Here is a 144179-nt window from a genome sequence, read left to right as displayed (position 1 = left end):
GAAATTTAAATATTTAGTGAAGGGCAAGGAATGATTCAGGACCAGTAATCTCATTAAATTTGAGTCTGCCTGCTGAAATCTAAGAGTTCAAGTCTGACTAGTTATTCCTGCTTGATATCATTTGAAGTGTTTCTAATACATGGAATTTCATTTCAACTCTTCATTTCAGTCTTGTCTTCCTTTTTGCCAATGACTGAACCAATAATAAAGAATAATGACTTTATACATTTTAAGACTTAAAAATTTCACTTTGGGGGGAAAGGTCAAGCTGGTAAAAGGTTATGAGCTGCTAAATTTTTGTTTCTATCTACTAGACTACAATTTCAATAGCAAACAAATTTATCTATAAAAAACCACTCCTAAATTATTTTCACAGAAGAGCATTCCTTATATAAATCTATTCTTGACAATTCTTTTTTCCTATACTCCCATATCATTCAAGACATACTTGAATACATACAGTCTTGTTTCAGAGAGCAAAGGATCAAATGAATGAATAAAATGGGGCATTGTAGAATATGTAGAAAAAGCACTCAAGTAATAACTTTTACATTGTTCCCTAGCCAGTATGAAGGACGGATACATATAAAAAGCTTAAAGGAAGATCTCTTAAAAGATGGATAAAGCAACATGAAGCCACAAAAACCTTACTAGTCTAAATTCACACAATCATTTGCTTAGCTGCTCATACCTGAAGGAGACCTTGTGGGACTTCGCACTTTGACTTCTTCATCTGAGCCAAAACCTAAGAACTGCTCATCCTACAACAAAGGAAAATTATTTTAAAATCAGAAGTAATGGCATGAAATTTGAACATATCCCTTAAAAGAGTCCACATAAGAAATAAGCGAACTTGAAAATAAAGTCACTGCACAATAATTATCATTATTTTAGGATGACACTTGAAAAATAACTAATAAAACCTAAGTTCCTTGAGGGCAGGGGATAATTTCATTTTTTTCTTTGTATTTCTAAGTGCCTTATATATATTATATATATATATATATATATATATATATATATATATATATATATATATATATATATATATATATATATATATATATATAATCTTTTTAATAAATGTTTGCTAAAATGAACAACTATTACAGAGAGATGAGAGCTATGTAGAAACCAAACAATGCATTGAAACATCATCCTTAGCAGATGATACACAGGATGAAGAACTGCACATCCAATCCAATCTAATCCAATATACAACTACTTTAATTAATCTAGGTGAATGAATCATCAAAACAGCAAAAAGATCCAATTCCATTAAATTTACACAAATCAGTTTCAAAAGACTAAGTCCTACAAACATATATATATGGAATAAAATAATCAGTACCTCTCCTAATAAACATTTGTAGACTGGAATTTCTATAACTGCCAATTCTTTAAAACAGGACTTGACAGCATTAGAGATGATTTCCACTTATTTGAGATTTACACATTTTAAACATTCTATAGTTATAGCATCATTTTAAAATGCCTTGTGAGAATAAATTTAATGTTATGGTGGCATTTCTGGAAGGAAAAATAAACTGACTAAAGATAGAATGAAACTATAGCACTAAAACAATAGCTTGGGGCGAACTTCTCATTTATACTCTTACCACAGATGCCAAAATGTACCAACTGACACTTTTGGATATCAACAAATACATTCTTTGGTCTAACACTGGCCTACGTTCAAGAATTGCATAATATGGTCTATTTAGGCAAAATGATTAGTAGAAATTCGCCACTAACACTAGAGATTAACAAAGTTTTACAGACATAAAAGTGAACTTCTTGAGTTCAAACATAAAAATATAATAGAAAAAATAAAACAGGAAATAGAGATAAGAGGTGTTTACTCAATTTAAAACTAAGAGTTAGAAGCTGATTGTCATAGTCATTTTTCAAGTAGAAATATTTTATAAGATAAATTTAACATTAAAATTAAGGGATTCAAAAAAATAAAATAAAATAAAATAAAATAAAATAAGGGACTCATTGATTATAAACATCTAAATGTTTTCTAAGGAGAAAAGTAATTTTGGACCAAGTCTCTGTGAAGAGACAACATAGGTACTGGAACAAGGTTCTATATAATATAGCGTTTTTGCTCTAAGATTTGGAAGAATACCTGAGTAATAGTCTCACTTAAGAAATTTTCTGTTCTCTTATCACCACTTCCCTAAATTTCATGTCCCTCACTATGGAATAAGGGACTGTGAGACTTCACAACAATGCTAGAATTAGGTAAGGCCATTTAGGCTTAAACCAGATGGCAACCTGAAGATCTCTAGTAGTCATGATCAAAAGGAAAAATTGGTAGTGACTTAATAGGAAATTTGGTTGGAAGACTATATGGTGATCAATTCTGATGTGTGTGGCTTTCTTCAACAATCAGATGATTCAAACCAGTTCCACCTGTTCAGTGATGAAGAGAGCCATCTACACCCAGAGAGAGAATTATGAGAACAGAGTGTGGAACACAACACAGCATCCTCACTCTCTGTTGCTATTTGCTTGCTTTCTGTTTTTCTCAGTTTTTCTTTTTCTTCCTTCTGGATATGATTTTTCTTGTGCAGCAAGATAACTGTATAAATATGTATACACATATTGTATTTAACATGTATTGGCCTACCTGCCAACTAGGAGAGGGGATGAGGGGAAGGCGGGGAAAATTTGTAACAAAAGGTTTTTCAGGGGTCAATGTTGAAAAAATTACCCATGTGTGTTTTATAAATAAAAAGCTTTAATTAAAAAAAAAAGAAAGAACCATATTAACAGCAAAATTTAAAATAAATATAACCTTGAGCCCACAAAAAAAATTTTGTATAATGTATTCTAGGGTACTTTTTGTCAAATTCCTCTACTCATTAAGTAATTCTAACTTCAAATATCTGTGAACATTATTTTGATGAGGGAGAAAAAAAAATCTATCTTCTATCTTCTGCTGTTCAAACTAGATGGAACACATGGGGGATCTACAAATAATTTGTGAACTGGTTTTCAGTATTTCTTTTTTTGTTTTGTTTTGGCTAGGAAATTGGGGTTAAGTGACTTGCCCAGGATCACACAACTAGTATGTGTTAAGTGTCTGAGGCTGGATATGAACTCAGGTCCACCTGATTTCAAAGCTGATGCTTTATCTATTGGATCATCTAGCTGTTCCCTCAATATTTCTATTCAGTTAATTGCAATATTCTTAAAAGGGAATCAAAACCCCAAAACACACCATATAAAAACATAATTATAAATGGTTATGATCCCACAAAGTTTCTTGGTGCCATAGCTAGAAAGCTGCCCTCAAAGTTAAAAGACCTGGGCTCAACTCTCACCTTCATGACAAGTAGAAGGAATGAGGCTATAAATTACTAAAGAGTTCTCAATCTGCACTTGTAGGAACTGTTCATCAGTATAAACCACAGAAACAATTTTTTAAAAACTAATCCAAAGTACCTTTTGAAATAAAATTAATTAATATTAAAAAATCATGATAAATTACTTTATCAGACTGAGAAATTTTTTTTTACTAAAATTGTTTAACGTAATTGCCATAAGCTTTGTCCTATTAAGAATTTCATAAATAAAATTTTAATAGACATTTAAGAGGACAGGATCTAGTCCAACACAAACATTGCCATAATTTTATCCTGTATTTTCAATTGTCAGTAACAATCATATTTATGCTCTAGATTAAGTTTCTGATTTATATATTTTTCTTTTTTGCATTAAACTCATAGAACAATCTGTTTATTGATGAATCACTAAAGAACACTGCCAATTACAAGAAATTTATTACTTATCAAGTGCTGCAATGGTAGGCAAACATTCAAAAAATAGTAAAGGCTAACTAACACTAGTAAGGTAAGTGAAGTATAACTTGTCAAAAAACAGATATAAACACACATTGCCAACTTCAATACCAGAAACTTATGTTTGTCCCAATACTAAATTAAAATTCTAAACATTCAAAAGACTGTCACCTCAATTAACTGTACTCCAAAATAAATACCTTACTAAACCCTTAAAGTATAATTTAGCTAATCTGCTTTTAAAAATATTTGTTAATCATTCTAAGCTGAAAGAAAACAAAGTATTAGCTCTTATTTCCTTCTAATGTAGTAGCTAAAATAAGAAGAAAAAAAAATCAGAGTATTGTTTCTAATAGAAGCAGGCTTCTTGAAACAGGTTAAAAAAAAAAATCTGTATTTGAAGAATCTACATCACTTAACAAAAGTTAAGTGCCACTGTTATGATAAAGATCTCAATCTTTAGAAAAAGAATTTCCAATTTTATTCCAGGCCTTTAAAATCAAGGAAAACCAAGATAAAAAATGTGCTGAGGTAAGAACCTACAATGACAAAATTCATCTCTCCCTAGCCACACCCCAGAACCTTTGAGAGTAGAGGTAACCAGAGGGATGTAAATAATGTATTAGTCTTGGCTTTTTAAAACCAAAAATCAAAAAGAAATCAAAAGAAATGTATCAAAATTGACCAAAAAAAATAAAATTAATTAATTAATGTTTGGCACAATGAAATAGACGACTTACTGTGCTTCAACAGCCCTGAAATTGGAGCAAAGGAGACATCTTGGCTACATACAATTAGGTATTATTAGGAATTGGGTCCAAAGAATCATTTCTTACACATAATTTTGCCCTATATAAGGCAATCTCTGACAGAATTCCAGAACAAAGTAAAGGCAAAAAACAACTAGAGTTCCTTCCTTAGTAGACGAACAGATCACTAAGTTCTTAGACATTATCTTGCTACCCAAGATCAAAAGACTTTCTTAGACAAACTTCGCAAAACTTATTTTTAAAAAAATAATCATTATCAGTAACTAAGTGTTTGGTAAATGATTTCAATCATACTAATTTGATTTCTAAATAAAATCTATTTTCAAAAGCTCTTGTTTGGGAGCAAATGTTGAGAACTATTGAATTAATGTATTTTCAAATTCCTTCCCTTTATTTACCTCTAACTCTTAGGAAAGTAATTGATATTATAGAACAATTCCCAGGCTACCTTCTCCATATCCATTTTTTCTCTAGAATTATTTTACAATTCTGTTAAAAAGGACATTTTAATTTTTGCATCAGAATTTTAGTGATGAAGTAAGTATTTTCATTGAAGAGTTATCTGAATTAACTTTTTTGGTTTTTGGTGGGGTTGTTTTTTAGGCAATTTTAGGCAATTATTGTTAAATAATTTGTTCATTAGAAATAATTCAGAATTTTAGCAAAGTTGCAGGATACAAAATAAATCCACATAAATCCTCAGCATTTTTATATATTACCAACACAATCCAACAGCAAGAGATACAAAGAGAAATTCCATTCAAAATAACGGTCGATAGTATCAAATATTTGGGAATATATCTACCAAAGGAGAGTCAGGAATTATATGAGCAAAATTACAAAACACTTGCCACAAAAATAAAGTCAGATTTAAATAATTGGAAAGACATTCAGTGCTCTTGGATAGGCTGAGCAAATATAATTAAGATGACAATACTCCCTAAACTAATCTATTTATTTAGTGCTATACCAATCAGACTCCCAAGAAACTATTTTAATGATCTAGAAAAAATAACAACAGAATTCATATGGAACAACAAAAGGTCGAGAATTTCAAGGGAAGTAATGAAAAAAAAAATTAAGTGAAGGTGGTCTAGCTGTACCTGATCTAGAACTGTATTATAAAGCAACAGTCACCAAAACCATTTGGTATTGGCTAAGAAATAGACTAGTTGATCAGTGGCATAGGTTAGGTTCACAGGGCAAGATAGTGAATAAAAATAGCAATCTAGTGTTTGACAAACCCAAAGATCCCAAATTTTGGGATAAGAATTCATTATTTGACAAAAACTGCTGGGAAAACTGGAAATTAGTATGGCAGAAACTAGGCATGGACCCACATTTAACACCACATACTAAGATTAGATCAAAATGGGTCCAAGATTTAGGCATAAAGAACGAAATCATAAATAAATTGGAGGAACATGGGATGGTTTACCTCTCAGACTTGTGGAGGAGGAAGGAGTTTGTGTCCAAGGGAGAACTAGAGACCATTATTGATCACAAAATAGAAAATTTTGATTACACCAAATTAAAAAGTTTCTGCACAAACAAAACTAATGCAAACAAGAGTAGAAGGGAAGTAACAAATTGGGAAAACATTTTTACAGTTAAAGGTTCTGATAAAGGCCTCATCTCCAAAATATACAGAGAATTGACTCTAATTTATAAGAAATCAAGCCATTCTCCAATTGATAAATGGTCAAAGGATATGAACAGACAATTTTCAGATGATGAAATTAAAACTATTTCCACTCATATGAAAGAGTGTTCCAAATCACTATTGATCAGAGAAATGCAAATTAAGACAACTCTGAGATATCATTACAGATATCTGTCAGATTGGCTAAGATGACAGGAACAAATAACGATGAATGTTGGTGGGGCTGTGGGAAAACTGGGACACATGCATTGTTGGTGGAGTTGTGAAAGAATCCAACCATTCTGGAGAGCAATCTGGAATTATGCCCAAAAAGTTATCAAAATGTGCATACCCTTTGACCCAGCCATACTACTACTGGGCTTATATCCCAAGGAAATACTAAAGAAGGGAAAGGGACCTGTATGTGCCAAAATGTTTGTGGCAGCCCTTTTCATAGTGGCTAGAAGCTGGAAGATGAATGGATGTCCATCAATTGGAGAATGGCTGGGTAAATTATGGTATATGAATGTTATGGAATATTATTGTTCTGTAAGAAATGACCAACAGGAGAAATACAGAGAGGCTTGGAAAGACTTACATCAATTGATGCTAAGTGAAATGAGCAGAACCAGAAGATCATTATACACTTCAACAATGATACTGTACGAGGACGTATTCTGATGGAAGTGGATATCTTCAACATAGAGAAGAGCTAATCCAATTCTAATTGATTAATGATGGACAGAATCAGCTACATCCAGAAAAGGAACACTGGGAAATGAGTGTAAACTGTTATTTTTACCTTCTGAATCCAATTCTTCCTGTGCAATAAGAAATTCGGTTCTACACACATATATTGTATCTAGAATATATTGTAATATATTTAACATGTATAAGACTGCCTGCCATCTGTGGGAGGGGGTTGGGGGAGGAAGGAAAAAAATCTGAACAGAAGTAAGTGCAAGGGATAATGTTGTAAAAAATTACCCATGCATATGTACTGTCAAAAAAAAAAAGTTATAATTATAAAATAAAATAAAAATTTAAAAAAAAAAAAAAAGAATGCCAGGATGAATAGCTGTTTCTGAAAAAAAAAAAAAAATAATAATTTGTTCAAGGTCACACAGCTAGAAGGTGTTCAATGTTTGAAGCAGGATTTAAACTCAGGTTCTCCTGACTCCAGGGCCAGCGTTCTATCTCTAGCCATCTAGCTGCCCCTTATCTAAATTAATTTACAACATACAAATATATTCACTTATAAATTGTTCTGATAAAACTGATAAAACTATTGTTGGCAAAAAAAAATTATGTATACTCCAAAATCAGCTTTACAAGATTTTTACAACATATACTTTCTTAGGCTGAACTATTATTTTTAAATATCAATAAATGATAAGAACCAATGGTTTTAATGCAACCAAGATTAGAAGGGAAGTGAAAACTGGGGGAAAATTTTTACATCTAAGATTTCTGATCAAGGCCCCATTTCTAAAATATTTAGAGAATTGATTCAAATTTATAAGAATATAAGCTACTCCCCAATTGATAAATGGTCAAAAGATAATTTCCAGATGAAAAAATTGAAATTATTTCTAGTCATAGGAAAAAATTCTCTAAATAATTATTGATTAGAGAAATGCAAATTAAGACAACTCTGAGGTATTACTTCACACCTCTCAGATTGGGTAAAATGACAGGAAAAGAGAATGACGAATGTTGGAGGGGATGTAGGAAAACTAGGACACTAATACATTGTTGGTGGAGCTGTGAACTGATCCAACCATTTTGGAGAGTAATTTGGAACTATGCCCAAAAGGTTATCATACTGTGCATACCCTTTGATCTAGCACTATTTCTACTGGGCTTGTAAACTAAAGAGATTTTGTACTGGCAAGGAACTAGAAACTGAATGGATGCCCATTAAGTGGAGAATGGCTGAATAAGTCATGGAATATGAATGTTATGGAATATTATTGTTCTATAAGAAATAATCAGCAGGATGATTTCATACAAGCCCAGAGAGATTTACACAAACTGATGATAAGTGAAATGAGCAGAACCATTTTTTTCTATTAAAGCCTTTTATTTTCAAAACATATGCATGGATAATTTTTCAATATTAACCATTGAAGAACCTTGTGTTCCAATTCCCTCCCCTTTTTCCCTCTCCCCTAGATGGCAAGTACTCTAATATATGTTAAACATGGTTTAAAAAAAAAAAAAAAAAAAGTTAAATCCAATATATACATAGTTATACAATTATCTTGCTGCACATGAAAATTCATTTCAAAAAGGAAAAATAAAAATGAGAAAAAATAAAATGCAAGCAAACAACAAAAAGAGTGAAAATGTTATGTTGTGATCACACTCAATTCCCACAGTCCTCTATGTGTAAATGTTTCTCTTCATCACAAGATCACTGAAACTGGCCTGAATCATCTCATTTTTGAAAAAAGTCATATCCATCAGAATTGTTGATCTGATTTTTCTTGTGCAACATGATAAATAGGGAAATATGTTTAGAAGAATTACAAGTTTAAACTATATTGGATTACTTGCTGTCCAGGAGAGAAACAAAGTGGGAAAAAAATTGGAATACAAGGTTTTGAAGAGTGAATATTGAAAACTATGCACATATTTTAGAAAATAAAAAGCTATTATAAAATTTTTTAAAAGAACCTATGTTTTTTATTTATGGATAAACAATGTGCCTATGGAGGTGACTTTAAGACTGTAAGCTGCAGAGAGAAATCTGTCAGAGGGTGTATTTTTTACCAAGGAAATTATAGATCTAGTTTTTAAAAGTTTGCATATAATTCACATTTTCTACTCCCAAAATTAAGAGAGAATACTTCTAGTTTTAATATTATTTAGATTAACTCTATCAAGAATGAACCAGAATTAGATCTCACAATCAATAACAACAAAAATTGATTAAGTACCTATCATATGCAAGCAAAGCACTGAGGATTATAAAGTGCTCTGCCCTCAAAGATTTCACATTCTAATGAATGAAATAACTGTGTACATACAACATATATAGTGTAAATGAGAAATATTCTTAGAGGGATGGCATAAGCAACAGGAAGGACTGAGAGAAGCCTCTGATACAAAGTGGAATTTAAACTCTGTAAGAAAAGGGCCGTGATGTTAGGAAGGAGAAGAGAGCATTGTAGGCTCCCAGGAAAAGTACAAACCAAAATTAGTCCCTGTTTTCTTGAATACTCATTGTAGTGGTTTTGCCTTTTGAACTGGTCAAAGTATTACATTTTGGGTATTAATACTTAGATGTCTTATTAAAGTATAGAGGCAAGACCATGCTCTAACCTTTCTCTAAATCCCTCACTATGTCTGAGATATAAGCAAAAGTTTAAAATCATTTATTTTTGACTGACTTATACATCACTTAAAACATCTTGGACAAGTTAAGAATTCTAGAAAGAGGGACCTGAATCCATTAATATTCTCAACAAATCAACTAAGATAAACTAATGATAAAAGTTTTTAGAAAGTAATTACTAAGAACAGATACTGACAAACATTCCCAGGTATACTGTGCATCTCAATAGCTATAGTTAAAAAATAATAACACTTAATGAATTTATTCCACAGTAAGAAATAAAAACTTCCGGAACATTTCCTTTTATGCCTCTCTTTACAGAAAGCTTTTTTACTAGATCCAAGGCTCTATAATAGTTAATAATGTTCAAATATAATTGAGATGATTTAAGAAGCAAAAGGACTAGGAAGATTATAGAAGAAATCAAAACATTATAATTATTTAAGGTCTACATTTATCAAATATCTCTATTATAAACAGTACTAGACACTGAGGGAGGGAGGATTCCAAAGAATAAGAAAGCATGGTCCTAATTCTTAAACTTCAATTGTTGGAGAAAACATCATTAATGAGGTGTGAATCATATACTAATATTATTTCAAATTCAATATACATGTGCTGAAGAGGAATGGAATAATTAGAGCAGAATGGAGACAATGAATTTTAAGCTAAGGCTTGAAAGAAATGTTAATAACACTAACTGGCATTTATATAGACTTTAAGGTATACAGAGTTCTTTATGTAATTAATAAGACATGATCAGGAAGAGGAGGAATGTGTTCAAGATAGAAAAAAAGAGTGAAGGTGCTAAAGAAAAGTAGGAATTAGCAAACCCCAATTGGTCACAATCAGAGTTGTAGTGGACAAGTAATAAGAAAAGAACAGCAGTTTATACATAGGAGGCACTTATGTCTCTTGAATTAGCCTGGAAAAGTAGAGAACAAGGAGTTTAGAAAGTGCTTTCAATTGTATAATGAAAAGGTCAAAAGGAGTATTATTAGAAAGAGGGAACTAGTTCAGGGGAAAGGAGAAAGGAATAAGCATTTAAATTGCACTTATGTGCAAAACACTTTTTACAATTATCTCATTTAATTCTTACTACCCTGTGAAGTAGGTAACTTGTTATCCTCATAGCTGATGAAACTGAGGCAGAGATAATGAATAAAACTTCCCTTGTAACAAAATACAATTGAGCAAAGAAAATCAACACATTGTACCTCCTTTAGTACCTACAATCTACCACCTCTTTTAACAGGTTCCCAAGCATGGAAAAAAAAAAATGAAGATACTATGTTTGATGAGTATTATTCTAGACACAGTACAATTAGAGGGACAGATTTAAATAGAACTGAACAGATAAGATTACATTATAATAATCTAAATGTAGGAAAAGTCCCCTTTTTGAGGAAAAAGTTTTAGAAACTACAAAGGACAAATACTAAGTTAGAGGTCTCATTTTGTTACAAAAGAACAGACTCCCAAGAAATCAGCAAAAATTTATTAGGCATATAGCAGCACTGTGCTAAATTCTGAGAGATTAAAAAATGAAATATAAGAGTAGTCCCACAAATAGTAATACAAATTAGACTACTATAGGTAAATAGTTTTTTTTTTTTTAAATACATGAGAGCTAAAGAGAGGGGGAGATAACTTTTAACTAGAAGTCAGAAAATGCTTTATAGAGGAAATGAGATATTTCTAAGGAAATGAGATATCTCTAAGTGAGATTTTGAAAAATATTTAAATGGCAGTGATTGGAGAGGGATGTTCTCCTAACCCAGAAGATAGTGAAAAAATGTGAAAAGAGATAAGAAAATAGTCTAACCAGTATGATTTTTTTTTCTGAAGCAAATGAGGTTAAGTGACTTGCCCAGGGTCACCCAGCTAGGAAGTGTTAAAGTGTCTGAGTACAAATTTGAATTCAGGTCCTCCTGATTTCAGGGATGGTGCTCTATCCACCATGCCACCTCACTGCCCTTAACCAGTATGAATTTAAAGGAAACTTTGAATGAAGAATTTTAAATAACATGGCATCTCCTTTTTTTTTTAAAGCAAAACTACTAAACTACTAACTAATGCTAATTCTAATTCATAACTCCAATATGCAAATACTTGCAATAACAATTTACAATTAAAAAAAATGCTTTCATATATCCATGTTATCTCATGTGACCCTTACCAGACTAATGAAATGAGGCAGGGCAGATATTATCCTGATTTTACAGAAACAGAAATTGAGATTTAGAGGATAAGTAATTTGTTAGGTGTCTTGAACAATACAACTGAAGGGCAGGACTTGAACCCCGGCCTACTTATTTATAATACTCCTTCAACTGTACTATGTCACAGATTTCCAGAAATATATTGCAAATGCAATTACAATATAAATTCTTGCTGTATTTTTAATTCTTTCAGCTTTCTAAAAGATCCTCTAAACACACTATTTCAACATCTTAGAGCCAAGTTATTCCTAATTTTTTTTTGTCTCCTTATTTTTCATTTCATATTGTATAATATTTGCACCTGTTCCACAGGGAAAAATTCAGCAAAATAGTCAGTATTTACATAGTGCTTTAAGGTTGTAAAGCACTTTATAAATATTCTCAGTTTATCCTCATCACAACTTTGGGAGATAGGGGCAATTATCCCCATTATATAAATGAGAAAAGCAGATATTAAGTGACTGGCCCAGATCTGAGGCTGTACTTAATACTGCTGACCCACAAAAAAGCAGACTTATTCAAAGATAACAACAGCAACTGCATTAAAATGGTCCCTAAAATCCCTGCACATGACTACTGATTAGCAAAGCACTTAAGAAAGTTTATGCAAGTACTAAATTGACACTAACATTCCATTCACCAAAAGCCAAGGAGGAAGTAGAAGAGCAAGTTTTCTGTGGTTATTGGTGTATCATAAAAGTTACTCTGAAGATATTAGTAATTTGTCAAGCATGACATGGGAAATATATTTTTACATTATTTTAAATAGATTCTCCCTTACCTGATGCGAAATACTATGGCACAAAAATGTTGCTTGGGATTAAAAACAAAGGAAAATGAGCATTTTTTTCTTTCATATTTTCAATATTCAAGGGAAAATTACAATCCCACATAGAGATAATAATTGTCATCTGAAGGCCAAAGATGCTTTTCCCATTTTGCTTTTGAATGAAAACATGGATCTGACATCCTATCCCTCACCCACTTTCCTATATGGCCATCTTCACTATTAAAACAAGATGTTCTAAACAAGGATGCAATTAGGGAAAGTTAGTCCTCTATTTCTCTGCAAAAAAAAGAAGCAATACTTCCCATCTTTATTTGCTGAGTTATGGATATGGGAATACTGCAAAAAAAATGCCATACTTAGTTGATATATTAGTTAATTTTGCTGAACTGTTTTTTTCCCCCTTCTCCTTTTTATTCGCTATTATAAGGGATAGCTCTCTTGCTAGGGAGAAATAAATTTCCATTTATTTTTGGAAATGAAGGTCATACAAAAAAAAAAAAAAGATATTAATGAAATTTCTTCTAAAAGATATAAGGACAAATTCATAAAACAAGTAACTAATTTATGACAAGTCTGAGGAGTAATGTTGGTACAGTATGGATAACAAGGATTCCCTTGCTACTCACAGAAATCTTCCAAACAAACATAGAAAATTAAAGAAGTCATTATTTCCAGGCTTCTCTGATGCCAAATCTGAAGTGGTTTATATGCCTGTTGGAGTGGAAGAAATAAACCCAGTTAAATGATATATTAAATTAATTATCACAATTACAGGATTTATTCCTTTCGTGGAAAAAAAATTCTACAAAATGACTGGATTTACTTGAGTGGGTTGGGAAAATAAAGTTTCCAATATTGTATTGCCAACTTAATTTCATTATATTTTATTCCTTCAGGAACTTAATTTAACTTCAAGTCATATTATTATATGTTTGTTTCTTTATATTTGTTTTCTCTTTATTCTGAAAGACAAACAATTATACTGGAGCTTATCACTTCTTAGAAAAGTAAGACAGAAGTTCCTGTCACAAAGTAAATCTAGTAATAATTGGAATAACATTTAGGAAATCCAAAAGTTACAACATAGGCCACAGGTAAGCCAGAGTTAGAAAACTGGAAACAGCACTCTGAAGGATCAATGTTATTATATCAAATGTCAAAAGTGAGTATCTCAAATTGGCAAAGTAACAAAGTTACTACATAACAAAATCCAATACATATCAACTCCTAAGTAATTCCCTTAATTATGTTCAAAGCTAAAGTTATCTCTAATTTAGCAGTTTATTTTCATTGTAAATAACTAATCAAAAGCTTATCAGACCACTAAATCATATTTAATAGTCTAAACTAAAATCCTAAGGAGAAAGATCAGATTTAGTTATTTAGTCACAATATTACAGACTTTAAAGTAGAATCAAGGATTAACAAAAATGTTTTGTTTTATATTACCTGCTTTCTGAATTTATACCTTTATCAACTAACAATTAAAAGTTAAAGGAAGAATAATAGGAACACAATTAGATTTCCAATTCCCAAAATTTCTCAAATGACAATTTATTTTAGAATTAAGAGAATCAAAATGACCTTCACTGTGCTGAAACTTGTATTATTTCCTTCAAGAGCATCCTGTGTGAAACCCAATCACATATATGCCATATTAACTGGTTAATACTAAATAGTACTCAATTACATTGTTCCATATTCATTCAACATTTATTAAATATTTACTGAATGCAAAAGCACTGTTTCAGGGCATGGGAGGAGAGAATTTACATAAGGCTTGGTCTGTTCTTTCATGATGTTTATAATAGTCTAATGAAGGAATACAGATACAAAACATAGGGCATTATGAAGGCACCCCCCCAAAAAAAAAGTTCTAGGAGAGATTTTCCATTACTAACAGAGATCAGGGAAGACTTCATGATGAAGTTGGCATGAGAGATTGGCTTTCAAGAATTAAATGGTATGAGAGAATGAGCAAAAGTACAAGCTGCAATTTGGAACTATACCCAAAGTGTTATCAAACTGTGCATACCCTTTGATCCAGCAGTGTTTCTACCGGGCTTATATCCCAAAGAGATCTTAAAGGAAGGAAAGTGACCTGTATGTGCAAAAATGTTTGCGGCAGCCCTCTTTGTAGTGGCAAGAAACTGGAAACTGAATGGATGCCCATCAATTGGAGAATGGCTGAATAAATTATGGCATATGAATGCTATGGAATATTGCTTTTCTGTAAGAAATGACCAGCAGGATAATTTCAGAGAAGCCTGGAGAGACTTAGATGAACTGATGCTAAGTGAAGTGAGCAGAACCAGGTCATTATATAAGGCAACAAGAAGATTATACCAAGATCAATTCTGATGGATATGGCTCTCCTCAACAATGAGATGATTCAAACCAGTTCCAATTGTTCAGTAATGAAGACAGTCATTTACACCCAGAGAGAGGACTGTGGGGACTGAGTGTGCACCAGAACATAAAAATTTCACTCTTTCTGTTGTTTGCTTGCATTTTATTTTTTCTCATTTTTTTCCTGTTTGATTTTTCTGGTGCAGCAAGTTAATTGTATAAATATGTATGCACATATTGAATTTAACATATATTTCATCATGTTTAACATTATATTGGACTACTTGGCATCTAGGGAAGGGGGTGGGGGAAGAGGGGAAATTAGAATACAAGGTTTTGCAAGGGTTAATGCTGAAAAATTATCCATGCATAGGTTTTAAAAATAAAAGGCTTATTTTTTTTTTTTAAAGTACAAGCTGCAAGACTGACAAGATATTTATTGCCAAGAGACTGCAGTTTGGTTGAACATAAAATGGCAGGAGAGGAACAATATAAGATAAGGCAAGTTTAGAGCTGAATGTAGTATGCTTTTCAATGCAACACAAAAGAATTTGTGTTTAAGAGCAGAGGTTTACTATCAAAAGGACTTAACTCTATGCTTCTGAGATCCCCTTTCAAAGGTAAAAATATATGATCTTATGATTTCAGATTCTTACTAGCTCTAAATCCTGACCTTTACTGAAGAGTCAAAAGGAGTCTTCACTGAAGATTTTTAAGGAGGATGATTTTCAGGAGGATAACCTATGTGTAAGAAAGATTATCGTGGAAGCAGTTCAATTCCACAAGCACTTATTACTTATCTACTAAGTTTTAAAAACAAACAAAAAACCAATTCCTACTCTCAAAAAGCTTAAATTCTATTAGGATGGGAGAAAGAAACATATTTAGAAAATAAAATATTTTTGACATATATGTATACATGTATATATACAGATGTGTAAAGGAGCAGGAGTTGGAGTTTGTTCAGGACACAATTCCTATTGATTGCAGTGCTTTATCTGAAATTTGAAGAGGCAAAATTGAGAAGGGAGTTAATTTCAGACTTCTTCTGCAAAGACATTTAAAAGGAATGTCATATACAGGGAATAACAACTATTTTAGTCACAATTCAGGAGTGTAAGAAAAGCTTGGAAAACTTGAGGCTGGAATCAGATTATGAAGGGCTTTGAAAGCCAAATGAAAAAATTTGGATCCAGAAGTGTTAAAGAGCAGAGCTAATAGTTTCTTGAACAAGGGATAACAGAGAAATGTTCCTTATATGTGTAACTTTGGTAGCCACATGGAGGATGGCTCAGAAAGAGCAGACTTGATAAGGAGACCAATTAGGAATCTACTGTAAATAGTCCAAACTTAAACTAGAGTAGAAGCTGTGTGAGAGGAGAAAAGGGGATGGATTTGATACATGTTCTAGAGAAGTTCAATCAATTCAATTTGGCACTGATTAAAAATGAGAACTGAGGAAGAAGGAAGAAATTGAGGATGAATCTGAGGTTAGGAAACTGATTAATTGGAAGAATAGTGGAGAAACAGGAGATGCTGTTTGTAGAGAAGTTAAGAAATAAAGTTAGGAAGAAGGGAGAATTTGGGGGAATAAAATAAAGAGGTCTATTTTAGACATAGATGCCTATAGGATCTCTAGGTAGATATGTCCAATAGATAGTTGTTGATGCAGAATTAGTAAAGAGACTGAGATCAAATATAAAGGGAAGTCATCTACACAGAGTATGTATTAAGATAGCTGAATTCATAAGGGGAAAGAAAGAGAGATAAGGAGATCCAGAAGGAGGTTGGACAATCAACTGGGGAGTGGCTACACAAATTGTGATCTATGAACATAACTGAATGTTAAGAAATGATGTCTACAATAAATTCAGAGAAACCTGGGAAGATTTGTATGAACAGATGCAGAAAATGAGTAGAACCAGGGGGAAATAATTCATACAATAGCTACAATAATGGAAAGCAAAACAATTCTTTAAGACTACAGAATTCTGATCAATGAAATGACCAATTGTAACTTCAGAAGACTAAAGATGAAGCATGCCATCTACCTCTTGGTAAAAAGATGATGGTCTAAAACTGTAAAAAAATAAGTCATATTTTTTTTTCCAACAAGGTCAATATGAGTTATTTTGCTTAACCTCTTATGTCATAGGAGACACCTGCTATTAGACATAGGGACAAATCAGGGCAGTTAAATGATAAAATGAATAGATTGCCAGACTTAGAGTCAGGAAGAGTGTCTTTTATGAGTTCAAATCCTGCCTGAGATACTTACAAGCTGTGTGACTCTAGGCAAGTTGCTTAATCCTATTTGCCTCGGTTTCCTCATGTGTAAAATGAGCTGGAGAAGGAAATGACAAACCAAGAAAAATTCCAAAGGGGTCACAAAGATCTAGACAATATGAAAACAATTGAACCAATTTTAGTTTTATATATATTCCTTTTTTATTTTTTCTAGCATACTGACACAGTCATGTTTGTTGACAACATTTAAAAAGAAAATGGCCCACAAACAGACCTAGGTTATAACACAATGAGATGGGACAAGGATAATGATCCTGTAAAGAGAATGTTGGACTAGCCAAAAGTAAGGAAGAAGACTGATTCTAGTAACTTCAAGAAAAGTTAGGCAAATCTTCAGCAAAAAAGTGGATTGTGGGGATTGAAGGTAGATTACAACATAGTATTTTCACCTTTTATGCTGTTTGCTTGCTTTTTATCTTCCTTCTCTTTTTTTCCCCCCTTTTTTGATGTGATTTTTCTTGTGCAGCATAATTGTGGAAATATGTTTAGAAAAATTGCACATTAAAAAAAAGTTAGGCAAGAGGTTTAGGAGGAAGAAATGGGTCAATAAAGTGGGATTCTGTGGAGAGATAAAGAAATATTAGGGTAAAAAGAAGTCATTAGACTTGACATTTAAGAAAGATATGACTGATATCCTTGGTTGGAAGGAGGATAGCTTGTGGTTTATAAGTATGAAAGGTAAAGAAAATGGAAATGAGGGCAGATAACTTCATCTTCTAAGTTTCCGGACAGGATCAATTTGAAAGAGATGTGACCATGTTTGTAGTAAGTAGTAAGGAAGAAGCCAATGAGTAAGAAGACTCCAAGTTAAGAGAAAGAGAGGTTATGATTAAAACTTGGAAGGCAATGGGATTAAATATACAAAATTGAGAGGTGAAGACCATTCCTCCTTCTGACAGTAAATCGGATTGATGTTAATGCTCACATTATTTTAGAGTACAGAGTGAGAGAAAATGCAAAGAAGGTCTCAATATTTTTTCCCAAGAGGAAGAAGAAATGGATGACAGGTCAATAGTGTGAAATGCAGACAGTAATGGGAGCCACAAACATATATACATATACATATGTATATAAAGATCTCTATTTATTTAGTTTCTGTATTTTATTATATTTTTATTTATTTTGTTAAATATTTCCCAATTACATTTTAATTTGGTTTAGGACATACTTTAAAGTACTGCAGGCCATATGTAGCCAATGTGTTTTGACACCTCTGATATAGATGGTCTGATGAAAAAAAGAGTTTGAAACAAATGCTGAAAGAAGTGGAACAATAATGATACAGAAGAAAAAGGAACACTTACTAGCAAGATCTAGTACTTGAATGGGCTGATGGTAATAAGGGTCTCTACTAAGATGATGGCAGTAGGAATGTAGAGGAAGGAATAGCTGTGAAAGATGTTACAGAAGAAGAAGAATCAAAGGTTATTGTTATCTCATTGAATTTGAAAAGTGATGGAAAAAGGAAAGGTCAAAGATAATATTAAGACTAAGAAAATAGGAGATGGGGACCTCTCTATAGTAGTGCCATAGAAATATATGGTAAATTAAGAAGCAGCAGCAAGTTTAGGTAGATAGGTATTAAGTTTATTTTTCAATATCATATGAAACATAAACCTTCAATGTAGTTAGGCTACAGAACTTAAATTTTATTAACTCACCTAAAAGGGAATCAAATTTCTTAAAAATGTTATTCCTAATTAAAAGTGCTCAATATTTATTTCCTTAAGATTTTAGAAGTGAGATCAACAACTATACTGTATGAGGATGTATTCTGATGGAAGTAGAAATCTTCAACATAAAGAAGATCCAACTCACTTCCAGTTGATCAATGATGGACAGAAATAACTACACCCAGAGAAGGAACACTGGGAAGCGAATGTAAATTGTTAGCACTACTGTCTATCTACCCAGGTTACTTATACCTTCGGAAGCTAATAATTAATGTGCAACAAGAAAATGGTATTTACACATATATATCGTATCTAGGTTATATTGTAACACATGTAAAATGTATGGGATTACCTGCCATGGGGGGAGGGAGTGGAGGGAGGGAGGGGATAATTTGGAAAAATGAATTTAAAAAAAAAAAAAAAAAAAAAAAAAAGATTTTAGAAGTGAGAAACAGTAGGAAAATATCCTGGCATCATATCAACCCTGCCTAGGCGTTTAGTTATCTATATGAATAATCCTAATGCACAATTTTTCAATCTGAGTATACAGGAAATGCTTTTTGCAACTCAACACATCTTATAAAGGTTTCATTCTGACTGAAACAAGGCTCTTCTGGCTTCAAGGGTCAGAGGCCTTTATAATCCTCATTCACACAAAGACTACATGTAGAATTGGGAAGGACTTAAAATACCTTCTAATAATACTAATAAAAGCAAATAACTTTAAAAGGGGGTTTTCTGAATTACACCAATTACAAATTCTGAGAAGAGAATAGGCACAAGAGCTATAACCACTTACAGTTTTCTACAATATTCTATTGAAGATTATACCTATACCTTTCTAAGACTTTTCTTGATAACTTGAGATTCATCTCTGGGCTCCACTTAATCATGTTTACATATTTCCATATGGTTAGCACAAAAATCTCTGCTGGCACACAATACACTATGTCTCTCAATATAATAATCATCACAAACATATATGGAACCTTGAGATACTTCAAATAAGAATATTGCCCCAAACTGGACAACTAAATTCACAAATATTTATTGAATAACTACTAACATTTGTACCAGTATCTCCCTGTAGCACACAAAAGGCATAAAATTCAAGATTACCAAATATACATTTACCTTCTCACAGAACTAAAAGCTGAGACTTCATCTAGTAGAGGCAATTCTATACTTAAACTATTCTAAGAAAGAAATTATTATTAAACTTCCAAAGAAGATAATACAATGATAGAATTTCTTTCAGGAAACTCTTAAGTCAATAAATTCTTTATGTATATAAAGCTCCTTAAGTCAATAAATTCTTTACTTATGTAAAGCTCCTCCTCCTACAGACTAAACTCATTTGAGCTTACTCTACATTAATGGAAATAAACAACAATAGTCATTGTGATCCATTTACTCATTAAAATTTTTTTTATTTAAAGACAGTTATTAAGTTACTATAAACTTCTTATCTAAATAATAGTAGTTCCTTTACCTTTTCTTCATATTCCAGTCTCTTAATCTCTGAAGTATCTCTGACTCTTTTAGGGCTAAAAATCCTTCAATTTAAGTAATTCAGAAATAGGTATAATAATCAAGTAAGAGATGATAGTTCCATAGATTTCAGAGCTAGACAAAACCTCAGAGGCCATCTAGTGCAACCTCTTCATTTTAAAAATTAAGAAAATGAAACACCCAAAAGGTCAATAGACTAGCCCAAAATTACAAATCAGTAAATTATTAAAGTCGAGGTCTGAACATAGGTCTTTGGATGTTTAACTCCAATGCTATTCTCTAAAGAATTAAGTACTATACATGAAGGACAGCTTTGTAACTAACATACTACTTAGTATCCTTCAGAATCACATACATGTAAAAAATAAGTAAAAATACATATTTATCTTATAGCCCAGTAGAGCACTAATTTTTTTCAGTCACAAACATTTTCCATATTATATCATATCTCATATGAATTATTACAATGATCTCCTAATTGATCTCCCTGCCTCAAGGCTCTCCTTTCTGAAATTTATCTTACAAAAAAGCTGCCATCACTCTTTTGCCTCTCTAATACCTCTAGCTTAGTATTTAAATTCAAATACAAACTCCTTAGCTAGGTATTTAGATTCCTTCACAACTTAAGTAGGCTAAAGTTTATTATACATCACTTATACACACCTACTCTACAGGCTAATACATCTTCACATACTTTTTAATCATCTTTACCTTTTCACAAGGTGTTCCCCATGCCTGGAATGTACTCTTTACTCACAAATTTTTGTAAATTGGATATTTTAAATACAATTGGATTGGCTATTAAAAGGAAACCTAAGAACAACCATTTCATACAGTGAATATTCATTAGGAAAGCTCCTAGTGCATTTTGTTTTGCAGATTCAGAGTTATAAAATAAGGCACACTTATAATTTGTCTTGCTTTACAACTAGTTAAGTCACTTTATCATTCTATTTCTAACTATTTCAACTTATTAAAGTTGTTTTGAATCTGATCCTAATCTTTCACAGTAGGCATACCTCATAAGTTGATGTCATCTATAATTTTAATAATAAAGATGTTTTATTGTTGTAAAAATGTTAAACAATATTGTGTCTTGCATAGACTATTTCAAAGTATTACTTATTTTCCCCTGAGGCTTATCAATGTAATAGCTTGAGTATAAACTATAAACAGTTTACTATTCACCTAACTATTCTATAGACAATACGATAATCTATGGCTCTTGTGCTTCTAGGTGGCACTTCATGCAACTATTAATGACACTAAACAACTCTACAACATATATTGTTCAATTTTCTTCTTTCCTTTTTTCTTTCCCCCTTTCACTTACTCAATCTTCTTTTTCCCTGTCTCTTTTCCCTTGATCCTTGAATATTTTATGGGAGAGTATAGGTTGTGTTCTGGAGGGTAAGAATCATCAGTCCAGTTTGGTTAGAAGGCCAAATACATAAATTGGATTAATATTCATAAAGATGAAAACATGTAGGGTGCTGCCAGATTGTCTAGAACCTTGAATGCCAGGCAAAGAAGTTTTTAATGTTCCAGAAGGCACTGGATTTTAAATCAGACAATCTGAGTTTGAATCCAAATTCTAAGAGCTAAAAATTATATTGAATGCTATATTTATATCATCCATTTTTTAATATCACTTGAAACAGGTTCAGAAACATTACTAAAAATATTTATTAAAACCACTGTTTCCTTTCAATCTACCATCAAATCATTACAAATCAATCTGACAGAATGCTCTTTATAATAATTTCTAATTAGCACACTGTCTTTTTCTTTGATATTTATAAACCCTAGCCAAGGGAATTTCATAATGTTTGAATAGTTTGTTCTTTAACTGAACTCAGAAAGACATAAGTCAAATATCTGGCAATAACTCAGTAATAACAATAACAATACTGCAAATTTTGTTTGTTTTTCAAAACCAATGCAACTAAACATTAGAACAAAAGCAGAAAGCTGGGAAACAATTTTTATAGCCAGTATTTCTAAGGCCTCATTTCTAAAATATAGAGGATTGATTAAAATTTATAAGAATATAAGTCATTTCCCAATTGATAATTGATCAAGGGATATAAACAAGCTATGTTCAGATGAAAAACTTAAAGCTATCTATAGTCATATTTTTAAAAAAAGTTCAAATAATTATTGATTAGTGAAATGCAAATTAAAACAACTCTGAAGTTTCCGCGTCACACCTATCAGATTGACTAATATGACAGAAGAAAATGTTGAATGTAAGAAAATAAAGACATATACACTGTTGGTGGAGTTGTAAGCTGATACATCATTCCAGAGAACAAATTGGAACTATGCCCAAAGGGGTATCAAATTGCATATCCTTTAATCTAGCAATATCACTACCAGATCTATATCCCAAACAGTTCATTAAAAGGGGGAAAGAATCCATACGTACAGAAATATTTATAGCAGCTATTTTTGTGGTGGCAAAGAACTTGAAGTTGTGGTATATGAATGTAATGTTATACTATGGTATAAGAAATGATGAGCAGATGGATTTCAGAAAAACCTGGACTTAACAAAACTGATTGAATTAGCAGAACAAGAACAACATTATATGAAGTGACAACATTGCCTAATTAATGATCATCTATAAAAGACTTAGCTATTTTCAGCAATACAGTGATCCAAGACAATTCCAAAACACTCAAAGTGGAAAATGCTAACCAGAGAAACAACTATGGAATCTGAATGAATATGGAAGCATACTATCTTTACTTTTTAAAAATGATTTCTGATTTTTTCCTTTCTCATGGTTTTTCCCTTTTGTTCTGATTCTTCTTTCACAACATGACTAATATGGAAATATGTTTAACATGACTGTACACGTATAGTCTATCAGACTGCTTGCTGTCTGAGATGGGGAGAAAATTTTTGAATTCAAAATCTTTCAAAAATGAATGTTGAAACTTTAGCAAAGTTGCAGAATACAAAATAAGTCCACATAAATCATCAGCATTTCTATATGTTAACAACAAAGTCCAGCAGCAAGAGATACAAAGAGAAAATCAATTTAAAATAATTATAAATAATTTAAAATATTTGGGAGTCTCTCTGCCAAGATAAAGTCAGGAACTATATGAACACAATTTACAAAACACTTTCTATACAAATAAAGTCAGATCTAAACAACTGGAAGAATATCAAGTGTTCATGGGTAGGCCGAGCTAATATAATAAAAATGACAATTCTACCTAAATTAATCTGCTTATTTAATGCCATAGCAAACTGCCAAGAAATTACTTTACAGAGCCAGAAAAAATAAAGTTTATCTGGGAGAACAAAAAGTCAAGAATTTCAATGGAATTAATTTTTTAAAATGCAAATGAAGATGGTCTAACTATACCAGATCTATTATAAAGCAGTGGTCATCAAAGCCATTTGACACTAAGAAATAGAGTAATTGATCAACGGAATTGGTTAAGTTTACAAGACACAATAGTCAATGACTACAATAACCTAGTGTTTGATAAAACCCAATATCCCAGCTTCTGGAACAAGAATTCACTATTTGACAACAATTGGGGGGGGGGGGATTGGAAAATAGTATGACAGAAACTAGATATTGACCAAAATCTAACAATCTATACCAATACAAGGTTAAAATAGGTTCGTGATTAAGACACAAAGAGTGGTATTATAAGCAAATTAGAAGAACAAATAGTCTATATCTCTCAGATCTTGGAGAAGGAAGGAATTTAGGGCCAAGAAGAACTACAGTACAGGATAAAATGCAAAATAGATAATTTTGATTATATTAAATTAAAATTTTTTTGTACAAACAAAACCAATGCAGATAAGATCAAAAAGGAAACAGAAAACTGGGGGGAAAATCTTTATATCCAAGGGTTCTGATAAAGGCTTCATTTCTAAAATATAGAGAAAATTGACTCAAATTTATATGAATATAAGCCTTCTGCTACTGATAAATAGTCAAAGGATATGAACAGACAATTCTCAGATGAAGAAATTAAACCATTTTTAGTCATAAAGAATGCTCTAAATCACTACTTACCAGAGAAATGCAAATTAAGACAACTCTGAAGTAAGATTTCACACAACTAAAATGACAGGAAAAGAAAATAATAAATGTTGGAAGGGATGTGGGAAAACTGGGACACTAATACATTGTTGGTGGTGTTGTGAACTGATCCAACTATTATGGAGAGCAATTTGGAACTATACCCCAAGGGCTATCAAAAAGTGCATATCCTTTGATCCAGCAAAGTCACCACTGGGTCTGTATCCCAGAGGTCATAAAAAAGGAAAAAGGACCCCATAGGTGCAAAAATGTTTGTGGCAGCCCTTTGTGTAGCGGCAAGGGACTGGAAACTGAACATCGGATGCCCGTCAATTGGGGAATGGCTGAATAAATTATAGTATATGAAGATAATGGAAAATTATTATTCTATAAGAAACAAGCAGGATGAATTCAGAAAGACCTGGAGAGACTTAAAGGAACTGATACTTGATACTAAGTGGAGTGAGTAGAACCAAGACAATGTTGTACATGGCAACAAGATTAAGTGATGATCAGTTCTGATGGATCTGGCTTTTTTCAACAATGAGGTGATTCAGGCCAGTTCCAATAGACTTATAACTGAATCATTAACTGAATCATTTGCATTTATAGAGAGGACTGTGAGGATTGAATGTGAATCACAACAGTTTTTTCTGCTTTTATTTTTTTTTGCCTTTACTTGCTTTTTTTTTTCCCTCAATTTTTTTTGATCTGATTTTTCTTTTACAGCATGAAAACTGTGGAAATATGTATAGAAGAACTGTACATGTTTAACAATACATCGGATTACTTATCTAGGGGAGGAAATGGGAAAGAGCAGGAGAAAAATTTTGAATACAAGGTTTTGCAAGGGTGGATATTGAAAACTATCTTTGGATATATTTTGAAAACAAAAAGCTATTATTTAAAAATGAATGTTGAAAACTATCTTTACATGTGATGAGGGAAAAATTCTATTAAGTGAAAAAAATTAATAATTATTATATTTGTTTTTTAAGCCTAGTTGGTTTTAAGATTAATCAAATACTATGGAATAGATAGAACTTTGAAATAAGTATATTTATCTACATTCTAAGTGCTTAATATCTTCCAAATTATATAAGTTAAGCAACAATTTTCTATTTTAATTAAAAACGTTTACACCACAATCACTTCCCAATAAATTATTCCCTAGAGTACCTGCTCTTATCAAGCTTCCCAACCCCAAACAGTTAAGCAATCCAAAATGAAGATCAACACTGACAAAAAATGTAATATTCCAAAACTATAATCCATCACCTTGAAACAACAAAAGGAAGGGGAGAAATGACTCCTAATACTTAATGCTATTCTTCCAGTTAAAATTGCTTTGACTATAAAATGAGAGCAAAACAAAAATACTTTCTATACAGAATATTTTTTTTAAAGAGAAGAGAATATAGAAATATATCAAAAATCACTACACAAGTATCTCCTATATCAAATTGCTTGTTGTCTTGGGAAGAGGAAGAGCTAAGAAGAAAAAAAAAAATCAGAAATCAAAATCTTACAAAGATGAATGTTAAAAAACCATCTTTACATGCAATTGGAAAAATAATACATTAATAAAATATTTTTTCCCAAAAAAGGGAGAAATCAGAATGAGAAATGGCCCCACAGTAAAGGGAATTAAAAAAAAAAAAAAAAAAAAAAGGTACATCTTCTTGAACTGCTAGAGGGAGTTTCCTCACCTAAAGAAATTAGGACTGAATGAACCAGCAATGAAACTGGGTAAGGAGGAAGCTCCCTCTAGCAATGCAAGAGGATACAGCTTTTAAAATAAGTAAAACTTTGGCAGTAAGAGCAATAAGAAGATATAATAAAACATGTATCCAACAAATACCTGAAAATGGTAAAACAATAATTCTATAAAAATAAGGGAATATGGATAATCTGATCCATGCTAAAGCATTTCATGCTAATGAAGCATATCTAGTTGAAGTTTTAAAATCAAATCTACTATCAAGGAGGAAGGATAGCAGCAATAACCAAAAGTAAGATATCTGGGGAAATCCCTTTAATTTGTCATATAGAAAAACAACCACTCATTTCTAGGGAAGGGGAATTTTCATACATACTAACAGTACTAACTGCCTATTAACTCTTGCAGTTCTATCCTCATTGCTTTTTTTCCCCTTACAGTAAAACTTGATGAAATTTACTCACATAAAAATGTAAAATCCAAGCAATTGCCAAAAAAACAACCTTTAAAAATATCATCCTGTGCTAAAAGAGTTTTGGACCATTCAAAGTAACTGACTTACAATTCTATTCACCTTTCAAATATTTTCAAAAACAAAACCTGAGGCAGTGGTTGAATCTTTAGGCAACTTCATAGTTGGTTTCTCCTACTTTGTAACCTGACAAGGTACTAAAAGACCTTTAAAATATTTAATAGTGGGGGTATGGATTTCTTTGAATGGTTCAAGAAAAGTAGCATATCCTTCTAGAAAACAATAAAGGACTATTTTATAGGACGTTGCTCATCCAGTTGTAAGAGTTTAGATATTTCCTCAGGGTTTACTTAAGAGACTTGATTGAAGACAAAAATGAGAATAACAAAGAGACCCCTTTGCTCTCCCTATTCCCAATATAATCTTACTTCATCAACAGGGCCAACAGTACTGAGTGTCATAAATGCAAGCAATTAGAGAATTAGACCATAAAACCACCCACTCAGGTATAACAGCTCTGACCTCCAGCTTTAACACATGCAATAAAAGATCTTGTACTTCCTATTTTCAGGCCTTTTTCACAACCAATGAAATGACAACAAAAAAAGAAATCCATTGTCTACCTGCCTTACATTGACCTGATCAATGAAACCATATAGGTGCAGGTGAAGGATTTAATTTTTTTTCCCTAAATTACACAATTTCCTCTCTAAAATACCACAGAATAGATTTTGGAAGGGCATACTAGGTTTCTAGCACCAATAATATATAAATATAAATGAAACCAGTAAGGTACTTCTTTTCTAACATTCAGAAACAAAACCAGAAAATCAGCTCAATAGTATTCTGATCTAAGGCTTCAAGAAAAAACAATTCCAACATTTCTATCCCAGATTAAGTTAAATTGAAAGCTTAACTTTTAAACTAGCCATTAATTTTTTCTCTTTCCCCAAAATACATATCCTTAAAAATCACAAAAACCACTTATCAATTACTCCAGGTCAAGACTGGTAGTAAAACTTCCTTAAAGCCAAACAGATTAAAAAACAAAAACAAACAAAAAAAAAAAAAAAACCCAACCAAACAAAAAACCTAACAACCACAATGGTATGGACTGTGACCTAAATACATCTACTATATTAATGTGTAGGGCAGAAAGAATTAAACACCTGAATAAAATATAGCAAGATATGCTAAACACACCAATAATTTAACTTTTCTTAATCTGTTAAAATGATAATGATGAACACTGAAGAGTCTTATCAATCTTAAATTCTCCAGACTTCAATATGCTGGTAGATATGATCTCCATCCATGAGAAAATAAACAAGATATATCAGAGGAAAGCTTTCACTGGAAGTACTGAGTTAACTAGAAAAGTGAGCTATGCCAACATCAATGGAATGTGGGCAGAGGCAAACAGATCTTAATTAGGAGATCTACAATTAACGAACACAAGGTCCAAAAAGGAGCAAAATAGTTTGGTCTGTTATGCCTTGGAGCAAGTGACTAGCACTCCAGCCATGCCCTTTAGCCACAGGGTGAGGAGTGTAGTAGGTGTGCAGTCTCAACAGCTGCTCAGCAGGACAGCCTGAGAGGCCCTCGAAGATGGGGAGGAAGCAAAGATGCAGCCATTTCTCTCATCTTCAAATGCCTTCATACTATAAAAGATGATGGGTTCCTACAGGACTCCTTAAGGGTAGAGCCTGATTTTTATTCCTTAGGGTTTACCAGACAGTAAATATATAATGAATGCTTGTTGAATTGAATTGGGCTGGGGGTAAGCTATTGTTAAAGTGGAAGAAAGTGGCACAGAAGTGTCATGATCTGGTTCACTTGGTCAGAAAGATGGAAAAAAATCCTAGGGACATATAGGAGGTTCAAAAAACCAAATATTTCTGATGTTGTTCAACCAAGATGAAGAGCTTCTTTTCATAGTGCATTAAAATGTTTATTTCTTTGCAAAGTCAGTATTCTCAATTTGGGTTTACAGATATATTAATATACTGAATTTTTTTTTAACTTTTTAAGGGCCTGTACCCCTGAAGGAACATTCCACTCAGCAAAATGACTTCCTTGTTGGATAGACAGGAATCCTTAATATTAATAACATGAAAACAAACCTTAGACTAACAAGAAAGCTTGATTGCCTATTGGTTCCTAAAACTGTGGTTTATAATTTGATTTTCATTTTTCTTACAAATAGAATTAGTCAAATTTGCAGTGCATAGGTCAGAAAGGAAACTTTTCTAAAAAAAGAAAATCACTCATTATAGTTTCATGCTCAAGACAGTATGGTATAGTGAAAAGAACACTGGCTAGAAAGTTGAGACCTGAGTCTTGGCAATGCCACTAGTAGTGATGGATCATTTTGAACAAGTCACTTAACCTTTATAGGCCTCACTTCCTTCATTTGCAAAATTAAGGAATTAGAATGAATTGCCCCACTGCCAAAAAAATTTTAAATAAAAATCCTACAACAAATTTCTTTAATAATCATAGTGGATTAATCGATAAATCTACACCGTACTTCACAAACAGAACCACCAAGCAGCCACTCCTGATACTAGCTTTCTAGATAATTTAGAAAAGGAAACTAAAGTTTTTAATGACCAATTATAAGGGTAAAGAAGAAATGATAGAATTTCATGGAAAGAACCTTACAGATTACCTAATCTAACTCCTACACATCTTGTAGGTACTGAGGCACTGAAAGATTAGGTGACTAATGCAGAGAGTTAGTGACAAAATAAATATTGGAATTTTGGGCTTCTGATTTTCAATCCAACATTCTTTTCTTTCTTCCTATTATCTCTGTGTTCTATGTTCTCAACTTCATCTGTACTTTGGTTTGGCTGACAATAAGAAAACTACTCTCTCTCCTAGTAAGTGTGTCTACTGAAGCTTCAAAACAACCCATTCAACAGTTTTTATCTAACTTATGCTACTGGACCTTTTTTTTTTTTTTTAATACTAACTCAAAAGCCTTCACCTGTTCTTCACCAGCTAAATTGCCACTTACATTGAAAACACACACACCACTTAAAAGAGTTGCAATTTGGTTTTAATGTACATCCAGTTAAAAATTGCCATGTTATAACGATATAATTTTTTACTTCTTTATCATTTTATTAGGCTAGGAGGGATAACAATTGGTAGGCTTAGAAAACTTTAAAGCAATAGTACGTAGTTGCTTTACATGGAAAATATAATACATACATGCATCTCATATTCTAGATTACAAATAAAAAAAAATCACTAAATCCACCTATCACAAAAAGGTATGATGTTATATATTATATTTATAATTTGTTGAAAAGGTTCTATGTGCTATAAATCATGTATCATACAGCCAAATACATTGGATTTATCAATCCACAAAAGTTTTTCCACCAGATAACAGTAGCAATAGAATTTATAATTTTAAAAATGGAAATGACCAAAGACCTTACCTAATCCCATCTCTTCATTTTACAGATGAGAAACTCAGATCCTTAGTACCTAAGTGACTTATCCAGTCACAAAGCTATTTAGTGGCAAATTCAAGATTAAAACACAGATTTCCCAAATTCATTCCTGTCCTGTTCTCTTTCCACTACATCATAATGACTAAAAATCGAGATCTTTTCATTGATTGTTACTATTCAAGATGTCACTAGCTAGCCTTATATCTGAAGCCATCACCTATAATGCTAAATGTTAAATTATTTTAATGCTAGTTACTATGCAAAAATCTAAATCAGAGAATATGGCAGTTCTTTGGATCATAGTATTAAATCCCAAAGCAAAAGCTTAAAGTAAAAATATAAACCTTCAGTTTCAGAAGACTATAGTCCAAAACCAAAAACACGACCCCCCCCCCCAAAAAAAAACCCTAAGCAATGAATGATGTTAACAACAAAGGACAAAAAGCAAAACTATTAATCCAACAGAAGATACTGTATTGCTCTTTCTTTACTGGTATTTCAATGGCCAGTTGTTAGAGCATTAAGTTCAAACAAGACAGTCTTTAGAAAGGTAATATAATATGAAATAGGATTGGAGATGTGAGTTGGGGGTAGGATAAGCAGGATGCAATTAAAAAGACTTCTAAAATTTCTTGGTACTATTTAAACCATAACCTTAATTTCTGGCATTTAAGTAGAAAATGATACAATAAGAGGCTAGAGATATCTATTCTTTAAAAGTCAAATTTATTAACACATTTATCAATAATATCAAGAATTCTTACATGCCAATATTAGGCGTTACCCAGGTATTTCCTAATCAAAGCATGAAAAAGCAAAAGAGAACTCCTTTCGGTAAAGAGAAGTAAAAGCAGTTAAGTTTATTAAAGCTCCAATTGGCACATTAAAGCTCTTGTTAGTCATTTTAATTGTACTAAATATGCTTTTACATCAGTTACTTAAAGCAAAAAGTAATGGAGTTCAAATTCAGATCTTTTGAAGAGCTAAGTACTCTAAAACTGCCTTGGTTTAATATTACCCATTCTTATTGAATCCAAGTAGATTGTGACCATGTAAGCTAAACTGAATATTGGAGAAAAAGATATACTTTATGATTTGACTTGCAAGAATGTTTTTCTTTATAGACAAATTAAGTTTAGAAGGCAAAACTGTCATTTCATATTTATCAAATCCTATAAACACAGAATTAATTTACTTACATTTAAAAAAATGACCAGAAGAAAAGGTCACTCAGTTCAGTGAAGGCACTGTAAAGTAATGCTTTAAGGGAACAGGTCACTTATCTTTACTTACAGTAGATATCACTATAAAGGCATAAGTTTTAAGGGGAGGAATCCTCCTGTTCATAAAGCCTCATTTGAAATAGGTGCTTTTGGTAATCACGTTTGCCCTCTAAATTACTATTAATTAAAATATTATTTCCCATTAACTCATACCCATAACTTTCTACCCATTCAGTATCTGGTTTATCTGTTTAGAACTTTAAAGTTTGTCACAAGAAAGCAAGTAAAATATTGTGATGCCCAAACATTAGGTCCCTGAATTCAGGTGCATCTTTTTCTAAACAGCTTATGAGAAAACTATGACTGCTAACAACAACCTTTTAAATATGAATATTTGGTGATGCAGTTAGCCCTTAAACACAAAATATAAGCATGCCAGACAAGAAGAAAATATTTCTTATTGCACCTTTTAAGTAAACTAGCTGCCTTTAAAAGAAAGTTTCTCTATTATACTACAATACACATGGAGCTAAAATTGATATTATCAAGCAAATTTCAGATCTGAAAATAAGCAGGTAAATCAAGTCTTTTTTTTTTTTTTTTTTTTTTGCTGCTGTATCTTTTTTAAAAAAGCAAAATCAACTCACATTTAAGCACCAACTCCATGCAAGTAACCTGAACGGTTCAGTCTTTTTGTCATGTATGAGGCCTTTGGTTCTCCAACTACATGGGATCTGTGTTGTTAGCTTAAAAAATACAGAATTGGCCTTTCAAAAAAAAATAATAATCTACAGCAACCAATAAATAGTCTCAAACAATCCTGCTGACTGCAGTTGCCTTCTGAAGGCTGGTAAAAAGGAGGTGGAGATAGACTAAGAGTCAGGGAAAAGGGACGCTGCAGCTAGCTACATAGTAAGAAACACGCCCCCATCATGTCCTCCTGCCTCTGTCAAAAGGCGGGTTGTTGTCAGTCTCCTAATCAGGCTGCCTTAGAAACGCTCCAAAGAGAGAGGGAGGGAAAGAGGGAGAAACAGAGAGAAGAGAGAGACAGAGAAAGGGGTTTGGGGAGAAGCAGAGAAAAAGACTAACTGAAAAATGCCAACTCCTTCCTGCAAAGGAGGGGCTTGGGTCCCTCCTCTCCTCCCTCCCCTTCTTCCCAGGGTCTCTTGAGTACATCTAAAGGGGTACAGGGTACAATAGGGAACAAGGGGGCTTTGCCGAAGATAGTCTGTGTGCATCAACGGCAGAGCACGCAGGAAACGGCTGGTTATCTTTCCCTTTCTGTTTCAATCAAGTGTACTACAGAACAGTACCCCATTAACCCCCCTTCCCTTCAACTCCTAGCAGCTGCTCTTCCTCCTCCCAGCATCCCACCCCCACCCCATCTCCATCCCTGTGAATATACAAACTCCCCCACTATATCCAATGGAAAACAAATGCAGCAATGCCACTGGCTGGACCTGAACTCAACTTCCCTTCCCCAGGGCAACTTTCTTTATTCAATTAAATGGGTATTCAACCGCACCCCCAACTCTGAGATTCTCACCCACATACTAAAGGATAAAAGGGAGAGAAGAGCAAGCTATTCATCTATTATCAATCCCATTAGAAGAAGAACCTTACTCTTCCTGGTAAGGTCTGTCTCATATCCTGCTTTCTCGAAACCACCAACCTATGTCCCTTTATCTGCGCTGCTCACCCCCCACCTTGCTTCTCCCACACTTTCCAAACCAACCAACCTTAACATCGGTCTGGAAAGAAATGGATCAATAATCAAATGACTGAAAAAAGAAGCAGAGGGCGGAAGGGAGCCAGGGTTGGAGACTGCGTGCTCCCAGGCGCAGTGGGTGGGGTAGGAGAGCAGCTGCTTCCCCTGGGAGGATGCTTCTGAGTGCCCCCCTCCCACCTCCCCTCTCAGGGCCCCCTTCCCCAGAGCTAGAGGGAAAACCTGCAGGGGTTGGGGGGAGTGGGGGTGGGGAAGACGCCACTCTGCTCTCTTCTGAGTTAGGAAAGGGAACAGCAGTGGCTCTCTTCTCTACACGTAGCTAGCTGTTCCTTTTCTCTAGAGCCAGGGAAGGGTGGAGTTGAAATAGGGTTGTCTCCCTCTCTTACTAGGTATACGTCCAGCTAAAAGGTCGGAAATCTATTCTGTCCTGCAAGTGGGGATCCGCGTTCTCTTCGAAGGTTTGGGGAGAGGGGGTGGAGGAGTAGGAGGAGAGAAGGGAAGGCATTTCTCGTGGAGTGGTGGGGCAGAGATAGCTACCTTAGGTGGGGGATATGCAGGGGGAGTGGTTGGGAACACCGGGCTCTGGATGGGGAATGGGGCGAAAAGATCTCTAGAACGATGCAAAAAAGATGGGAGGGGCAGGGACGGGCATGAGGGGCTCCGCGCTGGCAGCTGCCCCCAAGGGTGAGGGCAGGAACGCAGCTCCTGGGAAGGCCTTACTCAGGAGGGATGTCCTAAAGGGAAGCTGCCCCAGGAGTAAAACATCTGCCCGGGGAGAGAGGCGGGGATGTGGCGGGATCAGGTCTCGAGGATGGGAGGAGGGAGGAATCTTACTAGGATGAGGTAATCTGGTCAAAGGGAGGAGGGGAGCAGCCCCGGGATGGGAAACCCGAAGGGGGTAGGGGGAGGTCTGTGCCCAGGGCTGAGTTTCTTTTTTTTTTTTCTTCCATTTTTTTTGGGGGGAAAAGGGGGTCGTCACAAATAATGCGAGCCCCTCGGTCAGGCAGGAACAGCACCCGGGATGAGGGATCCAGTAGGGGGTCTGTTCTCGAACAGAAGGGGAGGGGTCCCGACATGGGAAGGGCGCCGGCCCCGGTTCGGGGTGGTCCCCGGATCAGGATGCTCGTTCCTCGAGAAGGAGGGGTGGAGGGGGAGGGTGGGTCTGGGGGCTCAGCAGAGGGTCGGGACCCCGGGCCGGGGACCCCCCCGCCCCCTTACCTCTCCGCTGCCGCCTCCCCCGCCGCTCTCCCCGAACACGGCCCGGAACCGGCGCAGATTGGTGCCGATGGCGGCCGAGACCTGCAGCGCCGCGTCGAAGCCCGGGCCCACCCGGAGCAGGGCCGGCCCTGAAGAGGCTGAGGACAACGACGAAGACGCAGATGAAGCGGACGACGACGACGGGGCTGCAGAAGCGGCTGTGGAGGAGGAGGAGGAGGAGGAGGCGGCGGCGGCGGCGGCGGCGGTGGCGGCGGAGGAGGAGGAGGCGGAGGAGACGGAGGAGGAGGAGGCGGCCGCGGAGGCCGCTCCCCCCGGAGCCCCGGCCCCGCTGCTTCCCGCCGCCGCCGCGGCCGCCGCCGCGGCCGGGGGGGAAGGGGGCGCCCCGGGGCCCCCGCCGCCGGCCGGGGGCGCAGGGGGAAGCAGCAGGGCCGGGACGCGTTGCCGCGGGGCGCCCCCTAGGCCCCGGCGCCCCCCGCCGCCGCCGCCCCCGGTGGTCCCGGGCCGGGCGGGGAAGCGCCACCGACAGCTGTGCGCCATGTTCGCCCCGTGAAGTGAAGCAGCGAGAGGGAGAGGCGACAACACAGTGGGGCGGGGAGGCTGAGGGGGGGCGGGGAGCCCCGGAACCTGCATAACCCACGCCTCATTGATTGCCCTCCAGCATCCTGTCGACCGCTATGCAGAGCACCGGGCCCTACTACTGGGCCCCGCAACCTGCATAAAGTGTTCTGTCCATCTAACTCTAAGCTCAGATGGTTTTGCAACATTCAGGGTCCGGGGCTTCCCCCTCCTGCCCGCTTGCTAGCCCTGCAACCTGAATAACGGAATGCCCCGCCCTCCGGGAGCGGCAAGACTTGGGAGGAGGGGGAAAGCAAAGGAAGAGGGAGGGGAAGAGTCTTAAGTGGAGCTAAAACGGGGAAAGGAGGAGGGGGGCGGAGGCGGAGAGGGAGGGATTAGGCGGAGGGAGTCGGGCCGCCTCCAGTCCCTGAAGCTGAGGAGCTTGATTATACAGATTCCCGGGATGAAAAGGGACTCGAACCGCCCGGGAGAGCAGCTTCCAGTATAACGCGGCTGCTGGGCGGGGGAAAGAGCAACCTTCTTCATCCTTTTTAGCAACTATTGCGTTATCTTAATTTATACATCTAGCGTCTGAAGTTTCCCCCCCAAAAAAAAAATATTGTATGCAAAACAATACTTGTGGTTTTAATATATGTAAAACAGGAAGGGCCCCTAGAAATAAAACGCATTAAGGAAAAGAGCCCCTCCCATTTCAGAGCTCTCACCTAAAGCATAGACAAAGTGGAACAATTCTCCCGCCCCCGCCCCTGCCCGCCAACTCCACCACCCACTGGAGTCTGGGAAAAGGTCCTTGGCTTCCCAGCTCCCTCATTGTGATTAGCTTTGGGTTGCATTTCCAAACTGGTGCAAAGGGGACACAGCACGCTCAGCAAAAGACTGAGATTATAACGAGACAGGGTTTCTAACGGGGCAAAGAGGGAAGAGGCGGGCGAAACTCCCCCGCCCTTCTTCCTTCGTTTCTCGCCTGCTGGTGCATGCAAAGCAGACCTAATGTATGCAAGACAAGGAAGGAAAGGGGCGGGAAGGGGGGGGAATTGCTTGCACATTTCTTATTAAGAGAGGGGGAGGAGGGCATCTTGGGCACTAAGATCCACTGTGTAGAAGTAGCCCGCCGGCGGTGGCTCCTCTACCAAGAGTGTTAATCTGGATTGGGGGTGGGACACGGGAAGGGGCAGTAGGAGGGTTAGGACGGGGGGTTGAACATACATTGAACATGCACTCGGTTATTTTATTGTAGGAGGAGGAGGGGATCTCGGGGGAGCTGATGTTTCCAGCTAGGCATTAGGAGCCTGCAGGGCTTGGAAAGCTCTGGAGGAAGAGGAATGGATACACTAAACAAGACGAGTATACTAAGCCTAGGGGATCGATATAAGGCGCTGCAAACTGCAAGCAAGCCCCCTGGAGCCACCCACCCCCTAGCAGAAGTGGAGTTCGCTAGAAGGTCACGCAGCTTTCCAAGTCTCCAATGCACGGGTGCAGTACCCGGCTTGTAACTTGGAGCCTCGAGAATTGAAATGGAGATGAGGGAGGGGGACGGGAAAAGGTTGGCGGGGTTTAGCTTGCAGAAGGTGGAGAACGATCAGGTATCCGCCGAGGTCCCTAGCAGGGGGTAAGGCTGCAGAAGGTACCACAAGCCTCCAGTTAACGTCCACGGCCTTCTGGTGCTGAAAATCTACGTCGTTGCTGGTTCCTTTAGCTTGACGCTTGTGCAAAGCAAATGACTTGGGGTTGGGGAGGGAAAAGACGTAGTGGCTTCTCCACCTCCCCCCAGATCGATAGTCTTTCCAGTGGGGCGGGATGGGCCCAGATCGTTTTGCAAAGCTCGCGCGCGAATACACACACACTCACACGTACAGACACACGTATTGTTGCATCAAACGGTTTTTAATGATAGTGAGGATAGGAGTCATTGTAGGTGAGAGCACAGACCAATAGTCCCAGAATTCTAGAAGGGATATATTCTATTGTGAGTGGTTCTTCTATGGCAATATATTTCAGGTTCGGAATGTTTTGCTTCAATGTAGCCTCCCAGATCAGTTACAGATTGTTGACCACGTGGATCCCCTCAAGCATTCTGATTTGTTAATGTTTCCTTTTTCCTTTTTTTTTTTTTTTTTTTTTTTTTGGCGTTTGTCTCTTCCCTCCTTTCATCTGTCTCTGTCTCTGTGTGTCTCTGTTTCTGTCTGCTGTCTCTCGTGCATAACGGTTTGCAGAGGTATTGACTAGGGAACTGGTTTTATATAACAGTCTTTCCAGGATTTCTTCAACGCAGCTGTTCCTTTAAAAAAAGGAAAAAAAAAAAAGTATGGTTTATCTAGAGCCCTTCTAGCATCCTTGTAGCCCTTTCTATATTCTTGTTTGGGAAAACTAGAGGGTAAGAGTGGGGGAAAACAAAAAAGGCAGTGTATGACAAAGTACAGCGTGCAAATAATCTTTGCAGATCTGTGGGAAGAGCCATCATATTTATCCATGGGTCTCCAAAATGGGGTGCTTTTGAGTTTAGAACACTCTTTTTGTTAAAGATTCCCAAGAAAGAATGCTGTGCTTTACTTTCTCATAAAGGATCTTAGTATTCATTTCCTTCTCAGTACTAATTTCTCCAAATGACAGATTCATCCCTTCAAGAAAGGAGCTGAAGGTGATAGAGAAAAGAAATATTTTAAAAATTCAATTTTAATTTTAAAAACATTTCATCAGGAACCCTTTATTGACTATGAAACACTTTAGCACTCTGAATGATATGCTATGGTCAAGAAAATCCCAGATAGGACAGTCAATATTGTTCCCCAACTCCTACAAAGCAATGTTCAATGTCTCTCCCCATAGGCAATATGTGCTAAGTGACTTGCCTTGGGGTCACATAGCTAGTTAAGTGTCAAATGTCTGAGGTTGAATTTGAACTTCTGACTCCAGGGCCACCTGGTTGATCCTATGCCATCAAATTAATGACATATCTTGTCATTATTAGTTCCTAGCCCTTCCTGTCTGGCACAACCAGCAAGCTGATTCCCTTTTCTTCCCCAGCATTTTGTATTTACTTATTTGTGTAACCTGTTTTCTTCCAATAGAATGTAAGCTCCTTGAGAGCAGCGAATGTTTTTTTTTCTTGTATTCATAATGCCTAGAATATAATACAAGATTAAATAAATATTTTTTAAACAAGCAAGTAGAGGTCTACTAGTATAGAAGTTCTACCAATTATACAAACAAATCTCTTCTGGCTAGAGAAAATTCCACCCACCTTCCAAAGATATTTTATGTCACAAACATGTGTCCTTCCTCCAGAAACTACATTTCCCAAGATTTCATTTATGCCTTATTTAGTCTCTGTAGGAGAAATAGATTTTTTCCTTCACTTCCAAATTCATATGTAAGCATTGGTGTGGATCAAGGAAAAGAAGACTAGCTAGGTGCTAGATTCATGGGAGTTTTACCCAGCAATGAAGAGAGGGCTATTTGGAATCACAAAGAGAACATACAGTAGATCTTACATGTATTTTCTAACTACTCTGATTCACAGATTACCATTTCCAAACTAAGAAGGATTTATAAATTTGACTAAGAAGTTTTGCAGTGCTGTTAAAAATGCAGAGTTTATTGGAATGGGTTAATTGAACTAATTGATTAAACAAGCATTAATGCTTGGATACAAAACATTAATACAGGATACAAAATCATGAAATGAAATGATGAATAATGAAGAAAAAAAATGAATGAAGGTTGGGTAGAGCCAAGAAGGAAAATTTAATCCAAGCTATTTAAAGACTGGTGGTGTATAAGCATGGTGGTTTAGTGGATAGTAAGTCAGGCTCAAGGCCAGAAAGACCAGCATTCAAGTCCAGTTTTTAAGATATATTGGCTATGCAACCTTGGGTTGCACCAGGCATCTCTCTGAATCAATAAATTGTAGAGAAGGTATTGTAACCTACTCTGGTAGAAGGAATAACCTATATCACTGAAATCATAAATCTAATTCCTATCCTATTTGAATGGGATTGCTCATTGAAGGTAAGTACTTACCTTTCACAATGAAATTTTTCCAGTGATACTATAGGACTACAAGTCATGAAATATTGTAGTCTGAAGAATTAAAAGTTGAAAGTCATCCAAAGGTCAACAGAGCTCATAGTGGATTCACATTACTAGTGAATAGTTATGCAAGAGAAGTGGTTTAAAGGTTATTTGAGAAATGTATAAAGTTGGATCAGTCATGAGAGGAAAGTCAAAGAGAATAGATAGATAGTTTCACTGATATTAATGAAATGTTAAAAGATAAAGAGGAAAGACCCTGGCACATTCAGTGGATTACTCTACCCAGTAAAGGATTTTTTGGAGATATCTACAAGAATGACACAGGATGGACAGAAAGAAGCATTGTACCATCAGTTGGAGAATATCAATGATTCTTAGATATTAAAAGAACTAAATTCAATGTTTTAAATTAAACTCTGTCAGTTTGAATCAATTGTTGTTCTTCATATTCAAGGGACATAGGCTGATTTGTCTGAAGAATTTGTGGATTTCATGTGCTGTGCTGCCTTATTTTTATTGAAACTTTTAAAATTATTTTTCTTCTTTTTAAATGGTGTTAATGGTCAAAAGCTACCTTTTAAAAAGTGGACAAATTGATAAGCAAAGATTATTAATTTAATTTTGCAGTTTTTTTGAAAGGAAAATTTAGTCCAAAATATATAAGGGAAACAAAAGTGTTCACCTTTCCTCTCCTTGTTACTGTATTTCAATAGATTAAAGCAATATGGCATGGCAGAAAGAGTGGATGTGTTTAGACTTATAGGATGATAGAAAGGTCACTTGGTCTAAACCTCTCTACTATTGAGTAAACTGAGGCACAGAGCACTTAAAGAATGTACCCAAAGTCACAGATGTAATAGAAAACAGAGCTAGAATTTGAACTTAAATTTTCTGCTCCCAAATCCTATATTATATCATATTGACTTAAAGAAAGTTAAGAATACTATTCATATGACCCATCACTGGATCTGAACTTATTCATTTATTGAATTAGGGGGTTGGACTTGATTTCCTCTCAATTCCCTAATTTAAATACTATGAACCTAATATTAAATCATGAATGCTAGAGTACTCTGGGCACAGAAATACAATGTCTAAGAGAGGCCAAATTTCATAGTTTTGAGTAAGAAATGATCATTTGTAACAGTTCTAACAAGAATCTAGGATAATGAACAAGTCTTTATTTTTCTTAATCATAATAATTCATGGTCCCCTGAGTGATACCACTCAATTATAAGTTCCTTGAAGATAGGACTGTCTATTGCCTCTTTTTGTATTCCCAGTTTTTAACAGTGTCTGAAACATAAATAGTAAATACTTATTGAACTGAATTGATTTGGCAGCTCATCACTTATGTGTCCCTCAAATAAGAGATCCATCAAAATAGTAGTAAATTGTGATGAAAACCTGAATCCTTTCTAATCCACAGGCTCTCGATCAACCTTGGTCCTTTTTAGTTTCTTTGTTGCCCTTGTGAAATATACCTTTTAAATCAATAGCCAAGGGGCAGTAAGGTGGGCAATGGATAGAGCATCAGCCCTTAAGTCAGGAGGACTTGAATTCATATGATCTCAGACACTTACCACTTCCTAGCTATGTGACCCTGGGCAAAAGACACTTAACCCCAATTGCCTCAGTAAAATAATAATAATAATAATAATAATAATAATATTTATTAATAATAATAATAAAATTGCTAATTCCCCCTTTCCTGGGAGGCAGGATGTTTCTCTAGTAGGGGATAATAATGTCTGATTTATTCCCTTGGCTCTGGCCTACCAGGACTTCTGTGAACCTTGGGGTAGTTTTTGAATTAATAACCCCTCTATACTTCATTTGGTACACTGTACATACTTTTCTTCCACAAATTTTCCTGAAAGGATTCAGTCAATGGGCTGAGGCTTTCTTTTGGCTCTTTAAATATTTCATGGATCCCAGCACAACATCTAGATTATCTTTTATCCCTTATTCCTGCTATGTAACCATCCCATCTAGTGGGTTTCTGAGCTATGGATCCCCATCTGCAGTTCTTTAGTGCTTCACAGATATATGATTTTGTCACTTTTATGTACTTCTGTCATTATTGAGGCTTCTAACTTATCAACAATTTAGTAAATGATCTTCAAAAATCCATCATCCTTAGTGATCAATCTCTTTGAATTTGCTCTCAAATGTCAGAAAACAGGGAATCTATCTATACACATGAGGTCTATTTGGATGGTAGGACTTTATTGATGTTGCCTTCAAAAACCTAGAGCCATTTCAACACAATGAGACAGAGGGATAGAACTTTAGTGGAAGATATTTCCATCTGTATATGGTGAAAAATAATTAATGAACCTATCCCTCCTAACCTTACCTTCTAAAAATATTATTAGAAAAAAATAAGTTCTTCCATGCTCAAAGAGGTATCAAATTGTGGATACCCTTTGATCCATCAGTATTTCTACTGGGTCTGTATCCCAAAGAGATCTTAAAGGAGGGAAAGGTACCTACATGTGCAAAAATATTTGTGGCAGCCCTTTTTGTAGAGGCAAAGAACTGGAAACTAAGTGGATTTCCATCAATTGGAGAATGACTGAAAATTTTATGGTATATGGATGTTATGGAATATTATTGTTCTATAAAGAACAACCAGCAGGATGATTTCAGAAAAGCCTGAAAAGACTTACGTGAACTGATGTTAAGTGTAATGAGTAGAACTAAGAGAACATTGTACACAGAAACAAGATTATGTGATAATCAATTCTGATGGACATGGCTCTTTTCAACAATGAGATAATTCAGGCCAGTTCCAATGGTCTTGTGATGGAGAGAGCCATCTGTGTTCAGAAAGAAGACTACAGGGACTGAATGTGGATCACAATATAGTATTTTCACCTTTTTTTTGGTTATTTGCTTGCTTTTTTTCTCATTTTTTCCCTTTTTGATCTGATTTTTCCTGTTCAGCATAATTGTGGAAATATATTTAGAATAATTGCACATATTGGATTATTTGCTTTCTAGAAGAGGAAGATGGAGGGGAAGGGAGGAAGAAAAATGTGGAACCCAAGGTTTTGCAAGGATAGGTGTTGAAAACTATCTTTGCATATATTTTGAAAATAAAAAAGATATTTAAAAAAACTATAAAAAAAAAGAAAAAAGTTATTTATGAGATAAATAGGCTTTGAGCTTTTTAGAAGAATGGCAGGCTATTTTCTTTTCAAAGGGACTATGGGTATGAGATATTTTATAATTGTCAGACATAGGCAACATGTAGTTTTACCGAACTGCCTTTTGTCTCTCTTAAAGATTATATGTTACAGGGAATAGGCTGGGTAGAAGGGAAGGATTTATTTGTAGAAAGCAAAGTTAAATGAAAACAAAAGCTATCAGTAAAAATTTTTTTAAAGGATGGCAGAAGATAATTTCTCATGTTTTATCTTCATAAAGAAGATGACATTTGTTTAAGTATAATATAATTCAACAAACATTAAGTTCTACAATATATAACAGAACATTAAGTTCCTACAATGTACAATAGACCATGTTAGGCACATGCTATATGAAGACCCCCCCCCAAAAAAAATTTCCTACCCTAAAAGAGCTAACATTCTATTAAGGCAATATAACATGAACACATACAAATAAATACAAGGTAATTTGAGAAGGGAAAAATGCTAATGACCAGCACTAATGATTGAGAAGGCTTTGCCCCTATGCTGAGCCTTGAAAGATTCATGGACTCTAAAAGATAAAGAGATGGGTAAAGAGTCCATTTCAGGCACATAGTTTTGTGTTGTTAGAAAACACATAGTAGGACAGTTTGGTTATAACATAGATGATCAGATTGGTAGTATCAAATGTTTAGAAAGGTAGTTTGGAACTGAACATTTTTGAACTTGAAATTTTTGAATTAATTCAGCAGCTATAGAGGAAAGGGGAAGAGATTGAAGATCATGAAGACTATTCAACCAGATGAAAGGCAATAAAATCTATTTATTATATATTGTTTTGTAAGGGGAGAAGAAGATGTGGATTAAAGAACTACTGTGGAGTTAGAATTGAGAAGACTTTGCAACTAGTGTTTGATAGAGATGAGGAAGAGGGAAGAAAAATCATAGATTTTGAGAGCTGGAAGAGATCTCGGTAGTCATCTAGTCCAACATCTAAAAAGGAATTCTCACTAGAACATGCCTCGAAAGGCATTCTTTAAGACTTTCAACAAGAATTCATCACCTCTTGAGATATCTCTTTTGGTCAACTCTAATTTATGGAAAATTTTTTCCTGATAACGAGACTAAATTTATCTCTTTATAATTTCCCCCCATTGGTTTTGCCCTCTTCTGTTCAAGCAAATAAATGCAATCCTTCTTCCATGTGGTAGTCCTTCAAAGCTTTATTGCAATTATTATATCCCTCCCTACAGGCCAAACACCTTCAGACTATATCTATATTAATATGACTCAGGTACCTTCATCATATTGGTTGCTCTTTTTTGGATGCTTGTCCTTAAAGGGTTGCTCCCAGAAGAGAACATAGTATTCCAGATATGGTCTGATCAGACCAGGACAGGCAGGGACTATCCTCTCCTCATCCCTTGTGAAGAAGCCATGCTTTTCTTCATCCAAGGCAAAATCACATAAGCTTTTTTGGCCAACATAACCCTCTGCTGACTCATATCGTGCTTACATTCTATGAAGGCAATGTAACACGAACAAATAAATACAAGATAATTTGAGAGGGGAGAAAATGCTAATGACCAACATTAATGATTGAGAAGAAAGAAAAAGAAAAATAAAGATTAGCCTGGTATGGTCTGTCCTGGCTCTTTGCTGTGCCTGATTTCTTTGCTAAATGTTCAAATCAAATCAACATATTTATTAAGGCACATTAGGGAAAGAGAGAAAGGCTGCAAGCAGAAGGTGAGATTTTAGTTGTTCAACAATCATATCTTTATTAATAAGATGTATTTTATAATTTCTCCAAGAAATTCAAACAGTATGCTCAAATCTATAGTTTGCAGATTCTGTTCTCTTCCACTAAAAATTAAAAAAAATTCTTAAGAAATTCTCTTATCTCTAGACCTGTGGCACTTCTTACCTTTTCTATGAGCTTTCAAGCATCAGTGGTGTCTTCTGATTCTTTTGGACCCAATGGTGAGTGGTTCATCTGGGCTGAGTGACTTGAATTCATCAATGGCAACTACATATTTTCTATTTCCTTTTATCTAAAGCATCAACTCTCCATTAGCCATGTTTATTCTGTCATTCTGTGTCATAGCCACTCTTTGTAGATGATAAAAATAAAAACCCCATACACACTAAAATATTTATAACTTTTTTGGTAGTAGCAAAGAATTGAAGACAAGATAGACAAATTAAGGAAAGGCTGAACAAGTCGTGGTACAGAATTTAAGAGACTATTACTGTACTATTAAAAATAATAAATGCTTGGGAAGATGATCCTTCCATGAAAAATGAAATGAACGAAACAGAAAAACAATATGCATCCCCCTTTTCCTTTTTTTTAAAGAATTGTTTTCTTTTGTGCTGAATAACTCCAACTATGACAAACAGGAGGGTATTGGATGTCTTCATCAAAAATGGAAAATTTTGGAGGATGACTGGGCTTAGAGGGAGAAAATAATGTGCTTCCTTTGTATATTTGAGTTTGAGACACCTACATGATATCTAGGTGAAGGTATTCAGCAGGTAGTTGTGATGCATTACTGGAGTACAGGAGAAAGATTAGGGTTGTACACATACATAGATTTGGACATCATCTTCATAGAGATTGTAGTTGAACCCTTGGAATCTAACAAAATTACCAAAAAAGAAAGTTAGAGAAGAGGTCTAGCATATAGCCTTGAGAGACAAATAATATAGAAAAAAGAGAGCTCAAGGCAGAGCTTCAAGATAGGTTTACCTTAGAGGACATCATCCATCAAAGGCTGAAAGACCGATATTCAGCAAAAGATATAGAGAAGGGGCAGTCATCTAGGAAGGAGAATTGAGATGGAACATTGTTTGTTACAAAAAAACAAGAAATAAAAGTTTATCTAGTAGGAGGAGGAGATGATCAAAGGCTCAGAGAATGAAGACTGAAAAAGGACTACTGGATTTGGCAGTTAAGAAGTCAATGGTAACTTTGGAAAAAATAGCTATAAATAGTGGGGTCAGAGATCAAATTGCGAGTTGATTGTTCAACTCCACTAAATATATACATATATATGTATGTATGTGTGTATAATACATATATATATATATAATACATATATATATATAATACATATATATGTATATGTATATATATATATATAAATACATATATATGTATATATATATATATATATATAATACATATATATGTATATGTATATGTATATATATATATATAAAAGAATCTACTATGTGCTAATCACTAGACTGGACAATAGAGATATAAAAATTAAAATTATTCCTGATCTCAAGGAGCTTACATTGTTTGGGGAAGTGTTTGAAGAGAGCAGAAATTATATGTACAAAGACAAATAGATGCCAAATATGTATGGAATACAAAGTAGTTTTAGTGAAGACAGGAAAGAGTTCTTATAACTGGGGAGATTGCAGGAAGTGACACCCAGATCCAGAAATTAAGGGAGACATTTAAATTTGAAAACCAAACAGCTATGTGAGGGAGTCACAGGGTCCAAGGAGAAAAAAAAAAAAAAATTGTTTTTTTTTTAAGCCTATGGAAGAGTTTTTTGAATTAAGGGCTCCAGGAGGCAGAAGTGAACAAGCAGGCAGCCTATTCAAAAAGATGGAGAGGGAGGATATTGGGTGCTGACCTGGGAGCAAGTAGACCAATATGCTGGAGTACAGAATGTAAAGAGGAATATAATCTGAAATCAATTTGGAAAGATGAGAGGGGCTAGATAATAAAGTACTTTCAATTACACCAATCTGAAGAGTTTCTATTTGATCTAAAGGTGGTAGAGAGGCTCTGAAAAGGGAGAGTGGTATGGTTACAATGCTTTAGAAATATCCATTTAGTAGTTGTGTGGAGCTAACATGTCTAACAAAATCCCCAAGTGGCACTTTTTAGTACCTGAAGTAGATTAAAATGGAATTGGATAATGTTTTTAAAATAGATAAAAATATAATAAAACACTGATAAAAAAAAAAGTTAATTTATCATTTCTGAATTTCTGTGTATTGACACAGCCTGCAGTGATCCATTCTATTTGGGTTTGACACCACTAGGATAGAAAATATTTCTGAGGTGGGGATCCAGGGTCCCTGGAGGCAGGGTAACTAATTAGAATTTTGTTACAATAATCCAGGTAACAAGGTGTTGAAAGAGAAGCAGAGAAAGGGGAAGAATGTGAGATTGGGGAGTCAGATTCAAAACAACATTTGATTGAATATGGAAAGGGTGGGATAAGTGAAAATATTGAGGATGATTCCAAGGAACAGTGAAAGTCAGAATTGTGAACCTGGAAGACAATGGTGATCTAGACCATGAAAAACAAAAGAAAAAGATAATTGGATGTGTAGTAGGGGGCCATGGATTGATATTAACTGAATGATCTGGGACAAGTTGGCTATGGGTCTCAGTTTCCACATCTCTAAAATGAGGTGGTGGTGTTTGAACAAGATGACCTTTCCAGTTCCAAGTCCACGATCCTGTGAACATAATTAGGGCGAAGGATGATGGTTTCAGCTTTGGGACTGGGGTTCTCACTCACAAAAGCATTCCAGACAAAGAAATTAAAGATTATAGGCAGGGTCTGTTCATTTTAATTCATGCAGGATAGGCAGCTGCTTTAGTGAAAAGATTTAAAGGGAACTTTCCCCGACCTAGAGTTCTCCCAGTCAGAGTTAAAATATAAATACCTTAGGGAGGTAAAAAGGGGATAAACATTATGCCCATCAACAACTAACACCTTAGTGTGAATTACTTTATCAACTACTTTCTCCTCTCCTAGGAGACCAAGTGGTTGTACCAGCAAAGGGTATTTGGATAATGAAGGATGATTTTTAGAACCTGCAAGAGGAGGAAGCAGCAACAGAAGTTTAAAAAAAAAAAAGTTCAGAAGGAAGGAGAGAGGGCACTAGAGCCAAATTTCATTAACTTTTAAATTTTTGTACAGGACTAGTTTTGAAGGTAGAAATAAATCTAGAAAACTGGGAGGTAATAAAGGAAATATTAATGATTTCAAATGGCTCATTTTGGACTAAAGTTGCAAAATGAAGTTAACTTATTTTTCTCCTGTACTGGAGTTCCTATAGCAACATTCTTAAACTGGGGATTGCCACCCTTCCTCCTTCCAGATCAATGCACACTAGATGTTGCAAGACACAGTAGATGTCAGTTGCAAGACAAAAGGAATGAAGAATTGGATAAATGCTGTCATCAAAGATGTGTATGATCGAAAAAGATGGACTGAACACATAGAATCAGGGATAATCAGTGGATAGCCCTGAGATTCACTGATGTCTGCACAAAGTCAGGAGGACTCAAGGAAAAACCTAAGAATGTTGAAACTTTGTGATGACATTATGGGAAGATATGGACAAGAGTTCCACAATGTGTAGGCATAGATTTCAATAAGCATTCCTGTACAAAAATTCCACACTGAGATTAAAAATTCATTTGACAGCCTGATATTAGTGTTCTAATAACTATATGGAGTGAAGTAATACTTAGAAGATGAAATTCTGGCCTTTTCTGCCTTCTCAGTGTAAAGGTGCAAAAAATGTGAAAGGTTGAAACAGGAAAAGTTTAAAAACATCCTGCTTAATATTATTATAATCTTATTGTGCTTTAAAATTTAATCTTCTTAGTTTTTGGCACATGTCCAAATATTTCACTGTTAAAATATGCTATAACCCTCCTGCAGATCTTGGAAAATAGAAACACTATTACATAACTATCTTCACTCATTATTAACAAAACAAACAAACAAACAAAAAATTTAAAAAAACACTTTTGGGACAAAGGAAACTAGGATCAAATTACTTGAGATAAAAAATAATGGCAGAACAAACTGAGATAAAAAACAAGAAGTTCATATTGAGAAATATTGGGGAGATGAAGAGACAAAGCAAAATCCTTTACTAGGTGATCACCTTTTTTGATTCTTTCTGCCTATAGAATATTCACATACTATAAACTCCTTGGAATAGAGAACATTTTTTGTGGGCCTGTGGTTTAGTAACAAAAAAAAAAAAGAGTAAGGAAGAGATAAATATATAGATAGGGAGAGAGGAAATAAAGAGGGGAGACAGTAAGGGAGAGTGGCACAATGGTGAGAGAGAGGGAGGAGAAGGAAAAAGAGGGGGGAGTGGGGAAGAGAAGAAGAGGGAGAGGAAGGAAGGAAAAGAGGGAAGGAGGGAGAGAGAGAGAGAGAGAGAGAGAGAGAGAGAGAGAGAGAGAGAGAGAGAGAGAGAGAGAGAGAGAGAGACACACGTTTCAAGTTGCAAGCCATCTTAAGCATCATCTAGTCCAACCTTGAACCCTGTGCTAGAATCCTTCTATAGCAACTCTGATTATTTGTTATATAGCCTCAGTTAAGCCACTTCAAGGGATAGGTGACTTAATATCTGCCAAGGCAACCCATTCAATTTTCTTTGGGATTGCTCTAAATGTTAGAATCATTTTATTGCAGGAAAAAAAAATTTAAAAATCAAGACTTGTTTTTTCTGATTGATGAAATGAGGTCACATTCAATAATTCAGGATTTAATTATATATCATGAAAGGAGAACAGTGTTAGATTCATAATTAATTAAATGGTCTAAAATTGATTTGGTACTTTCCCTGTCCAATGACATCAAGATTTTCACTTAGGATAATCTGGTTCAAATTTTTTTGATATGAGAAAGAAAAAAATCTTCCTTACAGAGTAGAAAATCCAGAGGATTAAGGTCATAGCCAGGGCAGGATGGTGAGAAGTCAGAATTAATTATAACCAAGGCTTTTAAGTCTTAATTCCAGGAACTTGCTCCTTAATCAGGTGGACAAGATTTGATCTGGGATATACCCTCTTAGATTCTGTCAATTCTAAGCACAGAAGGTCCCCAAACAGTGTGAATTTATGGAAAGAAGAGTATCAGTGTATGTAGTTTCTTTGAGGAACACATACATGGTCACTTGAATTTTGGTGAGCATTTATTGATTCTTTTTCTACATGTCAAATGTGAAAGATCCAACAAACTTCAAAATCAATAATCTTCTGCATAGTCAATTGGATGATGGTTCTGTATTGACATCTCCCAAGGAATGGTGATGGCATTATGCTCTCACATAGCATTTGACTAGTTCTAGACCTAGGAAGACATGCTCTTTATCTTAGAATGCATGTCCAAAGTATTAAAAAAAAAAAAAAAAAAAAAAAAAAGACCTAGTGCAAAATACTACTACTTTGCCTCTTTCTGAAGAAGAAAAACCTGGATAAGTAACTGCACTTCTTTATATGTCCCACAAGTGTGAATTTCCAAGCTCCTGATATTGACTATGTATCAAAAAAAGATTAAAGATCAGTAAGCCAAATGGTCCCTGGCAAACTTGGCTGTTAGTGGGTTATTTAAAATCAAAGTTATTCCAATGGCCCAAAGTGTCACTACTCTCTAAATCCTCAACGTTATTTTCATTCAGGTACATCTCCATTATCAATGGGTACTCCTCTATTAAAAAAAAAAATGACAATGGAAAAAGTTGTAATACAAATTATCTAATGAAGTTTTGGTTATTTCTGATGATACTGAGCTAAAATATCCTATGTATGGGTTAACATATTTCTGAATAAAAATAGAAAGACCCTTCCTGTCCTCCAATGACAACTTATCAATGCAATAACCGAGTATAACAAAATAAAGAGGAAGTGGTTAGATTTAGGAGTTCAGTCCTGCATTGCAGCAGTTCTTCTAACTTTTCTGATTCAATCTAAGAAATCTATGGTAAGATGTTAATGGGTCCACTTGGTTGCATTTTGCATTAAAAACTAAAACTTAGGGGCAGCTTAGGTGGCACAATGGTAGAGCACCAGCTCTAAAGTAAGGAGGACCTGAGTTCAAATGTGACCTCAGATACTTAACACTTCCTAGCTGTGTGACCTTGGGCAAGTCACTTAACCCCAATTGCCTCAGCCAAAAAACAAACAAAAACCCTAAAACTTAACAATTGGCTTCAAGTGCATTTGGATGAGCAGTTCTGAACAACAAAAATATGTGTCTGGAGAGGGAGGGAAGAGAAGCAGTGGCTCAAATAAAAACTCCATATTGTTGCAATTTGCTTGAGAAGAGACAAGCTGGTGTAGTAAAAAGATTCCTGGCTTTTAAATCAGGAGAAATCAGGATTTAAAATCCTACCTCACATTTGCTTTAGATAGGAATGGTTTAGATATACCTTTGCTCAGAGGGTCTTCACTGAAGAATTTGACAAATTGGGCAATGTTGAAAGTGAGCAGTCCTTTTATTCAGCACACTTTGGAGGCTAAACTCATTTTGCAGGTTAAACAAGGCTGAGTATCTAGTTAGGGAAATTTGACATCAGGAAAAGGCTGCACAATATCCCTCTGCTTTTCTCCACGCATGTATATTACCTATAAATTAAGGAAGCACTCACCTGACAAATTAGGGCATCAGCAGATACCTCAAAAGCAAGACAAGGAGTTAGCAAAGCCATAACCAGTGATTCTCAAGCATGAAACCCTTCGGACTTAACAGAACCACTACACTAGGCATTCACTGGTTGCATGGGTGAAACTCCTGGGTTTGTCATCACTTTTTGTATTATGGTAGTTCAGGGATGCTTAAGAGAGCCAGATATTTTATTGGAAGGAATAGAGTCTTGTGTAGGTGCTTCTGTTTAAACCCCAACTTGGAATTCATGATTGGGGCAGACATAATCTATCAGAACAAAAGGACTCATTTTTCCCAAAGTACAATGACCATGAATAAGTCATTTTCTTCATATGTACTTTAAGGGTTATTATCAGGATCAAAAAATAAAGCATTTTGTAAACCTAAAAGCCAGTTATTGCTAAAAAAGAAAATAATCAACTACCAACACTCAAACAGGTTGCTGCTAAGCAAGATTCAGATGGAAGACAGGTGGGTATTGTGATCACTGTATCTGTTCCATTGCCGGATCTCTGAAGAAAAGTTAGGGTGTGGGGTCTAGAACCTGGCATAAGTGAGCACACAAATCAAGAGTACAAATTACTTCAAATCCCAGAATCTTGGGTGGTGATAGAATTTGGATTCCAAGGCAAAAAATTGGAATCATTTTACCCTTATAAGTAACTTGGGCATAAGTAATAAAATGCATTTAGTTTAATTCTTGCAAAATAACAGGAAGGGACTTTTTTTTTCCTGAGGCAATTGGGGGTAAGTGATTTGCCCAGGGTCACACAGCTAGAAAGTGTTAAGTGTCTGAGGTCAGATTTAAACTCGGGTCCTCCTGACTTCAGGGGTAGTACTCTATCCACGTGCCACCTAGCTGCCCTGCCCTGAAGGGACATAATTTTGAGGAGGGAAGAAAATGAGTTGTTCTGGAACCATTTTTTTTTTTTTTTTTTTTTGTGGCATTGACTATACAACCACCAAGTAAGTCACTCAGAAGAAGACAGAAGTCATTCTTGCCTCTTGCTTAGAATCCCAGGAACAGCATGCCCCTTATATCACAAACCCTGCTTTTATTCCAGCTTTGGTGGCTATCATAGAGGAGAGAACTCTTGGGCAGAAAGGATCCACCATCCCCACCACAACCACTACCACCAATAGGGCAGGCTAGTCAATTTAACTGAAGCAAGATTCCCTTAGGGCAAGACATAAGGTAGGAAGCAGATAGATCAAACCACCTCAATCATCACCTTCCCTCAGACTCAGGTAAACATAACCCAGAACCATGACCCCCAAGGAACAACATGAAAAGGAGTACACCCTGCCACCCCTTCAAATCATCAGTTCTGCTTCCATATCAGCCCTTGCTTCCATCAAAGGAAGAAGGGGCTCTACTATCTACCACCTAATGGATCAGTCAATAAACATTAAGATCCTACTATGTCCCAGGCACTGTGCTATGAACTAGGGATACAAAAAGAGGTGATAGTCCTTGCCCTCAAGAAGCTCACAATCTAATGGAAAATACAACAAATAAATACATAGAAAAAATAGAAAATTATTAAAAGTAGGAAGGCACTAGAATTAAAATGGGATGAGGAGACATGATTTTAGTTAGGTCTTGAAGGAAGCCAGGGAAGTCAGTAGACATACATGAAAAGGGAGAACATTTCAGGAATGGGGACAGAGAAAATACCCAGAGCTGAGAAATGGAATTTTGAGGATGGCAAGGAAACCAGTGTCACTAAACCGAAGATGTGGAGTAAAGTGTAAAAAGACTGGAAAGATGAAGGTAGGCAATGGGTGGGTCTAGGCTTTGAATATTAAAAATGATTTTTTATTTAATTTGAGAAGCAATAGGGAGCTAATCCACAGTAATGATTGCTACCACAAGCCTGGAAAGCCTAAGAACCTTAGAAATAATATGTGCCTTACACCCATCAACATTGCTTTCAGTCTGGTCTCATGCAGCTACAGTTCAAGGAAGTAAACCTTTATGGATATGGCAGTTGGCAACCGATTCTGCAGGTTCTCTCACCTCAGCAGCCTGTTACTGAAGACCTGGAAAAGAAAGTTCTCCCCACCAAAGACCTTGGCATTGTTATATAGTTCAATGTCAGCAACCAAAAAGGTTCTATTAACGGAAATGACATTAAAGGAGATGCATTACCATTGGCTTTGCTGGTATTCTTCAGATCTGACTTAATATCTTGAATTTGCTAAATATGCTGCCCATTTTATTAAAACCTAAGCTCCTTGAAAGCAGGGTCTGTCTTGTTTTTCTATTTGGTTTCCCATTTTCATCCACCCGTTGTCCATTTATATAGTCTCCCTCACTCATTTCAATCAGTTGCCAAATCTTGCTGATCTGGCCCCCTTGTGATTGTCTATATGCAACTCAACAGTCACATAGGCATCAGCTTAGTTCAGGATCACAGAACCTGAACTGTTGAAAAACTATCCTTGCCTCCAATCTTCCCTCTCTACTCCATAACTGCCAAACTGATATTCCTAAAGTACAGGTCTGACCATTAGCTCTTTGCTCATCAGTCTTCAATGGTTCCAACCAAACCAGATGTTTTCTGCTTCCCATGCAAGGTATTCCATCTCCCATTGCTATATTTTTGCATGGAATGTTCTTCATGCCCTCATCTATGCCTCCAGCACAGCACTGCTAGCACCATTCAGTCTAAGTTGCTGCATCTTTCAAAAGGCCCTTTCTGATTTTCCCCTAAATATTAATGTCCCTTCTAATTATTGTGCATTTATTTTCAATAAATACCCTATCTTTGCTTATTTGTGAATCTGTTGTATTTCCCCTACTAGAATACATTTTTGGTGTTTTTATCCCTAATACACACTAGGCACTTTATAAATGCTTGCTAATTCAGATAATTACCCAGCAGAATTACAGCTCAAGGTACCACTAGTAACCATTTTTAGCTTATTTCAAAGTTTCATTTTTTTTTTTCTTTACCCACATTCTGAGCTACTCATTCTTAATTATTTTTGTATGAGCCAAGAGAATTTTGCAGAAACTATGGTCACATTGGATTGTTTCACTAACCTGTGTGGATATGTCTTACAGAAATTGGCACCTGCTTTTGCAATATTTTATCATGCCACTTAATTGCATCTGTTAGTGTGGTCTTTAATTCTAACAGAAATGTACCTATATGGCTCAACAGAAAAAATTAACTTGCAAAAAATAGTGATGTTACAGCCCCTAAACCCATTTCCTTTCATCCACACAGAAAAGATGGACCCTAAAGCACATTCTTAACAATGTTTTTACTCTCAAGAAAGGATTCAGGGTATCTACTCCTAAAGGAACCCTAGGATTTTTAACCTCCGATTAAACACTTCAGGAAATTCCCTTTTAGGTTTGAGGTTGGCTTTAGTAGTCCTCCTCATCCACTTGATGTAAATCAGCCTAGCACTAGCATTGCTTGATAGGAAGGTTGCTTATCAGTGATCCAAATCTATTTGTCAGAGACTGAGATGCAGGAGTGACACAGTTGACATCAGCTCTGCAGCACTGTCAGCCTCTGGGCCTTCAGGAAATGAGTCTCTCTCCCCCCTTCCCCCCAGGTTTCTTGGCAGCCTCTGTGGCATTCTGCCATTAAATGCTGCCTGTTTATCAACCCAGACCCAAAAACTGATTATGGCATGTTGTTATCTTCCTAATTTTTATTTAAAAATTATCAGTGATTGTTAGCCTTTTTTAAAAAAAATGGAAATTTAAGTTTCTAAAAGACTGGATCTGAAGTCTGACAAACTAATTGCTATTCCCTGATTTGCTATACCTATGAGGGCTTAGAAATACTGTCATTACCCTCAGCTTCAGCGTTTAGTTGGTATAAATAGTATAAAAACTAGGAGGGAGGCTATGCAATGCTATAAAGTCCTACACAGAACTCATAGCCAACCAATGTTTCGTGAGATCATGATAAAGGACAAAGAATTAAAAGAGACCAAAAAAGACTTAAATTTATATGGGAATAAATGAGAGAATATGAAAAGGCTCTAAGGCAATTGAACAGACAGTATTCAATGCTATTATCAGAGCATAGAACAAAGACATTGGAGAGTTTTTTTAAAGTAGAGAAAAAATTTGGTGGAACTTTTGGCTATTTGAACTGGGGAAGTGAGGGGTAATAGTAGTAAAGGGAGGCTTAACAGACTTGTAACTATTATTTTAAGGGGTTGCTACTAATGTAGACTGACCACTGTTTTACAATTCATAATAAGGATCACACAAGTAAACATGAAGCAGGACTTGAACCATAGTCTCTTCCTAATTGAAGTCACTTCCTACTTGTTTACTACAAGAGATTGTCATGCTCTCTGTAGCTAGCACAACTGTTTTGTTGAATTGTGGAAAGCACAGTAACTGGCAACTGAAGGCATGGACTAGACAAGCAGCTTTTTCATAAGAAATATTAATCCACCTCTTCTATTTTAACAAATACAACCTAAATAATTCTCCAAATCTAAGATTGTTGCTAGCCATGGCTAGCTTGACTATTGAGTGACAAAAGAAACAGCAATGTAGTGTATGTTTACTTTGAGGGCTTATTGGTGTGACCATACAGTTAGCTTTAGAAATTTTTTGTTATTCTCACCCTGTACCATTTGGAAAGCTATGGTTTAAGCTTTGACCACATGTTTACTGAAGCTGTAGGTAAAGACAGCAGTATTTGTTTCAGCAAAACAACTTCCTGGATTAAGTTCTGACATTTACTTTCTTTGCCTATCAATTTAGAAAGGCAATGTCTTTTGAATGAATGATAAAACATTAAGTCTTACGATGTACAAAGTACTTTAAGTGCTAGAAATACAATATGTAAAGAAAAGTATGGCAGTCATTGCTCTCAAGGAGCTCACATTCTGATAGAGGAGCCACCACATACATATATAAATATATATGATTTATATTTATTAACTCTATTTATAAATATATACATATTACAATTTATAATTAAGGATCAGAACCAGTAAGAGTAGGACTTGAACCCTAGTCTCTTCCTAATTGAAGTCACCTCCTTATTCACTAAAACAGATTGTCATATTTAATATGCCATGCTCTTTCTAGCGTATATATTTATTAACTATAAAGTGTATGTGAGGTTTTCAGTGGCAAATATGACAGAAAAGCAAAACAGGTGGTAACATCATCTTTAGCATCATTTCTTCATAAAATCAAATCATGTGCATCACAATAGCAAGTATAGTGTTCTTGGTTTAAGATATACATTTAGATTAAATGAATTAGAATAGGTAATGAGGAAACCAAACTATCACTCTTTGCTGATGATATGATGGTATACTTAGAGAACCCCAGAGATTCTACCAAAAAACTTTAAGAAATAATCCACACCTTTAGCAAAGTTGCAGGATACAAAATAAACCCACATAAATGATCATTCTTATATATCACTAACAAAATCCAACAGAGCTACAAAGAGAAATTCCATTTAAAGTAACTATTGATAGTATAAAATACGTAGGAATCTATCTGCCAAGGGAAAATCAGAAACTATATGAGCAAAACTACAAAACACTTTCCACACAAATAATGTCAGATCTAACCAATTGGAAAAATATCAAATGCTCTTGGATTGGGTGAGCAAATATAATAAAGATGACAATACTACCAAAACTAATCTATTAATTTAGCGCTATACCAATCAGACTCCCAAAAAACTATTTTAATGACCTAGAAAAAATAACAACAAAGTTCATATGGAAAAACAAAAGGTCAAGAATCTCAAGGGAATGAAAAAAAAAAAAAAAAAAAACAACTTAAATGAAGATGGTCTAGCTGTACCAAATCTAAAATTATATTATAAAGCAATGGTTACCAAAACTATTTGGTATTGGCTAAGAAATAGACTAGTTGATCAGTGGAATAGGTTAGGTTCAAAGGAAAAAACAGCCAATAACTTCAATAATCTAGTGTTTGACAAACCCAAAGACCCCAGCTTTTGGGATAAGAACTCACTGTTTGACAAAAATTGCTGGGAAAATTGGAAGTTAGTATGGCAGAAACTAGGCATTGACCCACACTTAACACCATACACAAAGCTCAGGTCAAAATGGGTTCATGACCTAGGCATAAAGAATGAGATTATAAATAAATTAGAAGAGCATAGGATAGTTTACCTCTCAGACCTGTGGAAGAGGAAGGAATTCATGACCAAAGAAGAACTAGAGGTCATTATTGATCACAAAATAGAAAAATTTGATTATATCATATTAAAAAAGTTTTTGTACAAACAAAACTAATGCAGACAAGATTAGAAGGGCAAAAAAACCTGGAAAACCGTTTTTACAGTCAAAGGTTCTGATAAAGGCCTCATTTCCAAAATATATAGAGAATTGACTCTAATTTATAAGAAATCAAGCCATTCTCCAATTGACAAATGGTCAAAGGATATGAACAGATTATTTTCAGATGAAGAAATTGAAATTATTTCTAGCCATATGAAAAGATGCTCCAAGTCATTATTAATCAGAGAAATGCAAATTAAGACAACTCTGAAATACCACTTCCCACCTGTCTGATTGGCTAGAATGACAGGGAAAGATAATGCAGAATGTTGGAGGGGATGTGGGAAAATTGGGAAACTTGATACATTTGGTGGAATTGTGAATACATGCAGCCATTCTGGAGAACAATTTGGAACTATGCTCAAAGAGTTATCAAACTGTGCATACCTTTTGATCCAGCAGCGCTACTATTGGGCTTATATCCCAAAGAGATTTTAAAGAAGGGAAAGGGACCTGTATGTGCAAGAATGTTTGTGGCAGTCCTCTTTGTAGGAACTGGAAACTGAATGGATGCCCACCAATTGGAGAATGGCTGAATAAATTGTAGTGTATGAATATTATGGAATATTATTGTTCTATAAGCAATGACCAACAGGGTGATTTCAGAAAGGCCTGGAGAGACTTACATGAACTGATGCTGAGTGAAATGAGCAGGACCAGGAGATCATTATATACTTCAACAATACTATATGATGATCAATCCTGATGGACATGGCCCTCTCCAGTGAGATGAGCCAAATCAGTTCCAATAGAGCAGTAATGAACTGAATCAGTTACACCCAGAGAAATAACTCTGGGAGTTGACTATAAATCACTACACAGAATTCCCAATCCCTATATTTTTGTCTGCCCTCACAGGCTAATTGTACACTGTTTCAAAGTCCGATTCTTTTTGTACAGCAAAATAACTGTTTGGACATGTATACATATATTATATTTAATTTATACTTTAACATATTTACCATGTATTGGTCAACCTGCCATCTGGGGGAAGGGGTGGAGAGAAGGAGGGGAAAAGTTGAAAGAAAAGGTTTTGCAATTGTCAATGCTGGAAAATTACTTATGCATAAAATTTTTGTAAAAATTTGAAAAAAAAAAAAAAAAAAAAAAAAAAGATATACATTTAAATGACCATCAGTGCTATATACTTATTGTTGCATTGAGATAATTGCGATTTTTGCAAAGTGATTTGAATTCCTCACTTGATTCTTATAAATTATGAAGTTATGGGCTATTTATCTCTATTTATGAGAACTAGGGCTTTAGAGATGGTGACTTGCCTATAGAAAAACAGGTATTGATAAAATTTTCATCCACATCTTTCCTGATTCCTGTGCTCTATATAATGTAATAGTTTTCTAACAAATAGAAAATGAGGCCAAACATTAGCATCTCAATGCTATTAGTATAAGCTACAAAGATATAATAGTTAATATTTTATAAAGCAATTTAAGGTTTAAATAGTGCTCATATATATTTACTGAGGTAGGTACTACACTAGAGAGCTAGGCCAGGAGACTGGAGAAGCACCAAGAACAAAAAGCAAGGTTCCTAACATCACATGAAGAACGTAACCATCTACAATCATAAGTCATCATGAGCTATCAAGATGGTTCTAGCTAACTCCAAAATGTTTCAGGATAAATAGTCGCTTCAGATAACATTGCTAAGTAATGAGAAAAAGAGGCCAAAATTAGGTATTTTCATATTAGCCTGTTGCACCTGTTCTTTCATAAAACTGATGATGGTGAAAAATTTATCATTATCAATATTTAACCAACACATGCCAACCTGTATATACATCTTTATTACTTAAAATCTCATAAAACCACAAAAACCCTGAGGATTTAGTGGCATAATAGACTAGTGCCAGAATGAAATGAAGTTATTAAAATGAATTTCATTCACTCTATGAGAATATAATAGATGCTGACAAGTTCACTGTTCTTAAGCCACTACTATTCTCTTATGAGTAAAGCTGTGTTGAAGATAAGCACAAAACTACAAACCTTTCTTCTGGCACTAGTAACTATATGATGTGAATTATTTTCAGTTATTAAAAAAAAAATCATTTTTAATAATAAAGACATCATAGTACTTTTTGCACACTAATTTTGGTACCATAAGTTTAAAACCTTTTCTGAAATATCTAGGTTTTAAACCAAAATTCCTTATTCTCATATATTCAAATAATGGATTCTAATATGTTTACTTATTACGGAAATCAAACAATAAACTAAATAGGTACCTTATAGTCTTCAGAGTTGGAAAGGCACTGCAAAACATGTGTTGATGATGAGATGATCCAAGAAAGAAAGGATTAAATAAATACCAAGGGAACAAAAAACCCCAACCAACTTTTCATACTATGAGAGAGAAAACACCAAACTCCATATTATTTCCTTGTTTTATTTAGAAGTGTAGGCATATCTGTTCCATGAACATACAAAGGATAAATTAAACAAACATTCAGATGCTAAGAGTTGGTCTTCAAACATTATATCCAATGATGCCACCTTTGCCTATGATCTCGCCAACGTAAAACCACATGCACACTTCAGTGGCCACCAAACTATTTAGCAGAGCTTCCTGAAAGAGAAGAGAAAAACAAAACAAGACAGTCATAGTTTATTTAAGGTATATGCTTTCTCCTTTCTTCTAACTATTCTCCATCTGAGTTTTGCAATAAAGATCAAAACAATAGTATTCAGTTCAGATGAACTCATTTAAGAAGAATTATTGACTCAATTTTTCATTCAACTACTAAGAGCATTTCTCAGTTATGAAAACTCATGGCTCAAGAAATTTCCTAAACATTGACAGCTGCTCAACTTTAGTTGAGGATTGTTCAAACCTGTCTTTTTCACCTTTTTTTTCTTTAAAAGTAAATGGTTAGGGGCAGCTAGGTGGCGCAGTGGATAGACTAGCACCAGCCCTGAAGTCAGTAGGACCTGAGTTCAAATTTGACCTCAGACATTTAACCCTTCCTAGCTGTGTGACCCTTGACAAGTCACTTAACCCCAATTGCCTCAGGTAAAAAAAAAAAAAAAAAAGGATGGTTAAATGAATTCCTTCAAAGTACTTTCTCATGTAGACACAAACCAAATTCTAAAGGGCAAGAAATACTACTTTCACACTGAATTCAAGACTTTTCTTTTCCTGTTCTTTGGAAGATAGCTAAGACTTCTTTTATTTAACATTAAATTTACAATTACTTTTGAGTCTGAAAAATTACCAGTTTTTTAGGATTGAGTATGCCAATTCAGCAGTCATTTATTCCCTTTGAATCCTAAAGCCCAGATCAAGCAAAAGAAAATGTAATTCTAAGCTTTTAGATTATTATCTTCATGCAATTTAATATTCCTTCATACACCATGTTATATGCTTGCCAGATCTAGATTTTTTTCTTCTAGAAGAACAATGCTTCCAGCTTATACTTTCAAACAGACCTTTTGATGGAACTAAAGTCTCAAACTAGAGATACACAAAAGCATAGATTCAGCATAACTGGATCTTGGTAACCAATGTAAAATTAATAAAAAAGCTACCCAGTCAAAATGTCAGTTTTTTTCCTAAAGAATGGGATCTATGAGGAACCCTTAAGATACTACACAGCACACTGATCTCCATTTAGATGGGTGAAAATCTTCAAAGGCATGTAAGGTAAAGCTAACCTCTACCTACATCTTCTTGGATTTAATCTCATTTGAAAATACTAGTGTTAATCAAAATAACCAGAAAAATCTCAAGGAAAAACATTTTCCTTTATGCACATCTATTTTCATTTAGCTCATGGTTACCTTAACTGTGAGATTTTTGAAGCTACCAGTTCGAGCTGATGTGATTATTTTTTTCAAATTCTCAATGGCTTTAGGGATCTCAGCTGGAGTTGGAGGAACCAGCTCAACCTTGGCATACTGCCAAAATGTGGCCAACCGAGGCTTCGAATAAGTTGCAGCAGCTGGAAAAAAAAAAAACACAACAAAAAACCCCAAACCAGGATAAACTCACTGGAGACTGAAAGAAGCAGATGTGTGGGCTGGACACAAATATTTATTCATGCATCACATTCATTCACTGCTTGTACCAAATGTGCACTCTGTATGAAAAGTCAAAGCTGCTCCCTGGTAACAAGCAGCTATTAAAGATGCCTAACACCTGTGTCACAGGGGAAGTTCAATCAAGCAGGAAGCCTTTAAGCACAACTTATTATGCAAGGACGTCACTAGTTAGAAGCTAGTACCGTTGCCTGGTTTATGAATGGGAAATCCATTAATTGCATAGTTTGTGCATGCTGGTCCTATAAATTAAGAAAGCTATAGCAATTTTATTATAACTATCTGGTAAACACTGGACAAGAGTGGGGGGGGGAGGAAGGAAGAATAATACACTTGGAATCAGATTAAAAACCTGTCACAATATTTGGCATGAATAATTTGATATGGAATTATACCAATTAGCATACATTTTTAGTATCTATTATCAATATGTGCTGGATTAAATCTTTCTTCAACAAAAGCACAGCTGCTCCTCCTTCAAAAGCAGTACAAACAACACTGCAAAAGCTTGTAGCAGCCAGGATGAAGAATGTGGTATTTACAAAGCTATAATGTCCTGAGACATTTATGTTTGCAATTTGTGAAAAAAATTGTCCTTGTCTGATTTAACCAAAGTAGTTACAAAACTGTAGCAGTAATGATAGTAAGATGGCTTTTTTGAATGAAAAATTAAGAATAAAAACAATAAACTTAGGAATATATAATAAAGTATAATCCTTTTTTGGTTATCTTCCCCTCTTTCTATTGGAATTCACTTCAAATTAGTACCTGAAATACCAAGCTTGGGAGAGGGGGAAAAAAAAAAAAAAGTTTAAAACCTATCAGATCTAGCTGAGAAGAAAAATTAATGGCAAATACAAGGTATGAAGCTTCCTTGTGAACTTATTCATTGGAAGACAGTGTGGTATAATGGAAAGAGTGCCAGGTTTGTAGTCATAAGAATGTAGGTTCATATCCCAGTTCTGCTACTTATTACCTGTGTGGTCTTGGGTACATGTTTAAAACTCTTTGGGCTTCAGTTTCTTCTTCACAAAATGAAGGGAATGGACTGGGTGACATTCTAAGGGTCCTTCTAACTCTTAAGTTTATGACCCTAGAATATATGCATCCCTTCCCTTGGAGAAGTGCAACAAATAAATAGTTAAGAAGACAAAAAATCTCTAAGAAATGATATAGAAAAAGACCTCATGCTGGCCACTAAAAGAGCATAACTAAAAAGCATGGTTTGGACAGGACAATAGTTTTAAGAAATTAGTTCAAATGTAAGTTGATGACATTTTTCCCACTGGTTTTACAAACCAAGACAGAAATATAATTTAAAGCTGGTAGGGTCTTTAGAAATTATTTAATCATTACATAGCATAGTGTCGGACACAACAGTAGGGACTTAATGTCACTAATGGTACAGAGCTCATTGGTGGCCAACTAAAGACTAGGCTACCTGATACTTGAGTATGTTTTCCCATTCCATTAAAAAAATTTTGGGGGGAGGGACAGGAAGAGGGAAACATGAATGTTTTTTACTTTGATACCTTATTGAACACGGAGGTGAAGCTGAGACTCTCAAGGCCTATGTTAGGGAAACAAACTCTAGCAGATGTTACTAAGCTGAAAAGGCAGAAAACAAGCCTGTCATAGGCCTCACTACAGACAATAATGTCTGAGGACAACCTAATTAAATCTAGAAAGGCTTATCACAAGTGGTGAGATCTAAATTATAGAGGAGTTGTAATTTACCCAATGTAAAAAAAAAAAAAAAAAAAGGTACCTGCAATGACAAAATCAGATGTTTTATGCATATATTCACAGATTTCTTGATTCACTGAGAATCAATTTGTCAAAAACTTAAATAACTAGCTATGAATATTATGTTCCACCAAGACCAAGTTAAAATATAACCAGCAGACATTTAACTCTCATATATGCACACTGAACTAATTGTTAGATTGAGTTTATTTTATCATTGATCTTTTTGTGTAACTTTTAAAAATAAAAGGACACCTCTTAATTATCCATGTTAATGGAAGTAATGCTGCTAAGATTTTATTTGTTTTACTTGAAAATGTTCAATGATTTTAAAAAACTATATCTTTATTCTTTTATTTTGTTTGGATTAAGATTAAAAACAATATGAACTCTTTGAACACACACTGAATGGTGAAGGTGCTGGTTCTTGAGGGAATGTAAAACACAACCTAGATCCCAAAAGGAATGAGTAATCCATTAATTGGATAGTCCAATACAGATAAGAAGACTTACTTCCTATTTTGGTAGCCCCATTTTTGAATGAGGAAATGTGACATCTAAACATGTTATCTCAATTACACCACATTTCAAAACATGGCTGTTTCATTGGCAAAATGTAGAGGAACTTTATAGGAACATGTGTGAAAAAAGGACAAAAAACAGTATTAGTCAATCACTAAGTAGGGGTAGTGGTGGTGGAAGTAATGTAAAAGAATTAAACTGTGCCAGACAGAGTTCAATAGTATGCATTTTTTAAATAAGTAAGTTCACATTTTCAATAATGGAAGGAGTTCTAGACATGGGGTCAGGAGCTATGGGATCCAATTCTGGTTGTAAAATTAGCTATGTGACCACTCAAGCCTTATTTAAAATAGGGATATCACAAAACCACCATAATTGTTGGATCTGTGTCGCATGAAGGAAACAGAACTTCTAGGAGTTGCTAGCACAAACTAGGAACTTAACATGAGTAGAACATGCAATACAATCGAAGTCACTCCAGCAACTCAAGTTTGATGGTCTTTCCAGTAGGTACTCAATAAATATTTATTGATTATATTCTGTTCCAAATTTCCCTCTCCTTCCCCCCACCTCCTCTCCTACTTGGTAGATAGTCCAATACATGTTAAATGTTAAAGTACAAGTTAAATGCAATATATGTAATACGAATAATTTTTAAGTTATCAGATTGTGTCAATCAGTGATTGGATTCCAGCAGAAGGTTCTATCACTTAGCCTGTTTGGACGGTATCAATTCACGTTTATATAATCGTTCTACTCACAATAACCCTATGATACTTAGGACAAGGAACTGTTATAACTGCTTGATCGGAGACTTAAAGAGAGTTAAGGAAGCAGTCCAGAGATACAAAGACAACGTTAGAGGCAGTATTCGGGGACCAAGTCCGATATCACGATTCTCAAGCTCTTCGGTTCTTGGATTGCCTGGGGTTTGCTACCACAAAAACAAACCGCGGGCCTAGGTTTACTTGCACTGAATGGTTTACTGAGCTGCCAGGCTCTAGGAGGGAGGGGGATAAGATGCCTCCAAACCAAAGAGCTTGAGAGAAGTGCCCTCTATGGCTCTGGCCGTGAAAGAGGCCACTAAGAAAGAACCTCACTAGAGCTTCCTAGTCAGCCCCTACCCACCGCTGAGTCCGGGGATCTCTCGGAATATCTAGAAGCCGAGGCCGCAACCAGGGAGGCTCGGGAGGGAAGGGAATGGCCTAGTCAGGGGGAACAGGCCGCAGCGCAGCCGGACAGTCTCTCTTCCTTCCCTAGCCCACGCTCCTCGGACTACTCAGAATGACTAGGGACGAGACGAAATAAGATAAATTTCGCTCACCGCTTACGAGGGCCGGAGCCTTTTCGATGGCGTTGCGGATCATCTGGGCCATGGCGGGAGCGAGCAGAGAATACGACTGGTCAAGACCGTCCCTCAATCCAGGCCGCGGGCTCGAGGCTGAATGTCACCCTCCGGAAGGACCTAAACCTCAGGACCCCTCCTCCCTTTCCCAAAGTAGGATGTCATTAGCTCGCCTCACCTCTAGGGTTCCTACGACTGGGCACTTTTAATTGAGTCGCCTCAGAGAGAATGAACCCAGAGCGACAATAAGAGTCAAGAAAAATATTTTTATATTACTTGTGCTTTGCTGTGGCCTTTAGACGCATATAAAAGGAAGACCAAAACAGGCGGTTACTTGGGCAACCTTAATTAGGAGCTCGGAACTGACGGAAGGGATTGCGGAAGTCAGGCAAAGCGCGTGCGTATAGAGCCTTGGACTTTGCAGTGCGCATGTGCTCCCCGCCCCCACTCCAGGCTTAGCGTGACTGGTTCTCTCGTACTGCCTTCTGGGCGTTCGAATCGTCCTTGGGCTAGTAGTACGTAAGAGAACGACAAGGGCGCGCCGTGCTTTCTTCCAGGTTCTACTCCTGACCTACCGGGCGACCTTGGGCTCATTGCCACACCCTCTGTAGCTATTTCCGCACGTGCCTCACGAAAGGGATCAGATTTCTCCACCGGCGTGGTTGGAGACTGCGCTGTGCCTAGCGTCGAGACTACTGCTCTAGAGCTCAGGCTCGTAAATAGCCGCTCTCGATCGCCAGGATTTCTGTGTCCGCTTTCCCTCCCATCACCACGGCGTGGCCTGGCTCCCTTACCCGAGGCCGCCTTGGCCTCGGCCCTTCTCCCCCTCCCTCCACCCCGGCTCGGGGCCTGGCTGGCTGCTCGGCCTAGACTCCTGCCACCCCATGGGCCCGGATCCCCGCAAGCAGTGAAGACTGAGAAATAAAAGAGAGGGAGGTAGTGACCGTGACTCTAGGCGGGCTTTTATTAAATACAAGTTCTGCACAAACACCCCAGGCAAAGGTTGACAAGGAAACCTTTCCACGTACAGCTTTAATGATGAAATTTTTATTTCAGTGTCAAAACTATGGATTTTCCATTTTCCCCTTCCGGATTTTTTTTTTTTTTTTAAATCAGCCAGAGCCTGTGGATTACTTCCTCACATGATACTGCAACACAATGCAGTACTAGCCTCAGGCTATCAAAAGCACCTGAGCAGCTTATGCCTGTGGTAGCAACAGATAGATGAAGCAAAACAGCCTTGGTACAATTTGACACCTTTAACTATTAAAAAAAAATTAGTTGCCAGCTGCAAAGATGGAAATGTTTCTTCAATTTCATAAACATGTTAAGAACTGTATTTAAAAAAAGAACAAACCTAGTACCACTTGATAAAACCTACTAAATATTCAATTTTAATATCACTCTTGGAAAGTTATGAGCAGTGCTGGAACTGATTAGTCTTTGTTTTGTCATCAAATACTCCAATGCTTTAAGAAACCTTTTTAAAAACCCTTCAAAATATAAATTTAAAGAGTTGCTTCAGAGTTTACAGGAAATGAAACCACCTTCTCGAGCTTCATTTATACCCTTGCCTATACGAAGATGGTCATTTGAAAAAAATTATTTCATTGGTGCCCTTAATTCAGCTTACTGTTAGAAAGAAAGGCACAGGGGTCAATGGCTTCACCACTAATGGGTAGCCTTAAATGACTTCCATTCTGTTGGATTGTGATATTAATTTAAAGATATTCAGCAGCAACATTGTTAACACACTATTACTCGTATAGTGCTTCAGCCATACATGTAGATTTTCAATAAAGTAGATTTTTTTAAAAGCTTGCCAAAAACGGCTTACAATCTAAAGGCCACACAGAGGAAGAAATACAATAGACACATACTAGAGGCAGCATAGAGGTTATCTAGAAAGCTGCTGAGGACAGATGACTTTGGAAGTTTCATTGCTCACTTTTTAGCTACAATTTTCCTTGTTTACCTCTGGTCTTTGTTTTCTTAACACTCTTAAGTGTATGTGTAAGACATAAATAGCTAGATGGCTTCCGCACACAATTCATTCTCAGAATGCTACAGGATAATGTATTTGAAGTAAAGCACATGACAAGGTAACAAATTTTGGAGCAACTCAAAACATACTATGGCATTGGTGAAAGAATTCTGGATTACACATTGCTGAGGCAATGTGGCCCATCTGATTTATGGTTTTCCATACGAAACAAACACTAAGACAGTGATAACTTATTAGAACTACTTTCAATGGACATTTGTCCAGAGACCTATACCAACTCAATATAAAGAGGTCACAGCCCATTCCAATGTATATTAAATCAAGAACCAACGCTCCCTACTTCCTATAAAAACATTCAAACATGTTAAATTAATTTTCAGTTATGGAATTTCTAGGTTTACAGGTATAATACATATAAAAACAGTCCTTTAGGGAAGGAAAGGTTTTAAACACTATGATGCCTTTTTCAGCACATAAATGAAGAACTTAACTTATAAAACTCAACAAGTGTGGCCTGCCTACCCATCACAGTTCATCAATCCTAAAGAAGATAGGATTGAAACTCACTGGCAAATATGCAAAATGTTTGTGGCCAGGATTTTTATCATGTTACTTTTTTGTTAAGTGAGAATCCAGAAATGAGTTGAAACCACCTCAATCAGATCCTCTGGCCACAGGCCCAAATATACATTAATATACATACTTTACAATCTAAGACTCTTATTTAGATAGAATGAAAGTGTCAGCAAATGTGTCTACACACTACACTGCACACATGTAATCATGCAAAAGGCACAATATAAGCTGGCAGGCAGTTTATACTGTACCTAAATAATACACACTCTGAGATACAGATTCTGTGTTAACCAAGACAGCTGTTGGCTGGATATAAGTGATTTCAAATTATAGAGATAGGAAAGGGTCCTAGTCATAATGCAACTTATCACATTTTCTCCTACTTAATTCTAGTCCCTTGCAGTTAGTTTTTCTGTTTGTTTATTTTGCAGAATCCCAAGGCATCAATAGGCATATGCCTTCTTTTTAAATAGGTACTGCAATGTTCTTATCCCAGGATATACAGATTAGAAGTGTCAAAGCTGCTCTTAAGTCCCACTCATCTTCATAAAAATATCATAGTGTTAAATCTTATAATTGGAGAGGGCTCCCCACAGGGGAGTGTGAATAAGATGGTATCCCTGGGTACCATTCCAAAATAATGAACACCAAGACCACACAACTCATGGCTTCTGACAGAAATTGCATAAGATAACCTCTTTCTATCCTGTGCATAATCTTTTAAAAAGCCTATGCAAACATGAAGACATTTTATTCACATTAAATTTTGTTATATCTAACAAAAGTATCAATAACATCACAGATCTATAACAAGGAGAAAGGCTGAAGTCCAGCTTATGGAATCTGATACCGACCTGGCCAAATTTTTTTTTTTTTTTTTTGGTGATACCACTGAAATATGTGACGTCAAGTCCTTAATATCATTGAATAGCAAAAATAATGAGCAATTTACATGGTAAGTAGCCAGTACTTAAGAGAAACACAGAAAGGAATTAGTATCTCCCACATTGAAACCACCAGGAAGCTTTAGTAAAGCTGATATTAGTCTAAGTTGAAGGGAGAAAAGAGAGGAAGAGGAAACAAAAAGGTGAAAGGTGGAGCCTTTCTAACAAAGCATAATTATCAGCAAGCCAGGCTAAGCACAGATTTGAAAGTTTGTCCTATCTACTATTATCTGTGCAACAGCAACTCTCCATCTGAGAAAAAGAAAGGGAAGAGAGAGAAGACAGGGGAGGGAGACTGGGGAGGAAGAAGAGGAAGAGGGAAAGGGCAGGGTAGAAAATGAGAAAGAAAAGAGGATGGGAAACAGGTGTAAGAAAAAGAAGTTGGGGGAGGCAGTGGGGAAAACAGAGACCAATAGACTATATTATTTATCCACATTCTTGGGGCTGGCTTTTTGTTTTGTTAAATTCACAGTATTTACTCAAGTTGTTCCTTCTGTAATTTCCTCTCTGCGAGCCACCGCTGGATTTTCTCTTTCAGTTCTGTGTTTGGCCGGATCTGGTCCATAGTTAGGGGGCTACGGTTAAAGGGATCAGTCTGATCACTGGGATAAAGAGAAGGAAGAGGGAGAAATTTACTATAAGGATGTCTAATAGTGCAGGGAAGTTGAGAAGCAAAGTTAAATGGACCCTTAGTTTTTATTAAGCAGAAACAATGATTGAGTTTGAGAATACAAATCAACCTACACTTTGAAATACTCATTTCTGTTTGGGAAAGGCTGGCATTAAGAAAATTAGAGACTGCTGAGCAGGAGTTCTCATGAGTTTTGATGGGTCCATGATTAAATGGGAAAAAATTCTATCTTTCTATATTTAAAAAATATTTTGAGAAGGGATCACAGGCTTCATTAGAATTCCAAAAGGGTCCATCTCTCTCTCTTTCACACACACACACACACACACACACACACACACACACACACACACACACACACACACACACACACACACAAACCCTTTGCTCTAAAATAGCTAGCATATTTACAGTGTTTTAAAGTTTATAAAGTCCTTAACAAATATTATCTCATTTTGTCCTTACAACCATGGGAAGTGGGTGCGATTTATATGTTAGACATGAGAAATTAAGTTACACAAAGCTTAGTTCACTTGACAAGGGTCCCTCAGGTAGTAAATGTCTGAGGCCAAATATGAATTCAGGTCCCTGAATTCCAGCACTCTATGTACTGCACCACCCATAAGGAATCTTCCAGGATAAATTAGCCTTTGGAAAAATATATTCAAATTGTAGAGCAGTGGATAGTCCTGAGTCTAGAATATAAATACATCCTTCCCTTTTCTCACATATTATTGCCCAGATAATATTCAGTTGATAATAGGAGTTTTAAATCTTATCTTTCAGCATTTAAACTTCAGATCTATCTGAGGCTTTCTGTTTTCCAGCTGAATCTATTAGAGGAACCTACATCCAAACTACCTGTATGGAGCTGCTAGTGGTTTCAATTTGACAGGCTCTTTTTTTTTTTTTTTTTTTTTTTGGCCGAGGCAATTGGGGTTAAGTGACTTGCCCAGGATCACACAGCCAGGAAGTGTTAAGTGTCTGAGACTAGATTTGAACTCAGTTCTTCCTGACTTCTGGGCTGGTGCTCTATCCACTGTGCCACCTAGCTGCCCCTCAATTTGACAGGTTCTTAAAACCATGTGACTAATGATCTTAAAATGGAGACCTTGTAAATATCTTATTGATCCATATTATTATCGAGTCATGTTGGCCAACTAAAGAATAGAATTTTCTGAAAGAAGGGAAGGCTTATAATAATTTTTGTGGGATATTACATGTTCTCTCATCATAATATTGACAATAACTACCCTGCAACTTATAGACTTAGGAGTTAAATGACTGTGTATGTGTTAAGGTGTGTGACTTTGTGTTAAGGTGTGTGACTTGTACTAAGGTATTCTTGACTTCACACTGCCTTATTGTTTGCCTTTAAAAATTTTACTGATGTTCATTTCTTTGTTTTTATAACCTTATTACTTCCCAATGACTTCCTCCTACTCTCCATTGAATCACCCCTTTTTTATATTATCCTCTAAGGTTAAAAAATACCTTCTACCAAATTCAGGACCAACTTATAAGGACAAGGGATCCTCTCAATTCCTAATTCTGCCTGCTGTACTGCTAGAAACATCAATGGTCAAGATTCTTAAGTAACTACTTAAATGTGGTTGTAGAGGTTACTAGGAATACCTGAGTAGATGCCTGGCTATTGTGGATCTATCCACAGTGACTCTGGAAGATGGCAGCATCACAGGGTCTGACATCAGTGTGCTCATGATGGGATCTAGAAACTCATCACAGGCATCTGCATAGGTCTCTTCTTCCTGTTGTTGAAGATCTGCAAGAGACTGAAAGCAATAAACCATGTGGTTAGTGCTGGATTTCCAAACCCTCTGATTATGGGAGACTCAATGGCTATGCCTGAACCACTTTTAGCACTGATGAGTGAGTCTAATGTTTATTTTTTCACTAAGGTATCATGGACATCTGAACAAACACATGCAAGATGACTGATTTTGCTCCCTTATTAAAATTCATTTTGGCTTTTGTTAACTGGAAATGAGTTTCAAATGTTATGAGGTCAAAAAACACAATAGAAAAGAATGTTTTCTTTTCCTCTACCTGTTCAAAATTCAGACAAGGTTGTCATTTGCGTAGTTACAGATTCTTCCTTGTAGACTGAATGTGAAAAGCTAGTTCTGGTTTTAGGTAGAGAAACCACAAGTGCAGTCAAATTTTACATATGGAAATATAGTTCTCAATGGTCAACCATCATAAGCACGGAACTAAACTGTCACTTGGGTTTAAACCTGATTTTACCATCATTTGATTTCTTAACACCCCAGTAAACTCTTCATGTTCTAATCAGAATGATAATGAACTGGATATTGGTATAAGAATATAGCTGGGGCCCAGTTTCTTCATTGCACAGGTTCATCTCTCTTAATTATTTCTATTTCAGTTTTATATTCTGTGAAACAGGATAACTGCTAATGGAGCCTTGTTTTATGCAAACAGTGAACTATTTTAGCTTTAAACAATGCAGAACTATAACAAGGAAAATCAGACAAGAGAATTAACTAGTTCTATAGGAAATGAATTAATGGCAGGAAAACACACCTGGGGTGGGAGAGTTCTGTCTCAATAGTTCTTATTTGAGGCCTCCTTAAGCCACTTCCTATCCTTCCCCTCATAAATCCTCCCTGAGAAGAAAAATTTTACATTCTTCTCTTCCTGTAGCTGGGTCTTAAAAATCAATAAGTTTTTACCTGAGCATAATTAATAGGAAAGAGATTATTAATTAATAGAAAATTAATAGACACCATATAAAAACAATGATTAACTCTATGATCAAGCTCTTTTCATACACCTTCCTTATACTTCCTCAAAACAACTTTTTTTGGGGGGACACAGAGTAGTGGAAGGGACAGGCTGGTTTTAGCACAAGATATAAGCAGTCACACAGTGGTGTTTTCTTGGCTTACCTTGATCTTTTCTGCCAGGTTGCTGAAAGCCACAATCATATTTCCAGGCTTGTTTATTTTCTTCAGGACTCGGACTGTCTGAGCAAAGAGCATTGGGGAATAAGATCGCCCATCCTTGGGCACAGTAGCACAGAAATTCTCCTCGTCGCTGGATGGCCGGCATCAGAGAGAGATAATGTGGAAAAGAATATGTCAAACAAAGGAGATATATGTCGCGATTCAGAAAAGGTTTGCTATTGCTTATAAGCCATGATTGTATATTTGACATTGGAAAATTGCATGCAACATTCTGGGTAAAAAGCCTAGTGAGTTTTTTTCCTATGGGCTTAAAAATTATCTTTTTATTTTTAATCCAGAAGCTCTCGAATTTCTCTCTATACATGGTGGACATAATATCACCCAAAGAATGCTCCACATATCACATCATACTAAATCTTATTAGGGTAAAGGTTAAATTCTGAAAACATGCTTTTAAAGACATTAGAACTCCTTCATTACATTCATATCTTCACAAAATGACTCATCTGCCACCCCACAACCACAATTACATTGTAAAAAAATCATATCAGCCTTCTCTCTTAACTGAAAAGATCCACTTTCATGTACCCAAGGTTTAAGTAGATGTTGCAGATGTCTGAAACAAGCTGCTGAGGTTTGAAGTCAAATTCGCTGAAATCCTTGACTTTTAAGGCTCCCATCTTAGGACCAACCAGATGCTGCAGAAAGTAGTTTAGCATGGAGATGATTCGTTCAGCCAGGAAGGGGTGTACAAAGAGGGACTTGATCTCTGGAACATAAATGGATGGCACCCTATAAGAAGTCAGACTATAGCAATTCTCTATGAGCTGTGGACAAGATAGGTAAAATACCTATTTCTCTTTGGAGATGAGGTTGTAGGGAAGAAAAGGGATTTTATACTCCATATTGAATTTCTTAAGAGATTTATGTATTTATTCTAACCAAAGGAGGGCTCAAGCTCTTTATATCCAACACCAATTCCAATAAAGTGAAAATAGATTTTGAATTAAATAAAGTTTCATCAAATCACTTGCCCAACAAGCCTGATATGAATGTTTTTCAGTGACTCACTGGCTAATCTTAGAATCAAAGATATTGCCAATGAGACTTATAGAGTCAGCTGTCCATATTTCCCCAAAGTTCAGTGCTAACCCCACTAATTTTCAGATCTTTCTGTTCTTACCTGATGTCAGAAAGGCCAAGGTACCAATGGTTTCATTAGACATGATGTTGTGGAATCGAGCCAGCTGCCCAAACATTTGCAGACTGGCCTCCTTTTCTCTACGGGCTTCTGGAGACAAATTGTCCCATTCACCTTGGTCCCTCTCAATCTGCTGGATTTTTATCTTGCTTAAGTACTAAAGAAAGTAGAAAGAATTAGTGGGATGAATCAAGATTCTTCAATTAAATATCTTTAAGTTCAACATATATGACAGTCTGCATGTTGGAGGGAAAATACTTCAAGGATGTATTTAAAATGAAACCGATACTTATACCTTCGGAATCCAATTCTTACCGTGCAACAAGAAATTTGGTTTTACACACATATATTGTATCTAGGTTATACTGTAACACATTTAATATGTATGGGATTGCCTGTCATCTAGGGGAGGAAGTAGAGGGAGGGAGGGGAAAATTTGGAAAAGTGAATACAAGGGATGTTTTAAAAAAAATTACCCATGCATATGTGCTGTCAAAAAAAAATTATAACTATAAAATAAATAAAAAATAAAATAAAATAAAATGAAACCGAGTTGAAAACAACAAAAATAACTATTCAATATAAGTCAAGACCACTAAGAAAAATGGCACTCTAAAGCAGTGGTCCTCAAACTTTTTAAATAGAGGGCCAGTTCACTGTCCCTCAGACTGTTGGAGGGCCGGACCATAGTAAAAACAAAAGCTCACACTCTGTCTCCACCCCTCAGCCCATTTGCCATAACCTGGCGGGCCGCATAAATGTCCTCAGTGGGCTGCATCTGGCCTGTGGGTTGTAGTTTGAAAACCCCTGCTCTAGAGAATATCTTTAAGCTTAAAACTTTTAAATTATTAAAGCATAAAATTGCACTAAGACTTTTGGGACATCCTATATATCTCATCATGGGACTTGAGTAAGTAATAGGAAGAACTTGAAGTAATATAGATTTCATCTCTATTTAAGGAAAAGTTTCCCAACTACATACAGTTCTTGACAAATTAAACAGATGACTTCAGGAGCTTATAATAATAGTAATGATGATGATAATAACTAATATTTGTATAGTGCCAGGTCCAGTGCTAAGAGCCTTACAAGTATTATTTCTGAATTCTCATAATAAACCTGGGTGGTATTATTACTACTCTCATTCTACAGAGAGCAAATTTTCCTGCCATTGGGGGATATTCATAAGGAGGCTGGATGACTACTTCTAAGGCAAATATAAATAAAGAATTCAAATAGGGGTTGGACAAGAAGACCATGAAGGTCCCTTTAACTCTAAACTTCTGTAGGACTATGTATGAAGTGAAAATGAAATACTTAGGTCAACTAGGCAAGTATGAGGAATCAGAGATCATAGATTTGGAGCTGTAATACAGATCATCCAGTCCAATCCCTTCATTTTACAGCTGAGAAAATTGATGCTCTAGAAAATGATGCTCACTTCTCTCCATGGCCTGCTGAGAGCAGAGTGGTTGTTTTTTTTTTTTTCTTCACAATCAGAAGACAAATATCAAGATGCTTCGTGTCATCAGGAAAGCTCTATCAAGTTTGTAAAAAGGACCACATACTTATTTAGAAGCCTGTTAGTGTTAATATTCTTGTACAAAACACTAGGACAAACAGCTGCATCAAGTTCCATCTGTTTTGCCTTTGTGTCACAGTGGCTCTTGTTAGGAGGGACATATGCACATAATATAGTCTGTTCTCTTAGTCTCGTGAATTTATAAAGAACCTCAAAATACCATCTTGAAAAAAGTAACACAAGACAAGATCTTTGGTGTTTCCATATAAGTGGCTGTTGGTATGGCTAGTTAACAAGAGGTCAACATGAAACAGGCTGTCCCCAAGGTCTAACCAGTTCCCTTCCCTCTGGGAAATTGTCCTCCCTTGCTCCCATCATGGGGAAGGGAGGTTTTGCTCAGTGGATGAAGGCTGTTTTTTATAGTAGCAATAAGCAGTTCCATTAGGTATGGTTAATCACACTCAAGGGACTGAAATATACCAACTATGTTTTATATTTTGTGAAAACTAAAAAATAACTTCCCAACAATGTTATGAATCCACTCCGTCATTATTAATCAAGATTTGGGAGAGGAAGAATATTTAGTTTGGGATTCCCCACATAAAAAAAATCTACCCTAAGTCAAGCTCTCTCATTTTGCAGAGATCTGGCTCCATGAGTTAACTGTACCAATATCTTTTTGTCCAGATTTAACAGACTACCTTTTAATCTCTTTGCTTGAAGCATGTCACCTCTATCCAGTTGAATTCAATATCTCTTGAGTTTGACCAGTAGGGGGAAACTATTTGGTAGATTGAAAATGACCCATATCAGGTGTGATGACATTATCTAGTTACTTTTGTACACTTTCAAGCTCAGTGTCAAAAAGTGATCCTGTTTTTATGAAAGAAACATGAAGTTACTCTATTTTGATTAAAAGATTTGATAACAAATGGAGACTGTCAAACCAACTTCTTCCTTCTTACCTGTATGGCTTCATCCAATAGGAAGATAGCGTCATTCATTAACAGGTTAAGAAAGCGAAGAAAGAGAGGGGGATTCATGGCTTCCAAATTTTCAGAGGCATAATCAGCTAGATCCTGCAAACACCATCAAAAAAGACAGACATATTAATATGAAACCACAGCCCCTTGGGAGTTGATTTATTTTTTATTTATTTTTTTTTAAATGTAATGACACTGATTTAACCATTAGCTAGCTTACCTTTATGCTTTCTCTGTAGGCATCTGTTCCCCACATGTACTTTAAGATAGGATACATGGGACGGCGGTAGTTAAATTTTTGCTCAAACTGATGGGGGTCTCCTGGAGAAAGGCAACAGAACAAAAAATAATCTATCAAGTATAGCATGGACATTGGGAAGTAAGATAAGGACTAGGAATCCCCTTTCATTCCAAAGTTGCCAAGGCCTCTTGTGGTATCTGCTTTCAGAATTAACATCTGCCCAGAGCAAGGGTAGGATGTTTGCTCATGTCCTTAGGGGCAATGGATGTACAAGCATCTTGCTCGGCAAAGAATTTTTATTCTAACAGGTATTTGAACAGCAGCTAAGCTGTAAAACAAACTCTAAGAAAATAAACACTACTAAATCCAAATACATGGTACTTAACAATCTTTATTGTGCAGGTGCCACAGCAGCAGCAAAGGAGAAAGTGAAGTACAGTTGCAAAGTAGACTGGGGCTTCAGAATTTCTATTTTCCTAGCCATTATTATGGTCATTTACTATGGGATGGTGGTAGTGGGGATGTACTTCTAGCTTTCCCAAATTTTAGATCTGTATCTAGCTCAATTCAGTGCCCATATTCTTGGAACTCCATCTCTCAACTGTGAGACCAACTGGTTACTGATAACACTTAAAGACAGGAAGTCAGAGCACGACTGCATCCTAGCCTCAGGAACAGATAACCTGATGCTCATGATGCCTTCAACATAATGAGGTGATCATTGCTAAGAAGGAGCTCCCTTGGAATGGGGCTTAAATGACAACTTAAGGCATGTCACTTTTTGGATGAGTTACTACTGGCACACTATCTGGTCACAATTAAGGGGCTTCACTGCTAAGCAAGGAAGTGGACACTAGTTAATAGTTGATGAGCCCAGTAGGCAGAAAGGCTGGTTAAGATGGAAGTATCTCAGTTAATAAATTATCTTTGTTCTTACTGTTTTGCAATTTTACCCAGATAAGGAAAAAGAAGGGTCTGTGTGCACTAATTAGATAGACTAATGGGTCTAACCGACTCTGATTTGATCAAGTCTGGTACCCTAGTACTTCCTTCTTTTCCACAAGACATCCCTCAGGCTGTCAGTGTCTCAGTTTTGGGGCTGTTCACAGCTGCTTACCTGTAAACTCAATGTCTACAAAGACTTTGATGAGTGCCTCAGCAAGCTGGGCAGCATAGGGGTAGCTGCAGAACACACGTTTGCGGTGGAACACGCTAGAGACCAGGGGGTTCGGGGCTTGGTCCAGGTGCGGCATGACTGCTTCTAGCACCTCTGCCAGTTTGGCCCTTAGATGGGGGTTCTTCATTCTGCAAGGTGTTCAGGAGATAGGATAACAAAGACAGGGAGAACTGGCTGTCAAAAGGGTGACTTGTTATTTCAACATACAGATCAATTAGGATGGCATTGCACCATAACTCTTTTCTAACTGCAGTTTTAACACAAAGGGTATGTCTATATAGATTAAAACCGATCAGTTTCTGGGACAATGCTGGGCAAAACATGATTTGTGAGAAAATGTTTCAAGTGGTGCTCTCTGAAGGCTGGAGGTCCTTCTCAGTGTCACAATTTTATATAATTACACAACTTTAAATGCTGATCTTTTCTTTGATTAAATTCTACAAATATTTATTCAGCACCTCCTGCTATGGACTAGGCACTAAAAACCAATAAATCTTATTCTCATGAAGTTTCCATGATAATTTAAGATACAATATATAAACAAATTAAGATAATTTGAGTAGAGAAAGAACATCAGTAACTAGGGGGATAGGGAATAACTTTAGGAAGGAGCTTCACCTGACTGAGCTTTGAAGAAAGCTAAGGATTCTAAAGACTGGGGATGATGAGTCCATTCCAGACATGGAAGTCAGACCAGAAAAGCACAGGGAGGAGATGGAATACTGAGTTTGGGAAAAGTTTAGCTGGCAGGTGAGTTTGACTAGACAATAAAATGCATGAAATAAATCTGGGAAGATTGGCTAGTCAGAATGTGGTGGAATTTAAATCCAAACTGAAGGCTTTGTATTTTACCCTAGACTCAACATGGAGTTTCTAGACCCTATCACATAATTTATTATTTACTATTCTTTTCATCCCAACTATATTTTATCCCAACAAAAGTTGTGACCAAGACACATATATCATCTGTATCATTCTTAGTGCCTAGCACATAATAGATACTTAACCACTTGGTGACTGATGATTTCTCATTAAATTCACTCAGTTCTGTGAAAGCTAGGCAATAACTTCTGGTTTCCTTTTTAGAAATAAAGAAAATGAAGGCCCATTTGGCATACCTTCATTCATATGAATATACATTCAGGACCTATTTCCTATTATACTTAATCCAGAGAGATAAGTAGTCTGCTAGTCACACTTACTATTTTTGATAGAAAATGGTTAGAAAACCTCTGAAGGGGAAGACTGGGATAGACTAGAGACAGCAAAGCACACATCACTAACAGCAACAGTAACTTCACATTTATGTAGCATTGTACAGTTTTGCAAAGCACTTTTTTTCTTGCATCCCTTATGTGAGGTAGGTAGGTGCAAATGCTATTATCACAACTTTACATTAAAAGTAGTAAGGCAGAATTTGTATCTAAATCTAGGACTGGCAAGACCAAGCATTGTTTTTGCTATTATCTTTTGCAGTTACTTACAAGTCATTAGCTATGACTGGTTAGCTTAGACATGATTGGTGTTTCTGCTTTAATAAGGGATTAACAGCTGAAATCTCATTTGAACCTCAAGTGTAGGCCAAACCCTCGGGGCAAAATCCTTTGCTTATTATGTCTCTCAAGTGTGGAATTCTTAGCTACCCCCAAGGAAGGTCAGGTGAGTCATTAATGTTAACATAAGTGCTCAAGGCATCCCCTTATGATTTAAGCTTGTTTATTCTTGGTTTGAAAGCACTCTGGATATTCTGTAGCTCTACATAGTGGGAGAAATCAAGTTGTTCGCACATTACCTCTCTACGCTCCCAGTAAAAATGGTGACAAAATGAAGAACTTGCTCCAGTGAATCAGCTGATGTCTCCAGGATGTCGTCAGCAAATCGCCGTAAGAAAATAAGAAAATCTCCCAAGTTATCCGCAAAAAATTCTGCAAATGTAAATGTTCACTTGTCTTTCTTGATGGGTTAGGAACCTGAGTCAATATCTGATCCTCTCCCATTGAGCAACAATTATGGTAGAACTTAAATTGCTGAGACTTCCAATTGATTTATGAAAATTTATTGAAAACATCAATTCTAGTCAAGATACAGGGCTAGATGAGGAATTTTCTATATCTACTAAGTTAATTTCCATATCTATTCATATGTAGTGGATTAGTATTGGTATAAGGGTTTAAGAACATTGAAGCAATGATTACAGAGCTTAGTAAAGTGATATATTATGCAAGTGTTTCTCTTTGGCTCCTAAGATTAGCTGCTGGTTCTTAAAAAATACTGATATGGATATTTAAGGAGTTTCTGCTATGGATAATTAAGTTATTAGGTAGGTAAAACACTTATAATCTTGATAGATGAGGACATTCCTAGTGACATACACAAGGACAGCAATATTTTTGGGTGTGGTTTCATCACATAATATTTGCCGTATAGCTAAACAGGATCAATAGCTATTCCCTTAACAAAAGTAATTTCCTTAAAGTCTTGCACCTTTGTGCAATCACTCCACTATACTTGGGAAGTCTTTTCCTCTTACCACTGCCTATTAACATCTTATCCTCTATTCAAGGCCCAGATCAAACAGCACTCTTTCCATGAAGCTTTCTGTGATCTCCAAAAGATGAAAGTAATCTCTCTCATCTGCCTTTACAGGATTTTGTGCTTTTTTTTTTTTTTATATATAAACATTAGAATTTGTATTATATATTTGTTTGATCATAACTACTACACAATAATTCCTTAAGAGATTGGGATTGTCTTACTTTTTATTTCCTCTAGCACCTGGCATGGTGCATTTTATAAGCTAGGCACTTAATTGATTAGTGAAGTTGGCAATGAATAAATTAACAAAGAATACTATATTTAGGAGAAAGACCACAGGTGATATTTCTATAGAAAACAGAACGTAGAATCTAATCATAAGATTGAAGATATTTACTTCACATCAGAAAAAGTATCATTGGCTCATCTTGTATAAAGTCAGCAATGTAAAAATTATCACTGAGGAGATCCTTACATAGGTAGAAGCTTGTGGAAGAACACTGCATCTAAATAAAACTGATTGCTTTGGAAATTCTATTAATCCTTAGCAGAATGTTTTCTGACTTCCATACCGATGAGTTTTTTTCATATTTTTACCATTATACATCATATGTACATTAAAAGGTATTTCTCTGAAAAAGGATCAACAACACCACCAAAGGAAGTTAATCTGAAGCTTAAACTTCTGGCATGACTCAGTTCAGATCTGCCAATTATAAACAGGAAGCTCCTAAGGAAGAATCAACTCACCTGGCACATAAGCCAAAGAGCTGTACTGATCTGGCAAAGGGAAAGTCAGTTCTACTGGCTCTGTGCCTTGGTTGCCAATGGCTAGCTGAACCAAAAGAACAGCCATGGACACCTGCAAATTGAGGCAGTTCTGTAGCATCTGCGGCTCTGTCATGGCAGTCTTGGTAGAGAGATAGACGGTCATCAAGCGCTCAAACTGCTCTCGGAGACTGTCCGCTGTGGGGCTGGCACTTTGCTGAGCCTCACGCCAGGCCACCTGCAGCCGATGCAAGCTCTGGTTGATTTTTACCATCTGGTCATGCAACCTGCCCCAGGGGAGACAGGACAGAATGAGTCTGGGAGGATGAAAGAAGGCAGTTCTGTGGCAGATTACCCATGGTACATCAGGCATCCAAAAATGCTTGCTGAGTGGGTGATGGAGATGGGGCAGGTGGTAAGGGGGGAGAGGTGGGGGAGGGAAGGGGAATAGAGAAAAGTTGAAGTTCCAAACCTAGCTGAGGCACAATGACAGCAAATAAGAACCAATCAGGAGCCTTGATTTAACATAACATTCATACTCTTGAAAGTCATCTCTATGTCATCCCTACACATAACTTATATAATAAAACATCTGCTGAATGGATTTGAGAATTTTCTTTAGTTAAGATGCATTTAGATCACAATCTACTAGTTTCTTAAATTAGAAAAAAAAAATATATCCTGGAAAGCTACCTGCTGTCCTGCTTTAAAGTGTCTAAAACAGTAATGTCTTTTGACTCAAAGAGCCCATTGCTCAGCATTTATGTCAAGGAAGTCCAAAACAGAAAGGTGACATAGTTCTCAAAATATTTCTGGCAGCATTTTTTTAATAGTAGCAAAGAAACAGGAACAAAGTATTTATTTATCCAATGGGCAATGACTAAACGAATACTGGTATGTGAATGTAATCACATATGTGATTGTTAATATGTTATTGATAATGACTATGACTACAAAGAAGCATGAAAAGACAAATGAACTGATGTAATATCAGAAAAACAATATGTGTGTGAGATATATGTAAAAAATAATTATAATAACGTAAATGAAACAAAAAACCCTCAAACTACACCATATATAATTATAAAGATTATGCTAGGTCCCTAGAAGAGAAAATGTATTTCCCATCTTTCTTTATAAAGGTGAGGTACTACAAGCAGATATGGAGCACTGAATATATTGTCAGATTCTGTTGATATATTAGGCTGGTTTTGTTGAACTTGTGAAGAGGCAATTAGGTAGCACAGTATAGGGCCAGATCCAGGGTCCAGAAGACCCAAATTCAACTCTGTGACTGAGCAACTCTGATTCTTAGCAACTCACTTGACCTATGTTTACATCAGTTTCTGTAACTGTAAAACAAAAATAATAGCAATACCTACCTTACAGGATTGTTGGGGGATAATGTGTATAAAGTGATCAGTATATTGCTTAGCATATTACTTAGCATATAGTAGGTACTTAATAAATACTTATTCCATCCAGCCTTGTACAATAGTCTTAAGCCATAGAGGAGATAAAAGTCACAATTTCTGAGGATCATATAGTTAAGGTTTTTTAAAGCTTAAAAAGCTTTAAAGTAAAAAGAAAAAACCGAAGGAGGCAGAAAAATCTCTAAGAAATGTTACTTTATAATACTCTGAGTAGATTCTAGGTTTCAAAGTATGTAGGCAGAATTAAATTTAAAAAATGTTCAGAAATCTTCAGTTGATTTTTGAAAAGCCCTAGTGTAAGTTTTTCTTTAATCATTTAAAGTTGTTAAATCTAATTTTCTTTATTGGAATATTCTATTAATTGTTTTGGTACTTTTCTCCCTTATGTAATAACCCAATAAGAAAAAGTATCCTATGAAATTCTAAACTAAAAGCAGACTAAAAGCAATTCATTTGCTCTTATGTTTTCAGAACTCCAGTCTTACTGTCATCAAAATCCACATTCTAAAAAGTTCCTAGTTCTTGATATAAAGGTTTGTGGGGATCTTTTTTGGAGCCGAATATCTCATAATATATATTGCTCAAAATTTTTCCTACTCCCACTTCTGTGCAGCATCCTGGCCCTTTATTATCAACAAGGCTATCAAGGACTCAAGAGCAGAAGGGAATATATAAAGAGAATTCTGTAGCACCAATTATCTATTGGAAATTCCAAATAGATGTCTATGGATATCTCAGTTTTAATAAGTCCAATATTAGCTTTAAAGGACTTCTTTAGCTCTGGAGAGCTGCCAAAATGAGTTTCTTTAAGTGAAGGTAAGCTCATGTCACTCTCCTGTTCAAGCATCACTTAGTACTTCCCTATTACCTATAGGATAAAACAGAAACTCTTTTGTTTGGCTTTTAAAGCCCTTTCAGCCTGGTCCTAATGTACCATATTAGTGTCCTTGTATACTGCTCCCCTTTCCTGAATTCTGCAATCTAGACAAATTGGACTTCTCTATTCCTCATGCATGGTACCCCATCACAGTTCTTTATGTCTCTGGGCTGTCCATTTTCCATGCCTAAAATACACTATTGCTTTTCTACCTTCTGACTCAGAATCTTTTGCTTCTTTTAAGACTCAACTCAAAGATCATGTTGTGCATGAAATTTTTCCTGATTCCCCAATTACTAGGAGAGGAAGGAGAAAAGAGGGAAGGAAGGGAATAAACAGTTTTAACAAAGCTATTATGTGTCAGGCACTGTGCTAAGCTCTTTACAAATACTATCTCTTTAGATGCTCTTAACAAACCTGGCAGGGAGGCACAATTATTATCTCCATTTTAGAGCTGAGAAACTGAAGGAAACAGAAGTGTCACAACTAGTTAGTGTCTAAGAATGGATATGAATTAAAGGGGATCCACAACTATGTCACTTGTCACTTATCTTGAATTTATTCTGTATATATTTATTCTGATGGAATGTAAGACGCTTATTGTCTTGTATCCCCAAAACCTTAACAGTGATTAGAATATTTAATAAATGTTTGATTAATTATTGTAAATTATTCTTCCATAGAAGAGTATGGTAAAAAGGATTAAGAGTAAAACTTTAAATTGCTGATCCTTTGTTAGTGAACATTTTGCAGACTAAGACTGGCACGACTACAATTTCAAAAGATTCTCTCAAATAAGGAACAAATGCATTCGGTGGTTTTTCTTTTTTCTTTTTTTCTTTGGTGAATCTGAAGAGCTGAATGAGACTATACCTCTGAGATTCACCTAGTACAATTTTGGTTATGAACAGTGATTATATTATACAACAGAAGATTACATACCTGTGAAATCCCACATGCAAAGTATATTGTGTCAGGACCAGGTTCTCGGTTACCAGGTTATAGTTTTGGGCAAACTCCAACTCCTGGTCACTCTCTTTAGGGATCAAACAGGTCTCTTTATCCAAACCTTTAAAAAGAAAAAAAGAGACAAAATTAGCAGTCTGTAACACTGTTCTCAGAAGCTAATACCAGAGAAAAGGGACTCAAGGTAGAATCAAGAGTTCAACTGAGAATTACCAGATGTAGTAAAGCCCTTCCGTTTATTTTATGGTTACTTTTCTTAAATCTCTCCTCTTTGCCTCATCTCTTTTCCTTTAGAAAGAGATTAAGACAGAAAAGTGCAAATATAAGATAAGAAACATAGGACAATATATATACAACACAGATTTGACAAACCTTTTCTGTTTTACCTTTCATATGTACATTCTTTATCCTCCTCTCTTCATCATTCAACTCTTTGAGGGCACAATAGGTAGGGTTAAAGGTGAGCAGCCTTGGGGATTTAGGTTTGCAAAATGGCTGGCACAGCTTCAGGAGGGCAGCACCCAGATTCAGGAAGAAGGCATCTGAGGCATACATCTGGAAGAAGATCTCTGGCATTTGATTGGCCCAGATCTTGGTGCGGCCTGTGTTGGCATACAGGCAGTTGCCAAGCCAGGATAATATCCAATGCTTGGTGTCTGGAGAGAGCTGGAGTAAGTTCTTCAACATCTGGTAAATCTTTTCGTGGAATTGAGCCATGAACTATTTAAAAAAAAAAAAAACCAAAATACCAAAAAGTTGTTTTACACTCCTAACATTTATATTCAAATACTATGTCAATTTATTTCTGACATGCCAATCTCTTCCTTTGTTCTCCACTTCAGATTTCTTTGGCAACTTCTGGACCCTCCATGATAAGAGATATGGTGATAAAGTATTGAATTTCAAATTGAATTTATAGCCTTGGAGAAAGTTATATTGATGGGGGATGCTTAAAACTGTCCTACTTATTATATCAGACCTCTAGGTGTCTAACTAAAGTGAATTCTAAGAAGGCTAACTAGCTTATGAAGGAAAGTATGAGTTGTTAAGGCAAATTTTTGGCTTATCTTGTGATACTCAGCTGAGGGGACTTAAGGGCTTCACTTATAAATGAGTAATAATTAGGGCTTAGGAAGAATTCAAAGTAGATGGCATAGCAGCAAGGGATAAAAAGAGAATTAACTACTGCACTTGTAGTAGCCCATTCTCAAGCACCATCCCAAATTATATTTTTTGCTTTCCCTGAACTTCAATAGGAAGTGCTATTTCTTTCAATAATTACAACTACCTTTGTAATGATCAATGAAAATTATCTCAAACCACTTTATTTACAACTATTTTCAGAAGACCCTTTGTTTTCCTTAAGGCTTGGAGCCTGGTATCCAAGTGAAAAGTTCCACCTGATGGATGTTGGCCTCCTGCACTTTGATCTCCTGAGGACTGGATCGGGATGGATTCAAGAAGTAGCCGTGGTTTTCTACTACCCCTGGAGTCTTTAACAAGCAGGAGATACTCAGAATTACTCCTAGTAAAGTCTTCTGATACATCTGTCCATTGCTGGGGTCCTTGGGCTGTATGTACTCTACAAAAACCTGTAGGGAATTGAAAATGAGCTTGGTTGATCTCTTTATACAGGAATGATTGAATTGTTGTATTAAGATCTAAGAATCTAAAGAGGAGGGGGAAACTAATTCATAGTTTTGTTTGTTTGTTTTGATTCTCTCAAGTCTAAAGATAATAATTACAATGGGGTAAGTCACCTGAAATCATCTAATAATGGGAGAATATTGGATCTTAAGCACAAAATGTCCTAAAAGAACCTTTTCAAAATTTGTGGACTTACTTTTGCAATATCCTTCTGCCTTGTGAAATAGAGAAGCATATCTAGATATGTATATAACAAAATTTGACAGAGATCCAAATCTTTTATTCTGCTCAACAATATGTCAAATACTGGAACCATGACTTCTTGAAATGTCCGAACTTCCTGATCCACTGTCAAGGCTTCAATGACCTCTTCAAGGAACTCAGTTACATCTTCAAAATCTAATAATGAAAAAAGAAAATGGGAAAAAAAAAGTGGGTCAGAGAAACTTAAAGACGGCTAAATAAATCTGGTATTTTACCCTTTTTCATTTTTGTACTTATACTCTTTTTTTTTTTTTTTCTTAATAGCTTTTTATTTACTAGATATATGCATGGGTATTTTTCAGCATTGACGATTGCAAAACCTTTTGCTCCAATTTTCCTCCTCCTTCGCCTCTACCCTCTCCCCCAGATGGCAGGTTGACCAACACATGTTAAATATGTTAAAGTATAAGTTAAATACAAAATATGTATATATGTCCATACAGTTATTTTGCTATACAAAACAAATCCGACTTTGAAATAGTATACTTATACTCTTAAAGTTAGTCGATTGCATATGGCTTCTTTGGTAAGAGAGGCAGCAGGGTATATATAATGGAAATACATTGGAGTGGGGAAATTAAGACATAAATCCTCTCTCAGACATTTACTTATGTATGATTATAGCCAAATCATATAGTGGCCAATGAAAATACATTAAAATTTTATTAAATACAAAACACCCTGCTAAAGACTAGGGATCTAGGATCCAGGATATTAAGCAACAAGCAGCATGGTACAGTGGGAAAACCCAGAGCTTGCTTGCTCTAGAGCCAGAGGACATGTTTTCAAATCTCATCTGATAAATCCTCCTAATAGAGCAGGCCATTCTCATAGATTTAATTATTGTCTTTATGAGAAAGACTTATGGAACTGTCTCTCCCGTGAGTATTAATTGTCTAGGGAACACTTCATAGTGGACTTAGTTCCATAGACATCTCAAACTTAATACATCCAAAACTGAACTCATTATCTCCCCACCAAAACTCTTCCAGATTTTCCTATTTCTAACAAAAGTACCATTATCTTACAAGTTTATAACCTTGGGATTATCCTGAATTCCTTGTTCTCTTTCACCCTATCGACATCCAATCAATTGTCAGATTTTGACATTTCTACATTTTCTCCACTCACACAGCTACCACTTAAACAAAATAGTTTAAGCCAGTGGTCCTCAAACTTTTTAAATAGGGGGCCAGTTCACTGGCCTCAGACTGTTGGAGGACCAAGACTATAGTAAAAACAAAAACTCACACTCTGTCTCTGCCCCTCAATCCATTTGCCATAATCTAGTGGGTCGCATAAACGTCCTCAGCACCGTAGTTTGAGAACCCCTGGTTTAAACACTTATCATATCATAAATAGATTACTGCAAAAGTCTCCTAAGTGGCTTTCCTGCTTTTAACTCTCTTCTCATTCCAATCCATCCTATACACAGATCAAATGACTCCCCAGTGGTGATGGCTTTATAGTGTCTTTAGGATAAAATTAAAACTACTTTTAAAGACCTTCATGTCCTGACCCTAACTTATTTGTCCAGTCTCACTGAACACTGCTCCCCATCCTTCATTCTGTGACACAGCAAACAGTATTCTCTTGGTTCTTCACACATAGCATTCCATCTCCCATTCCTGGGCCTTTATATCAGCCACACCCTCTTCCTTTAAAATACAATTCAAAGGCCACCTTCCAAAGAAAGGTTTTCTTGATTCTTCATGTCAACTACTTGGGGTCCTGCCTTCCTTTCCAAACTGCATTGTATTTAATGATTTTGTGTTTATTGTCTTAATATTTATTCTGTATATACTTGTTTCCACCATAAGAGTATAAGTCTTTTTACAAGTAAGGATAGGTCAGCCCTTGTATGTATAATCCCCAGATTTTAACAAATGTTCGGCACATTATAGGCACTTAATACAATTGATTGGGTGGTTTTTTGAGATCACTTTCTAATTGTCAAATATTTCTTCATATTGATCCCAAATCCTGCTTTCTTATGAATTTGCTAGCCTTTGACCTTGGAGACAGCATGATCTAGTATAAACTGGTTCTGGAGTCAGAGGATATGTGTTCATATCCTACCTGTGACACTATTTGTGTGATCTTGGGTAAGCCACTTAACCTCCCTAGGTCTCGGTTTCCTCTTCTGTAAAATGATAGGGTTCAATGGCCTGGGATCCCTTTCACCTCTAAATCTATAAATTTATTATATGTAAATGTAGGATAATGATGCTTGCACTATTTAACTTGTAAGGGTGAAAGAACTTTGCAATTCTTAAAGCATTACATAAAGTCCATTATCAATTGAAACACCAGGCATGAAAGACTTTTAAAAGAGCATTTAAACCCAAAGGCTAGTATTCTTGTTTCCTTTTGAATTTTTTTTTTTGGAAAAACACAAGTATCATCATGCTAGGTCCACTTGACCACTAAAATCCAAGACTATTATTATCCATGGCAATTTTAAATCTCTCATTTTGGCATTCTATCCAAACTTTACTTTCCCAAAGTATCCCATGCTTCTCTTTTTTTCCTTCTTTCCCTCTACTTCCCAATTAGTATGATTACCTCATCTAGGTGTTATGAATAAGTTAATCTGACGGATTCAGGTTATAAACTGACAGATACAAAACTCCAGTGAAAGGTAGACAATTTATTAATTTTTTAAAACTTTGCACTCTTGTTTCACTTTAACCAGAGCCAAAAATGGCAACTGGACCATGAAATGACTAATATTTCTAGGTACCCAAAAGTTAAGTTGCTGGATCTCTCTTCCATACTTACGAGCCCCTCGAATTGCTTCCAATAAAAGGTCTACCAGCTGATCATAGACATTCTGGTCAACATAAATCTCTGGGGTGAGGAGGACAGTTCGGGTATTAGATACAGTTAAGTTCCTACACCTCACAGCAAAGGGCAACAGGTTTTCTGGTACTTTGGTAATCTGAAGGGAGAGAAAAGAAACTGAGACACTATGACCTGGAGTGAATTTGTATAGAAGTTTTTTTGTTTTTTTTTTTTTTAATAATATGCATGCATATTTACACAATTACCATGCTGTATAAGAAAAATAACATCAAAAAGAAAAAATTTGAGAAAGAAACAAAATGCAAGCAAACAACAACAGAAAGAGTAAAAATGCTAGGTTGTGATCCACACTCAGTTCCCACAGTCCTCTCTCTGGATATAGATGGCTCTTAGATGGCTCTTTTCATCACAAGATCATTGAGACTAGCCTTAATCATTTCAGTGTTGAAAACAGCCATATACATCAGAATTGGTCTTCATATAATCTTGTTGCTGTGTACAATGAACCTCCTGGTTCTGCTCATTTCACTTAGTATCAGTTCATGTAAGTCTGTCCAGACCTCTCTGAAATCATCTTGTTGATCATTTCTTATAGAACAATAATATTCCATAACATTCACTGTATAGAAGTTTTACAGAAATTTTTACAGAATTTAGGGTTTATAAAAACAATTGAAAAAGAAAAACATGTAAAAATTTAGCTGTAAGTAAATTATGAAAGTGAAATATGAGGTACAGAGTAGCTTGAGAGTCCAGAGCAGAAAAATGAGGAAAAAGATTCATGGAGGAAATAGCATTTACATAAGGCTATTTACCAGATAGGAAGGATTTGGACAAGTGAATTTGGCAATAGGAAGGGAATTAGAGAAGAGGGAATTTTAAGTGGAATTTTTTAAATGGAAAAAACAGTGAACAAAAGTAGAAATGCTATGTTCAGACAACACTTAGCAGTTAAGTCTAACTGGTAAGTTACTTAAATAACTTTTTAAATGACAGTAATGGGAGACAAAAGCTGTTAAATCTAGACTTTATCCCCTAATGAAGAAATACTTAAATTTTTAAAGTGGAAGGTAGTGATATGAAGTGTTCTTTATGAAGGCATGTCAGATAGATTAGAGGTGGAAATTGAAAGAGGTAAGGACAGGGGTGCAGATTTTCTGATACTTTGGTAATCTAAAGGGTGACCAAAACAATCCAAGTTAGAGAGATAATGAGGGCCTAGAGTAGAGTGGTAATAATAGGAATGGATGCAAGAAATATAAAAGAGGTAGAAAGGATCAGACAATAACTTTCTGGATGTGGAAAATTAGAAGGGGGTAAAGTCGGAGATCACATTAAGTTTTAAGTCTGGTTGACTGGGAGAAGGGTGGTGCCATTCTCAGAAAATGAAAATACAGACATTGGATCTCTCCTATAATTACTAGAAATGAATTTTTTTTCTAAATTTACATAAAGCATGAGAGACTTCACATTATACACAGGAGCCCTTTGAAAATGAACATTTTCATGCCATTTGTGGAAAAGAAAAGATAGACATTGTAAAAAATATGGGCTCAATCATTCTCTGGGGCAGCTAGGTGGCATCTGCTTAAGTCAGGAGAACCTGAGTTCAAATCCAGTCTCAAGACACTTGACATTTACTAGCTGGGTGAGTCAGTTAACCCCAATTACCTCACAAAAAACCCAAAGGAAAACAAAACACAACATTCATTCCCCTACCTCCTCTTTTGCTCTTAGGAAACAAGAATAAAGGTAGCAAAGAATGTGCTTTTCCCCTGCATCTCGATCTGCAGAGAGGTTTAATGTTGTGGAACAGGTCATGTTAATCAAGTGGTTGCTTGGATCTTGAAGCAGCAATCGGGTAAAGAGGGCCTAATGAGAACAACAACAAAAATTACAAAAAGTTGCAAATAATTAAAGCTCCAATACTACAGACAACCAATGCTAATAAAGTATTCCCTAGCTTCTATTTGTTCAAGAGATCCCATTCCATCTCACTTCCTTCAACAGATCCTCTGTCTGTCATCCCCACTCTTTTTCACTTTTTTTTTTCCAACCTCTTTCTCTCTGCTGTCTCATTTCTTACAGCCTACAAATATGCCATTATTCCATCAAAATTGTTCTCTCTCTTACTAATTATTCTTTTAGTTGCCCAAACCAATGGCCTCTTCTTCCTTCTCAACTTCCTTGACCTCTCCTTTTCTCTCTGATAAGTTCCCATGGATTTAATTAACGTCTCTATGCTGATGATTCTCAAATCTACATTTTTATGTCCAAATCTCTCAGCTACCTTTCAGACATCTCAAACTAGTATGTCCAGTAGACACCTTAAACTCAATATACTTAAACATAATTCACTAGCTTTCCCACTAAACACTCCCTACCTCCTATCTTCCCTATGATTTTTGAGGAAAAGATTCTCCTAGTTCCCTAGGCTCACAACCTATGAGTAATCCTGGATTTCTCATATTCTCTCACCCATAATCCATACCCAATTTATTGCCAAGGTGTGAAGATTTCCTTTCTGCAATATCTCTTGAACATTCCTACTTCTCTCCTAGAACACTCCCATCCCCACTGGTGTAAACCTTTATCACCTCAAGCCTGGACAGCAGCAGTAGCCTTTAGCTGGGTCTGCTGGCCCCAAGTCTTCTCCCCTCTGATCCAACCTCTATTCAGTTGCTAAAGTGATTTTTCAAAAGGATAGTTCCAATCAAGTCACTTCCTCATTCTGTCTAATTAATGTAGCGGTTTCCTACTGCCTCTAGGAACACAAACAAAATGCAACACAAACAAAATGCTCTGTTTTGGCATTTAAAGTCCTTCACAATGTAGGTCTCTCTTACCTTCCAGCCTAGTTACATTTTTATTCCCTAACACATACTCTTTGATGTGGTGACAGTGGCCTCCTTTTCCATTAACAGAACATAGCTCCTCTTGGCTCCAGTTATTTTTTCTGATTGTCTCCCATGCTTGGAATGCCCCTCTAATGACTGATCTCCCTGGCTTCCTCTAACTTCCAACCAAAATCCTAACCCCTCTTAATTCTAGGAACTTCCTTCTGTTAATTATTTCCTACTTAATATCTATGTAGTTTCCTTTGTTTATAATTTGTTTTTATGTTGAAGACAGGAACTATCTTTTGCTTCTTTTTGTATCCTTGGCTTAGCACAGTGCCTGGCACATAGTAGGTACTTAATAATAAATATTTACTAATTGACAAGTAGAAGTGGAGCAGAACCACATTAAAAACAAAAACAAAAACAAAAACAAAAAACAACAACTGCCCTTTCAAAAAAAAAAAAATTATTGGCATGGGACATCAAGATATCCTGAAGTACCAAGGGAGGCTATCCAACTTGGTCAACTACACTTGTTTTTTCTTACATCAAACACTGTACTTATGCTTACTCTTGCAGCCAGTATGTGAGGTTTATCTGTGTGATTTCTGAAGTCACTACAAATTCATGAAGATATTTTAAATGCTTAGTGACAAGTTGTAGCGGCTTAGAAACCAGCTTCTTTCATAATTACATGTGACTAGTTCTCATTCAAGAAACAAGATAAAAACAATACCTGCTCAATGTTGTCCATATCAAGCCAGTCTTGTTCGTCCAAGTCTCCTGCCAGTTCCTCCAAATACACACAACGGCTGGGGATCCCATTTCCACCTTTCATGCTTGGGTCACCTGGGAAATGGTTTTTATCTGTTAATTAAGAATAGGCTTCTATCTTACTCTGAATGCTAATTGTGGCAGTGTTTCTACTTATTTCTCTATTCTCAGATGAGATCTAAGCATGATCCCAATAAGAGCAAAGAAGTTAAGGGAACTGAAGATAAAAAAAAAAAAATCTTCTCTCTGTTACAAAGAACCTTAGCTTGTCATAAATCCAATAATAACATGACATTTAGAAAAGCTTTCATGATGGGACAACAGTAATTCTTCTGGCATCCCACCATAGTTAGAACATGGTAGAGGAAAGAATGCCACAGTTCCATTCATAAAGAGTAATGTATGCACATGACATCTTTGGGAAGGAAATAAGAATATCTATCATGACCACTTTTTAGGTGAGGAAGAAGTGATATGAGTGGGTTACAATCACTGAAGAACTGCAAGTCAAGCATAGGATCTAGTTCCATTACCTGTTTACAATGTCTTTGTATAAAAGAGAGGGAAGTTAGGACAAGGAATGATGAATGAGTCTATGCTGGATAAGATGTTCCTCTGAGATGTAACTCCCTATTCCAAAAAGCACCATGCTTTTCTATGAGTATAAAGAAGATCTAACAGTGATTTGATTAGAATAAGGCAGCTAGGAACACAGATAGAGTTGATGACTCACTGTTGTCCAGGGTGATTAGGAAAATCCTTTGGATCATGTGATTGATGTTGAGCTGCTCACATATCTCCTGCTGGGAACGGAATGATCGGCTAATCTCAGAGACAGAGTAGTCACAGTCATCCAAACTTTCTGACACACTGTTATCCGAGTCATCTGGGCTAGCTGAGGGTTCATCTGCCAGAAAATTTGATCTTGTAAACATACATTTCTCTGGGGAAGAAAACAGTCCAATACCAGAAGGGAAAAAAGAAGAAAGAAAAATGGGCAATGTGGGATTTTAAATTTATCAATTAACTAGTAATAGTCTCATGGCAGGACAAGTAAACTGCAGAATACCAAACCCCAACTTTCACTGTAACCACTGTCAAATTTTACAAAGAGAAAGGATTAGGTTCTCCCTCCCCCAATATAGTTGTATCTCATACTATAAAAATAGCATCATGAGCTTCTTTATAGAATCCTGGAAATAAATCTGTTACTTATCAAGCTACTTCATTCAAATATAGTACCACATAGGAAGACTGAAAAAGTAGTGTCATTCACTAAAAGCTATGAACTATTTAGGCCTGTCAATCCTTCCTTACAAAATGATGGAATCAGATTCTGAAAATCCATGAGACCATTCAGAAACAGGCTCTGTTTTTCTATAATAAGAATTATAAAGAATGAGTTTCAGAGCAAGAAGCTAAAGCTTTTGGCACACTATTAATTGCTGATGGAAAACAAGTTGGACCTAATGGCATGATAAACCCAAGAGAATTGAAATAGTCCTAACAGAGCACATGCCAGAACTGTTCCCACTGTTTACTTTGCCCTGCTCCCAATTTCAGATTTTCTAACTTTTGCTTATAGTCAGAAAGGGGATACTACTTAGCACCATTGCTTCCATATGCATATAAACATAAGATTTTCCTATTTACCAGAGTAAGTTTGATACCAGACAAGTCACATAGAACATAGAACTAGGCAAGCAATATATATACATATGTGTGTGTATGTATATATATATATACACCCACACATATTTTTTTCCTATTATTATATTTTCTTCTGTTTTTCATTTCTCAATTTCCTTCCTTCTCTTTAATCATCCTAATCTCTTATATGATGTAGGGAAGGAGGAGTTAGGGCATCAGAAGTATAACAGGAAACAATGGAAGGAGCTTAAAAATCTCCCTGAAACTTTTCAACATTATTAGCACAAAAACCTTTCCTATTTCTTTTTTTATGTCTTTTAAATTCTGAATTTAACAAACACCTCTCCCCTCAAGAACATTTCAAAATACAAAGTAGAAAAAACGACTACATGTGAAAAAAGAAATCTCTATCGCTAGTTACTTTTCATACCACTTCATTCCCTTCTTCACATTGTATATTACACTCTTTCCTCCTCTTAAGCTTTTCTTTCCTTCAACAAGAGAGTCTATAATTCAGATAAGTATCATTCTTGAAATGAAAAAAACAAGGAGTGTCAGTAAGTCTTCTCCAGTAATGATGAAACATGAAAATCCTGTAATTTTGTATATATATATATTTGGTGGAAGTACACCATGGTATTTGAGGAACTATGGGAGCATTTAAACTGATTAAGAAATGTCATTCTATTCTTTCTATTCTACCCCTTGTCATCCTGTCTAGTCCTGGGTCAGAGAGGCCATTTTTTTTTTTTTTTGAGACTGGGGTTAAGTGACTTGCCCAGGGTTACACAGCTAGGAAGTGTTAAGTGTCTGAGACCAAATTTGAACTCAGGTCCTCCTGAATTCAAGGCTGGTGCTCTATCCACTGTGCCATCTAGCTGCCCTGCCATTTTCTAATGGGCATGAGCAACTGTATTCTGCCAGTACATAAGACTCCAGAGCTGAAAAGAGTTGCAATAGTCTTTTAGTTCAATCCCCTGGTTTTACAGATGAAGAAACTGAGGTCTGAATTGATTAAATGACTTGTTTAGGGTCATATAGGTAGTGAGGGCTAGAGAAAGGTTTTGCATGCAGGTGCTTTTGTCTCTAGAATCATTATTTTTTCTACTGTATCAAGCTGCATTTTTTTTTTTTTTAAATCTCTGAGTACTTTCCTTTACATAAATTATTGTCTACAACTGTACACGGCTTGTTTCCTATACTGAAATACCCTCAGCTGATCATGTTAAAAAGATAATTTGGGATGTTTTTGTGAGGTGCTTTTTGACAGTACTAGAAAAAGTGACAGCTTGACAGCTCTAGGTCCACAATGAGCATCTGTCCCTTTGGAGCCACCTGTTAACCCTGGCTCTTTTCCTTTGTGAAAAAAACTCTTATCTGCTATAAACTCCAATTCCATTTCTCATTTCGGCCCCCAGGCACACTGGATTAGGAAAGTCCCCATTCTGGGTCAATTTGTCTGCTGCTGTTGGCTCATATACTTACCAGATTGCTGCTTCAGCTGTTCCTTCTGGATCGCTGCAAAGTGCTTGGCATCGGCCAGGGAACTGAAGAGAGCAGCAAAGGGGTTACTGGAGATGTTGTTGTTATTGTCCTGGTCTGTCATTTCACTTTAAAGTAGACTCCATCCAGACCTGGGGGAGGGGCTATAGAAAGGGCAGGTGTCAGGAACAGGCCAGCCACACAACAGCTGTTATGTTCCCATTGACTTTTTTTTTTTTTTTCTTCTCCTTTCTCTTTAACACATATTTTGAAAGAATTCTGGAGGCAAGATTGATAAGTGTTTCAAGGTTTAAAGTATTTGGAGGCAAAATAGCTACAAATTTACCTACTGGAAGAAGTGACTGAGCTTCAAGGTAGCTAAGATGAAAGATGAGATCAGGAAGAAGATGCATCTGCCATTCCTTTTTTGAAAAGGGAAAGGTCAGATTAAAAAGAAAGATCTGGTTAAAAGAAAAAATAAAGAAAAAAATGATACTCTCCATTATTAGTCTGAATAGGCTGCTTCTTACCCATTTACAGTCATGATGACAATATAGCATTTGCTCAAAGTTAAAGGGAGGAATGGATTCTAGAGCTAGGACTGGAGCTGGGGATGATAACCATAATCTTAGGATGACAATTCTTATGTACACCATAAAAATTAAGAACTACTATTTCTCAGTCATGCTCCTAGGCTTAACTGTTTAATGGTCTTCTAGACCTACTAAAATGTTTAGATCATTCTTTATTACATTTAAGAAAGACATAAATAAATTCAACTTCGAGGAGGTCCGTTACATAACCTGAAACTGAGTGGCATCATTTAAGTGAGTTTGCATTTGAGAGGATTTTGCTGATCAAAATTTTTCTCTCTGAAGCAGTCAAGTGGACCTGGTGTGACAACCTGTTTGACAATTGAGGATTTAAAATTTCAGCAGAACCTGAACAAAGGCCAGAGATCAGTCATATGCCCATGAAGGAGAGAGAAGTAAAAGAAATGACAGATATCAACTGTTAAAAAAAAAAAAGCTAATGAATCTACTCAAGAACAAAAGTCTCAAAGCAGTTAAGGAAGGTTGGGGGAAATTTGCAATAACAATTTGTATTTATAAAACACTTTTCAGTTTATAAAGTATTTTTCTAACAATCACTATGTATAACATAGTTTTTCTTTAATTTTTTCTATAGTTGTCCTAACAATCACTAGATATAAATATATTTCCATTTTACAGGTATGAAAAGGCACAGTATTTGCTCATGGCTATACAGCTATAAAGTAAACTCAGGTTTCCTAAATAACTCTAACACTGTTTAATAGTTCTATTTTTCATCTTGTTGAGCTAGGACAGGATTATTCACAGAATCATAAAAATACTAATGACATTTAAAGGCTTATCCTTATTTCAAGGAGTAGGAGTTTAATAATAAATAGTTTGACATTTAATAGCAATTCTACAAGTTGCTTTGCTGAGCTACACTCATGCTTTCTGCAACTGAGCTGATAGCCAATCAGGAGCAGCTGTTTGTTGTTCATCATTTGTTTTTGAAGAGGACCTATGACCTCATGGGTCATGTCTTGACGTGTGTAAAGTAGGTTTAAGTGAGACAAAGTTGCACAAAGCCTCACTCTCTCTTCCAGAGTCACTGAAGTCCAATGGCAAGACAAAAGTTAGGATGACTGGGGATGGCCTGGGATGCAGTGGATGACCTTTGAGTCTTCAAGGTCATATCAAGCTCTTGGTGCTCCACAATGGTGCTTTCAAGGCTGTGGGAACAAATTGTTATCCTCCCATTCTCCTGAGGGAAGCTTTCACGTGCTTAGAACAGACATCCCCCCAACTCACCAATGGGTTTGAGGCTTGTCAGTCATGCTCAACCTAGTTTAGCCCAGCTGCTAAAATGGTTTTAGTAAGGTATGGCTACTACACATGCTATAGCTTCCTAAGAGTCACAGGTGAGAGCTGAATGAAGGTAGACACCAGAGAGTGAATGAGCCAGTCCTGAATACCCTACACATACCATTAGGAACAGTATGATTAATTTAGGCAGACATCTTAAATTTCTTTTTAGCATGATGCTGGGTTCAATTATATCAGGTGTTATACCTTGTTGCATACAATTTAAACAAGTTTAGTAGTTCATGAAGAGATAAGAGATAAATTAACAGGAAAACTAAAATGAACTACATAACTACAATGATTAAGTGACAATTAGCTGAGAGGCTAATATAGTTTTCCCTACCACATGTAATCTCAATTAACTTTTTGACAAATTCAAAACTACTAGACAGGCTACTTTGCTTGAAGCACAAAGAAATTCCTGGAAATTATCTTAATAGCTTTCTCAAATGTTATATGGCACTCAAGATCTTGAAGCCTATGGGATGATATATTTGCCATGCTCTGGAAAGAAGGAAAATTAATCGAATGCTGCCCACTATGGTGGAGTGTTGGATTTAGTCTTTAGAAATCTTGGTTCAAATTCCACCTGATAATTACTAGCATAGGCAAATCTCTTGTTTTCTCTGAAACTAAGCTGTAGAATGTAGATAATAATGCTTGTTGTTTCTACTCCAAGAAAGACCCAGGGAAAACCCCTTAACTCCTTAGTGCCCCTGAGAATGCTCTAAGGTTGTAAGTTACCTATCTGAATTGAAAAGGGATTCTTCACCAAAAACTCTCCTACATCAAATAAGATCAAATATCAAGACAAAAAAAAAAAAAAAAAAAAAATCATATAACAACGGGACCTTTGTGAGGATCCAATGAAATATGTGGATTTTGCAAACCTTACAATGCTACAGCAACATTAGCTATTACAAACAAAACCTCTAGGCTATTAAGGATTACATGAACATTTCAAAGCAGTTCACTTAGTGTTTCTGCAAAATACAGAAGAGGTAACACAATCTCAAAAACCTTAATTGCCTTTTTGAAATTAGCTCTATTTGGGCTTCCTTATGACTAATGTACTTATAGTCTTTTCTAGCACAAAGGCTGAAAAGGTCACTGTATATAAGAAAAATAAGTCAAGAACAAGTCAAGCCTCAAATCCTCCACTCACTAGTCATGTTATCTCAGGCAAGTCACTCAACATTTTTAAAAAATGGGGACAGAGCTAATTTTGGTATTTCAGAATGTTCCATGGAAGGGAGAGGATACAAACTCCTAGTGCCCCAGAAAACTAAATGGTTTTTAATCTTTTTTTTTTCCCCACTAGCTAATTTTTTCCACAAACCCTAAGATTGGCAGTAGTGCTCTCCTATAACTAGAGAAGATTGATTCTTGCACCTCAAACTTAACATGTCCAAAATCAAGCAATTTACTCAACTCCTCACACTCCTACCCCTGGAATCTTTTGACAGTATCCTCATAGTTATTTTATTTGTCTGCCATAACTTTTCAAACTCTTAGATACTGTACCTCAAACTCCACACATTCTTCTCCCTCTCTTTTCAAATGCAGTCATTTACAACTTGTATTGATTCCAACTCAAAAGTATCTGAAGCATGTTTGCTCCTCTCTATTCCAAGCTGTGCCCATCATAGTATATTATTTCCCTACCTCATTAGACTGTTTCAATAGCCTCCTTATACATCTCCTCATGTTGAATCTCTCCTTCAACCCATTCCTCACACCATTGCCAGAATTTTTATATATATATATGTACGTATGTGTGTGTGTGTGTGTATATATATATATATATATATATATATATATATATATATATGTGTGTGTGTGTGTGTGTATGTATATATCTGGCCATGTTATTCCTTGGAAAAAACCACACTCGAGCAGGTCCCTAATATTTACCAAGTAAGATTAATTTTTTTTTGCCTGCATTTGGAGTCCTGAGCAATTAGGTCTTTCTTACCTTTTTAGCTTTATCTCATATGATTGTCTCGCACACTTGAATATGTTCTAACCAAACTTGGGCCACCCTTGCCACCACTTCCTCCTTCATTAACCCTTTCCTAACTACCAATGCTCACATTATTCTTTTTGCCAGTTAATAGTTTTTTTCCATCATATCCTTTAAAGCTCAATTTCTCCTGAAGCAAACCCTTCACATTTACACTAAACTTGGAGTCAAGAGGTTCCAGGTTTGAAGCTTACTCATCCATCCCTTGGACTTTGCTTTCCAATTCTTTAATATATTTTAAATTATAATTATGTAATTGTATGTATTCTAGTTATCTGTATTGGCATCTTATTCCCTTATCAGACTGTAAGCTCATTAGGATCACAGAATTGTAGAGCTAGAGGGAGAAAGGGAATATAAGATCACAAAGTCCAAACCCCTAATTTTAAAGACAAGGAAATCTGGGCTCCTTGTTTAAGTGACTTGTCTAAGATTACAGAGGTGATAATCTGAAGTATCAGAATATTTTTTCAAGTGCAGCAGTCTTTCCAATGCCTGAGCTACCTTTCCAAAGTACAGGCAGGCCTATTTCTCATTCTGTTGTATAGAAGAGTGAAGTTCTTTTTTGGCAGTCCAGTGAAACCTATGGACCTTAACATTACATCAAAACAGGTGCCTACATTTATCATTGAAAAAAAGTGTTAAATTTTAGGTAGAGGTTAGTGAAGATAAAGATGTGATTTTTTTTTTCCCACCCAAGGTTATGGAACTCCAGACTCAGTGGGTTAAGTAAGAACTTTTGCTAAGGGTAATATTGTGAAGCACTGATAGGTGGTAGAGTAGATAAAATATTGGGTTCAAATTCTGCCTCAGACACAAGTTGGGTAACCATAAGAAAGTCACTTAACTGCTGATTGCCTCAGTTTCCTCATCTGTAAAATAGAAATAACCTGCCTCTCAGGGCTGTTGTGAAGATCAAATGAGTTAAGTGTTTTGCAAACTTTGCAGCTACATAAATCTTAGTCATTATTATTAATAGCAATAAACTTGGAGTCAAGAGGATCTAGGTTTGAAGCTTACAGTATCTACCTCACAACGTAGTTATGAGGGTCAAATGCAATTATGTATATATGATAATGAACAAACCCAAATTACTATATTTTCACCATTATCTAATTCAATGTCTTTCTTAGAGGCACATCAAAAGAACTTAACAAATGTTTACTTATTTTTCAATGATTTTAAAAGAGAATATACTAAAAAGAGAAAAAGTGCTTAAGAACAAAAATCCATAAATAAATGATTACTTAGAGGGTAACCAAAGAAACAAAATTCTTATTTTTTAAAGTTTCCTGTTTTCATCTGCAACAGATGATATAGTGAATTTAAGCACCTATTATTTGCAGATACTGTCCTGAGTACTAGGGATACAAATAAGAGAGTTGGCCTTTGCCCTCAAGTAGTTAAATACAAATCCTTAAGGAAATTTTGAATTTACTTCTTTGTGAACATGTTTTCTCCTAAATAATACATTTCTTTCTGAAGGATGCAAGAAATTATCTGGAAAACTCTCAGTGTCCAGGTCCCAAGTGATATCTCAAATGTTTTTGTCCCCTCTGACTAGATACACCCAAGCGTCTCTGTCCCCACATTACTTTTTAATACCAAATGTTGTCTATGAATTGTACTATATTATGCTATGGGATACTGCCAAGTATGAAAGGATGGGCTTTTGTGAATATTTCTCGATTTTTTTTCTGGACATCTCTTCTTGTCTAAATAGAAGAGAAACATGGGGAGAACTTGTAAAAAGCCAAGACTAAGATGATGGTCTTGCCAAGTCACACCCATAAACTCCTCTATCTGCCTCCCGTGTGTTCACAAATCTGCCTCCACATCGATAAGTACCCTCTTTCAAAGGTAGCTCGAGTTTATGTAGTGCTTTAAAGTTTACGAAGTGTTTTACATCATGTAACCCCGGGAGAGAAGGGCCTGACCTAGGATTTCAGGGGGGTGGGTCCTCTAGGACAATTCTAATCCCCCGGCAGACGGGGACACAGAAAACTGAGGCACGTGCTAAGGCCTCCCAGGATGAGGGTGTGACCCACATGTTCGGACTCCCAATCCATTAGGTCAGTTAGTCTGTCAGCCGCTCTCTCTCCACACAGAGTCTGAGAACCATTTAACCGGGGCTTTATGCGCCTCCTCAGAGTAAAACAAGCAGTGTTATTCCTTCGTGAAAATCCAACCGTGTTTCAAACGGCATCCGCTTCGAGTGGTCACATAAGTCAGCCCTCCGTGGGGGCTGGGAGGAGAGCACGGGAGTGGGAGCGCAGGGTCTGTGAACTGACTTTCTCACCACAACCTGTCAATCGCATCCAGCGGGCAAAGGAGCAGCCGCGGCGCCGCGGCCCCGCAGCCTGCAGCCCTATCGCCCACTAACAGCCGGCTCCACGCAGCCACTTACACAGCGACGGAGAAGTCGCAGGGCCAGGACCCGGCACAAGCGGGTTCGAAGCCGCTTTCTGGGAGCTACCGCCCGCGTTTCCTCCAAACCCCTAGTCCTGCGACTGCCTCTTTCGCTAGAGACCCAGGGTCTCACAGACAAGCCCGGGTGGGACCCAAGCCCGTCGCCCGTCCCCCGGCCCCGTCCCCCCACGCGTGGCACGCCCTAAGGAGCGGGGTCAAAGGAGAGTGCGACTCCGGGGCGCCTGCGGCCCCACCCGCGGCTCTCCTCCAGAGGCCTCCCGGATAAAGGGGGCGGAGGCTTCGGGGGCTTATCGAAGCCGAATACGAGTGGGGGGTGCAGGAAGAGGAGGGGTCCCGAGTCCAGCACAGGGAACTCGGGGGGGAGGGAAGCCGTCTGGCAGCGGGGTCCCGGCCTCGGGGGTCGGGATGGATCCTGCCGGAGGGTCCCTGCGCCGCCGCCTCCTTCACCGGACGCACTCCTTCTTACCGGGGCCTGAGGGTGCCAGCGGCGGCAGCACCGGGAACTCTCCGAGGCCAAGGGCTTTCAACACTTCCGACTCAGCCCCGGCAACCGGAGCTGACGTCATCGGGCGGGCGCCCACACCCCTTTACGTCACAACAAGGCGCCGGAAATACGTTCCGTGGCGGAGGGGGCGGCTCTGGCGGGGCTAGATATAGCTGCTTCTCTGAGGCCCGGAAGGAAGGATGACGCTAGGGGTGGGCGGGTGAAGAATGAAAGAAAAGTCCTCGGTGCCGTCCAATGGAATCAGCCCCTTTGCCAGTCCTTCCAGTGCTTTGGGGGCGGAGAGAAGGAAAGAAAAGCCAAACAATGGGCTTGGCCTGGCGCGCCACGTGTCCTTGGGACGCCGGTCGTGCTGAAACGGCGCGCATTTGCTGTCACTGAGTCTGCCCCTCATTTATCCGGAGAACGGAGAAGAGCCGCTCTTTGTCCGAGGTCACCTACGGCAGAGCCAGGATCGCGAGCCACGTTTTCTTACTCCATGTCGCCGCGCCCAGGACGCTGCCAAGCCCAAATCTAAGCATCCCCAGCGCCTTTGTTGTGGAGTAATGTGGAATAATGAGAATAAAGTTTTGTATGATATAGGAATGTAACAAACTCGCCTCAAAGAAATGTTTTTTCTTATGACATTCTGTAACGTAATTAAATATAAAGTAATGAAAAGCACTCGTATAAAACCCCATTTATCAAAGACTTGTCGAATGTTACATGAATAGGGAGAAGTAGTTGTTACTATTCGGCATCATATGGGTAACGGGTACCGAGAGACTGAATCCCAATCAGGGCTGTCCTGGCAGATGTTCTTCAGAAAACAAAAACAACCCCAAACACCACACCCCATTTCTCTGAAATCTGTCAGCATTTTCTCTATCACTTTTTTCACCTAGACAATGAAATAAGCCCCTAATTTTCGTTTTTTACTGACTGCCAAGATGTAAGTACACTGAGAATTGAACAATCAGGTTTGCCTTTACTCAAGCTTTAATAAATCTTGAATAAATCTTTTAGGCTCCTTAGGTCTGAGCTCCTTGTCTGTAAAATGAGGCAGTTGGACAAGATGAGCTCTAACTTCTCTTCTAGCCGAGTACCAAACTTGTGTGTTCTCTTTGATCCATTCCAGAGAAGAGTAAGTTTCAGATGATTCAAGCTCCCCTTTCCCCCTTTATATTTTTAATATACCCCATTTATGAGAAACAACTTTCTCCTTTCTATTCTAGTGTTTTTCTCCTTTTATCCTCCCTTTTCTTTGCTCTCTTGAAATCCTCTACCAAGGATTCTCAAACTACGGCCTGTGGAGGGCTGAGGAAGTCTACGCGGTCCCAGGGTTATGGCAAATGGTCTGAGGGGCGGAGACAGAGTGTGAGCTTTTGTTTTTACTGTAGTCAAGCCCTGCCACAGTCTGAGGGACAGTGAACTGACCCCTACTTAAAAAATTTGAAGACCACTTAGAGCCTAAACTGTGCCAATCCCCTTCCCAGGCACTGGGGATCAATTAAAAAACACAAAACAAACCCCCCCTAGAAAACCCTTACAGTGTCCTTTGAAGACATTAAGGTTCTGAAGATTTAATTTCTTCTTTCCCTGTTATGATTTATGTGCTCATACATACCCTTCTAGTTGTTCAAATCCATTTGCAAATTTTCTAGGTTTCTCTTGGTATTTCAAAGTTCCTACTCAGTGTTAAGCTTTTTAACAGAAAGATAGTAACAGCAGCTGTTTTTATGTGACCCTTATTTTGTGCCAGCAGGCACTATGCTAAGTGTCGACTAATATTTAATTTGATTACAGTACTAGGAGGTTGGTGCTATCACTAGTCACATTTTACAATGGAAGAAACTGAGCTAGGGGTTAAGCTAAGCTAGTAAAAGTCTGACGCAGAATTTGACCCCAGGTTTTCCTGACTTCAGGTCAAATCTATTTGTTACTGCCTTCTGACCAACATCTTCTCCCTCAAAGATCCATTTTTCTCAGCCCTGTACTTTAGTCTTTTCAGTATTATTCTTGGTGGGACTATTTCTTATGCCTTTTGAATATAATATTACAGTAACTATCCTTGTTTTTATAGTAGTCAGTAGCCATGTATGATCCTGTCTGTGGTCCCTTGTTACTTGATTGCTGCTTTCTGGGTGCTTGTGGTATTTTTTTTCTTGCATGTGGGAATTCTGGAGTTTGGCTGTGATGTTCCTGGGATTTTCCTTTGGAAGATTTCTTTCTTGAAGATTCAGAATAGGTATACCTATAGTATCACAATATGAATGCTGCTGCCACTCCTGGTAACTTCCGAAGTTCCTGCTGGGATTTCTGACCACCCTAGAGTGACTAGTTTGGGACTTTGATCAGGTTTCTTCTACCCTTTTACTGTCTGGGAACACAGAATCATGCAGGTTACATGTGTCTGGTTCATCTCTCGTTGCATTGGGAGGCCATAAGCTTGTTTTCCTCTGCTATTTGCTGACTTTGCTGGCAACCTCCCTTTCCTATTGTCTATGGGATTCAATCTTACTTTTTGTGCAGTTCTGGGATAGAAGTCACTATAGTTCCAAATGGTTTATTTGATCATTACTTGGGCCAGTGTAAACTTTAGGTTTTGCTCAATTAGGTTTTGAAGATGTTGCATACAGATAGCCTTGTTGGACAGATGTTTGCTATTGACTCTATATGACCCATGTCCTTGGTTCTCAAAGGGGACCATGACATCAGGGAGCTGTGACTTGCAAGTAAATTGGATTTAAGTGAAAGAAGGCTGTGCAAGATCACCTGCCTCACTGTCCCCTCCAGAGCTATCTTGGTGCAGTGGCATGATGTAAATCAGGATGACTGGAAATGGTCCCTGATGCAGTGGGAGGCCTTGGCCTTTTTGAGTTAAGGTCTTTTCCTGGTCTCAGTCAGAAGGAGGCTAGGTAAAAATGAAGTCAAGAATGGTCTTTTTACCTAGTCAAAAAAAGAACATCAATCCAGGAGGAAAAGATCCTCAGAGTTTCTGGCTCAAATAGAAATAATTGCTGTTTACACTCACCTGGTCATCAGAATCCAAACACTGATCAAGTGAGGCATCTGTTATTAGCATTATTTGGATTGATGTGAATTTTAGATTTTTCAGGAATAAGTGTGAGAGGGTGTTGTATTCTGGTGGCCTTGTTGAACAGATGTCTGGTGTTGATTGACCCATAGGAAAACGAAGGGTTCTCCAGTGATTTGTTCATTTATTTATTTCCTTATTTGTTCGTTTATTTATTTATTTATTCACTCATTCGCTCATTTATTTATTTGTTTACTTATTTATTTATTTACTTGCTCATTCATTCATTCGTTCATTCATTCATTCATTCATTCATTCATTTGTTTTTCCAGAGGAGTTTAAACCACAGGGTGGTGCTGTAAGTCTGGTGGGCTGATTAAATACTGTGTAGAAAGTAGAATTCATTGAATCAGGAAGGAAAATATCAATTGTTTATGGTTTTCTCTGAATCCTTTGTGTATTTTGTATATTTTTTGTGGGATAGAATAAATGTTTTATCTGATTTTGTGGAAACAGATACATGAGCTATAAGATTTGACTATATGGGAACAAAATGAGCTACAGAAAGTAATTTTGAGGGTCAGACTTCAAAATTAAGCCCAGTCTATGTAAGCTCACAGCTTGATTATTTTCTAATTTAGAGGGATAAGACACAAATAAATCTGGTTTAAGCTACTATATAAAAAGGGCAAAATTGGGAAGAGAATAGTAATAAAAATAGTTGTGAACACTTACATAATGTTTTAGAAAACGTGCTTATGAGAAATCTGAGGAAGGAAAAGGAACTTGGCAGCTGGAGGAATCAGGGAAGACTTCATGAAAGAAGTAGTAATTTAGCCTTGAAAAAAAGAGTACTTTTCTAGGTGAGGAACAGACAATGTGAATACTTAAAAAGTGGAGAAGAGAGGGATCAGTCTCTCTGATAGTCTCAACTAGAATATATTGTGTATGGAGAGGATGTGTAGTGGGGTAGGTGTAGAGCAGGAGTCAGCAAGAGCCGAATTCAAATTGCACCTCTGATCCAGACTAGCAGTGTTGTTGTTGAATTGTTTTTCAGTGGCATTTGACTTTTCGAACCCCCATTTGGGAAAGATACTGAAGTGGTTTGCTGTTTCCTTTTTTAGTTCATTTTACAGATGAGGAAACTGAGGCAAACAAACAGGATTAAATGACTTGCTCAGAGCCTCCTAGCTAGGAAATGAATGAGGCCATATTTGAACTCACAAAGATGAATGTTCCTGACTGGAAGGATAGCACCATTCACTGTGCCTCCTAGCTGCTCTGTCAGGGTTACCCTGGGGAAATTACTTAAGTCTCAGTCCTTTAGTTAATCCTCTAAATCGAAGAGTAGCTACCAGTCTGCATTAGTAAAAGGTGTTTGCTTACTGGAAGTTCCCAGTACTGGGGAATTAGTCCAAAAGGGGGTGGGATGGGGTTGGGGAAGAAATCTATATCAGAGAGTATAGGCTGAAATAAGAATGGAAAGACAGGTAGGATCTTCACTGTGTAGGAGCTTGTTAAGTTACTTCTATCCTATCCTTTGTGCTTTAGGGCCCAATGAGGATACTATGAAGGAGGATGACAGAGTAGACCTGTTAATTAGAAAGATTATTTTGGCAGTTGTATGACAGAAGACTGGGAAATTAGAGTCAGGAAGAATAGTTAGGAGACTATTACAGCTGCCCAGGTGACAGGGGCTGAACCAAGGAAGGATACAAAGGAGACATAGACAAGAAGGATTGCCACAACTTCAGTGCCACAAGATTGGAGTGGAAGGGTTCAAGAATCTCAGATATTACTTTCTGCTGTAAATTTTCTTAAGGATTAGGATTGTTTCTAATCATTAATGTGTATCCCAATACATAAACTGAATGGGCTCTCAAAAATATACACCTGTTGCATGCTAGACATATGCCATGTTTTATGAAAAGACCTATATAAACCATCCACTTCTGGGTAAGTGATCCAGGAGGCTGTGTGGACAAGCACTGGACTTGGAAAGAGTAGAGTTAATATATTACACATGTCAGAGTTTTCTGTATCTTTTTCATCATCCATTAATGGTATAATAAAGGTATAATAAGGCCATACCCATCAACCACTCTCACATTTCCCATGTGATACTGTTCTAAATAATATTTTAGGAGCAGCTAGATGGTGCAATGGATAGAGCAATACCCTAGAGTCAGGAGGATTTGAGTTCAAATATGACCTTAGACATTTGACATTTACTAACTAAATAGTACTGAGCTTGACACTTAACCCTAACCCTGAGTTAAACACTATTTTAAAAACACTATTTAAACACTTTAGATACAAAGAAAACTGTAATGATCATTCCCTCTTAAGAGCATATATTATATATATATATGTACATATAAGTAGATATATATATACATATACACATATATATATATATACATACATATAAATATATATATACATATATAAAATAAAAGTAATGGAATGGGGTGTGACTAGATCAGGAAAGGTCTCACATAGAAGATAGCTCTTGATCTGCGCTTGGGAGAAAATTAGAGATTCCAAAAGACAGGTGAAGAGAGAAAATTCCGGGCATATAGATGGAAATCAGTTATGAGGAACAGTAAAAAAAAAAAAAAAAGGCCACATTGGCAGCATCAGAGAGTGGGAAGGGGAATCATGGGAAATCAGCCTGGAAAGATGAGTTAGCATTCAATTGTGAAGAGGTAAAATGCCAAACAGAAGAGGCAATACTGTGATTTATAAAATAGGGGAATAACATGCTTGAGCTGTGCTTTGGCAATACTGTTTTTGTAGCTGTGTGGTAGATGCATTGGAGAGGGAGGAGGCTTTAGGCAAGGACCAGTTCACGAGTTGCTTAATAATTCAGACAGGAGTTTTGAAGGTCTGAACTAGGGTGATGGGTATGTGAATTGAGAGAAAGGGATGGATATGGTAGGTGTTATTGAGGTTAAAAAGATAATACTTGGGAGTTCCGGCCAAGATGGCGGCGTGGAGGCAGACAGCTGCTTGAGCTCCTCGTTTTCTCTCAGAACTTACTTCATGACAAGCCTCTGACTTAATGCTTGACCCAGAAAGAAATCCACAAATTATCACCAAGAGAAGACATCCTTGAAAGTCGCCAGAAAAGGTCTGTGTTTGCTCGGGGGAGGGTCAATCAGACTGGGCACAGACTGAGGGCAGACAGCCAGAGCAAGACAGGCAGCTCACACAGCTCAGACCGGAGGGGGAGGGGTGTGATCTCGGCCGTTTCTGTGAAAGGGCTTTTGCCCCAGTGTGGATGCTCTGTCTTGGCAGCAAGCCAGGAGCAGCGGAGAGGGTGTAAACACCGGAGGTGAAGATTAAAACCCCAGAAAGCCAGCGTCTCTCAGAGCCCGGCCACCCCCAACCCCTACCTGGATTGACTCGGTGCATTCTCGGAGCCTCAGAGCGCAGACTCAGTACAGTCATTGCTGTTCTGTTAGTGGCTCTCTGCTGCCCTACCCCCAGTCTGTAGAGGAAGCCCATTAATACCATCCAGCCCTATCCCCCGCAAAACAGACCAATTGTTTCTCTTGTCAGTTTGTTTTCTTTGATTCCTACTCTGAAAAAATGAACAAAAAATTCAAAAGGGCTCTAACCATTGACAGCTTCTGTGTGGAGAGGGAGCAGACTTCAAATGCTGAGGAGACTAGGAACAGAATGTCCCCAGATGTATCCCCTGGGAGGGATATAAGCTGCTCCTCAATACAAAAGAACCTCATAGAGGAAATCAAAAAGGCTCTCACAAGAGAGCTGGAAGAGAAATGGGAAAAGGAAAGGGAAGCTTGGCAAGAGAGCCTGGAGAAGTCATCCCATGCATTCAAAGACAGAGTGGATAAAGAAATCAAATCATTGAGAAATAAGATTAGTGAGTTGGAAAAGGTAAACAACTCCAAGGAAAACAGGATTAGTGAGCTGGAAAAGGTAAACAACTCCAAGGAAAACAGGATTAGAGAGCTGGAAAAAGAAATCAGCTCTCTAAAAAATAAAATGGATAAAATGGAAAAAAATTCCATAGAAGATAAAAACTCAATTGGACAATTACAAAGAGATATAAAAAAAGTGAGTGAAGAAAATACATCATTGAAAATTAGACTGGAACAAGTAGAAATGAATGACTCAAGGAGAAACCAAGAGGGAGTCAAGCAAAACCAGAGAAATGAAACAATTGAAAAGAATGTCAAGTACCTTACCAGAAAGACAACAGACCTGGAAAACAGATCCAGGAGAGACAATTTGAGAATAATCGGACTCCCTGAAAAATGGGAGGAAAAAAAGAGCTTGGACACCATTTTCGAGGAAATTATCAAAGAGAACTGCCCAGACGTTTTGGAAACAGAGGGTAAAATAGACATTGAGAAAATTCATCGATCACCTACTGAAAGGGACCCTAAAATCAAAACGCCAAGAAATATAGTGGCCAAGTTCAAGAACCATCAGACAAAGGAAAAGATATTGGAAGCTGCTAGAAAAAAACAATTCAGATATGGAGGATCCACAATAAGGATAACACAGGATCTAGCAGCATCCACATTAAAAGAACGCAGGGCCTGGAACATGATATTCCGAAAGGCTAAGGAACTTGGTATGCAGCCAAGAATAACTTACCCAGCAAGAATGAGCATCGTTTTCCAGGGAAGAAGATGGACATTTAACGAAATAAATGAATTCCATCTATTTTTGATGAAAAAACCAGACCTACATAAGAGGTTTGATCTTCAAATACAGAACTCAAGAGACTTCTAAAAAAGGTAAAAAGAAATCTTGAGAACTATACTTCTGTCAAAAAAATATGTAAAGAACATATGTACAATTTGTCTTAGAAACTAGAGGTGGAAAGGAGATTATATCATAAAAAAGTATAAAGTGGTGGTACTACATCTCATGAAGAGGCAAAGGTAACATATTATATCTGAGAGAAAGAAAGGAGGGAGATGAACATAGCGTGTATCAATAGACATATTCGATTTATGGTGAAACTTCTTCCACTTCATTGAAAAGTGAAAGGGAAGGAGTAAGCTAAGGGGAAGGGAATACAGTAATTTCGAGGAAAAGGGGTAAAATAAGGGGAGGATCTTTAAAGTGGGGGAGGGATCCTAAAAAGGGAGGGCTGTGAAAAGCAAGTGGTGTTTACCAGTTTAATACTGGATAGGAGGGTAAAAGGGAAGGAAAGGGGAAAAGCTTAAGCAGGGGTTAATAGGATGGCAAGCAATATAGAATTAGTCCTTCTAACCATAAATGTGAATGGGGCAAACTGCCTCATAAAGAGGAAGCAGTTAGCAGACTGGATTAAAAGTCAGAATCCTACTATATGTTGTTTACAGGAAACACACCTGAAACAGGATGAGACATTCAAACTAAAAGTAAAAGGGTGGAGCAGAATCTATTATGCTTCAGGCAAAACCAAAAAAGCAGGAGTAGCCATCCTCATCTCAGATCAAGCAAAAACAAAAATTGATCTAATTAAAAGAGATAAGGAAGGGCATTATATCCTGCTAAAGGGAAGCATCAATAGTGAAGCAGTATCAATATTAAACATGTATGCACCAAGTGGTGCAGCATCTAAATTCTTAAAAGAGAAATTAAGAGAGCTGCAAGAGGAAATAGATAGCAAAACTATAATAGCGGGAGATCTCAACCTTGCACTATCAGAATTAGATAAATCAAACCACAAAATAAATAAGAAAGAAGTCAAAGAGGTAAATAGAATACTAGAGAAGTTTGATATGATAGATCTTTGGCGAAAGCTAAATGGAGACAGAAAGGAATATACTTTCTTCTCAGCAGTTCATGGAACCTATACAAAAATTGATCATATACTAGGGCATAAAAACCTCAAAATTAAATGCAGTAAGGCAGAAATAGTAAATGCATCCTTTTCAGACCATAATGCAATCAAAATAACATTTAATAAAAAGCCAGGGGAAAATAGACCAAAAAATAATTGGAAACTAAATAATCTTATACTAAAGAATGATTGGGTAAAACAGCAAATCATAGACATAATTAATAACTTCACCCAAGAAAATGACAATAATGAGACATCATACCAAAATGTGTGGGATACAGCCAAAGCAGTAATTAGGGGAAGTTTTATATCTCTACAGGCCTACCTGCATAAAATAGAGAAAGAGAGGGCCAACGAATTGGGTTTACAACTAAAATTGCTAGAAAAGGAACAAATTAAAAACCCCCAGACAAACACAAAACTTGAAATTCAAAAAATAAAAGGTGAGATTAATAAAATTGAAAGTAAAAAAACTATTGAATTAATTAATAAAACTAAGAGTTGGTTTTATGAAAAAACCAACAAAATAGACAAACCCTTAGTAAACCTGATTAAAAAAAGGAAAGAGAAAAAGCAAATTGATAGTCTTGAAAATGAAAAGGGTGAACTCACCACTAATGAAGAGGAAATTAGAACAATACTTAGGAGCTACTTTGCTCAACTTTATGCCGATAAATTCGATAACTTAAAAGAAATGGAAGAATACCTTCAAAAATATAGCTTGCCCAGATTAACAGAGGAAGAAGTAAGTAGTCTAAATAGTCCCATCTCAGAAAAAGAAATAGACCAAGCTATTAACCAACTTCCTAAGAAAAAGTCCCCAGGACCAGATGGATTTACAGGTGAATTCTACCAAACATTTAAAGAACAACTAACTCCAATGCTATGTAAACTATTTGAAAAAATAGGGATTGAAGGAGTCCTACCAAATTCCTTCTATGACACAGACATGGTACTGATACCTAAACCAGGTAGAACGAAAACTGAGAAAGAAAACTATAGACCAATTTCCTTAATGAATATTGATGCTAAAATCTTAAATAAGATATTAGCAAATAGACTTCAGAAAACCATCCCCAGGATAATACACTATGACCAAGTGGGATTTATACCAGGAATGCAGGGCTGGTTTAATATTAGGAAAACTATTAGTATAATTGACCATATTAATAATCAAATTAATAAAAACCATATGATCATCTCAATAGATGCAGAAAAGGCATTTGATAAAATCCAACATCCATTCCTACTAAAAACGCTTGAGAGTATAGGAATAAATGGACTATTCCTTAAAATAATAAGGAGCATATATTTAAAACCTTCAGTAAACATCATATGTAATGGTGATAAACTAGAACCTTTCCCTGTAAGATCAGGAGTGAAACAAGGTTGCCCACTATCACCATTACTATTCAATATAGTACTAGAAACTCTAGCCTTGGCAATAAGAGCTGAGAAAGAGATCCAAGGAATTAGAGTAGGAAATGAAGAAATCAAATTGTCACTTTTTGCAGATGACATGATGGTATACTTAGAGAACCCCAAAGACTCTGCTAAAAAGCTATTAGAAATAATTCAGAATTTTAGCAAAGTCGCAGGATACAAAATAAATCCACATAAATCCTCAGGATTTTTATACATTACCAACACAATCCAACAGCAAGAGATACAAAGAGAAATTCCATTCAAAATAACAGTCGATAGCATCAAATATTTGGGAATATATCTACCAAAGGAGAGTCAGGAATTATATGAGCAAAATTACAAAACACTTGCCACAAAAATAAAGTCAGATTTAAATAATTGGAAAGACATTCAATGTTCTTGGATAGGCCGAGCAAATATAATAAAGATGACAATACTCCCCAAACTAATCTATTTATTTAGTGCTATACCAATCAGACTCCCAAGAAACTATTTTAATGACCTAGAAAAAATAACAACAAAATTCATATGGAAGAATAAAAGGTCGAGAATTGCAAGGGAACTAATGAAAAAAAAGTCAGAGGAAGGTGGTCTAAGTGTACCTGATTTAAAGCTATATTATAAAGCAACAGTCACCAAAACCATTTGGTATTGGCTAAGAAATAGACTAGTTGATCAGTGGCATAGGTTAGGTTCACAGGACAAGATAGTGAATAAAAATAGCAATCTAATCTTTGACAAACCCAAAGATCCCAAATTTTGGGATAAGAATTCATTATTTGACAAAAACTGCTGGGAAAACTGGAAATTAGTATGGCAGAAACTAGGCATGGACCCACATTTAACACCACATACTAAGATTAGATCAAAATGGGTCCAAGATTTAGGCATAAAGAACGAAATCATAAATAAATTGGAGGAACATGGGATGGTTTACCTCTCAGACTTGTGGAGGAGGAAGGAATTTGTGTCCAAGGGAGAACTAGAGACCATTATTGATCACAAAATAGAACATTTTGATTACACCAAATTAAAAAGTTTCTGCACAAACAAAACTAATGCAAACAAGATTAGAAGGGAAGTAACAAATTGGGAAAAAATTTTTACAGTGAAAGGTTCTGATAAAGGCCTCATCTCCAAAATATACAGAGAATTGACTTTAATTTATAAGAAATCAAGCCATTCTCCAATTGATAAATGGTCAAAGGATATGAACAGATAATTTTCAGATGATGAAATTAAAACTATTTCCACTCATATGAAAGAGTGTTCCAAATCACTATTGATCAGAGAAATGCAAATTAAGACAACTCTGAGGTATCATTACACACCTGTCAGATTGGCTAAGATGACAGGAACAAATAACGATGAATGTTGGAGGGGCTGTGGGAAAACTGGGACACTGATGCATTGTTGGTGGAGTTGTGAAAGAATCCAACCATTCTGGAGAGCAATCTGGAATTATGCCCAAAAAGTTATCAAAATGTGCATACCCTTTGACCCAGCCATACTACTACTGGGCTTATACCCCAAGGAACTACTAGAGAAGGGAAAGGGTCCTGTATGTGCCAAAATGTTTGTGGCAGCCCTTTTCATAGTGGCTAGAAGCTGGAAGATGAATGGATGTCCATCAATTGGAGAATGGTTGGGTAAACTATGGTATATGAATGTTATGGAATATTATTGTTCTATAAGAAATGACCAACAGGAGAAATACAGAGAGGCTTGGAGAGACTTACATCAACTGATGCTGAGTGAAACGAGCAGAACCAGAAGATCATTATACACTTCAACAATGATACTGTACGAGGATGTATGCTGATGGAAGTGGATTTCTTCAACATAGAGAAGAACTAATCCAATTCCAATTGATTAATGATGGACAGAACCAGCTACATCCAGAAAAGGAACACTGGGAAATGAATGTAAACTGTTATTTTTACCTTCTGAATCCAATTCTTCCTGTGCAACAAAAAATTCGGTTCTACACACATATATTGTATCTAAATTATACTGTAATATATTTAACATATATAAGACTGCTTGCCATCTGGGGGAGGGGGTTGGGGGAGGAAGGGAAAAAATCTGAATAGAAGTAAGTGCAAGGGATAATGTTGTAAAAAATTACCCATGCATATGTACTGTCAAAAAATGTTATAATTATAAAATAAAATAAAAAATTAAAAAAAAAAAGATAATACTTGCTATGAGAGGGTATTAGGAATTGAAAATAATAATATTACGAATAGATAACATTTATATTGCATCTACTATGTGCCAGGTTCTGACCTAAGTGCTTTACAAATACTTCATTAGATCCTTATAACTTCCCTGGAAGGTAGGTATGATTATTATCCCTAATTTTATAGATGAGGAAACTGAAGCAGACAGAGATTCAGTGTCTTGATCAAAGTCATATAGCCAGTCAGTGTCATCACCTTTGAACTCAGGTCTGCCTGACTCTAGCCTGGCACTCTGTTTCCTGTACCATGGAAGTTGCAAACTCAGAAGATTGGAAGTATAGTGGTACCTTTGTCAGAAAGGGATGTTGGGAAGAGGCGTGGCTTTGAGGAATGAGTTTTCCATTGGGTATTTTGAGTTTGAGATGCATTTGGCATATATAGTTCAAAATGACTAAAAGTGGTTTTAGTAATGATGTTGGAACTGGAGTTTAAGAAAGACACTAGGACTCAACAGATCTGGGAATCATATGAAATAGAATGGAAAGACATTTATTAAGCATTTTTGTGTGCACATGAAAAATTAACTCTTGGGAACTATTGAAGTTATTGAGAATATATAGAGAAGAGAGAAGGACTTTAGCATTTACCTGTAGATAGGAGCTAGCATATGGATAATGACCCAGCAAGAGATTTAAAAGAAACAATTGAAGATCTTTGAGTACTAAATACGTGTGAACTCTTGTTATTAAAAGGCAGCCAGGGGTATAGTGGGGAGAGCACAAATTTAGAGTTAGGATACCTGAGACAGAGTCCCTAATCTGCCACCTAATAGCTATAGGATAATGGGCAAATCACTTTCTTTAGTCTGCCTTTCACTATAATAAAACTTACTTCCTTCAGGATGAAACTGAGATAATACCTCCTACAGAAAGTCTTTCATAGATTCAGTGTATTGGGATATACATTAAGGTTTAGAAGTATTCCCTGTTCCTAAGAAAATTCATAGCAGAAAGTAATGTCTTGGATTCTTAAACTCTTCTCCTCTTGAACTTTTGGTATTGGAGTTGTAGCCATAACTTTTGCTCAGAAGATCTGAGACATTTTGCTCCTAGACAGAGCTACCTCCAGAAAGCTTCAAAATAGAGCTGTGAATCAATTTTTTAGTGTTTTAACTTGCCTCAAATTGTATTCTGATTGTTTATTTGCTTAAATGGCATATCTTTTCCAGTAGACTGTAAACTTCTTGACAATAGATTGTTTTTCATTCTGTCTTTCATCCCTAATGTCTAATATAGTGCTTTGCAAAAGTATATATTTAATAGATCCTACATTCTATCCTCCATCCAGTTTGTTAAATTTAAATCTTTCTGGGCCCAAGTATCCTCATATGTGAGAGGCATGGTTGAATCATATTGTTTCCAATATTGCTTTCACCTCTAGTTCTAAGATTCTAAAGATCACTGGCCATGGAATCCTGTGTTCCTGGGTTCAAATTTCATCTATCTATGGAATTTGGGGAAATGAATCACTTTACCTTCAGGGGCCTCAGTTTTTTATATAGAAAATGAGGCTACTAAAATCATCTTTTTCTAGTTCTGTGATCTTATGAAGTGAATTCTCTGAGCTTCATTTTTTTATTGTTAAATGGCTTGAAAGTTTGGTTGTGAGGACTTTGTCTAGAAACTGTTTTATAAATCTTAGAGTGTCATGTAATTATGAGTTATTCTAGAGCGCTATACAAAAGTTCAAAGCACTCATTCCATAGGTGAGAGCCTTTCCCTTCCATCTTTCCTTTTCAGACAATGACTTACCAGCAGGTGGCAGGTATGGGACACAGTTCAACTCATCCTTTTGTGAAGGGAGCCAGTTACAGGAACTACCATGCCCAATCAGTCTTGGATATGACAGAATCTCCTCTCTTCCTCCCTCTCTCCCCCCCTCTCTCTTCCTCCCTCCCTCCCTCCCTCCCTCCCCCCCTCTCTCTCCTCCCTCCCCGCCCCCCCTCTCTCTCTCTCTCTCTCTCTCCCCTCCACATCATCCCTCGGGTCTCTAAGTGTTAGGGAGCCTCATTTAGAGATTGGCCTTAATGTCTGAAAGTCTCCCTGCTTTGGGTTGTCCCAACTGAGAACACAAGAGACCAGAATGCTTTAGCATGCTCAGGCTTTGCCTTCTGGAGCAGAGGGTTTCTAAACAATTGAGTAATGAATATTTATTCAATGTCTAGAATGCTCCAGGCGCTGTTGGAGAAGAATTTGCAGGCACTTAGTGAAGGTGTTTTAGAAATGCCTTTAACAACAAACACCAAGAAAATCCACGTTGGCCTTGAGACCTTGGGAAGGTGGCTGTCCCAATCAGTCCAACCACACAGCATGTGCTGGGCTGAGTGGAGCCTCATTAGTGGAGACCAGGAGGGATGGATAGTTACAGTCATGCTGGAAAGGGGGAAACTTATTTAGAAGCAGTCAAAATTGCAGAGGTAAGAGTTTTAGGGAGTAGGAGGACACCATCAGATTGAGTCTGGGAGTTTACTTTTTCCGGGGACGACTCACTTCAAGGTGGCTGTATTGGTCATCTTCTCTGTCTTTGAGAGGCTGAGAAGGAAGAACAAAATCAACAACTTCTTTCCTCCATTTTCTCATTTATTCTCCCACCAAGTGTCTACTGTGTGCAAAGCACTGTCTAAAATTGAGGAAGGAAGGGAACACAATTTTGGTGAGCTCTCCTTAAAAGCTTTTCAAAATTTACTGCAACTTAAAACTTTACTCGGATTTTTAGCATGCCTCACAAGTCACCGTTTTAAATTTTCTTCTCTGGGCCTTGATCTAAATTTCTTTTTATCTCAGCATTCCTTCATCTGGGAGATGGAGGAGAAGAGGTAGAGATGGGAAGGGCACTCAAGTTCTTCCTATGTCTTAAGCATTTCTTGCTCTGAACTGATCCTTCTGAGTCACTTTAGAATTTAAAGGTTTTGTTCCCAACTAGTTTAACCAGAGGCTCTGTCATCTCCCTTTACTCACCTGGTAAAGCTGATCATTAGTCAGTAGAGTCTGTTTGTCCGAAGCTACACAAAAAAAAGACAGAGGGACAGTCAGTGGATATCAGACCTTAGGAAAGGCAAACAAGCTTGGGGACATTGCTCCTTCTTGTCCTACGAAGACAAAAATCACTCCTAACCCAGCCCACTCAGATCTCTGCATCAAACAACATTTATATGAGTACCTCCTGGTACTTAAGAAATTTATGAGACTGAAAGGAAAGGATTGGTTTTATCCTGTCTACCAAAACTGTCCTTTACCTCTTGACTGCCAAACTCCATCTTGCCCTGTGATGAAGTAGATGCCAACAGCAAGGAAGAAAACAGTGATCACTTCAGCTAAGATAAAGCCTGATAGAGTGGCTCCATCCAGCTTAATACAGTTTTGGCACACTGTGAGGAAGGAAAAAAAAATACCTTTAAAATATATTGACAAATATTCTCTTTTATTTATAACTTTTGTTTCTTCATCCGCAGAAGGATTCTGTCTAGGATATCCCTACAGGGTTGTCCCATTGTAGAGTATTAGAAACTACCTGCAAAAATCATTAGACAATGAACTGATTGTCTCTTAATGTTCCCCTGACATAGATATATCATATGAAATAACATGTGATAAGTACATAGGTGATGCCCAAGACACTTTTAAGATCTCTGTGGAGAAGGAGACTGTCTAGATCTTTTGTCCTTGGTCAATAGCCCCCTTACTTGTGTTCCCATAAAACTTCCCTCTATTCCTTAGCTTATAGAAACAGCTGAGCTGTCTCATCCCAAGAAGAGGATATCCCCAAAGTAGGGCTAGAGCATAAAAGGATTACGTAGGCTCCTTTAAAGGAGTTAAACTGCTGATTACTCTAGAGTACTGTCTCTCAGGCTTTATCACTCAGCTCTACTTAGCCTCCAATTCTCCAGACCAGTGTGACCTTCTCACTTATTCTTTTTTTTTTTTTTTAAATTGGGGTTAAGTGACTTGCCCAGGGTCATACAACTAGAACGTGTTAAGTGTGTGAGACCAGATCCTCCTGACTTCAGGGTTGGTGCTCTATCCATTAAGCCACCTAGCTCCCCTCACTTATTCTTATAAAAAGGAAAAGCAGGAAGAAGATTACATACTTCGGTAATATACATGAAGTCGGAGAGAATGTTCTTCGGGTTTTGTTGAGTTTCTACACCAATATACATTTTGGGGGTCTTTGAAAATACTTCCCAGGTTCAATGTTTTCTTAGTTTCATTTAGGACCATTTCCCCTGCAATCCATTGGACACTTTCTTTCCCTTTAAAGTTGCAGGTTAGTAGTACACTTCCATCCTGTCGATTGTCATCCAAGTCCACTGGTTTTTTTCCTGGGTTATAAAAAGTCATTTTTCCTTTGTGAATTTTTGTTTCTGATTGACTTCACCTCTTAAACATTTTCCTTTTCTAAAGGATATAATAACTATTTTCAAGAGAAGATGGATAGAATATGCTAGAGTCCCATTTTAACAGTTTCTTCTTCCATTTCTCCCTTTCTCTCGCCTCTTTCTTACCTCCCATCAGCCTATATCACACAAAAAACAGGTGAATTCACAGAATATCACACAGCCTTAGCCTGATTGTTGGAAACTGAGGAGTCTAAGATGAGCAAGTTTCGCCACTCATTTTATTATCATTTCCTAAGTCATAGACATTAAGATAAGAAAAGACCTTAGAGGCAATCTAGTTCAACCCCCTCATTTTACAGGTAAGGAAAGATCCTGCAAAATTAAGGGACTTCCAAGGCCATATAGGATGGAATTGTCAGAGGTGGGATTTGAACTCGACTAGTCTGATTCCTGAACCAGCGTTCTTTCCACTATCTGATCTTGCCTATAGCATGTGAGGACACAAAGAAGAAATTTCTCCTACCTTGATCTGTCTGAGCCATGGCATCTGCAGAAAGAAAAAAATAGATAGTGGGGCTAAAATCATTTGGGGAAGGCCTGGATGAAATATAGCTTTTAAAAAAATTTTATAATTATAATTTTTTTTGACGGTACATATGTATGGGTTATTTTTTACAACATTATCCCTTGCACTCACTTCTGTTCCGATTTTTTCCTTCCTTCCCTCCACCCCTTCCCCTAGATGGCAGGCATATGTTAAATATGTTATAGTATATCCTTGAAATATAGATTACAAAGATATAACAATAAATAGGTCCTAATCTCAAAGAGCTCAAATTCTACTAAAGAGAAGGAGGAAGATTGGCCAGATAAAATGTGTAGTGATTGTACATGATTATTTGAAGAGGAAAAGAGAAATATAGACTGTCTCTGACAATTCTTAGGTGGTCCAAATCTTAAACCAGGGCAATGGGAGGCATTGAGCCTAACTTTTGACTTTAATTGCCAAGTTGGATTCAAGGGCATTTATACAGTCCAGATTTTCATCCCCTGAAATCCTGATTGGGATTGACAGGTATATACCTGCCCAAAGATCAAGATACTTTTCAAAATTCATTTAAATTCCACCCAACATTTATTAAGCACCTATCACTGGGGGGGATACAAAGTTCAGATGACAACCCATCTTTTCAGAGAATCTTCAGTCTATTAGAGTGACATGACATATATACAAATAAATAGAATATGAAATAACATGTGGTAAATACATAGGTGATGCCCAATGTGTCACAAGAACATATATTCATATGGTTTTTCCGAAATCTATTTCAAGTGGAAATCACAGGTATCTGTTAGAGTTGGCTACCCAATAATTCCCAGATTTGCATTATTATTTGTATGATATAGACATGTCTCAGAGAGAGAGTATAGACATGGCACTAGAAACATATGGCATTAGGATTACTTTCCAAGAAAGAGCAAACTCTAACTCTAGCTTCTGGCCCTGAACCTAGTATGGAGTGTGTCCTGTAGAGGCAAGAGAGGGAAGCAGAATAGAACTATGTTATTTCTTCTTTCCTGGACACTACAAGGAAGAACAGAGGTTCTTCCTCCTCCTTCTCCTCCTCCTCCTCCTCCTCCTCCTCCTCCTCCTCCTCCTCCTCCTTCTCTTCCTCTTCCTCTTCTCTTCCTTTTCTCTCCTTTCCTCTCCTTTCCTTTCCTTTCCCTCAGTCTCAGACAGTTAAACACTAAAATGACTTGTTTTCTTTCATCCCTGCATCAGTGGTTCCTAAGCCTAGATATCCAGTGCTCAATTGAGCTCTGCCCACTAAGCAAGGCAGATATAGGAAGCGTAGGCTGTTAGAGGTAGGTGTTTTTACATAACAAGACCAATAAGTCTAATGGCTTCCAATCCAAATGAACAAATATTGATTAAGCACCTACTATGTGCCAGGTACTGGCTCTGCTGGGATTACAAAGAAAATAGTTCCTAATCTCAACAAGCTCATATTTTACTAGAAGGGAGGAATAGGATTGGTCAGATAAAATATGCAGTGATTATATATGACTATTAGAGGAAGAGAGTATTAGGAAAGGTTTCCTGTAAGAGGATGTTCATGATCTGAGCTCTGAAGGAAGCCAGAGTTCCCTAGAAGTAGGGCAGGGGAAGGAGTACATTCCAGGCACAGAGGATTCATAGGCATGAAAGCGGGCATTGGAACAGCAAGGGAGAACAAAGTGGGCTTTTTTGGCTAAAACAAAGAGCATACAGAGTAGAATCATGTGAAATAAGGTTGAAAAGGTAGACCAGACAGGAGCCAAATTGTGGAAGGCTTTAAATTCTGAGCTGAGGATTTTGCATTTATCTTAGGGTCAAGAGAGGAAGGGAAATGACATTGCCAACCTTTTTCACCAGCTAAATGATTTAGACAGTTGTGTGAAGAGTGAATTTTGAGATAGGGAACACAAAAAAGCTGGGAGGCCAGTGTGGAGTCTGGTAGTCACCCCAAGGCTAAGAAAAGTAAAAGTCCCTTAGCTTGCTGGTGGTATAGATGAGTCTCTAGTCCAAGGGCTCTGCTTCCATTAGACATGCTCAGGTTTAATCCTAATTCCAACCTTGGGTTCAGGACCTCTTCTTTGTTTCCTTCTGGGCTGTGGTATATAAGTTTTAAGCCCAAGATGGAGACTGAAGAGTTGTCTTTTTAGTGCATCTGAGAACTCTGACTTTGTCAGGCAGAGATGGTTCCAGGACCGAACAAGCCTCCTAAGAGAATGTTGTTCTTCAGGTCCTGCCCACTCCCTGTGCCCACCTGGGATCACATGCCACACAAGCCCCACCAGGATCCCTTCAAGGGACCAAGCTGTGGGGAGGATCCAAATGTGCCTTTCCCTCAAGATCCCTCTCTGCCTTTTTGCACCCATTTTAATGTCCTTACCCTGGAGGAGGAGGATGGTCAAGATCAGGTCAGCCAGATGCCAGTTCCACTTCATGCTCTGCTCGGCGCTTTTCCTGTGGTAGCAGCTGGGGTGTCCTGCCGAGCCTACCTAGTCTGGCTCCACCTTTTGCTGGTTGGGCCTTGTGGTGTGGTGTCAAGGAGCTAGTCCTCAGCCACAGCCTCCGGTGTGAGTAAAGGAGGTTGGGGAGGGGCGGAGGATGCGGACTCCTATCTGAGAGGCTCTGTTTTTGTGGGGGGAGATGGGGCCCTGGGCGGTTGGGCGTGGGGGTGCCCTGGATGTCTCTGGGGGTGCCTTTGGCCCCTTCCCTTCTGGAGATAGGCAAGTTTCATGATAGTTGGTTATAGTGCTAAAATGGGAGGTTATTGGCTATCCTTCCTTGACATCAGTATGTCAGAGTGTAGTTCCAACTATGGCTGATCAGACCAATATGAGCTCGAGCTGCTCCGCCACAGGTCAGATAGTCCATGTGAACATTTGTTCTGGATTCTCTAATTTTGCACATTTTACATTTCCTTTGGGCTAATTCAATTGTGCTTTGCTCGTACAACACAGCACCTTCTCTGAGGAGAGCATGCCATCCTGGGCGGTCCTGTGTCAGGTCATACAATCAATTCTAAATGCAACAAAGTATGGGTCAGTTCTGCTGATTGTGCTAATTCTGGCCTGCAATTAACAACCAGAAAGCATAGGTCCTCCCTCAGCCAGCATCACACCATCCATATGTGGAACTGTAAGTTACAATAAATGGTGAAGTTTTCAATGCTGTGAATAGGTTCTCTTACCTTGGCAGTATTCTTCCCAGGGATGTACACATGGATAATGTGAGAGACAATGGAGAATATATATATATATATATATATATATATATATATATATATATATATATGTATTTACACAGGCCAAGTGCTCATAAGATAGTCAGAAAAATCAATAGAAGGACAAGATGGGAGACCTGAAATCAAGAGCCCCACTTAAAACCAGACACTCATTAGTAAGGTGATTATAGGCAAGCCACTAAATCCTTTCAATTTTCTCATTTGTCAAAAGGGGATAATAATAATAATAATAATAATACTTGTTCTACTTACCTTATAGGAAACCACTCTGTGCCATCTGCATCCAGAGAGAGAACTATGGAGAATGATTATAAATCAACACATGTCATGTTCTCTTTTTTTCCTTTTTTCTTCTTTTTCTCTTGTGGCTTTTTCCTTTTGTTCTATTTTTCTCTCCCAACATAAAGATTGATTTTAAAAATGTACATATATAACCAGAAAAATAAAGAAAATAATAAGAATAAACCAAAAATGTAAACCTAAAAATGCTGTATAAACTTGTTTTTAAAAATTATTGTTATTATTAGACTTCCAGCTCCACAGCTCCTGCATCCCTCTCCTTCTCATCATTCATAAAGCCATTATGACTGAAATGACTGAATGACAACAATAAAAATCTGTAACCTCCAGGTACAAATGTAATAACCTCTTTTTAGAGTTTAAAGTTCTTCACAACTTCGATCCACTTACCTTTCCAGTATTCTTACACCTTGCTCCCTTCTACAATCTCTGCTTGCTTTCCTCACATTCAAAACTCCTGGCATTTTCACTGACTGTTTTGTGACTTCAATGCTCTCCTTCCTCAACTCCACCTCTTGACTTCCCTGACTTCCTTTAAGTCTCAACTAAAATCCTACTTTCTATAGAAAGCCTTTCCCCATCTCTCTTAATTTTTCTCTTCCTTAATTATCTCCAGGTTTTTCTCTTTGTAGTTTGTTTGTATATAGTTATTTGCTGTCTCCCCTCATTAGATTGTGAGCTCCTTGAATATAGGGACTGCCTTTATCCTCTCTTTGTATCTCCATCTTTTAGTGTCATATCCAGCACATAGTAGGTATTCAATAAATGTTTACTGACTGTATATAATGATAATTATTTTCATTTTTCCTATTACTTCATGTAAGAGAAGACTTCAGTCTCAGTCTTTATAATTCTACTACTTTTCTTTGCTTTAAACATTCCACACTCTTCTTAAAGAGTTCTAGCATATTTCTTTACCCTGTTTCCTCCCTTTACCCAGCATCTAAAGCCTCCCTGCACTGAAAGATCAGTTTGCACCTGCTCTCTTCCTGTCCCTCCCTCCCTCCCTCCCTCCCCCCCCAACCCTGAGCACTCTTGGTGATCTCTCATCACTCACCGGTTCAAAGAAGTGATTGTGAACTTGGATTCTGCTCAGTATCTCTCACCTTTTCTGGAAGGCCTGAGGAGTTCAGGAAGAGAGAGAGTGGACTTTCATCGAGGCAGATGATTCCATGGTTCTCCAGAAGGTCCACAGGTGGAATATGAAGTGGGACTTGTGTCTGTGTGGCCTGATCCTGACCATCATTCTTCTCCAGGGTAAGGTCCCCAGGATGCGTGGGACAAGAGAGGCAACTTAGGGGAGAAGCCACCTGTTAGGATAAGATACTTTCATCCCAGCTTGAAACAAAGAGGTCCTTGGAAAAATTTATTTTCCATATTTAGAGCCTCAGTTTTTCTGGAGTTCCCCTAGGAGTGAGAGAAGGAGATGTTAACAAGGACAGAGCCTAATATCAGTGCTTTACTTCCTTCCCCTTCCCTTGTGGGGTCTTTGTCCCAGTTGGCCAAAGCCAGGAATCTCAGATATGCAGAAATATCAAACTGGCATCGACTTGCCAAGCCACCCTCAAACTCCCTCGTACAGCCTAAACCAGATTAAAATAGAATTGGGAAATGTTTAACAAAGTAAACAAAAATACAACATAGCTAATTTTTTTTTTTTGGTTTTCTAAGTCAATATGCTATTTCATGGATCTGTTTCTGTTTGAGTCTGACACAATCACATTAGAGGATTCTATTGTCCTCGTGTTGGGCTTATTAATAATAGTTTACATTTTAAATACTGTTCTAAGGTTGACAAAGCACATCGTCTCATTTGACACAACAGCCCTGTGAAGATGGTGTACAAGTATTATCTTTATTTTACAAATAAGGAAACTGTCAGAGAAAATAGAAATACCTTGCTCAAGGTCACCCAGCTAATTTAGGGGCAGAACCAGAATTCACATCCATATTGACTAGCTCTAAGAGTTAGAGTTCTTATGCCCAAAGGGTTATCAAACTGTGCATACCCTTTGATCCAGCAGTGTCTCTCCTGGATTTGTATCCCAAAGAGATCTTACCAAAGGGAAAAGGACCCACACGTACAAAAATGTTTGTAGTAGCCCTTTTTGAAGTGGAAAGGAACTAGAAACAGAGTCAGTGCCTACCAGTTGGAGAATAACTGAATAAAATGTGGTATATGAATATTATGGAATATTATTGTTCTGTATGTAAGAAATGACCAACAGAATGATTTCAGAAAGGCCTGGAGAGACTTACATAAACTGATGCTGAGTGAAATGAGCAGGACCAGGAGATCATTATATACTTCAACAATACTATATGATAATCAATTCTGATGAGTGTTCCGACATTTTTTTTTCAATAATGAGGTGATTCAGGCCAGTTCCAATGGTCTTATGATGGAGAGAACCATCTGCAGCCAGCGAGAGTATTGTGGGGATTGAGTGTGGATCACAACATAGAATTTTAACTTTTTTGGTGGTTATTTGCTTTTTTTCCCCCTTTTTTGATTTGATTTTTCTTATGCAGCATGATGATTGTAGAAATATGTATATGTATAGAAGAATTGCCCATGTTTAGCATATATTGGATTACTTGCTGTCTAGTAGAGATAAAGGAGAGAGAGAAAAGAATTTGGAACACAAAGTTTTGCAAGGGTGAATATTGAAAACTATCTATCTATGCATATATTTTGAAAATAAAAAGCTTTAAAAAAAAAAAGAGTGTTTTTCTACTTTACCAGACTGTCTGTCTCTAAGGCACTGCTGTCCTGCCAGTGAGGAGCCTCTTATGCTAGTGCAGTTTTGAGAAGACTCTCAGCAGTTAGGAATTCAAGCTCTGTCATTAGTTTGCTATATATGTGTCCTTTGGTAAACGTCTCTATCTTGCTAAACTTCAGATCCCTTATCTGTAAAATGAAAAGATTGGATTAGATCTGGGGTTTGTAGGTTTTAAAAAATAGTTTGATAACTATATTTAATATTATTCATTTCCTTTATAATTGAATGGATTTTAAAACATTCTGAGAAGTCCACAGGTATTATCAGGAATTAGGGACACAAAAAAGAACCCTTGGACAATATGATCTCTAAGCTTCCTTCCAGTTCTGAGATTCTACAATTATATACAATCATATTGGCCAATGTTAACTCATTAGCTTGGATTAACATGGTGCTCAGAATAAGGAATTAAGAGAGAAATCAATTTGTTCATTCATCTTTTTTGGTTTCGAGAGCCTGGGCAAGATGGAGAATGTCTCTTGCCCTCTGAAATATTGCAGAGGAGGAAAGAGAGGGGATAGTCAGATTTTCCATCTTCTTTTCTCTGTGACTTGACTCCCAGCAGATGTATGCTGTTTTCTGGAAAGTGACTATGATTCAAGTTGTTTTAGTGTTGAGTATGTAAGTGTATGTATGGTGGTGGGGAGTCTTATATTATCAAGGTAAAAATTAAAAGGTTGGGACAAATCAAGAGCCCACTAATTGCCCTGGGGTAACTGAAGTTTCCCTGTGAAGCATAGTTATCACTTCTAGGGTTAGGGATGTAGCACCCCTGTAATCTGGAAAATCTGCATAAAAGTTTTTTTATCGTCCCTTCCTAGCAGAGAAGTCTGAATTATTACACTAACGTATATATATATATATATATATATATATATATATATATATATATATATATATATATATATATATATATATATATATACATATATATATATATATATATATTTTTTTTTTTTTGCTGAGGCAATTGGGTTTAAGTGACTTGCCCAGGGTCACACAGTTAGGAAGTGTCTGAGACCAGATTTAAACTCAGGTCCTCCTGACTTCAGGGCTGGTGCTCTATCCACTGTGCTGCCTAGCTGCCACAAAGTCTGAATTATTATGGTATTAAAAGATAAAATATATATATATATATGTTTATTAATTTTATAATTATAACATTTTTTTGAGAGTACATATGCCTAGGTAATTTTTTTTTTTACAACATTATCCCTTGTACTCCCTTCTGTTCCGAGTTTTTCCCCTCCTTCCCTCCACCCCCTCCCCTAGATGGCAGGCATTCCCATACATATTAAATATCTTATAGTATATCCTAGGTACAATATATATGTGCAGAACCGAATTTTGTTGTTGTTGTTGTTGCAAAGAAAGAATTGTATTCGGAAGCTAAAAATAATCTGGGAAGAAAAACAAAACAAAACAAAACAAAACAGTGCTCACAGTTTATACTCATTTCCCAGTGTTCCTTTTCTGGGTGTAGCTGATTCTGTCCATCAATGATCAATTGGAATTGGATTAGCTCTTCTCTATGTTGAAGATATCCACTTCCATCAGAATACATCCTCATACAGTATCATTGTTGAAGTGTACAGCGATCTTCTGGTTCTGCTCGTTTCACTCAGCATCAGTTGATTTAAGTCTCTCCAAGCCTCTCTGTATTCCTCCTGTTGGTCATTTCTTACAGAACAATAATATTCCATAACCTTCATATACCATAATTTACCCAACCATTCTCCAATCGATGGACATCCATTCATCTTCCAGCTTCTAGCCACTATGAAAAGAGCTGCCACAAACATTTTGGCACATACAGGTCCCTTTCCCTTCTTTAGTATTTCCTTGGGATACAAACCCAGTAGTAACACTGCTGGATCAAAGGGTATGCACAGTTTGATAACTTTTTGAGCATAATTCCAAATCATTCTCCAGAATGGCTGGATCTGTTCACAGTTCTACCAACAATGTATCAGTGTCCCAGTTTTCTCACATCCCCTCCAACATTTGTCATTATCTTTTCCTGTCATCTTAGCCAATCTGATAGGTGTGTGATCAATAATGGTCTCTAGTTCTCCCTTGGACACAAACTCCTTCCTCCTCCACAAGTCTGAGAGGTAGACTATCCCATGTTCCTCCAATTTATTGATGATTTCGTTCTTTATGCCTAAATCTTGGACCCATTTTGACCTAATCTTAGTATGTGGTGTTAAATGTGGGTCCATGCCTAGTTTCTGCCATACTAATTTCCAGTTTTCCCAGCAGTTTTTGTCAAATAATGAATTCTTATCCCAAAATTTGGGATCTTTGGGTTTGTCAAACACTAGATTGCTATTTTTATTCACTATCTTGCCCTGTGAACCTAACCTATTTCACTGATCAACTAGTCTATTTCTTAGCCAATACCAAAAGATAAAATATATTGACTTTGAATAATATTATACATATATTTCATGCATTTCTGAGTTTCTGAACTTTTTGTATAATATGCTGGCTTTGTGTGTTGTCTGTTGCTTCTGCAAAACTCTCAAAAATTTCACATTTAATTTATTTTTTTTATTAAAGCTTTTTATTTTCAAAACATATACATGGATAATTTTTTAGCATTTAATTTCTTATGCCAACTCACGACATATTGGAACCATGATAAGGAAGTCACAGAAGGTATAACAGGTTCTTTGAGAGGTCAAGAATGCTTTAGAAGTCTGAAAAAGATCTTTGCATCTTTAGCATCTCTAAACTAATACTTGAAGAATTCAAGAAACATAGCTTTTTGTATTATCTAGAGGATGTCCTTTTATTTCCTTAGTTCCTAAATTATAGAGTCAGAAAATACCATACTGTGACTTGAATCTAATACAAATCAACATGAAATAAGGACAGGATATTCGCATCAGATTTGAGGTATTCAAAAGACATAGGTTTCCCTAAAATTGTAGATTTAGAATTAGTAGGGACCATAGAAGTCATCTTGTCTATGATTTTCGTTTGACAAAGAAGGAGACAAAGCCTCACACTAAGTTGACCAAATTAAAAGGTTTAATGATAAGAGACAAACCATTAATGGAATGTTCACTTAAGTAAAAAAAAAAGTTATAAAACATACATTCTTCTTATCACCATCTCCTGTCTTTTCTTTGCTTTAGATAATTAGAGTCAGAGGCAACCAGTTCAGAATATCAAAAGACTAGTTCTGGACAGCACACAGATATTTGAGGGGGTTGGGGGAGTCCCTGCTAGAGGCAACTAGGTGGTACAGGGGATAGAATACTGAGCTTAGAGTCAGAAGACTTGAATTTTAATTCAGCTGCAGAGACTTGCTAGTTGAGGAAACTATACAATGGGAATAATAATAGTACCCACTTTGCAGTTGTAAGGATCAAATAAAATAATATTTGTAAAACACTTAACATAGTTCCTGGCACATAGTTGCTATTTAGTCATTTCGGTCATGTCCAACTCTTCATGACTCCATTTGGGGTTTTCTTGTTAAAGATTTTGGAATAATTTATCATTTTTTTTTCCAGCTCATTTTACAAATGAGGAAACTGAGGCAAACAGAGTTAAGTGACTTGCCCAGGGTCACAGAGCTAGGATTTGAGGCTGGATTTGAGCTCAGAATTATGAGTCTTCTTGACTCCAGATCTGGTACTTTATCTAATATGCCACTTAGTTGCTCTGATATATAATAATAGACATTTATTTAATAAATGCTTTTCCCTTGTCCACCCTCCAGTCTTCCTCTTAGATTTTATCTGAGGTAAACAAAGGTAATTGAATGCCCCATTCTGGAGTAAACAAAACCTAGCTGTCTTTTAATATTTGTATCATAAATAGTTCAGATAAGGCTAAACAGAAGGATTAGTGTAATTCTCTTGGTGTCACTGGATATTCTCAGCCTCTCCCTCTTTCCATGTAGCTCTCTTCCTGTTTCTTTCTGTTTGATTCTGTCTCTGTCTCTGTTTGCTAAAGTAACAAAGCATCATAGTTGATATCAATAAATTATTGCAATGACTGTGTCCAATGATCCCCCCGTTTTTCTCACTTTATTTTGTATCAATTCATATAGATCTTGCCAGGTTTTATTTGAAACCACTGCCATCTTCATTTCTTATTAGGCAATAGTATTCTATCACAATCATCTGCCACAACTTGTTCAGTCATTGATGAGAATTGATGAGAATCCCCTCAATTTTCAATTTTTGGTCACAAGAAAAAGAGCAGCTGCAAATATTTTTGTACATATAGACCATTTTTCTTTTTCTGTGATCTTTTTGGCATATAGACCTAGTAGTGATATTGCAGAGTCAAAAGGTATGTACAATTTTATTGTCTTTTGGACATAGTTCCAAATTGTTCTCCTGAATGAGCCAGTGTATAATTCTACTAACAGGTTATTAGTATACCTATTTTTTCTCATCCATTCCACCATTTATTATTTCTGATAAGTATGAGGTGGTTGTTTTAATTTGCATTTCTCTAATCAATAGTGATTTAGAGCATTTGTTCATATGACTATAAATAACTTTGATTTCTTCTGAAAACTGTCTATGCATCTACTCTAACCATTTTTCAATTAAGGAATGCTTTTTATTTTTCTTTGATAAACGTGACCCAGTTCCTTATATGTTTGAGAAAATAGGCCTTTAACAGAGAAATTTGCTGTAAAATTTTTTTATATTACTTCATTGTCTATGTTATATTTAAGCAAAATGTAGTTTCCCTGATTATCTCTATTTTTGTTTTTGCTTTATCTGTTTTTCTTTTATTTCAACTGAAGCATAATAAATTTTGCTCCAGATCTTTATTTTAACTCTATGTGTATCTGTTTCAATTGTCTTTTTTTGTCTTTTTTTTTTTTTTTTTTTGTAAACAGTATATTTTTGGATTCTGTTTTCTGATCTATTCTGTATCTGTTCCTTTTTTATGTGTAAGCTCCTCCTATTCTCATTCACAATTATAATTATTGTATATTTACCTCCATTCATTTTTCTTCTGTTTATCCTTTTCTCTCTCTCTTTCTCTCTCTCTCCTCAAAAGTCTGTTTTGACTCTGACCATTACCTCCTTTATTCTTCCCTCTCCTTAATCTTCCCATTCCTCATCTTTTCCTCATCTTTCTCATCCTTTTCCTTTCTATTGAGTAAGATGGATTTTTATACCCACCTAAGATGAGATGAGAGTGACGTTCAAGCATTGCCCATCACTCCTACCCTCATTTTCCCCTCTATTGTAAAAGCTCTTCCTTGCAAGCCTCTTTTATGTGAGAACAATTTTTCCATTCTACCTCTCCCTTCTTTTGTTTCTCACCTCTTCATTCTTTTGGAGATCATTCCAACATGAATGACTCATTCGTTCTCTCTGTATATGTAGTAGACTCTTTCTAACTGTCCTTAGAATAATAAAGTTCCTAGGAGTTATATATAGTGTCTTCCTATATAGGAATATAAACGGTTTAACTTTCTGAGTCTCTTATGATTATTCTTGTCTTAAGTCTTGTGTTCAAATGTCAAAGTTTCTATCCAGCTCTGTTTTTTTTTTTCTCCACCAGGAACACTTGAAAATCTGTTTCATTAAACATTTTATTAATATCTTGAAATATTGTGCTCAGTTTTGCTGAGGAGATGATTCTTGGTTGTAGTCTTGGTGCCTTTGCCTTTCTGAATATCTGTCCCTGTACTTCTTTAATATGAAAGCTGTTAAATCTTGTGTGAGCCTGACTTTGACTCCACATTTTTAATGATTTTCTTCTGGCTGCTTGTAATAGTTTCTCCTTAATCTGGAAGTTCTGGAATTTACCTAGAATATTCCTGACAGTTTTTATTTTGGCATCTCTTTTAGAGATTGTTGGATTCTTTCAATTCTATTTTACCCTCTACGATATCAGGGCAGTTTTCCCTGACAATTTCTTGAAATATAATGTCTAGGCTCTTTTTTTGATCATAACTTTCAGGAAGTCTAATAATTCTTAAATTATCTCTCCTTAATTTATTTCCTAAGTCAGTTGTTTTTTAATGAGAAATTTCATTTTTTCTTTTATTTAAAAAAATTCTTTGGACTTTGTTTTTATTGTTTCTTGATTGTCTCATGAAATCATTAGCTTTGACTTGTTCAATTCAAATTTTTGAGAAATTATTTTTCTTTTTTGAGCTTTTTGTACCTCTTTTCCATTTGATAAATTCTGCTTTTAAGTTCTTTTCTTCAGTGAATTTTTATATCCCTTTTTCCATTTTTGCCTACTTTGCTCTTAAGGATTTATTTTCTTCAGTGAATTTTTGTGCCTCTTTTTACCATTAGGCCAATTCTATTTTTTAAAGTGTTATTTTCTTCAGCATTTGTGTGTGTGTGTGTGTGTGTGTGTGTGTGTGTGTGTGTGTGTTGTGTGTGTGTGTGTGCCACTTTATCAAGTTGTTATTTTTCTTTTCATAATTTTCTTGCCTCACTATTATCCCCCCTCCCCCAATTTTTTCTTCATATCCCTGATTTAATTTTTTAAAGAATTCCTATTGAGCTTGGATCCAAGTAGCATTTTTCTTTGGGGCCTTTATAGCTATTTGCACATTGTTGGCTTCTTCTGAGTTTATGTCTTGGTCTTCCCTGCCAGTAAAATAGCTTTTAATATCCATTTTGTTATTGTTGTTGTTATTTGCTCATTTTTTTTTTTCAGTCTCTTTCTTGACTGTCAATTTTATCTTAAAGTTGTATTCTGTTTACCTTGAGGGTGGGGAAGTACTATTCCAAACTTCAGGCTTTTTCATGCTGCTGTTTTCAGAGCTAGCTCTGGGGATCTGCAAATTTTTGGTGCTTCTAAGTTGGTGTGATCCAGGAAGAGGTGGGGTCACGGCTGTCTTGGTCTGTACTCTTGTTTATATAGGAAGAGCTTACTGTCCTCTGCAGATACAAGCACTGGCACTCCTCTTGGCTCAGGAATGGTAACTAGGTGCCCTGCTCTTTTGTAATCACAAACACTAGTGTTTCTGTCTTCAAACTGTGATCAGGACCTCTGCTCCCTTATGATTGATTACAAGTGCTCCTTTCCATCCTGGAACTGGGACCTGGAACTTCTCACAAAGTTGCAAATCAGTGCCAGCAAAGGATCCTCTCTTATCTCTTTCTAAGCTGCTGATGCTGCCATGTAGCAATTGCCTCCGAAGTCTATTGATGATATTGCCTCAGTATACTTTGAACTGGATCCTGCCTCCATCTGTTGCCCCCACCTCTGTGACACAGAACTCTAGTATCAACCTCCTCAATTGTCTTTGGCTGGAAAATTGTGTCATTCTGAATTTTTATCTCCTTCCCCTCCTGCTTCCTACCTCTAAAAATCTAGGGTCCAACTCATGGAAACTCAATTCAGTTTAATTCAACAAGAATTTATCATGCAAGGGTAAAAGCTAAATTAAGCTGCTATCAGAGTTGCATGATCCATGTCTTTAAAAAATTTATTTTTAAAATAGATTTTTTTCACTGATATATTTTTATTTTTATATTATTAATATTGCCTCTTCTGTCTCTTTCAGGGATTCATTCTTTATAACAAAGATTTTTTTTTTTTAAGAGAAGTGAAAAAAAAAATCCAGCAAAACCAATTAGTGGTTTGAAAAAAAAATTTGATGTTATAAGCAATGTTCTACACTTGTAAACCCCACTCCTATTAAGGATTGTGGAGAGGAAGAGAGAGATAAGGAGAGAGAGAGAGAGAGAGAGAGAGAGAGAGAGAGAGAGAGAGAGAGAGAGAGAGAGAGAGAGAGAGAGAGAGAGAGAGAGAGAGAGAGAGAGAGAGGGAGAGGGAGAGGGAGAGGGAGAGGGAGAGGGAGAGGGAGAGGGAGAGAGAGAGAGAGAGAGAGAGAGAGAGAGAGAGAGAGAGAGAGGGAGAGGGAGAGGGAGAGGGAGAGGGAGAGGGAGAGAGAGAGAGAGGGAGAGAGGGAGAGGGAGAGAGGGAGAGAGGGAGAGGGAGAGAGGGAGAGGGAGGGAGGGAAGGAGGGAGAGGGAGAAGGAGAGGGGGAGGGAGAGGGAGAGGGAGGGAGGGAAGGAGGGAGAGGGAGAGGGAGAGGGAGGAGGGAGAGAGATGTTAGGGAGTTAGATTTTTTTTTTTCACTTTCACACACATATGGATTTGCTTAATATAGTATAGTGAACTTCTAAGAGGATATAGAGGGGAATGAAAGAACAAAAAATTGTTGTGTTGAATGGAAAAGGCACCTCAGGTCTCTTAAGTACTTTTTTTGTTTTTTGAACAGACTCTAACCAGATGAATCTATGTTCTTTCTTTCTACAGGCTCTGTGATTCAGGCTGATGAAGAAGGTAAATTGTTTGGATTCTCCAAACCTGGGCAGACAAAATATCACTGAATTCTAGAGAATTAGAGCCTGTGACTAGTGGTAATTGAGTAGTTTGGAGGCAAGGGGTTGTTTACCCCAACCCTTAAGGTCTCTGCAAGCTATTATATACCCTGATCTCACACTGACAACCAGAGATCTTTTGTTCAGTATTTTCAATCTGTTTTGGGAGAGGGGGAAGGGAAGACTAATGGGAAAGGAAAAGGGAGTGTGTCTGTTTTATGGAGCTAGTAAATATAAATCATCCTGTCAAACAGGGGCATCCTGGTTAGGGAGGTGGGATAATAGGAGACACTCCTTCAGCAGGGGTCTGTCTGTCTCAATCTTCTATTAAAGTCCTTCTCCTACTTTAAATCTGTGCTCACTTCCTCCTGGAAATCTTCCCAGATCAATCTTATCCAACTAGGAATGCTTATTATGAAGAAGAGAAGAGTTAAAGAAATCTTGAGCTGTCTTCAAGTATTTTAAGGTCTGTCATGGGGAACAAGATTATGACTTAATGCTTAGCCCCAAAGGATAAAATAAAGAATACTGGGTAGGAATTTAAGAGAAACAAATTTTGGCTCTGAGTCTATCTCTGTCTCACAGAGAATTTCCCTCAGTTGGGGGTCTTTTAGAAAAGGCTGGGGGATGTTATAGGAAAAGATTTCCTATGCCAAGATTCTCTGACACTGAGCCCTGCCCCCAAAGCACATGGATTCAGTTGTGCTATATCTTTGCTTTTGCTATACTTTTTGAGTGTTCAAAAGTCCATTCCAATTGCTAAAGTTTTGTGTCTTATTAGATTTCTTCCTTCCTTTCCTTCCTTTCCTTCCTTTCCTTCCTTCCTTCCTTCCTTCCTTCCTTCCTTCCTTCCTTCCTTCCTTCCTTCCTTCCTTCCTTCCTTCCTTCCTTCCTTCCTTCCTTCCTTCCTTCCTTCCTCCCTCCCTCCCTCCCTCCCTCCCTCCCTCTCTCTCTCTCTCTCTCTCTCTCTCTCTCTCTCTCCCTTCCTTCCTTCCTTCCTTCCTTCCTTCCTTCCTTCCTTCCTTCCTTCCTTCCTTCCTTCCTTCCTTCCTTCCTTCCTTCCTTCCTTCCTTCCTTCCTTCCTTCCTTCCTTCCTTCTTTCCTTCCTTCTTTCCTTTTCACACATACTTAGTCAACCAAAACAAATCCCACATTTGTTATGCCCAGAATTACGTCTAAGTCTGCATTGAATCTATTGCCTATCTGTCAAGGGGCCAGCAGCATTTGCCATCTGGAGATGCCTCTAGCATCATGATTCACTGCTGTTTTTATCAAAAATTTTAAATAACTCAAAGCTATTCATCTAAAAAACATTTTCATTATTGTATGAATTATTCTCCTATTTCTCCTTATATTTTACTTTGCATCAATTTATGGAAGTTTCTTCTTAGATTTTTCAGAAATCATTCCTTTCATAATTTCTTACAGCACAATGATATTCCATTTGAACACCCTCATTGGTTTAGCCTTTCTCTAATTGATATGTGTCAGACTTTGTTTCTCCTTGGAGAATAGGGTCTGTGTATCTTTTCCTTGCCTTGGATTTATAGAAAACACATGATTACTACAATATTGATTGCCTATTGACTCATTAACAGGAGTGGTGGAAATGAATAGTTTTTTCCCTATTTTCTTCCCTTTCCCCAATCTCTCTCCCCACTTTGCTTCTTGGCCTTGGCCTGAATAACTATATTGTCATTTTGGTTCCCCAGCTGAATCCTTATACATATCAGTGGTGGAATCAGAGGACAAGATCTTTCTGAAATGTAATGGCACAGCATTCTCATGGATACACTTGGAGAAATCATCAGAAGATTACCCAAGTAATAAAAGTGTGGACTTGGGAAAAAGAATCCAGGATCCCAGAGGAATATTTAAGTGTACTGGCAACAATGGCAAGGAGTCACCTGTCCTGCATATTTATTATCGAAGTATGAACATCTCTCCCTTTCATACTTAAATCCTAACCCCTGACCCCTTTCTTCCTGCTTGTAATGATTGTGAGCTTCTTGACTAGAGCAGGATTATGGTAAGGGATGAAATCCAAGTCCTCCTGAGCTAAAACAATCCATATGAGCCAAAATATGCCTTCCATGGTTTTAGGAATGAGGGAGAAAGCTCAGCTCCCAGGATAGAGTTTAGGAGACAATTTATGACTTGCAACTTTTGGCATGTTTAGGAAAACTTTCTGGCTCATTCTCTTCCAAAACTGAGAGCTTCAAGGTATTCCTCATAGATTTTTGGGATGAGAGATTTTTTGTGGGGGAGGTGTGGTAGGGATAAGTAGGTCTTCCATTGGGCTGGGGTCTCTGTGTCTGTAGTCCTGAGGTAGGCAAGGGTGTCTTTTAGGGAGTATTTCTTGTCTCTGAGGGGCATTTGTCCTTTTCTTCTTTACAGTGTGCCAGAACTGTGTGGAAGTGACCTCAGGCTCTCTGTTTGGTATTCTGATTGCTGACATTATTGCCACAGTTATTCTGGCTATTGGAGTCTACTGCTTTGCAGGGCATGAGGAGGGGCATCTTCCAGGTGAGTTAGAGGAGCTCTGACATGCACAAGCTAGTTCGAAGGGGAGGAGACAAAGTTGGCATCTTTTAGGTTCAACTATTCACAAGCATGGCTTTCCATGAGGCTCATTCTTCTAGATGAATTTCTTAATATGAAGTTTTGATGAGGATCCATCAATATTCATTAGCATGGTTATGTATGTCCTTTATCAAGGGGCAGAGCATGAGCCCATCCCCACATATGCTTCTTGGGATGCTCCTCCTCTCCTATCATGTTACTCTGCTGTTTAACAAGTGACCATTTAATCATCTCTGCTTACAGGATAAATTTAATTCACCAAACACTTGTTAATTATATACTCAGAGTAGGTTTTAGAAATATATAGATATGATTTAGATCCCATTTTGAAAGTGCTTACAATCTAATATAGGCAGAGAAAGAAATAGATATAGGTAACAAAGAAATAAGGGAGACATTCAGGAAAAGAACTATGATTAAAATCATTAGGGAAATATTATTTCCAGATAGATAGGGACTAGGGGATATACAAAGCTTCCCAGAAAAGGACATGGCACTTGAGAGCCAGAGGAACTCTAGACAGAGTCATATGGGGGCAAAGGCATGGAGACTAGAGTATAAAACTGGATGGAAGAAACACTAAATTAGTACTCAGGAGACATAGTACCAGTTGTGCTGCTTACTTGATGTGTTGATTTTGGACAAATCCCTTGATTGCTTGGAGCTTCAATTCCCTCTTCTGAAAATGAAGTGGTTGGAATAGATGATTCCTATAGTTCCTTCCAATTATCTATCCTATGCAATAATCTATGAATCTAAGGCAAGCTGAGAACAGAAGACTGAAACCAATCTTATTAAGGTAGAATGTAATAGCTACATGAAGTATAATATAAATATGAAATGGCATGGGATACTGGAAAACCAGTGGGAACTAGAGTACAAAGTTGTCAAGAGTTTATTTTGTTTGATAGGAGATAGAGAAATACTGAAAGTTTCTGAGAAGAAGGGTGATGTGGTCAGTGGAGCATTCATCAGCTTTCTGGGCAGCAATGGCTTGGATGGATTTGAAGACTAGATTGGAGTCAGGAAGACCAAACAGGACATCATTAGGAGAGTCTAGTCATGAATACATGAATTGCAGTAAGAGTAGAGAGAAGAGGATAGATAGGGTGGAATCAGTAGGACTTGGCCACAATTGGATATAAAGGATAAAGGAGATGGAAGAGTCAAAGTTGGCTTCCTATTTTGGGTTACTGAGAAGATGGAATAAAGGAATAAAGGCGATTGGTAAAAAAGCAAGTTTAGGAGAAAGGTAAATTCAGTTTTGGACATGTTGAGTTCAAGGGATTGATAGGACATCCAGGTGGAGATTCTAGCAGGTAGGTGGAGCTACAAGAGAAAATTTGGGTGGAAATACAACAATAGGAATTAGGAGGTGTGACTGAAACTATGAGAGTAGATGAGTTTAACAAGGGGGGAAATATAGAAAGAGGAGAAGTCCAAAGATCTAACCTTGGAGGGCATTAATAATTAAGTGTGTAAGAAAGGATTGAATAAGAAGGGTGAAAGAAGAGAAGTCAGAGAGATGGTAGAATTACCATGTGCAGAGAAATCTAAAGAGCATTGGGTGTCAAAAAAGAGAAGGTGTTCAACAGGATATACAGAAAGGTCAAAGAAAGATGTGGACAAATGAGGTTGGCAATAAGGTGGCCATTAGTGTTCTTGGAGAGAACTCTTTTAGTGGCATAGTAAACCAGAAGTCAAATTACAAAAGAATGAGGAATGAGTAGATGGTCAGGAAATAGAGATAGCTTGTGTAGACCTTTTTTTTTTGGCCTGAAGGAGAAAAGAGATCATGGGATTATAGTTTTAAACTTGAAAAACACCTTGTATCTAATCCAATAGTCTCATTTTCTAGCACAATTATATAGTAATTTTTCTTCCCTATGAGTTAACTGAATCCCAGAGAGAGGCAATGATTTGCACAAAATTATACCTTGTAGTATGCAATTAAGAAGATTTGAATCCAGATTCTTCAACTCCAAATCCAGTGTTCTTTCCACTACTCTATCCTGCCTCTTTCGTTAGTGAAGTCAAAGGAAAAATAAAATAGAGGAGATCTGAAAATGCTTCTAGACAAAAAGAAGAGGAGAGATTAAGATACATGAAAAAGAGGGAATTATAGATGAATGAATGGGTGAGTGAAAAAGTATTTATTAAGCTGTAGATGGAACAAAATTAAGGGACCAGTGGGTTTTAGCTTACCAAGGAGTAGGAGTTAGTCTTGGCAAATCAGATAGCTATTTCTTCTTCTGAAACTAAGTAAGAACATCAAGAGAATTAACAGAATGGAGGAGCAAAGGTTTATTTCTAAATAAAGTAGGAGATGAGGATATATTCTGAGTGATCTGGAGAGGATGGAGATGGGGACTTGAAGAAAAAAGAAAAAAAGATGTTTAGAATTGCCATTGTTAAATAATCAACAGGTTAAGATGCAAGGTTTTCCATAATTCATCTCTCTTAACAAGTCCTAGCAATCAAAGACCTTTTATTAAGTGCCTACCTTATAACAGTACTTACTCTCATATTTACTCTACATCTCTCTATCTCTCTATCTCTCTATCTCTCATCTATCATCTATCTGTACCATATTTTTTTTATATGCCAAGCAAACTAACCTACTAAGCATTCTCTAAAATTATTCTAGATTTTCATATTTCCATACTTCTGCTGTTTTATACTCCTCAAATGCCTTCCTCCATAATATCTCATCTCCATCTATTGATAACCTGTTGGTACAGCTCCAACTCTATGTCTTTCATAGAGCTTTTCATGACTCCTTTAGGTGGAGGTGATCTCTTCTTTATTTGATCTCATAGGGTTCTATGTCATTCATCTAGTTACCATTTTCTAATTTACATTTATTTGTGTACATATCTTAAGAGAAGCTGTGCATCATGGTGGACAGAAGCCTGACTTCAGAGCCAGAAAGCCCTGAATTCAAGTCCTGCCTTTGGCATATTTGGCTCTGTGACACTGGAAATTTTTGAAGAGAAAAGTGCTTCGGTACAGGGAGTTCTCTCTCTTGGGAATTATTTACACTAATAAAGTTACAAGTCCAGTTCTTATTCCTATAGATCTTATTATCTCTAGTAGATTTTCAGTTCCTTGAGGGTAATAATATCTTATTATTATATTACATAATATATGTTATAAATATGACATGCATATTATATTATTATATCTAGTTGTTATTTAATATTTATTGAACAATGAATAAATAAGATCAACCCAAAGGAAATAAAGGAAGGTAAGGACTTCAGGACTCTCAGAATGTTCCTGAGTGGGCTAATATGCAGAATATGGGGTTCAGTCCTTTCCAGTTATGTCCTGGACATCTGTTTGTCCTGTGCGTTGGCTTCCACTGACTTTTCTTCTCTGCGTTTCTCTTTTACCAGCTTTTGACAAGCGGATTCTGATGCAGAATGATGCCCTCTACCAGGTGAGAAATGAAGAGGAATGAGTATAGAAGGAATGAAATTGAATCTGGGGGATTAAAAAGACCTGATGTTGGATGGAAATGGATGAGGTTTAGATTGGGAAGTTTGTAATAGATGGCATGGGGAAAACATGAACAAAAGCTTTAGTGGGGGGGGTTGTCTCTGAATTGTAAAGAGATTTCTTTTTCAAAAGATGAAACACAAGAAACACAAAACCTCTGACCTCACTCTCTCTTCCCTTTATCTTTTAGCCTCTCAGAGATCGAGATGACAACTCGTATAGTTACATTGGGGGGAAACAACTTAGAAACAAGTGAGCACTGGAATTTATGACCTGGAACAGCACCCTGGCCAGCCACATGCTGACAACTTGGGAAGTTATTTAGCCAATAAAATCCTCTACTGTTTCACTCAGTCAATGCCTACTGGGCTCTGCTTGGTTCCTGAAAAAGGAATGGGGAATATACTGGCTCTGCCAAGCCCCCGGCCTTCTGAGAATTTGTTCTGAGTCCCTGCCTTTCTGATAGTAGCCAGTCTACTCTACTTCCTAGTATCAAATCCTGCAGTACCCCGTGGCTTTTAGGCAAGGACCAAATGATCAGCCTTTTCCCTCCTTTGTTTCCCCCTTCCTCCCAGAGCTCTATTTCTAACTTTTCCTGCCATCTCCCTCCCTCCCGTCTCCCTCCCTCCCTCCCTCCAGCTGGGTGTAGGGTTCTGAGTTCCCAGAGCAGGGCCACAGAAGTAGTAGTGGTTTCCATGATGTCATGAGCGGAGGAGGCTACAACATCAAGAGGACCTTAAGACTCAGTTCCTGTTGAAACTCATGGGGGAGGGGAGAAGAGGTAACCAGTTTTCTAGTTTCAACTGACAGGCTGATCTCAGTTTTGTTCTCCTTCTAGTTGGGTTCCTCTTGTTTCCTGTTCTAATTCTGTTCTCTTGGTTCCTACAAACTTGTTTGTCAAATTAGGGCTATAACATTAAAGAATTACCTCCTGACAGATATGATTATACAGTTTTCAAGAGAGAAAATACAAGCTATTAGCATCTCTCTGGAAAAAAAAATGCTCCAAATCCTGAATAAGAAAAAGTAAAATGAAAAGAACTTTAAAATTCTACCTAATAATCCTCCAGTTGGTTAAGATAATAAAAAATGAAAATATCCATCATTAGAACATTGGGGGAAGGATGAGCACACTCATATATTATTGATGGAACTATGGACTGTTCTGATAATTCTGGAAAGCAAGGAACAATCTCAGGTGATATTAAGCATATTGCTATAAAAAGGTTAAAGACACAGAGAAAGCACTCCTACATACTGAACTTTTTAATAATGACAAAAAATTGGAAACAAAGTGGGGGACCGTTAATGGGGGAATAATGGAACACATTATGACATGAATATTTTGGAATATTCCTGCACAATTAGAAATTGCAAATATGACAAATTTAGGAAAACCCTAGGAGACTTTGATGAATTGATATAGAGTGGAGTAAGTAGTATTAGGAGGATAATTTATACAACAATATTGTTGTATTGGCTTCAACAATATCAAGAAAAATAACTTGGAAAGATGACAGAACTTGTATCAATACAGTTGATCAATCATGACTTTAAAAGACAGATGACATCCTGCCACTTCTTGTCAGAGTAATAATGGACTAGAGTTGAATAATAAAACATGCCTTTAAACAACTTTTTCTTGGCTATTCTGAGTTTAATAAATACTAGTGAAATGAACATTTCAATATACAAAGAATAGAAAAAGAATTATATTTCAAACTTTGCATTTCTATTACATCATTTATTTTTAAGTGTATATTAAATTTAACTTTTTAGCAATAAAACTGCCTACTTGTCTATTGTAGCCATATAAATTTCCTCCTGATTGTTTCCTCATTTTAAAAAATGTTTCTTTGATGCTCTTTTCTTATTATTTATATTTATGTTCTTATTATCATCACTATCAATAATATCAATTTACTCCCCTTTCCCTCACAAATAGAAATTCACCGTTGTAAATAATTTGTGTTGTCATTCAAAATAAATTCACATATTGATATTGTAGGAAAACATATGCTTCACTATGGACCTGTATTTAGCCTATCACTTTTTTGCTAAGAGGCAGAAAGCATGATTCTCATTAATCTTCTGTTGTTATTCTGAAATTTGTATCTCTTTGGAAGTTATTTTTTATTACATTGATCAGAACTCTAAAATCTCTACAAGTTAGTTTCCTTTTATGTTGACATAATTGTCGAGGTTGGGAAGGGGGACCCCAAAAGTATAGGGTCACAGACCAGTGTTGAGAGGTGTCTCAAAAGAATTTGCAGGCTTGAACCCATTTCCTAATTAAGGGGCAAAGTTTATTTGTAATTGTAATCCCATTACAATCCAGCCAAATTCCAAAAGAAATTAGGAAGCAACCAGAGAAAAGGGGATCGATTTATACAAAATTGGATCAGAGCTTCATGTTACTTATTTGCTAATTTTATGGCTTTCAGGTAGGTTTGAGAGATGGTCTTATTCACTATTGTCTCAGGAACTTGGTTATTGCTGACCAATAGATTATATTTGCTAATTTTTTGGTTTTCAGGGAGGTCTCAGGAACTTGGTCATTACTGACCAACAGATTATCTGACAGTCAGTAATGTTTGTAGGACTTCTCTAAGGCCAGATGACTTTGAACTTTGAAATTATTGGCAGACAGATTATTAGAATAAGATCAGAGAGCTTCAAGATCACTAATATACCCTCCCTAAAAACTAAGGGAAGAAATATTATTACATTTTACAATTATTGACAGACAAGAGCACTTACATTCCTAGGCCAGAGGACTTTTATAGTCATTGACAGACAAGAGAATTCTTAGTTCAAAAGGGCTTCAGAGTCAGTGCTTTCTCCCTTACATCATAATCATTGTAAAATTGTTCTCTTGATAATTTCATGGTTCCATTTACTTTACTCAGTATAGATTCATGTAACATCTACTCAAGTTTCTTTGAATCTTTCATTTACATAATTTTTATGGTATAATAGTCTTCATTTTCCCTATTCTGTGATAGTTCTATTTTATTGATTAATTTTATTTTTTATTCTTAAACACCAAAAAAGAGCATTTCCCTACAATCAAAAAAGTGCATTATTTATGAAATTATAAATCTTTATTTCATACTGCTTACTTTTATTCTTTAAAAGTATATAATAATTCCAATACCTTCCTTTCAAGCTTGTCTGTTTTCTTCTGAGTTTCCTTCTATTCTTCTCTGTGTATTTTAAAAAATATTATGATGGCTCTGTTGTTGTTGTTGTTGTTTTTTGCCATCACTTGCCATTTTTTTTTGCCCCTACCACCCTTCCCTTATTAATCAACTGTAAGATAGAAAGAAAAAAACAAGTAGTAACAAATAAGCAAAATGAAATCACGCAATGGTCATATCCAAAAATGTAAGTCTCTTTACTCACTTTGTGTCCATCATCTCTCTGTCAGGAGATGGATGACATGCTTATAGATCCTCTGGAAACCTGATTGATCAGTGTTTTCATCATAGTTAATTTTTTTACACTTGTCTTATACATTGTTTTCTTAGTTTTTCTCACTCCATTCTACGTTAGTTCATCATTTCTTACAGATTAAGATTTCATTGCATTTCTACAAAATTATTCACCTGTTTCCCCCTAAATTCTTAGATTATCTGAGATATTAGGCACTCTTTCAAATTCTAGTTTTTTTCTTCCTTCTATACCCTTTAATTCCCATTCCCCTCCTCCTTACTTCAGGATCAAGAAGTTTGTTTTGGTTGTCCTCCAAGGCATTATTTTTCCTCTTAAATTCATTCCCTATTCTTGTTGAGTTTGATGTATTTCTGTTCAGTTTAGGCTCATTCTCTGTGCTCTTTCCTCCATGTTTGAACTCTTCTTTTCACACACCCCAGTAAAAAGAAAAAGCAAGTTCCATCTCCTTTTATCTTTTTCTACTTTAGTATATTCCTTTTACCTTTACTTCTCTTTCTACAATTCAAACCCTCAGTGCAGAACTAATTTCCTCCCCCTCTGTTTTACTCCATACCCTTTGAAAACAATAGGTTTTGAAGGAATACTGTTTCTTTCCCTCTAGTTAGAAATTAGAAATTACATCACCATAAAGTTTCTTCCAATTACTCAAATAAATTTATCTTTCTAAGTTTCCCTGGACTCTTAGGGTTGTATTTCAAAGTTTTTACTCAGTTCCACTTTAAAAAAAAATCAGAAATACTTGAAAATTCTTATTAAAGTCTATTTCCCTTGAGTGTAAACTGTTTGCACTATTGTCTTTCTACCCAGGTTACTTTTACCTTTGGAATCCAATTCTTATTGTGCAAGAAGAAATTTGGTTTTACACACATATATTGTATCTAGGTTATACTGTAACACATTTAATATGTATGGGATTGCCTGTCATCTAGGGGAGGGAGTAGAGGGAAGGAACAAAAATTTGGAAAAATGAATA

At 36.8% G+C, this 144179-nt stretch overlaps 5 protein-coding genes across 6 annotated transcripts in view; 1 reads left to right on the top strand and 4 right to left on the bottom strand.

Annotated features, from left to right (window-relative positions):
- The window catches only part of KMT2A (lysine methyltransferase 2A), an 88770-nt gene extending 53936 nt beyond the window's left edge, over positions 1 to 34834 (bottom strand). The window contains exons 1-3 of the mRNA XM_074302187.1: positions 34298 to 34834; positions 32001 to 32099; positions 692 to 761 (exon numbers count right to left, since the gene is read on the bottom strand). Coding sequence (XP_074158288.1) covers positions 692 to 761; positions 32001 to 32099; positions 34298 to 34834 — 706 coding nt within the window. The remainder of the gene's footprint in view (positions 1 to 691; positions 762 to 32000; positions 32100 to 34297) is intronic.
- Positions 34835 to 59220: 24386 nt separating this feature from the next.
- On the bottom strand, positions 59221 to 64929 carry ATP5MG (ATP synthase membrane subunit g). Its single transcript, XM_074302266.1, has 3 exons — positions 64476 to 64929; positions 60626 to 60786; positions 59221 to 59414 (listed from the first exon to the last, which is right to left on the bottom strand). The coding sequence occupies exons 1-3, from the start codon at positions 64525 to 64527 to the stop codon at positions 59316 to 59318; spliced, it is 312 nt and encodes a 103-aa protein (XP_074158367.1). The 5' UTR covers positions 64528 to 64929; the 3' UTR covers positions 59221 to 59315.
- Positions 64930 to 65521: 592 nt separating this feature from the next.
- On the bottom strand, positions 65522 to 101718 carry UBE4A (ubiquitination factor E4A). Of its 2 annotated transcripts, none has more exons than XM_074302264.1 (20): positions 101583 to 101718; positions 94769 to 94929; positions 92367 to 92576; positions 91596 to 91708; positions 89739 to 89891; positions 87996 to 88155; positions 85147 to 85349; positions 84704 to 84895; positions 83690 to 84023; positions 83280 to 83406; positions 80010 to 80314; positions 78517 to 78649; positions 76665 to 76852; positions 75527 to 75627; positions 75289 to 75402; positions 72784 to 72958; positions 72189 to 72369; positions 71583 to 71730; positions 70288 to 70445; positions 65522 to 68623 (listed from the first exon to the last, which is right to left on the bottom strand). In XM_074302264.1, the coding sequence occupies exons 2-20, from the start codon at positions 94887 to 94889 to the stop codon at positions 68497 to 68499; spliced, it is 3243 nt and encodes a 1080-aa protein (XP_074158365.1). In that variant the 5' UTR covers positions 94890 to 94929; positions 101583 to 101718; the 3' UTR covers positions 65522 to 68496. The 2 variants fall into 2 exon arrangements, with proteins under 2 accessions (XP_074158365.1, XP_074158366.1); XM_074302265.1 differs by having other exon boundaries at positions 92367 to 92540.
- A 14519-nt stretch (positions 101719 to 116237) lies between these two features.
- LOC141562288 (T-cell surface glycoprotein CD3 gamma chain-like) lies at positions 116238 to 121555 on the bottom strand. Its single transcript, XM_074302260.1, has 6 exons — positions 121387 to 121555; positions 118974 to 118997; positions 118202 to 118432; positions 117350 to 117481; positions 117072 to 117115; positions 116238 to 116645 (listed from the first exon to the last, which is right to left on the bottom strand). Exons 1-6 carry the CDS (start codon positions 121439 to 121441, stop codon positions 116580 to 116582), a joined length of 552 nt encoding a protein of 183 aa, XP_074158361.1. The 5' UTR covers positions 121442 to 121555; the 3' UTR covers positions 116238 to 116579.
- A 2034-nt stretch (positions 121556 to 123589) lies between these two features.
- On the top strand, positions 123590 to 140103 carry CD3D (CD3 delta subunit of T-cell receptor complex). The gene is made up of 6 exons (XM_074302258.1): positions 123590 to 123801; positions 133602 to 133628; positions 135379 to 135597; positions 136064 to 136192; positions 139648 to 139691; positions 139941 to 140103. The coding sequence occupies exons 1-6, from the start codon at positions 123717 to 123719 to the stop codon at positions 140004 to 140006; spliced, it is 570 nt and encodes a 189-aa protein (XP_074158359.1). The 5' UTR covers positions 123590 to 123716; the 3' UTR covers positions 140007 to 140103.
- The last annotated feature ends 4076 nt before the right edge of the window (positions 140104 to 144179 follow it).

The sequence above is a fragment of the Sminthopsis crassicaudata genome, chromosome 3 (genome assembly GCF_048593235.1).
Source record: "Sminthopsis crassicaudata isolate SCR6 chromosome 3, ASM4859323v1, whole genome shotgun sequence".
NCBI lineage: Eukaryota > Metazoa > Chordata > Mammalia > Dasyuromorphia > Dasyuridae > Sminthopsis > Sminthopsis crassicaudata.
Note: the sequence above shows the minus strand (reverse complement) of the source record. Positions and strands in the feature narration are given on the sequence as shown.

Excerpts from the sequence above, each read along its gene's own strand:
- LOC141562288 (XM_074302260.1), bottom strand. The coding sequence starts at position 121,441 with ATGAAGTGGAACTGGCATCTGGCTGACCTGATCTTGACCATCCTCCTC. Across the intron at positions 118,433-118,973 it reads CATGGCTCAGACAGATCAAG|GAAAAAAACCAGTGGACTTG; the intron begins GTAGGAGAAATT and ends TTTATAACCCAG. Across the intron at positions 116,646-117,071 it reads CTAATGATCAGCTTTACCAG|CCTCTCAAAGACAGAGAAGA; the intron begins GTGAGTAAAGGG and ends CTTCCTTCTCAG.
- CD3D (XM_074302258.1), top strand. The coding sequence starts at position 123,717 with ATGGTTCTCCAGAAGGTCCACAGGTGGAATATGAAGTGGGACTTGTGT. Across the intron at positions 123,802-133,601 it reads GACCATCATTCTTCTCCAGG|GCTCTGTGATTCAGGCTGAT; the intron begins GTAAGGTCCCCA and ends TTCTTTCTACAG. Across the intron at positions 136,193-139,647 it reads TGAGGAGGGGCATCTTCCAG|CTTTTGACAAGCGGATTCTG; the intron begins GTGAGTTAGAGG and ends CTCTTTTACCAG.
- ATP5MG (XM_074302266.1), bottom strand. The coding sequence starts at position 64,527 with ATGGCCCAGATGATCCGCAACGCCATCGAAAAGGCTCCGGCCCTCGTA. Across the intron at positions 60,787-64,475 it reads GGCTCCGGCCCTCGTAAGCG|CTGCTGCAACTTATTCGAAG; the intron begins GTGAGCGAAATT and ends TTTTTTTTCCAG. Across the intron at positions 59,415-60,625 it reads TCAAAAATCTCACAGTTAAG|GAAGCTCTGCTAAATAGTTT; the intron begins GTAACCATGAGC and ends CTTCTCTTTCAG.
- UBE4A (XM_074302264.1), bottom strand. The coding sequence starts at position 94,889 with ATGACAGACCAGGACAATAACAACAACATCTCCAGTAACCCCTTTGCT. Across the intron at positions 92,577-94,768 it reads ACAGCTGAAGCAGCAATCTG|AGAAATGTATGTTTACAAGA; the intron begins GTAAGTATATGA and ends TTTCTTCCCCAG. Across the intron at positions 88,156-89,738 it reads TCCTAAGAGCAAAAGAGGAG|ATTACCAAAGTACCAGAAAA; the intron begins GTAGGGGAATGA and ends CTCTCCCTTCAG.